The 144179-nt window shown below is 39.4% G+C and overlaps 1 protein-coding gene across 2 annotated transcripts; it reads right to left on the bottom strand.

The window, feature by feature from the left end:
• Positions 1–43613: 43613 nt before the first annotated feature.
• Positions 43614–118149, bottom strand: BCL6 (BCL6 transcription repressor). Of its 2 annotated transcripts, none has more exons than XM_063442796.1 (10): positions 118100–118149; positions 51803–51841; positions 51320–51493; positions 50633–50854; positions 49198–50163; positions 48669–48844; positions 47693–47860; positions 46716–46846; positions 46324–46461; positions 43614–45963 (listed from the first exon to the last, which is right to left on the bottom strand). In XM_063442796.1, exons 3-10 carry the CDS (start codon positions 51478–51480, stop codon positions 45820–45822), a joined length of 2106 nt encoding a protein of 701 aa, XP_063298866.1. In that variant the 5' UTR covers positions 51481–51493; positions 51803–51841; positions 118100–118149; the 3' UTR covers positions 43614–45819. The 2 variants fall into 2 exon arrangements, with proteins under 2 accessions (XP_063298866.1, XP_063298865.1); XM_063442795.1 differs by lacking the exon at positions 118100–118149 and adding an exon at positions 61835–61908.
• Positions 118150–144179: the final 26030 nt, after the last annotated feature.

The raw sequence follows: 144179 nt of genomic DNA, 5'->3' as shown, positions 1-144179 counted from the left end.
TTAAACTGTCAGCAGGTTTCTCATCCCCCACCCCATGATTCCTTTCCTGCAACTGTCAAAAGTGACCTACCAAGCACTCAATAAACCCTTCTCTAACAAACTATTTAATTCCCCTACTTTAACCCTTTGTGTCACTATACCCCACTCCCTCTAGCATGTAAGCTCATCGAGCAGGGCCCTCAACCCCCTCTGTTGCTGTACGTCCAATGGTCTGATCTCAATTATGTGTCTGTTAGTCCACCCATTGTACAGCGCTACAGAATTTGTTGGCGCTATATAAATAATAAAATAATAATAATAATAATAATTGGGAAGAAGTGATTTCAAATCAATTCCTCCAAGAACTGGGCAGGAGCTGGTTGTCAGCTGCAGATGCTCCCACTGCACCCTAAGGGAGGAAACCTCCTGTAGCAAAAAGGTAGCTAACATGGCTAAGAATATGGATTTGTGTGTCTGTTGTTTGTGTGTTTGTGAGTGTGTGTGTCATGATCTGTGGCAAAATGTTTCTAAGTATGTGTGTATAGTTCTGTGTAGCAGTCTATATCAAGGAATGTGTGTGCCTAGCAGTATATATCTGTGGGTGAATCTGTGTGTTTGTCTTGAGATGTCTGTGTGTGTTTGTGAATCTGTGTCTTTGTGTTTTTTTCTGGGAATGCTTATGAGAAGCTGTGAATGTATGTCTGGGAGAGTGTATCCATGTTTGTATATGTCTGGGAATATGTGTGTGTCTGTAAGTATGTACGTGTGAGCATCTTTGGAGTGTGTGCCAGAGGGTGTGCCAAAGGGTCTACAGAATGTGGTCCAACAGTTTCTGAGGGCAGCCCTGGTATTACAACGTCATTTGAATGATGCAATATAATTTATAAGATTAAGATTTTATGATGGACATTTTGAAACTTGAAAGTGTGAAGATGCTGGACATGAAATGAAAAAGGGAATATAATATCTTAGCAATGAAAAAAGTTACAAAAGTTACATTTGTTTACATTACATGCAATGCACATGCATCCTGATCTTTAAAAGGACAGTACAAAGGACACAAAGAAACTTAACATTTTATTTTTATCAAAAGAACAATAATGATTTAGAAATCACTTCCTAGAGAGGTTGTATTATGGAATTCAGTAAGTGCTCTTAAAAATGTTTGATGCTATTTTTGAAATGCAGGAAGTAAAGTGTTATATTTGTTACTTAAAGGGACACTCGAGGCACCCAGACCACTTCTGCCCATTGGAGTGGTCTGGGTGCCAACTCCCACTACCCTTAACCCTGCAAATGTAATTATTGCAGTTTTTATAAACTGCAATAATTACCTTGCAGGGTTAACTCCTCCTTTAGTGGCTGTCTACTAGACATACATTTCCAAAAAAATAAGGTGCGCTATAGCTTTAAATAACTTAATAGTGTCCAATACAATTGTAATTCTTAATATTGTTTTTAAAGTGCATGTGCAATGTGCAACACGTGAAAAAAAAATGGGGAAACAAATCCACACTCACAATTTTAACGCCACTGGCGTGGATCACCCCTCAGTCTATGAAAATATGTAAAACAAACACAAGAAACAAAGATCATAGGGTAATATGCCTTAAAACTATAGATATATGTAAGGGGAAAAATTCACACTTACAAAAGTAGAGCAGTAAAAGTCTGCTCTAACTATGATGGCAGAAGTCCTCTTATCTCAGGACTCAGAGACCTTTAGTATTCAGGACAGCAGACAAATCCTTCTGAAGCACTTTATTTGAATGAAGAATTTAAAAGATAATTCACACAAAGTGATAAAATGTATAAAAATAGCTTCTAAGTCACCCGTCCAAACGATTCTCCTCGTCCAGCGGTTACGATATGTGCTGTTTGTATCCGCCGGTATAACCACCTCAAGTCAATACTTCCGGGTTTCAGAGCGATCACGTGGTGACGTCGTGCGTGATGACGCGTTTCGCCAGATTGGCTTCCTCAGATGTGATCTGAGGAAGCCAATCTGTCAAAACGCGTCATCACGCAGATGTGATCTGATGTGATCCGAGGAAGCCAATCTGGCAAAACGCGTCATCACGCACGACGTCACCACGTGATCGCTCCGAAACCCGGAAGTATTGACTTGAGGTGAAACCCGGAAGTATTGACTTGAGGTGGTTATACCGGCGGATACAAACAGCACATATCGTGACCGCTGGACGAGGAGAATCGTTTGGACGGGTGACTTAGAAGCTATTTTTATACATTTTATCACTTTGTGTGAATTATCTTTTAAATTCTTCATTCAAATAAAGTGCTTCAGAAGGATTTGTCTGCTGTCCTGAATACTAAAGGTCTCTGAGTCCTGAGATAAGAGGACTTCTGCCATCATAGTTAGAGCAGACTTTTACTGCTCTACTTTTGTAAGTGTGAATTTTTCCCCTTACATATATCTATAGTTTTAAGGCATATTACCCAATGATCTTTGTTTCTTGTGTTTGTTTTACATATTTCCATAGCCCTGAGGGGTGATCCATGCCAGTGGCGTTAAAATTGTGAGTGTGGATTTGTTTCCCCATTTTTTTCACGTGTTGCACATTGCACATGCACTTTAAAAACAATATTAAGAATTACAATTGTATTGGACACTATTAAGTTATTTAAAGCTATAGCGCACCTTATTTTTTTGGAAATGTATGTATAGTGGTGTTTTTTTGAGCTATTTTACACTTCAAGGTGCAGCCTTTAATATTGCTTCACTTGTAATAAGAAAATATTTGTGTTCACTATCACTAAATATATAGCGCCTACTGTTTGCCTGTAGATATTTCTGTCTACTAGACAGCCACTAGAGGGCACTTCCGGGTTTAAAGCACAGGTTTTCTGTGCTATAGCGTCGCTGGACGTCCTCTATGTGAGGACCTCCAGCCTTGCTAAAATCCCCATAGGAAAGCATTGAAAGCATTTTCAATGCTTTCCTAAGGGAAGGTCTAATGCGCGACATTGCCCTTCCCCCACAGGCGGGAGCGCATGTGCAATCGGTCGCCACCCGCTGTCTGACGTCGGCTGGGGAGGAGCGTGAGCGGATCCTAAACCACGGCCGAGGGACATAGGCGGTGGTCTCAGGTAAGTCACTGAAAGGGTTTTCACCCCTTCAAAGACATGGGATGGGGGGTGGGAGGGAGAAGGGACCTGCACTGCCAGGAAAACGATTTGTTTTCCTGGGACTGGAGTGTCCCTTTAAGAACATGTATATGTAATAGCGAATTAACATTTAGCAGTTGTGTTCCTTGGTTAAGGCTCAATGTCAAAAATGTCATTGTTAATGCTTTATCTACATATGCATAAAAAGCAGCAACACACTTACTTAGTAGACTTGACAATATTAGATATAATGTACTTTTTTAATACTATAATTGCTATGGTTCCTAACAATAATCACAAAATATATTTTTCACCGAGGCATGCATCTTATAACACTGTTAATAAAATACATGAGAAACATGTAAATGTGTTAATGTTCCTAAAATATAATACATATGGATTTGTTCTTGAATAATGTTACCATTTGATATGGTAATTGCACCATTCTTTTTCATCCTTTTTGTTAATATTTCTTATTTTGACAGCAGATAGCAGAGCAGATTCTAGATCCTCTCAAATGTGAATTTAAAGTTAATATAAGGTCAAAATAGCTTAAATGGGAAAAAAAATGATATACTATGATATGCTTTACCCTTAAATATGAAATTGACTTTGAATCCACTTTGATTTTTACTTTACTAAATAAACTTGTATTAAACTTGTCTGTCTCTCTGACACAATATATATGGATCCATAACTTGAAATACATGTTATATTTACTTGTGATACCTTTCTTTTATTTGTGTTACGATTTTTTATTTTAATTAGAATAATATATATATTATGAATGCGTCCATTGAGAAAAGTTGCAGTAGTGATGGGGAACACATTCAGTTCCTAGTTTAATGTAGCTGTTGCTGTTTTGTTTTTTTTGCCCCCCCCCCCCCCCCCCAACCCTATTCCTTTGTGATGCCCAGTGCATAAATATGTCTGCCACAATTCTAATCCCTGATGCTTATTATGGTGGGCTTACCTTACTTGCAATATTGTAATAACTCTGCAGTGTAAGGATACTGTTCTCCAGCTAACTTTTTTTTTTGTCATTAAGTTCTTTTGAGCGCAGTACCGCTATTTTGTGAGAATGTTTACACTTCAATAAACAAATGTATGCTTTAAAAAAAAAGTTGCCACCTGTTCCAAAATCCTTTATCACCTCACCAACCCAGGAAGGTGCACATTTAAATCTAGATGGGAAGAAGACCTAAAATGCACTATATCTTTCCAGGAGTGGTCGGCCTCCTCACAATGTTAAGCGTTCTAACACATAGCACATCCCATTTGGAGCTCATATATAAAGTTACATTAATATGGTAGTTCCAGCCAGGAAACTACATATGTTTGCGTCTTATATGAGACAATTTTGGAGGAGATGTAGGGATAGAGGTACTTGGATCCACATATGGGGGAAAAATGTTCACTAATACTTTCTTTATGGCAAAGGCATTTAATTTAGCATCCAAACTAGCTGAGCAACTACTTGTTCAGCATTTTTCCACAATCCTGTTTAAGCCTCTAAAAAATTTACTGTGTCACCGTTTCCTAATGGCCAAAAGGGATATTGTCTCTAGGTGGAACATGCCAAATATATCCACTATAACATAAATAGTGCGCTTATTAGATGAAACCAGAAGGTGGAAACACGTCTCATAGGCACAATAACTCTAGGAGGACTTGCAAGCAAAGAACACACAGACAGACTGCACCACACAAACTAGTGTGCCAGTTAGTTTACTCTTGTTTTAAAAGTTTTTTCAAAAAACTATCGTCATGGCATATCTACGAATATCTTCATGTCACTTTATGCAAATAAGTTTGTGGACATTCACCACTGTTCAATTTAACGCAATGTGTAATTTTCCTTTGTACTATAGCACAATATAAAATGCTAATAAAATCTTTAGGTGGGAAAAATAAGATATGTCAATTTCTTGCCCAGTTGATAGGACAATATGTAGACAGGTGAGCAAATTTATCTCACTCCAATCTAACGGTTCTGTGGAAGCATTGGAGATGGGGAAATAGCTAGAAAAGCTTGACTAGGAATAAATAGCTTTGAAAGCATTGAGAGAGGACTGATCCATAACGATCAAACCAGCTGACAAGTGTGGAGCTTTGTTTGTTTATGAACAGGCCCGGACTGGCCATTGGGCACAACATGCTAATTTTGTGATAGGGCGTGCTTGTCATTGGTGATGACAAAACACACCCTATCTGGCCCCGCCCCCTTTCTAGTGGGCCGCTGTTAATAAAAAATGCACGGGATGAATTTTCTTCCCAGTCCGGCCCTGGTGCTGTGTGTGTGTGTGTGTGAGGTGCTGTGAGTGTCAGGGGTGCAGTGTGTGTGTGTGTGTGAGTAAGGGTGCAGTGAGTGATTATATCCCCTCTACCTTCTTAACTTTAGCCTGGGAGGGGGGATCGTGCTGCTGCCATCCCTGGTGGTGCTAGTGGTGAATGAACTCTAGCCTGTGGGGCTAGAGTTCACTCTCGCAAAACCCGGAGCATTTCCATGACAATGCTCCGAATCTTGCGAGAGGAACCCGGCGGAGCTGTAAGATAGAGCTCCTCCAGGTTCCTCTCCTGTCTCCCTCCCTTTCTCTACCCCTGGCGGCCGCAATATACTACATGTGGGCCAGTGAGGGAGATCTTTGATCTCCCCTCCGGACCATCATGGAATGCAGCAGGGACGGTGCACGGATAGTGTCGGCCCTGCATAGGCTGGCAGGGGAGATACTCTGATCTTTCCTGCCGGCCGGCCCATGGCCACCGCACCCTCACTCACACACTGTACTCCTGAAACTCACAGCACCTTCTTATGGATCAGTCCACCCCTCACACACACAGTACCCTCACACACACTACACCACTCACACACACACACACACACACACTGCACCCCTCTTGCACACACATTGCACCCCTTACACACAAACACACACACATCACCCTCACACACACACACACACACACACACAGAACTCTCACACACACACTGCACAATACTCTTTCCTGGCATTTTTGTCTCTTGATATCCCATCTATGGAGACACCAGAGACAAATTTCAAGCAAACACAGTGCAAGCATATTAGTTTGCGCTGTGCAGAACAAATATAGGGTCTTTTTCTCATGCTAGAGCTCTTCAGCAGTGCTCTGCGCATGGTCTGCCCTGGAAGAGCATTGAACCAGCATGCTCACTTTGTGATGGGGCGTGCTTGTCATTGGTGATGACAAAACCCACCCTATCTGGCCCCGCCAGCATTTTTAGTGGGCCGCTGAAATAAAAAAAATGCCCAGGCTGAATTTTCTTGGTTATGAATACAGATAAATATGATGGAGAAACACAGAGACAGTTGAGTGATGGTAAAACCTATTTGATACTACAAGAGAACCAGTACGATTTCAAGATCAATGAGGTAATCACTAACGCTTTGGAGAAGGGAATCCTTGGTGTGAATCTATCCAGATTCCTGAAGAAAGACTTTCCTATAACCCTATTGTTTTATGTATTATTAATTATTCACAAGGTTATGGTTAATCCACAGGGACATCTGTGTAGCTAGCACGTTATTACTAAAAACTAAGTTGTACCTTAGAGACACTACTGACTTTTTACAAAAACAAAATGATTTTAACAGGACCTTTCTGTGTAATGGATGGATGTTAGCAACCTTTTCATCTCCAACCAACAGTAGGGTTTAACGAGATAAAGGATAGATTAGGATCTCTCTATATAACCAAAAAGTAGTAGGGCAGCAGTAAACCAGCAGGATTTCCCAATACCTGCTTGCAGTGTGATATGTAAAATAACAAGGGTGGTGAACCGCGCCAAAAAGTGCTTACAAGTGCAAAATAAATATGATATACATACATATAAATCTTGTTCAATGATCAAAATCCTCAGAGGAAACAAAAAACAGTGGGATAATAGTGCAGTATGCTCTAATTAATAGATACAAATTTCAAAAAAAGTTCTGGGTAAAAGGCAAACTCACACTTTACAGAGCTGCTTAGAGCTCTGCTGTATCAATCCTGGATGGTATAATCCCAGTTTTAGGATGTATAACTGTTGGTGGTGTGGAATATCCAGACTCAGCAACCATATGTAGGAGGAAAAACAAAATACAAAATCCAATGGTACAGTAAAAAAAGCCACAATTGGAATAATAAAATGAAGATTGTCCTACTTACAGTATCCAGAGCAGTGACTTGCTCTGGTATTAGCAGCTTGGGGTGGTATAATCCCCACCAAAGGATATATGGGTATAACAGGAATCCAGAAGCACTGCTATTTTATGGGACTGTTACTACAAATCCCAGAAGCAACTGTGGGTCGCGATACGTGACTTCCGGTAGATGTCCGCGACCCAAATGAAAGTAGGCAGTTATCATGAACTTGCATTGTGGACTACATATCCCATCACCTATGAATAGTCGCGGCGCGTCACTTCCGGTCGACGCCCGCAACCGAAACGGAAACAGGAAGAACAGCATCACACCGGATAGTGATTTAATGATTAAGACTACATATAAAAGGTTGACGGATTCCCAAGCCCATTTACACTTTTGATAAAGCCCAAATCTGGGCGAAACGCGTTAAGTGAAGGACTGGAAGCTTTATTCAATTTTATATTGTTTTTTAACAATAAAGTTTAGTTTTTTATCCAATATTCTTCTGGTTTCCATATCCTTGCTGGTGCTGCTGGATTCCTGTTATACCCATATATCATTTGGTGGGGATTATACCACCACAAGCTGCTAATACCAGAGCAAGTCATTGCTCTGGATACTGTAAGTAGGACAATCTTCATTTTATTATTCCAATTGTGGCTGTTTTACTGTACCATTGGATTTTGTATTTTGTTTTTCCTCCTATATATGGTTGCTGAGTTTGGATATTCCACACCACCAACAGTTATACATCCTAAGACGGGGATTATACCGTACAGGCGTGATACAGCAGAGCTCTTAGCAGCTCTGTAAAGTGTGAGTTTGCCTTTTACCCAGAACTTTTATATAAATTTGTATCTATTAATTAGAGCATACTGCACTATTATCCCACTGTTTTTTGTTTCCTCTGAGGATTTTTATCATTGAACAAGATTTATATGTATGTATATCATATTTATTTTGCACTTTTAAGCACTTTTTGGCGCGGTTCACCACCCTTGTTATTTAACAATAGGGTTTAGGCTGCCATCCAACATCTGATGCAGTCCTCTCTTTATTAGATTTGCCATTCATCTCATGCCACTGGTTCTTTATGAGAATTACTTTCAGCTTACTTTCTGTGGAAAGGTTCCTTGGACTCATTACTAACTTCAAACTAAATTTGAACCATTGTTTACCTACTATCAGCTTTACTCTGGAATATGTCCCTGTAATGGTAAATTTTCTGGATGTGATGTGCAGGTAATGAAAGAAAACGATAAGTTTAGATTTGATGTCTATTCCAAACCTACTGATAGGAATCTTTACTTAAATTTTTTATATTTTTATCTATCTAGGCTTAATTAAGGTTTGACCTATTCAAAATTAATAAGTATAAGGAGAATTGTTTCAAAGTATAATAATTTTTGAAATTAGTGTTGAGGAGATTTTATCAAGAAGGGTTTCACTCAGGATGAATTGATCAAGACAAAAGAAAAAAAATGTGTTTACCTCAATTGAGGACATCAGAACTAATAAACGTAGGGAGGGAACAACCTACTCACTAAAGGTAAGTTATCACTGGTACAACAACTCATTTGAAGGCACTGGCACATTTTAGGCTCTTACGTTGACCTAGGTTGGATCTTTCAAGATCCTAATTGTATTTAAGAGATCTAGGAACATTAGGGATAATTTGGTACATGCAGCAACACAGGCACCTTGTAATAATAATGGCAATTGACCTACACCATGTGTAAGACATGTATAATTGTGGTTGATGCATAAACTGTAATAATGCACAGCGGGGAGATTCTTTTACACATCCCAGTTTGAACCATTAATTTAAAGTGAATACATACATAAATTGTCAAAGGAAATTTGTTATATAACTTCTCATATGCTCATGTGGGAATGGATATGTGGGGCAAACAACTCATTCAGTAAGGCTTTTGACACTGTCGCACATAGAACACTTTCAATAAACTGCTATCTTTGAGTTTGGATCCCAATATTGTTGAATGGGTTAGGCACTGACTGAGGGACAGGCAACAGAAAGTTGTCGTCTGTGGAGTATATTCAAAGCAAGGTCTTGTTACCAATGGGGTACCTCAGGGATCTGTACTTGGACCCATTCTCTTTCAGATTTTTATTAGGGATCTTTCAGAAGGTCTTGATGGTATGGTATGACTTATTGCTGATTCTGGTAGAATGTTCATATTTAGCGCTGTAATATGTCCATTCTTATCTATTGCAGAATTGTATGTATTGAGTTAATATTTAATTGTGATACAATGATATATGGAATGGGGATTGCATAGTGACAGGGCCGGCGCTTCCTATAGGCGAACTAGGCAACTGCCTAGGGTGATACCTAAAGGTGGGTGCAAGCAGGAGCTTTACTGCTCTGCTCATTTGGCCACCCCTCTTTGTTGGAGAAGTTATACAAATCGTGCCGCCGGCCATGTTACCAGGCACTAGGGAGCTCTTACAAGACTGTGGACTTGCGCCCGGTGTAACACTGGTTCGGTGGCATCCACTTCAGCAGCTCAGCCAGGCCCCCCACAAAGACTCCCATTGCCGGAACAGTGCAAGAGCGCTTCAATTTCTTACTCCTGCCCCTGGCCCTGTATGTGGAGACAAGTGGACGGAAGCATAGCAGGGGCGGGGTTGAGACGGAGTGAAGGCAGCCAGGTGCAGGGAAACTGCTAGGAACACATAAAAAGCAGTCATATATGCAAGAAAGGAAAGAGGGTCAATGGGACATCACAATGTGTGTTTGTGTATTCAGTCTGTATGGGTCAGTGTGTGGCTGTATGGGTCAATGTATGTCTGTATGGGTCAGTGTATGTTTGTATGGGTCAGTGTTTGTCTGTATAGGCCAGTGTGTGTCTGTATGTGTGTGTCTGTATGGGTCAGTGTGTGTCTCTATGTGTGTGTTTGTATGGGTTAGTGTGTGTCTATATGGGTCAGTGTATGTCTGTATGGGTTAGTGTTTGTCTGTATGGGTCAGTGTGTGTGTGTGTGTGTGTGTCTGTATGGGTCAGTGTGTGTCTGTATGGGTCAGTGTGTGTGTGTGTCTGTATGGGTCAGTATGTATCTGTATGGGTGTGTCTGCATGGGTCAGTGTGTGTCTGTATGGGTCAGTGTATGTCTGCATGAGTTAGTGTATGTCTGTATAAGTGTATCTATATTAATCAGTGTGTGTCTGTATGAGTCAGTGTGTGTCTGTATGTGTGTATCTGTATGAGTCAGTGCATATCTGTATGTGTGTGTGTGTGTGTGTCTGTATAGGTCAGTGTGTGTTTGTATGGGTCAGTGTGTGTCTGTATGTGTGTGTCTGTATGGGTCAGTGTGTGAGGATGTCTGCATGAGTCAGTGTGTGTCTGTATGGGTCATTGTGTGTCTGTATGTGTGTGTGTGTGTCTTTATAGGTTAGTGTGTGTCTGTATGGGTCAGTGTGTGTCTGTATGGGTCAGCATGTGTCTGCATAGGTCAGCGTGTGTCTGCAGTATGGGTCAGCATGTGTCTGTATGGATCAGTGTATGTGTCTGTATGGATCAGTGTATGTGTCAGCATGGGCCAGTATGTGTGTCTGCATGGGTCAGTGTGTGTGCGCGCGTCAGTCAGCATTCATCAGTGTGTGTGTGTGTGCATCAATCTGCATTCATCAGAGTGTGTGCGTCAGTCTGCTTTAGGCATTGTATGTCAGTCTGCATGAGTGGGTGCGGCAAATTATTTTTTTGCCTAGGGCAGCAAAAATCCTGCACTGGCCCTGCATAGTGATGCATAACCACTATGTAAGTGCATATAGTCGCAAAGGTGTATGGCATCACGTTGAACTAAGGAATTTCTTGTCGCATTATGTGCAAATTCAACCACTCGTGTTTCCTGTACAGCAGGCTTGATTGGGAATGCCACCATGTAATTTTGCCACTGGGTGCCTTTTTAATATTTTGGCTAGCCAAAATCGATTGGCTTTTCCTGGTGAGCCAATTGTTTGGCTCATGTGTTTATGCTGATTGTGTTCATAGTAGCCTATTGTAGCCTTTGTGTTAATATGAGATGGATAATAATTAACTACCCAGAAGGTGTGCACACTGGCTAGGTGATTTTAAACTTCCTTCTTTATATTTTTTATTGCTGTTTTTTCACTTTATTTCATATATTTTTACATGTTTTCTGTATTTAAAGACTGCTCTGCAATACACATTTCGAGATCCCACTGAAAAAGGTCAAGTGTCGAAACATTGCTGTTTGTAATTTTTGTCCATTTGAACGTAACATTTGGAATCTATAAGTATATTTATTACTGTATGTACATTTCCAGACTGTGATTGTTATCTAGTATTACGCTAGTAAATACCATTTGTCCTTGGTAGAATGTATTGTATTGCATAAACCATTATTTTATTATTACAGTTTCTACTGATAAAAATATTTTTTGTTAAATATGGAGTGCTATGGTGTGTTACACTATTTCTTATTTTGCCAGTAGGTGGCAGGGTAGACTCTAGAATAAATACAGTTAGATCTTCTAGCTTTCAGTCACAATGTAGCCTGCAAAAAAGCACTGTAAAACTAGCAAGGTTGTTTTATTGGTATAAAAATAAAATATGCCTCTGTGTTATATTTTAATTTTTTTCCAGATTTAACTAAACTGATGTGTCTCCAAGCCAACTCCACTCAGTGTGTTAGACTGGTGACTATTTACTGTGTTACTCTCTTCTGTACCCCAACATTGGCCCCCCTGTACCCCAACAACTCCAAACTAACTCCACCCAGTGTGTTAGAATGCTGACTATTCACTGTGTCACTCCCCTTGTACCCCAACTTCCAGGGAGCTAAATGTGAGTGTGAGTTCTTTCAATTGGTTGGGGTTTTGCAACCCTGTGATCAAAAAGCCAAATGCATCTTTAAATAAATTATACATTGAAATGAAGCAACTCAAAATTAGACAAGCAGATTTCACAGGGCACCATTGCTGAAAAGAATACAGAACAACTATGTCTTGCAGTTAGTGATGTCGCGAACATGAAATTTTCCGTTCGCGAACGGCGAACGCGAATTTCCGCAAATGAATGCGAACGGGCGAACGGGCGAACCAGTCTGCATGAGTGGGTGCAGCAAATTATTTTTTTGCCTAGGGCGGCAAAAATCCTGCACCGGCCCTGCATAGTGATGCATAACCACTATGTAAGTGCATATAGTCGCAAAGGTGTATGGCATCACGTTGAACTAAGGAATTTCTCGTTGCATTATGTGCAAATTCAACCACTCGTGTTTCCTGTACAGCAGGCTTGATTGGGAATGCCACCATGCAATTTTGCCACTGGGTGCCTTTTTAATATTTTGGCTAGCCAAAATCGATTGGCTTTTCCTGGCGAGCCAATTGTTTGGCTCATGTGTTTATGCTGATTGTGTCCATAGTAGCCTATTGTAGCCTTTGTGTTAATATGAGATGGATAATAATTAACTACCCAGAAGGTGTGCACACTGGCTAGGTGATTTTAAACTTCCTTCTTTATATTTTTTATTGCTGTTTTTTCACTTTATTTCATATATTTTTTACATGTTTTCTGTATTTAAAAACTGCTCTGCAATACACATTTCGAGATCCCACTGAAAAAGGTCAAGTGTCGAAACATTGCTGTTTGTAATTTTTGTCCATTTGAACGTAACATTTGGAATCTATAAGTATATTTATTACTGTATGTACATTTCCAGACTGTGATTGTTATCTAGTATTACGCTAGTAAATACCATTTGTCCTTGGTAGAATGTATTGTATTGCATAAACCATTATTTTATTATTACAGTTTCTACTGATAAAAATATTTTTTGTTAAATATGGAGTGCTATGGTGTGTTACACTATTTCTTATTTTGCCAGTAGGTGGCAGGGTAGACTCTAGAATAAATACAGTTAGATCTTCTAGCTTTCAGTCACAATGTAGCCTGCAAAAATGCACTGTAAAACTAGCAAGGTTGTTTTATTGGTATAAAAATAAAATATGCCTCTGTGTTATATTTTTATTTTTTTCCAGATTTAACTAAACTGATGTGTCTCCAAGCCAACTCCACTCAGTGTGTTAGACTGGTGACTATTTACTGTGTTACTCTCTTCTGTACCCCAACATTGGCCCCCCTGTACCCCAACAACTCCAAACTAACTCCACCCAGTGTGTTAGAATGCTGACTATTCACTGTGTCACTCCCCTTGTACCCCAACTTCCAGGGAGCTAAATGTGAGTGTGAGTTCTTTCAATTGGTTGGGGTTTTGCAACCCTGTGATCAAAAAGCCAAATGCATCTTTAAATAAATTATACATTGAAATGAAGCAACTCAAAATTAGACAAGCAGATTTCACAGGGCACCATTGCTGAAAAGAATACAGAACAACTATGTCTTGCAGTTAGTGATGTCGCGAACATGAAATTTTCCGTTCGCGAACGGCGAACGCGAATTTCCGCAAATGATTGCAAACGGGCGAACCGGGCGAACCGCCATAGACTTCAATAGGCAGGCAAATTTTAAAACCCACAGGGACTCTTTCTGGCCACGATAGTGATGGAAAAGTTGTTTCAAGGGGGCTAACACCTGGACTGTGGCATGCCGGAGGGGAATCCATGGCAAAACTCCCATGGAAAATAACATAGTTGATGCAGAGTCTGGTTTTAATCCATAAAGGGCAGAAATCACCTAACATTCCTAAATTGTTGGTGGGGGCCATAAATCACAATGGTGTGGGACCTACTGTCCTCCCCCCCCGCCCCCACCCGTGAGTGTTGGGTGGGGGCCATAAAAATAATGAGGGGGGACCTACTGTCCTCTGCCCCGGCCCCCACCCCTGCGCGGTGGGTGGAGGCCATAAAAATAATGAGGGGGGACCTACAGTCCTCCCCCCCCCAGCCCCCACCCCTGCGCGGTGGGTGGGGGCCATAAAAATAATGAGGGGGGACCTACTGTCCTCCCCCCGGCCCCCACCCCTGCGCAGTGGGTGGGGCTCATAAATCACAATGGGGGGACCTACTGTCCTCCCCCCGCCCCCACCCGTGAGCGTTGGGTGGGGGCCATAAAATAATGAGGGGGGACCTACTGTCCTCCCCCGGCCCCCACCCCTGTGCGGTGGGCTGGGGCTATAAAAATAATGAGGTGGGGACCTACTGTCCTCCCCCCTGACCCCACCCCTGAGCGGTGGGTGGGGGCCCTAAAAAAAACAATAAGGGTGGGACCTACTGTCCCCCCCGGCCCCCACCCCTGCGCGGTGGGTGGGGGCCATTAATCACAATGGGGGGACCTACTGTCCTCCCCCCCCCGCCCCTACCCGTGAGCGTTGGGTGGGGGCCATAAAAATAATGAGGGAGGGGAACCTACTGTCCTCCCCCCGGCCCCCACCCCTGTGCGGTGGGTGGGGGCTATAAAAATAATGAGGAGGGGGACCTACTGTTCTCCCCCCCCCCTGGCCCCCACCCCTGAGCGGTGGGTGGGGGCCCTAAAAAAACAATAAGGGGGGGACCTACTGCCCCCCCCCGACCCCCACCCCTGAGTGGTGGGTGGGGGCCCTAAATAAAAATCCCCCCACCCCAAAATAAATTACCTTATACCTACCCCCCTCACCCTAAAAAATAGTGAGGGGGGAATAAAATAACTAACCTGTAAAGAAAAATTCAACTTACCCAGAGCCCAGTGACATTCCACTTGAAGCATTGCCCTAAGCTAGGACAGAAAGCTAGGCCCTAAGCTAGGACAGAAAATTATACTGAAGCCTTCGAATATCAGCAAATTTTGCAGTAATGCTGTGAAATATATGTTGCAAGATGTAAAATGTCATAATGAATAGTTCCTGGTGAACATAGCATGTTCGCGGGCGAACACATGCGATGTTCTGTCCGCCCCCTATTCTTTATCATTGAGTAAACTTTGACCCTTTACCTCACAGTCAGCAGACACATTCCAGCCAATCAGCAGCACACCCTCCCTAGCAGACCCTCCCACCTACTGGACAGCATCCATTTTAGATTCATTCGGAAGCTGCAACCATTTTATTTTACTTTTTTCAATTTATTATTATTATTTTTTTTTTCAGTGCATATAAATATTACAAGCAGATACTCCCCCCAGACACTCTGTATTACTGCAGATACTCCCCCTAGACACTCTGTGTTTCTGCACATACTCCCTCCAGACACCCTGTGTTACTGCAGATACTCCCTCCAGACACCCTGTGTTACTGCAGATTTTCCCTCCAGACACCCTGTTTTACTGTAGATACTCCCTCCAGACAATCTGTATTACTGCAGATACTCCCCCCAGACAGTGACACAGAGCAGAATAGGGACTGTTCCCCCTACATAGGGTCACTTGGCAGATATGGATTGACACCTATCCTAAGGATCCCTGATACACACTGGTACAGAGCAGAATAGGGACTGTTCCCCCTACATAGGGTCACTTGGCAGATATGGATTGACACCTATCCTAAGGATCCCTGATACACACTGACACAGAGCAGAATAGGGACTGTTCCCCCTACATAGGGTCACTTGGCAGATATGGATTGACACCTATCCTAAGGATCCCTGATACACACTGACACAGAGCAGAATAGGGACTGTTCCCCCTACATAGGGTCACTTGGCAGATATGGATTGACACCTATCCTAAGGATCCCTGATACACACTGACACAGAGCAGAATAGGGACTGTTCCTCCTACATAGGGTCACTTGGCAGATATGGATTGACACCCAGGGCTGGTGCAAGGATTTTTGCCGTCCTAGGCAAAAGTAAAGTTTGCCACCCCCCCCCCCCATGTGACATCACAATGCCCCACCCATCTGATCTGCCATGTTAACTAACGCCAGTGCTGCAGTGCCGCCGTGTTTACATTAAAAGGCCTGCAGGGACAGGCTATGGACACCAGAAACCACTACATTAAGCTGCAGTGGTTCTGGGGACTATAGTGTTTCTTTAATGTGAGGTAAATTAGAGATTAGTGCCACGAATAATATACTAGATTGCCTACTTACAACCAGATGAGGATGATGATGGGCTCTAGCTGCAGTCTGGCACCACTGGTCTGGTGTAGAACAGGATCTCTGGAGGCTGTTTGTAACTGTGGTCATAAAAATCAATGTTCTGGGAGAAAGGGAAGCAGCTCCCTTTTTGGGGGCCCTTTACACAGCTCAGGGTCCACCTTCATGTTCCACCAATGAGTTTGTTCACGGGGTGGAGTGTGTAGGGGATGTCCTGATATGTGTGTAAGGAATGCATTGTGTGAATCTGTGTTTGTATGTGTAAGGGCTGCAAGGTGTGTTTCTGTGTATGTACGAGATGCAGTGTGTGTGTCTGTAAGGGGTGCATTGAGTGTGTGTAAGGAATGCTTTGTGTGTTTCTGTGTGTGTAAGGGTTGCATGATTGTGTGTGTGTGTGTGTGATGGATGTCAATCTCTTTCTCCCCCTCCCTGCCTTGTCACTCTCTCCCACCCCTCGCTCCCTTGTCACTCTCTTCCCCCCTCAATCCCTTTTCACTCTCTTTCCCCCCCTCCCTCCCTTGTCACTCTCTTTCCCCCCTCCCTCCCTCCCTCCCTCCCTTGTCACTCTCTTTCCCCCTCCCTTGTCACTCTCTTTCCCCCCTCCCTCCCTTGTCATTCTCTTTCCCCCCTTCCTCCCTTGTCACTCTCTTTCTCCCCCCTCCCTCCCCACTCTCTTTCTCCCCCCTCCCTCCCTCCCCACTCTCTTTCTCCTTCCTCCCCTTCTCCCCCTCCCTCCCTCCCCACTCTATTTCTCCCCCCTCCCTCCCTTGTCACTCTCTTTCTCCCCCTCCCCCTCCCCACTCTCTTTCTCCCCCTCCCCACTCCCCACTCTCTTTCGCCCCCCCCCGCACTCTCTACTCTCTTTCTCCCCCTCCTCACTCTTTCTCCCCCCTCCCCACTCTCTTTCTCCCCCCTCCCCACTCTCTTTCTCCCCCCTCCCTCCCCACTCCCCACTCTCTTTCTCCCCCCTCCCTCCCTCCCAACTCCCCACTCTCTTTCTCCCCACTCTCTTTCTCCCCCCACCTCTATTGTAGCATAGGATCCTTAGGATAGGTGTCAATCCATATCTGCCAAGTGACCCTATGTAGGGTGAACAGTCCCTATTCTGCTTTGTGTCAGTGTGTATCAGGGATCCTTAGGATAGGTGTCAATCCATATCTGCCAAGTGACCCTATGTAGGAGGAACAGTCCCTATTCTGCTCTGTGTCAGTGTGTATCAGGGATCCTTAGGATAGGTGTCAATCCATATCTGCCAAGTGACCCTATGTAGGGGGAACAGTCCCTATTCTGCTCTGTGTCAGTGTGTATCAGGGATCCTTAGGATAGGTGTCAATCCATATCTGCCAAGTGACCATATGTAGGGGAGAATAGTCCCTATTCTGCTCTGTGTCAGTGTGTATCAGGGTCTCTGAGGACAGGTGTCAATCCATATGTCAAGGTGTCAATATGTCATATGTCAGGTGTCAATCCATATTCATTGTGATTTAGGAATGTTAGGTGATTTCTGCCCTTTATGGATTAAAACTAGACTCTGCATCAACGGTGTAATTTTCCATGGGAGTTTTGCCATGGATCCCCCTCCGGCATGCCACAGTCCAGGTGTTAGTCCCCTTGAAACAACTTTTCCATCACTTTTGTGGCCAGAAACAGTCCCTGTGGGTTTTAAAATTCGCCTGCCCATTGAAGTCAATGGCGGTTCGCCCGGTTCGCGAACGTTTGCGGAAGTTCCCGCTCGCCATTCGCGAACCGAAAATTTAGTGTTCGCGACATCACTATTTGCATGCTTTTTGGGACTTCAGATCTATATAATAAGTCTAGTGCATTGTGTATATCACATTTTAACATAGCACATTTTAACTACAACTACTATATTACCAGGAATATGCCAAAAAATCTCCTTGAACCTTAAATAAAAGCTCAATGAATCTGCATTCATTGGTATGACATTGGTACCTGGGAATTAAAAAAGGGGTTTATGTGTCTCAAACTTTTCTTGGTTACATTATTTGATCTAAAGCTTATATTAAATACTAATAATCATACCCAGGGATAGAGTGTTGATTAGATATGCTAGGAGATACCTAGTTTCTTGGGTTCATATATCTAAATAATGAGTATCTCTCCCCCATGATTAGGAGTACTTGAACCCCTAGTGTAATGTATATTACACTACTATCACTACCTACTCCTCTCTTATTAATACTAGTGAGGATGTTTCAATAAATCTAAAATAAATACAAAATAATATTTTTTATACTTACCATTTGAATTTTTCTAATTTCTGTTTTCTTTATTTGACATAAAAAAAATCCAAAACAAAATTAGTTTAAAAAAAAAAAAAATCAGAATTACAGTAAAAATACTCAATTTTTACTCTTTGGGGATTCCATGCTAACTGAGTATTCATTGATAAAGGCCTATTCATGTGTTAGAGTACTGTGACAGGTTGTCACAGGTTTTGGAGGTGAATGGATTAAAGGGACACTATAGTCACCAGAACAACTACAGCTTATTGAATTTGTTCTGGTGAATAGAATCATTACCTTCAGGCTTTTTGCTGTAAACACTGTCTTTTCAGAGAAAATGCAGTGTTTACATTACAGCCTATTGATAACTTCACTGGCCACTCCTCAGATAGCTGTTAGAGATCCTTCCTGGGTCATGGCTGCCTAAAATGCATCCAAACATTCGGTATCTCCTTCCTCTGCATGCAGACACTGAACTTTCCTCATAGAGATTCATTGAATTATTTCATCTCTATGAGGAGATGCTGATTGGCCAGGGCTGTGTTTGAATCATGCTGGCTCTGCTCCTGATCTTCTTCCTTGTTAGTCTCAGCCAATCCTATGGGGAAGCACTGTGATTGGATCAGGCCACCACTTCTGATGATGTCAGCAGACTGCTTGTTTTTTTCAGGCAAACAGCATGCAGAGTTACAGCTGCTGGCTTAAATACAGTAAGATTTTGCTATATTTATGGAGGCATGAGGGGCTCAGGGGGGCTAGATGGTGGTGTTAACACTATAGCGTCAGGAATACATGTTTGTGTTCCTGACCCTATAGTGATCCTTTAAATATGTAATATATTGCATGGTTTGGAAGTAGAACAAGTAAAATTTCAAAACAGAAGGAGGCAAGATCAGACAGTAGCTTAGGTCAGTCCATGCAGCAATGGCTCATGGTCAATAAATGTAGCTAGGGTGTGGTACACTAGGAAAAGCAATATACAGACTGGGAACTTTACTTTTATATTGGAGATAATCAAATGGGTCTCTCTTTTTACATGCTAGGTATGCTTTTCACAGGGGAGAGTACTCCCTCTGCTCTTTAATGCAGCAGGTAAAGGATTCATTTTACCAGCAGTGCTCACCTAGAGAGCATTGCTGCAATCAAACAATATCAAATGGCGTCATGGATTCTGTAGTTTCTGCATTGTGGAAACTGGTGTTGCAGTAGAGTTATATAAGTTAGTGAATAGCATGTTTGGCATAACTTTTCTGCAATGTCAATTCCAATTCCACATAGTTAATCACGGAGAATATTTTTAATAGGACTGAACAAAATTACAAATTTTATTCTGGCATGATTGGCTCCCCATGTCCTAATCTTCTTGTTCACGTATACTTGAATAATGTTGCTAAAACTGAAGATGGATTGCAACTGGTCGAAAGGGCTGGATGAAAAGTTTTATTCAGAATGACTTTTACAAGTTTAAACTACTGCAAAAACGTGCATTAATTTGTACATTTTTTTAAACAGTTAAACATTTGTCACAGACATATACAATCAACAAATTGTTATTCACCCAAGTAGGACCTGTAGAATCAATGACAAACAACAAAGCATTCAATACCAAATTTCAGCAACTGTCACAAAACAGCTACAGCAGTCATGTGTACATTCCATATATAAATACTTTGTCAAGACTAAGTCTAGTCCAAGATTTGACAAAATATTTCCGGATTCAAACATTATCCATACTAATTTCATAAAAGTTTAAGTGTTTTCCCGCATGGAGGGACTGATCATTCCACTCTGGTGTTCAGATGAACAGAGGAGTTGCTAGGTGGCAAAAAGAAGAAGGGCTGCATCCCAAATGGGAATGTTATTGACAATTATATTGCCTTAAAAGGACACTGTAGGCACTAAAACTATTTTATTTCATTGAACTGGTTATAGTATCTGGAGCTTCTGGCGCTGTCCCTCCTTTCAGTGATAAACTATTTTCTTATATTTATAATTATCTTGCAGTGTTATGGAGGAGCTATGAAAAGATGCCAAAATCATACCTGGTGATTTTCAGGGCCCCACTTGAGGTTGCCGCCCATATCATCTTCCTCCTAGCAATACCCCTGCATCTGAGTGAATACCAATTGCTCCTGCCACAGCCACAGTTGCAATGTTTTCACCAAAAACGTGGCATTGCATGGCATGGAAGAAATCGTATTTTGAAGCTGCTCAACTTCTGCAGACATACAGTTCTACAACACCTGGAAGTATGTATTCAAATATGCTTGTGTGAATTTATATATTTTGGAATATAAGGCCAGTGCCTAATTGCTTTATTTCAATGGATACATTAAGAGTATGATTGACCATAAGACAAACTTAGGCAGGTGCCTAGGTCCAGGGCTTAGGGGTTGAATTAGCTTTTCCTGATTCTACATCGCTATAAAAATAATGAAGGGGTTTCAAAGCTAGTAACCTGGCTTGGGCCCATGGGATCTTTATTCTTCCCAGGTTACAATTTAGGACATCGCTATGCTGCAATTTCTATATTGCAACCAGGGACAATGTCAGTGTTTCTTGCAAATTACCCACTCTTCACCTCTAAAGATTATGTGAAACAAATCCATATAGCTCTGTTTTGCTTTGCACAGAGATCCTCGTGACTTCAAACTACTCGAGAAGTTTCACTCTGAATATATTCTTGCATCCCCTAATCCTAGAAAGAGGAACGTACCAGAACCACCTGTTTCAATTCCCTGGTCTCATGAAGGTGTGAGAAGTGAAAGATGAAGTCCTAAATATAACAGTAAAAAGGTACATTGTAAATAACAGTTATTTTTTCTTTAACACTTCGACACACTCTGAGGCTCAAGCTTCAAGTTAAGGAAATTGGAAACTATGTGTTTGCTGTATTTTGTATTGATATTGAAGTGGATATCAATTCAATCAATTGATTATCTTGTGTATCTGCCCCCAGCAAAATTAAAGAGATAATGCGTGCACGCTCCTAAAGTAATCCACACCAGACACAGGTTTCAGGTTAATGAAAAACTTGAGGAATGTTTATTCAGGGGGGATGGCATGCCCCTTATAAAGCAAAATTACATCATATGCTTTGTCACAGATAACATGAAATAAAACATCAATAATTGGTTAGGTGTTAAGTGGTTCATTTATTGCTTTTCCTACCGGGTGTGATGTCACTGGTATCTTGGAGGTCTCCCCCAGATTCAGGCGCCATCTTGTTAGTGAGGGTGTTAGTCGATGTCAAAGGGAATCTCCCTGGCCCTAGCGGACATTTTAGGTAAATCACATATAAAGCTGAATAATACTGATTGGATTTATACTAAGTAAATAGACATTTTACTAACATGAATTGGGTTAATATTTTATGTCCACAACAGTCCCCCCTTAAAATGACTATTTACTAAAAAGACAACTACAAACTTTCCCTAAAGATGTCCCTTATTGGCTGCAGCTCATCTGTCTGAACAGGCCTCGAACACTTCAGTGCGTGGGTATCCCATAGTGGCTAACCCACTACATCTCCCACGGCAGACTCCTGCCCGTGGAGACAGACGCTGTCCCTAAACTATCCCTAATGATGTGCAGTTGGCTGTTTGAACTGGTGAGACTGAAGGGGTGTGTGTGGTGTATCACATTCTGTATCGTCGAGGTCTTGGTGTAAGAATGTAGGCGTGGTGTGGTCAATGGTCTGACCTACAGTCTTCTGTAAGTATTTCTGCACACAAGGCAATACGCAACAAGTCAGGAAGAGGAAGAGGATTGTCACAGTAAGAACTGCCATACCCACTTGGAAGAGAGTTCTCTGCCATCCATTCATCCATCCAAACCATCTATTCCATGTATTGGGAACCCCGGAATTCCTTTGTAACTCATCAGAGAGGCTTTCTAATTTCTCTATGGCCATGGTTACTTTACCATTGGGACCGGTGTTGTCTGGAATGAAAGTACAGCATGTCATAGTATCAGGGAGTATTTTACATACACCCCCCTTTTCTGCTAGGATCATGTCCAGAGCCATTCGGTTCTGAAATGTCATCTGGGAGGTGGCCTGCAGGGCATCTCTGGTGTAATTAACTAAACGTTGCTGATTATAGTAGATATAGTTAATCCAGTTAACATTCTTGCTTGCAGTGATGAGCGGAATCAAGGATTCTAATCCTGCTGCCATTTCATCTCTGGCCTTGAACTCATTTGGTACCCCCCTTGGTACACCAATGGCATCAATATATGCATGTGGGTCGAAACTACCTCGGATAGGGGTTTCTCTTTTTACTCTAAAGCATGTATGTGGGGAATCAAGTGGCCCTTGGTGGTTGTCAGAAATTATATGTATGGGCATTATAGCTTTAGTCAGGGTACATTCTCCCCACCATAGTCCAACCAGTTGGGATCTTAGTTGCATATCGCCACATAGCCAATAAATGTTTCCCACGGATTTGACTTGATTTAGTAGTAGGGTCATGGGAGGGTCATGATATGTAGCACAATAACCAGATGGGAATTTGCCCACAAACTTACCGGTATTTTTATGTACTGTATAGCAAGTGTAATTACCTGGATACATGGTGACTCCATCAGGTGGTCTGATATTCCCCTGGGTGATTGGATACACCTTTTTCCATGATTTACACACTGATGAGTTTGTTGTTGATTGTGCATAGAGGCTTAGGAAACACATCTCAACATCGGGAGGTAGATTAAAGGGTACCATACCCAGATGGGGTCTGGCCCCACCACAAACATAACAGTTAGTCTTATTGTGTGAGTTAGCATTATACCTCATCCATTCAAGCCATAGATTGGTGTCTGAGAACCTGTTTTCTACTGCCATAGTATCTTCAAACATGGGGTTAGCAATGGCCACCATGTTTTTTAGGGTTTTGATATGTGGTTTTAGGGGGTTAATAGTCATGTGTGTAGAGCCTACCCAGTCAGATGATGTAAGCATGTCTTGTAAATAGAAGGTCCCCAATTTATTATGTGAGCCACCCCCCTTCCAATACATGCCCATTACATACTCCTCAGTGTCCCCTGGGCTGGGATGTTCAATGTTTACAGTGAGTTTCATTGGAGTTGACCCTGTGGGTTTACATAGGGTCATTCTGTGTAACAAAGGTTTCTCATTTCTGTCAACCCTATCTAGGGCACTTTGTGGTCTGTAGCCCCATGGTCGGCCAGTGTTCCAACCCGCTGCCTTCCAAGAACTACGGAGATGTCCCCAGTGTCCCCCCGTCACACAGATGTAGGGGTCCTTTCTGTCAGGTATGTCCTTGTATATGGCTGAATGTTGTGAGTGTGGAGAAGTACAATATCACAGTAATCAAAGGTAAAAGTAGCCACATGTGTGTTTGAGGAATTATACCAAAATGTGTAAACATGATTATCTTTGGTAATAGCAACTTGTTGGGCCTTCATTAGGCCTAGCAGCAAAAATAGGCACAGGAATCTCATGATTTGACAGGATCTGCTTTCTCTGTATCAGGAACTTTCTTACAATGCGAGGCGTGTATCCAGGTACTTTTCCCGGCTAGCTTCACGGAGGTAGACGTAACAAACCCTCCTTGTCAACAAGTAATTTCCTCCAAAATTCTGGCTGTAATCTACCACTGGGTGACATCTGAAAACCACAAATCTTAGCTATCTTCTTTAATTTTAACATAGCCTCTTCTTCTGCCCTTTCCTTAACGATATCACAAGCTAAATAGCCTTTAGAAGGTCTGGCGTGTTCCTGTCCCATTTTTACCAAACAAAGTTTCCCACGTGATAGGGACAGAGAGAGAGAAAAAAAGAAGAAGGAATGTCTACAGTGCTCGACTGCCACAAGGAATTGATTCCCATGCGTCTTCCCTAAATGTGGACTAGTCACGGGATCCGCCCACCCGGGATGGTGGTCACGGACCTATGCGGGCGAGCGTGGGTGACTAACACAGCTCTGGGCAGCAAGTACAGGAGAGGTAGAGAACAAGGGAAAAGATAACTGTCGAGAGGCTAATCAAAAGATATTTGCAAGAATCACAGATGTAAAGATGTGCACAAATTCCGGAATCAAGGACGAGCCACACAACACACACACACACCTAGGGTACCCACACTATGGCTACAACTGCAAAGAAACCACAAAATGATGGAGAACAGTATAACAACGAGCATATTAAAACAAGGGGCATATTAAAACAATAAAACACAGCAAATAAACCCTGTTCCACTCTGAACAGTACAATAAATTCCCAGCCTTTCTCTAAGCGGTTCCCAACCCTTCACCGGGTGGACACTATTCCCAACCTTTATCTAGGCAGTTCCCAGCCCTTCACCGGACGGATGCGTTCCCTGCCCGCTAGGCAGTCAAGCGATATATTCCCAGCCTTTCTCTAGGCGGTTCCCAGCCCTTCACCGGGCGCATGCGTTCCCTGCCCGCTAGGCAGTCAAGCTATAATTTTAAAAGAGCTAAACTCACACACCGGCCGTCTCACACACATATACACACACAGTCACTCAGGACGCAAATAGACCGGATAAGAGATTACCTGTCTTGCAGCCTTCTGGAAGCTGGACACAGAGACAGACCGGTACAAAACAGGAGAATACAGAAAAACGGCTGTATTTAGGAGGTGATCAGACTCTGATTGTCCCACTTTCCGGGGGTCCTCTCCGGTCCTTTGGTTTCCAGCCTTCCGAACCGGCAAATCCGGGGCCCCACGTTGGGCGCCAAATGAAGTGGATATCAATTCAATCAATTGATTATGTTGTGTATCTACACCCGGCCAAATTAAAGAGATATTGTGTGCACGCTCCTGAAGTAATTCACACCAGACACAGGTTTCAGGTTAATGAAAAACTTGAGGAATGTTTATTCAGGGGGGATGGCGTGCCCCTTATAAAGCAAAATTACATCATATGCTTTGTCAGAGATAACATATGAAATAATACATCAATAATTGGTTAGGTGTTAAATGGTTCATTTATTGCTCTTCCTACCGGGTGTGATGTCACTGGTATCTTGGAGGTTTCCCCCAGATTCCAGTGCCATCTTGTTAGTGAGGATGTTAGTTGATTTCAAAGGGAAACTCCCTGGCCCTAGCGGACATTTTAGGTAAATCACATATAAAGCTGAATAATACTGATTGAATTTATACTAAGTAAATAGACATTTTACTAACATGAATTGGGTTAATATTTTATGTCCACAACAATATTATAGGGGAAGTTTAATACTAATCTGCACAATCCAAAAATGTAAAATGAGAATGCTGAGTTTAAGATAAGTGCATATTTTGTAATGCAGCACATAAAACACGGTTATTTTATAGCAAAGTAAAAGACAAAGGAGTGTGTAAGGCACTTCAAAACATAAATAAGTGTCAAACTAGCATACAAAGTGCTTTCCCCAAACACTTATTAAAACATATGTAAAGACAAAAAAGAAAAGTGGATATACTAGTAAGGAAAATAAACCTTATGACGCAAACAAAGTATAAATACAAACGTATTTATATGGAATAGGAGTATCACAGGATACCTAAAAACAGAAAACACACAGCATCATAGTGTGAACTGTTTAAAAACATATATAGAGGATGGGTGTGATACCACTCACATGGTTCAGAGTCATCCCAGGCTCTATATTATGTTTTCTTGGGTGGACTAAAGGGCTAAAACGATCCAGATCCCCACGGTTTCCAAAGAACTGTGTTCAATATTTCTCAAAATACGGTTTATTAAGTATTAAAAATGAAGCAACAAATATATTTTTTAAATGGGTACTAAAGTAGAGTGAAGAACACAATTGTTTTCTTTTACCACTTACTAGTAACCCAAACAACATAACTATAGAGTGCATATGTGAAAAGTAAACAGCAAACACGTTTCGGCGATATAGCCTTCTTCCAGTGCTGGTACTTCTGTCTTTCACCATCATTTTTATAAGAGTATTCATCCACAGTTCATTGATTACATCTGCTTCCTATTTCCTATAATCGCAATCTGTCTCAACGTCATTTCCGGCTCGTCCTGATGACGTTGCAGACACGTGAAACGCACATTGAAACGCAGCGTTTAGAGTCCATCTTTATGACATCACACAGATCAATCTCCCGATCTCAGTCATAATTTAGACATATTCACATTGATCCTCCATATTACTCATGGCAGTCTATTAATAATCATTGGATAGAAAAAAGACAATTGCCAAACATTACAACAAACATATTACAATATACCATATTAGGGAGAAAAGGGGGAGGAAAAAATATATAAATAAGATTAAAAAGGCATATTTCTTTATTTATAAAATATTTTACCAGGAAAGATACATTGAGATTTATCTCATTTTCAAGTATGTCCTGGGTCCACAAAACATTGCATTGATACAGTATGGTACAATAAAATACAAAAACAATATTAATATACAATATATACAAAATTTAACATAGAACAGGTAGGAAATATATAATCAACCATGACATGTGCATTCTGTTTTGAGGTATGTAGAGAGAGATCTCTTAAAGGACTTTAACCCCTTAAGGACCAAACTTCTGGAATAAAAGGGAATCATGACATGTCACACATGTCATGTGTCCTTAAGGGGTTAAACTTGGGGAAGATTTTAAAGTGTGTGGGAGGTCGTTCAACAATTGCGGCGCTCTGTAGGAGAAGGAAGATCAGGCTGCTTTCTTTTTGTATTGAGGTAGACTAAATAAAGTGCTGGTACTGGATCGGAGGTTATAGGAGGTGGGAACAGCCGAGGAGAGCATTTTGCTCAGGTAGGGTGGGAGTTTCCCAGAAAAGCTCTTAAACATAAATATAATACATACATAAAATCCACATGTACAATCTCTATATGGGAATTATGATATATGAACAGAATCAACAAGGCAAAGGCAGTGGAGAGGATCTATAAAATATAAAAAAGAGAATATATCTCAATAAATAATATATCAAAATAACAATAAAAAGTTAAAAAAGGTATATCTATAGGCAGCAGAGGAGGTATATGATATTAGAAGATTGGCGAGTAAGAACTTGTTTGATCTTAAAAATCTTATTTGTAGAGAAAGAGATAAAATCCTTGTATTTCTGTTTTCTAAAATATGTTTTTTTGCATGCTGAACATGATCTATACGGATACAAACCTATTTCTAGGCCAAAATGGTATTTTGGATATAGACAAAAAATGGGATACAGCTGAATAACTAGAAAAAAAAGAATATAAAACACATAGTGAAGTACATTAACAATAATTGGATTTAACCCACAAAGATTTTTTTATTATATATATTTTTTTATTATATTTTTTTTATTATTTTTCATTATTTATCATTGATTATTTATTATTTTTATTTTTTTGTTTCCATTTCTTTCATTTTTTTCATATTTATATTTATTTTTATATTTATTTTCATTTAATTGTTTATTTATTTTTATTTTATTTTATTTTTATTTTTATATTTATTTTTATTTTTATTTTTATTTTTATTTTTATTTAATTTTATTCATTTATTTTTGGTTCATTTCTAGTTCATTTTATTTATATTTATTTATTTTTTAGTGTACACATATATAATTTTTCTCATTATAATTTTTGGAGTCTATGTATATATTTATACTATAGCAATTGGCAGAAGATGAAAGTCCTACAGCTCTATTGAATGATGATGTATCTCTTTGTTATTTATAAGTTTTTATTTTGAATTTGAAAGTCTGATCACTGATTGCGATTACTTTGAGATTTTTTTCAGTTATTTAACTGTTCAAGTGGCTGTTCCATGCTTGGAACGCATATGCCGCATTTGGAACGCAACGCTGACGTCATGACGTACGTCGCCGTCCGCAACCGGAAGTATGCGCTTGGAACGCAACCGGAAACGGACATTTGGAACGCATATCTTGATAAGCTAGACGGATGAAAAACGGCTATGTCTTTTTGCCGCGGAATTACAAAACTAGAGCCATCTGGAGGCAATATACCCTAATGGGAGAAGTGGTTCCAGGAGAGAATTCTCCAATCAACACACGGACTGGTTGTATTTAAGGGACTCTGTTGGGGGTGGGATTATGCATGCTTTGTATTTTATGTGATTGTTAAAACTGCAGAATTTTCTCTGATGAAGTCCAAGTTGTTTGGACGAAACGCGTTAGATTGCAGTTATTTTAAATAATTTTACTGATTGAATCTTTCAAGGCTATTTTGCCTTTTGAATAAAGAAAAATATTTTTTACATTTCAACTGGCATTCTTCCATTTCCTGTGAAAGACAGAGCAACCGATCCGTGGAAGGCAAATACCATTTTAGCCCAGTGTGGGCTTAAAGGCGCATTACCCTACACTATCTCGTGAGTGCAATCTTTGTGGGTTAAATCCAATTATTGTTAATGTACTTCACTATGTGTTTTATATTCTTTTTTTTCTAGTTATTCAGCTGTATCCCATTTTTTGTCTATATCCATACTTATATTTGAGGTTCGTTTGGGGGAAACCTCTTGGGAAGCTGTATCCATCTTATACGCAGTTAAGTACCTCTGCATATTCCTACCATTAAGTTGGTTAGGTGTACTTGTGTATATATATTTTTTTTTGTGTGCATTTTTTTCATTTTCATACAAAATGGTATTTTGCTTTATCTTCTTTAATATAACTTAATGTTAAAAATAGTTTTAGGGGGCATCACTGAGACACCCGGACGGTTACTTGAAAACTAACCCAGTAGACATAGTTTCACTTTTTACTGACTTTTACAAGTCCTTATATAACCACTCCCCACGGATGCAACCCTACAGAGAGAAGAATCCAACCTAACTAAAACCTTCCTAGAGAACCTGAGATTGCACAGGCTGTCCCCAGAGGCAACAGAACTCCTAAACTCACACATAATAGTAGAGGAAGTGTACAGAGCAATTTCGAGCATTAAGGGGAATAAAGCCCCAGGTCCAGGCGGATTAGACAGCAGCTATTATAAAATCTTCCGTGAAGAACTCGCACCACGGTTAGTGACCCTTTTCAATGACTTTTGGACAGGAGGCTTCCCAGACAGGGTCATGTCATTGGCTAACATAGTGTTGCTGCCGAAGCCCGACAAGGACCCACTATGTCCTGGAAGTTTTAGACCCATAGCGCTCATTAACCATGACACTAAAATATTCGTGAAGATCCTAGCAGACAGGTTGAACCCCATATTAGATACATTAATAGATGCAGACCAAGTTGGTTTCGTACCGGGCAGACAACTTTTCGAAAATACATGCAGGAACTATGACATTATTTGGCGTCAGTATACCACTAACACCCCCACCCTGGTAGTATGCTGAAAAAGCATTCAACAGGGTCAAATCGCCCTATCATTTTACCCTCCTTACCTTTTTAGGCTTCCTGGACTCCTATGTCACCTCGATTAAAGCCATGTATCATAATGTTACAGCACAGGTACGCATCTCTGGAGCAGCCACCCTCCGACCCTTCCAGCTTACCAAAGGCACAAGGCAGGGGTGCCCACTGTCTCCATTTCTGTTCATTTTGGCCTTGGAGCCCCTTTGCAGACATCCGGGGTCAGAGGGCTGGAGGTAGGGGGTTGCGAATTCCTAGTCTCGGCATATGTAGATGATGTTCTGTTGACCCTAACAACACCCGTCTCCTCCAATAAGGCGGTAAAGGAGATCCTCAAGCAATTCGCCAGATCTCGGGCTAAAAAACAAATATGAACAAATCTAGCGCTCTCCCTATAGGACTGTCCGCGGAGGACACAGCACTTGTACACAGGGACTTTGGACTCTGGATAGTGGGACGCTTGATCACATATTTAGGAATACAATTAGGAATACAATTGACAGCAGATCCCTCTAAATTGTATGAATTACCCCTCTTTAACCAAAGCACTCATCAGGGACATGGAGCATTGGATGGATAAGCCTATCTCTTGGATGGGAAGAAACCATTCCATCAAAATGAACATTCTCCCGAGAATACTCTTCCTCTTCCAAGCACTACTACTATTAGTAACAAAAGCCAGCCTAGTACACCTTCAAAAGGCAATTGACATATTCATATGGCAAAATATTATACCGTACAAAACGACTAGGAGGCTTGGGCTTACCCAACGTTTACCACTATTATTTGGCAGAGCAACTGGCCCACTGGAAGTGAGAAAATGGTTTGACCTTGAGTTGCTCCTTATGGGCGCGGACCTCCCGCAATATGGGTTCCAAAGGAGTTCAGGCCCTTGACACGGATGGGATGCCCGGCCTCCACTCAGAAATATGGTCTGGGGTCTTCCCCATCGCTAATGCCCTAGGAACAGAGCTTTTACACCGGGACTGATTGCACAAGACTTCAAACATATAAAACAGGCAGGGTTACAGAGAAGCTGCCATCTGTTCATAGATGGGACTATCATCCCCTTTGATGCCCTTAAACAAAGAAGACACCTCGCCCCTGCTGACTTCTTTAGGTACCTACAGATCGCAGATTTAGCTAAACTGCCACACAGTAGGAAAGCAGCACATATGACCATGACCTTCTTTTAGAAAATGTGCCTTAAAGAACAGTCACCTAAGGGACTGATCACCTTATTATACGCCCAATTATGTTCAGAGACAAAAGACTGGGACAAACTGATATGCATATACCAATGGGAAAGAGACTGGGCGAAGTACTGGAAGGCATAGAGTGGCAGGAGATATGAGAGACCAGCGGATCCTCCTCCATATGTGTGCCCATGCAAGAACAGTCCTTCAAAACATTATTTAGGTGGTACACCACCCCAGTTAAGCTGCACTGCATGCACAAAATGCAGACTGACTTGTGCTGGAGTAACTGTGGCTTCAGAGGTATCTACCTCCATATGTGGTGGGACTACCTCAAACTTAGGGCTTTCTGGGAGGAGTTAAGGGCGTAGTGAGGCAGGTACTTCATAAGGCACCAGATCTTGACCCCTGGATATACTTACTGAATAGATCAATTAGGGATGGCCCAAAAACGAACAAAAGTCATTACATAAAATCGCAATGGTGGCCCGAGAGCGGTGGCACAAAACTAGCTAAAAATGGACACCCCACTCATGCCAGCGGTGATTGGGAAGATAAAAGACAATCAGTTAATGGATGATCTGATTGCCAAGGTATGGGGTTCCTCCAGTCTGTGGGGGGACTACCCACTCACGGATTGGGATAAGCGGGGGTCAGGGAGACGCTTGTGCCCCATACAATGAATCTGGAGCTCCTGCCGCTCGCACCCCTCCCCCCCCCCAGGTTCTCCCCATTTGCCTCCCCTTTGATCTCCTCCCTCCTCATTCCCTTCTGGAAGCGACCCTCTCTCTCTCTTTCTCTCTCTATTCTTTCTTCATCTACTCTTCCTGTCCTCATACATAGCTTACCTAAAAACAAAACACCAGCAACTTTCACATACATAGGCAGTAAATGGGCAAACACTAACCCAAGCAAGGAACAGGTACCTATTACTCAAGCGAAGCATTCACCAATAATGATCTACACGCTTACGGATGCAGCCCTGTACTAATGGTCACCACGGAATTTAGACCAACTGAGACTCCTCCGACTTTGGAAACCCTAGGGTCCCGACAAGCGGATATTTAACGAAAGCCAGATCATTGTTCGCTCATCACGAGAAGTCAGTTGTAAAGGTTATAATGGATAACACGACCACGATAATAGGTACCGAGTATATTGGACGTTTTGCTTCGCTAATTGTAATGCCATTGAAAAACCTTGACAGACTGAACAAGCCAGTCACTTATGTTTGATGCATTACATGTTGTCAAAGATTTTTGCCTTCCTTATGAATCGTTTATGCAACACTATATGTTTGACACAGCGACTTATCCACAAGTTTCATATTATTGATGTGCTGCAGTCTTCGTCAAGCAAAAATAAAGAATTTAAAAAAAAAATAGTTTTAAGCTCTTAGCCACTCTATAAATGATGTGCGGTATTTCTCCAATTTGATTTTTTTAGAAAAGGATCACTCTTTAAAATATACCAATGTTTATTTATAATATGTTTGATCTGTTTAAAATCTTCATTATAGTCTAAAATTAAAGGAATATTATTCTCTCCAGTTTCAAGGTGGATCTTCATCTGTTTAGATGGTTTCTTAAAAAATGCTTTCCTATCTTTTAGCTTGATGTCTTTTATACATTCATCAATTATCCCTGTATTATACTTTTTTTCTATTAATCTGTTTTTTAGAAAATAAGCTTGTTCATCGAAAACTTTTTTATCGCTACAATTCCTATAAAGGTGAGTTATTGTTCCTTTGGGAATATTCTGAAGCCAGGGACTATAGTGGCAACTTGTTGTATCTATATATCCATTATATCTACCTTTTTAAAGAAGGTTTTTGTTTTGATGTTATTCTGGTCTCTATATATTTCTAAATCTAGGAAATTTACATTATTTTGTCTAAATTCACTTGTCAAATTTATACCCACATCATTCTGATTTAAATAATTAAAAAACTCTTTTAGGGAATCTTCTTCTCCCTGCCAGATAAAAAAAGATATCATCAATGAATCTGCGATAGAGAACTAGATTTGACACTAAGCTATTTTGTTGGGACAGAATATGTTCATTTTCCCAATGTGCTATGAATAAATTTGCATAGCTGGGTGCGAATCTCATTTCCATCGCATTTCCTTTTAATTGTAAGAAATATTTGCCATCAAAACAAAAATTATTATTAAAAAGTATTAATTTTATGCTATCTCAGGTAAAAACAGTTTGTTCATCTTTAATATTAACATTTGTATTTAAAAAATATTTAACAGCCAAACATCCTAAGTCATGCGATATGTTCGTATTTAAGCTAGTCACATCGCATTTTACTAAGAAATAATTCTCTTTCCATTCAAACTCAAGCAGTAATTCTAAGAGTTGAGTCGAGTCTCTAAGATAAGAGGGTTGGGATATAACTGTCAGGGTACCTGAGGCCTCTACCTCTGAGAGAGGTAGAGACTTAGAAGTTTATCCGTCCGGACGGCATGTCTCCTCGGCCCCTCGCGGTTCACTCGGTCTTGCTAACGCCGGCCGCGAGGGAGTCACTTCCTTTTATAGCAGGAGGACCGGAGGTCGACGTCATGACGCCAACCCGGAACGTCCTGTCACTCAAATCTCGGGAGACGAATCAGGACTCGCCGGAGGCGTGTCTTCTCTCCCTAGCCAGGATACTTAACAGTGGCTCTCTCATTTACTCATTGCCCTGTCGTGGTTCTAGTCCGCCTAGTCACACAGTGCTTTGTTATTCTCTTGCCTTTTGGTTCTGATCCGGCTTTGGTATTTACTCTCCTGTCTTTCTGTTATCCTTGACCCGGCTTGTCTCTCGCTTACCTGTCTTCTCGTTCCCTCGACCTCGGCTTGTCTCTGACCATTCTATCGTAGTTATACGTTAAGTCCGGCCATTCTAAGGACCGGTATACGTATCTGCTACTCTTTGTACTCTGCGTGTTGGATCCCTGACCCGATCCTGACATTACGACAGGGCCATGGATCCTGCAGGTACAAATTGTCAGCTTGGTTCTCCTGATCCTAGGTTTGACGCCATGGATCATAGGATGGATCAGATGGCTCTAGCACTACAGGCGCTGCTGTCTCGTCCTATTAATCCACCTGAGGAGATGCGTAATATGTCTGCTTCTTCTGTGGGTCCAGGGCTAGAGGTAGCTACTGTAGGTGCTTCTTCCCGAGTTACCCCACCTGTACGTTATGCTGGTTCTCCTGAGAGGTGTCGTGGCTTTTTGAACCAGATCAGTATTCATTTCGAGCTACAGCCTCGTTCATACCCTACTGATAGGGCAAAAGTGGGATTTATTATTACCTTACTCATTGAGAAAGCTCTGAGATGGGCTAATCCGTTGTGGGAGAATGATAATCCATTAGTCTATAACTATAATGCCTTTGTAGCTGCTTTTAAAAGAACTTTTGATCCCCCTGGCAGGAGGGTCAATGCAGCCAGATTACTGTTGCGCCTTAGACAAGACAACCAAACACTTGTGGATTACGCACTAGAGTTCAGGTCTTTGGCGGCAGAGGTAAAATGGAATGAACAGGCCTATATAGACGTATTCTTAAATGGATTATCTGATGTAATACTTGATGAGGTAGCGACAAGAGAGCTTCCCGAGAACCTGGAGGACTTAATTTCCTTTATCTCTCGTATTGACGAACGTCTAAGGGAGAGACAGAATACTCGAGATAGAACCGGTAAATCTTCCTTTAGACTAGCACCATCATTTCAAATTTCTGAAACCAAAAATCCACAGGTTTCAGAACCTATGCAGTTAGGCCTTACTCGTCTCTCAGAGGAGGAGAGACAGTACAGGAGAAGGGAGGGACTGTGTATGTATTGTGGGGCCAGAGGTCATGTACGTTTGAGCTGTCCCAGTCGTCCGGGAAACGCTCGCACCTAAGTTTCTCTAGAGGACAGACCTTGGGTGTTTCGATTTTGTCCTCTACTCATAACTACAAAGAACATAGACTCCTATTACCGGTCTCTTTAACTTGGGAGAAGGGAACTTTAGAGACTATGGCATTGATAGACTCCGGCGCTGCTGAGAGTTTTATCGACCAAAAGTTTCTCACCAAACACACTATCCCATCCCAGTTAAGGAAGACACCCTTGGCTGTTGAAGCCATTGATGGTAGACCTTTAGTTGAGCCTGTGATTTTCCGGGAGACCACACCTCTTTACTTAACTACTGGTATTCTACACAAGGAGGAAATATCCCTACTACTCATTTCATCTCCTTCTGTTCCCATAGTCCTGGGATACTCCTGGCTTAAGAGACATAACCCCGTTATAGATTGGAGATCAGGGGAAATAGTTTCGTGGGGTCAGGATTGTCAAGAGAATTGTTTAAAGAAAGTGTCACCTCTTTGTAGTGTCAACTCACTTAATAACGCTACCGACTCTACCAAAGTACAGATACCGTCCTTGTATCAAGATTTAAAGGCAGTATTTGACAAAGGAAAGGCTGATACCTTACCACCACATAGGCCTTTTGATTGCAAAATTAATTTACTTTCTGGTACCATGCCCCCCAGGGGTCATGTATACCCTTTGTCTACGAATGAAAACTTAGTTCTAGAGGAGTATATTCGTGAAAACCTAGACAAGGGGTTCATTAGAAGATCCTCCTCTCCTGCTGGGGCTGGATTTTTTTTTGTTAAAAAGAAGGATGGCTCTTTGAGACCCTGCATTGACTACCGAGGTCTTAACAAGATAACCATCAGAAATGTATATCCGATTCCCTTGATCACCGAGCTTTTTGATCGATTAAAAAGTTCTAAGATTTTCACTAAGTTAGACCTTAGAGGTGCTTATAATTTGGTGAGAATTCACGACGGAGACGAGTGGAAAACTGCATTCAATACTCGATATGGGCACTATGAGTATACTGTAATGCCTTTTGGTCTCTGCAATGCCCCGGCGGTATTTCAGGACCTTATTAATGAGGTTCTTAGGGAGTTTCAAGATGACTGTGTGATTGTATACCTTGATGATATACTTATACATTCCAGGGATATTGAAACTCACCACGGACAAGTCAGAAGGGTTTTACACAAACTTCTTCAGCATGGCTTATACTGCAAACTAGAGAAATGCAGCTTTGACCAATCCCAAACTACCTTTCTTGGTTATGTGATTTCTGGGGAGGGGTTTGAAATGGATCCGGAGAAGCTCCAATCCATATTAGATTGGCCTTTACCTAAGGGTCTCAAGGCTATCCAGAGATTTATTGGTTTCTCCAATTACTACAGACGTTTCATTAAGGGATACTCCTCTATCATTGCTCCCATCACCAATATGACCAAACAAGGGGCTGATACTAAGAATTGGTCTACTGAAGCACTTCTGGCTTTTAAGACACTCAAGGAGCTGTTTGCTTCCGCACCAATTTTAGTTCACCCTGATACTACACTACCTTTCCTACTCGAAGTTGACGCTTCTGAGACAGGTATAGGTGCTGTTCTGTCCCAAAGGTTGGGTGTTGATAAACCATTACATCCTTGTGGATACTTTTCCAAAAAATTGTCAGGTACTGAAAGCAGATATGACATTGGTGACAGGGAACTACTAGCGGTTATAATGGCCTTGAAGGAGTGGAGACATTTGTTGGAGGGTACTTTGCATCCTGTTACGATTTTGACAGATCATAAAAACTTATCCTATATTGGAGAGGCTAAACGACTATCATCTAGACAGGCTCGTTGGTCCATATTTCTCACTCACTTCAACTACGTACTCACATATAGGCCAGGTTCTAAGAATTCTAAAGCCGATGCCTTATCTCGCCAATATGAACCTGCTGCCGTATCTGAGCCGGTTTTATCCTCTATAGTACCCAAGTGTAACATTATCGCTAACACTACTCTCAAAGTCCATTCTCCGCTACGTGATCAGATAAGGAGCTTGCAGCATCTGGCACCTAGACTGACTCCGGCTTCCAGACTTTTCGTTCCTCCTGAACTCCAATTGGAGCTCTTACAGTGTCTTCACGAGAGTAAGGTGGCTGGTCATCCGGGTGTTCGCAAGACGTATTCTTTGATCTCCAAGGATTTCTGGTGGCCTTCGTTACGGAAGGATATTAAGGATTTTATCGGAGTTTGTGAGGTCTGTACTAAGACTAAACTACCGCATTCGCTTCCTTGTGGCCTTCTACAACCTCTGGAAATTCCTGACAAACCTTGGTCCTGTGTGGCAATGGACTTTATTGTGGATTTGCCTATTTCTAAAAGGCACACTGTTATCCTCACCGTAGTCGATAGGTTTACCAAGATGGCACATTTCGTACCTTTGCCTAAACTCCCGACTTCTCCTGAATTGGCGGAGATCTTTGCTAAAGAGATTTTTCGCTTGCATGGGATTCCTTCGGAGATCACTTCTGATAGAGGCTACCAATTTGTTTCACGTTTTTGGAGAGCCTTCTGTTCTCAATTAGGCATCAAATTGAATTTTTCGTCCGCCTATCATCCTCAGTCTAACGGAGCTGCCGAACGAACCAACCAGAAGATTGAGCAATACTTACGTTGTTTTGTTTCCGAACACCAGGACGATTGGGTCGGTTTGATTCCTTGGGCGGAGTTTGCGCACAACAATCTCGTTTGTGACTCTACGCATTCAAGCCCCTTCTTCATGAACTATGGCTTTCATCCATCTATTCTTCCCTCGGTTTCTCCTTCCCAAGGAGTGCCGTCGGTTGATGTCCATGTGGCCAATTTGAGGAAGTTGTGGGACCAGACTCGACAGATTCTTCTACACAATTCTATACTGGTTAAGAAACATGCTGACAAACGTAGAAGGGCGGCTCCGAATTTTGTTCCAGGCGATAGAGTTTGGTTGAGTACAAGGAATATTCGCCTTAAAGTTCCTTCCATGAAATTCGCTCCTCGTTATATTGGTCCCTACAGGATCTTGACTCGAATTAACCCAGTGGCGTATCGTCTAGCTCTCCCAGCTACTTTACGCATCCCGAACTCCTTTCACGTGTCATTGCTGAAACCTCTAATCTGTAACAGATTCTCCTCCACAATCGCCCCTCCGCGCCCTGTTCAGGTGGAGGGTCAGGAGGAGTATGAGGTTAACTCCATTATTGATTCTCGTGTCTCCCGGGGGAGAGTACAATATTTGGTTGACTGGAAGGGTTATGGTCCTGAGGAGAGGAGTTGGGTACCACAAGAGGATGTTCATGCTCCTCGCCTTCGCAGGGCATTTCACTCCCGCTTTCCATCTCGCCCCGGCTCCTTCCGCCCGGTGGGCGTATCTGAGAGGGGGGGTACTGTCAGGGTACCTGAGGCCTCTACCTCTGAGAGAGGTAGAGACTTAGAAGTTTATCCGTCCGGACGGCATGTCTCCTCGGCCCCTCGCGGTTCACTCGGTCTTGCTAACGCCGGCCGCGAGGGAGTCACTTCCTTTTATAGCAGGAGGACCGGAGGTCGACGTCATGACGCCAACCCGGAACGTCCTGTCACTCAAATCTCGGGAGACGAATCAGGACTCACCGGAGGCGTGTCTTCTCTCCCTAGCCAGGATACTTAACAGTGGCCCTCTCATTTACTCATTGCCCTGTCGTGGTTCTAGTCCGCCTAGTCACACAGTGCTTTGTTATTCTCTTGCCTTTTGGTTCTGATCCGGCTTTGGTATTTACTCTCCTGTCTTTCTGTTATCCTTGACCCGGCTTGTCTCTCGCTTACCTGTCTTCTCGTTCCCTCGACCTCGGCTTGTCTCTGACCATTCTATCGTAGTTATACGTTAAGTCCGGCCATTCTAAGGACCGGTATACGTATCTGCTACTCTTTGTACTCTGCGTGTTGGATCCCTGACCCGATCCTGACAATAACATATGGTTGTAATTGTCTATCTACATACTCAGATAGATTACTGAGTAGGGAACCAATCCCCGAGACTATTGGTCTTTCACGATCTTTGTGTATCTTAGGAAGAGTGTAGAACACTGGGATCTTTGGGGTGGTAATATTTAGGTATTCATACTAATTTTTATTCAAGATACCCAGTGCTCTCCCCCTATCCAGTAATGTAGAGAAACCATTTTTTATCTGGCCTGTAGGTTCTTTAGTTAGCTCTTTGTATGTTATACTTTCATTCAATTGGCGATAAATTTCTTGGTAATACTTTACTTTACGTTGTATAACTATATCCCCGCCTTTATCGGCGGGTTTTATGACAATATTTTTGTCCGATTGAAGTTCTCTAATGGCCATCCTCTGCTTACGACTAAGATTATTTCTATTTTTCTTTTGATTCATTTCTCTTACAACGTTAATTACCAATTGTTTGAATACCTTCATCCCACCATTAATGAATTGCTTGGGAAGAAAATGTGATTTCCCTTTTAAATCTGTATGGATAAAACCATTCTGTATGAGTTCATCTTCTTTATCTTTTGCAGGAAATTGTTCAAAGAACTGTTTAAGACATAACTTACGTATGAATTTATGTACATCTATAAAAGTATTAAAAGGTTTATTAAGACATGAAGGAATAAACTTAAGACCTTTATCTAAAAGTTTATCAGTGAGATTAAAAATGCCTAATGATTTAATATCCTTCCCTTTTTTCTTTCTCTCTGGGATTTACCCTGATCTGACTCCTCTCCTACTCTTTGCCAACTCCTTTTTCTAAGAGGGTTGGCAAACTCCCTTTTGTGTAAAATTTTCCCTAAAAAAGGGGAAGATTGTCTATATCCATTGTTACCAGATGAACTTTGTTGTATAATAATTTTCATCATCCTTATTGAAAAGGATTCCAGAGCTGAATTCCAAATATCTAAAAATTCAGAATCGTCCCTGTCAAATGTGGGTGTCTTAAAGAATCTTAGAAATATCGGGGTAATGTTATTTTTTAAAATTTCAGAAAATTACAGTGAAGGGGACTATACCATGGAAACTCATAATAAGCATGCATAATGTACTGAGGGTTAGAAAAAGATGCAACCATATATGATATATATTAAGGCAGTTGACCTTAGTTTCATCCCCTCTTTCACATATCACTACCTTGGTGTGTCCACTTTATTTACAGCCCTACCCAAAGGTCGGTTTCAATACACCACAACCGACTTTCCTTTATAGCATAACTTTTTGTACCTGACCACAAAAATATAAAATGCTTAATAGTTGGCTTTATTAATGCTCCCACCTCAAAAGTAACCATTCTTGTCTTAATTATTACTCTACTAAAGTTGTTGCATTTTATTCAATATCTGACATTTAAGTGCCAGCAATTGAAACCTCCTCATTTTTGTCATAACTTGTTCATATGATTTCTCCATCAGTAGCTGTAATTCAGAAATTCAACAAAATTGTACTAAATTTCATGAGTAGCAGTATCAACTTGAATGACACTTGCTGAACATTATTATTATACGAGATACAGGAGTGGGGACCAGAACCGCACTTTGAAATGGACAATTGTAATAATTATAAAAGATGAAAAGGGATTCTCCAATACAGAAATAATGTTCTATAAATTATTAGATGTTGCATAGTCTTTCATAGCATTTCATGTGCCTCACTATATAGAATAATCAAAGGCTATCAAATCTGCTAATTGCGGTATTCCCACTCAAGGGCCGTTTGGCAATTTTTGGAGCAAGTACAAATGAATAGCACCTTTTGCCCACTGTCCTTTCTCACCCCTGCTCCAGTTCATAATTTTGGTATGGAAGAGGCCCTACACATTTCATGCCAGTAAATTCTCTCCTGCAGTTGTGTACCAAATAAACAGCCCACCACAGCTCTTGCTGCATGTGATCACCTGAATGATGGTGGTTGTCTGAAGTGCTTATATGGGACTGAACTGTTCCTTTATAATACAAATAGTAATTAAAATAGTTTTTCCTACCAAGAAAAGTTATTTTTCTCATACTCAACAGTATTTGATTGGTTCACCTCCAAAGGGGTCACTACGACAGCACCATTCCTACAAAATGCATGTTCCATGTGTGCCTCCAATTCCCCTTTGTCTTTAGTTTTTGATTTGTTGACTGAGAATAAAGAGTTTTGCTATAGAGGAAATAATGTAATTTTGTATAAAGAAATATCCAGAATTCGGCACCATTTAGATAGTTGTACCGATTACTGGGGGACTATTGTGTACTCTACACAAATAGGCTATGTTCTGTGTTAGAGGTGGTATGACATATAGTATATAGAAAGGGTTGTTTACCTTTGTATAACTGTAAAGTATAACTGGAAAAAAACAGTGTGTAGACTAAAGCCCCATATGTCCTCTAGTACTTTGTAAAGAGGATAGGAGAATGTTTGGAATCATGCTTAGAAATTATACAGAGTGCATACTGAGGCAAAAACCATAACTAGAAGGAGATGTCATTCATGTACTGCACATAATGTACAGTATTCTACTCTCAGGGAGAGGCACGAGTTTCCTGTAGTATTTATGGGAGTTAATTAATCACATGGAATTGTTATCTGATCAATGCCATTGGGAAACATTTTTTTACAAGAACTAAACAATAAATTAATATTGCCATATAGGTCTGAAGAAACCATACAGCCAAGAACAAAGATTACTAAATGGACTTTAAGTCATGGCTGTAGTGCTGGAAGTACAATTATAAACATTTATAATAGACAAACTAGACTATATAACATGAATGTGCAGATAGAATGTAAGCTTTGCAGACCACATCAACTAGGAAAGTAGCATCAAGATTAAGAAAACCAGACAGACAGAAATGCATGGAATATGATATAAATTATAAAGAAAAACTGCATGTGTGTTAATAACATGAACAATGTGCTTGAAATTGATTCACCATTTCACCATGGATAGATGTAATCAGTGTGCATACTGCTTTGACCTCTGTATATACTTAAGGTGTGTGCCCCATTGCTTTGTGCTCTAAGGCATGTGCTATGTACTGTCTGCATATCTAGAGAATGCTGCATGCTCTAATAACTTGTTCTCAATAGAGACTTAAAGCTTAACCTCAGCGACAAAAATTGGGCCAGCAATTTTATACATCCCGATAAAAACGTATTAAACCCTTCCATCACACATATTGCCAAAATATATGCGCGAAAATATTTGAATCTTGAATACATATGTTTGTAATATGAATGTGTGTTAATGCATGTGTATGTTACAAGATTTGTGAGACCACATTATATCATGACACAGATGCTATGTCATTGGCCTTTAAGGAGGTAATAAGTGTATAATTATGTATGTTCATTTATTTTTGTATGTTTTTGACGAAGATTCCACTTGCAATGCAAATGTAGCATTTCATTGCTGATCACTCTAAAATGATGAAAACATTTTCCATACATCGTGTGGATTATCTAAAAGGCTGGAAAAAGCATGTAAATGTTTTCTATGGTACAAAGTACTGGTTTACTATTGTAAAGTATTGGGTATGCTAGATGATTTATTCAAATGTTCAAATTATGTTATAAACTCACATAATACAAATTTGACATGTTTCCAACGCACGACTAAATGGGATACTCCAATGCCCAAATGTAAACAAAATCACATAGTAGATATGCCCCCCAGGTTTCCTTTCTGCGCCGTTGTGCCTTATAACATTTACTTCTGTGTTAAATCCATGGTCATCGGCCCGTTAAGCCAACTTGCTTCATCTTCACTGTCATCAACACCTCTGTAGCCTTTTGGAAAGAGTAAACAATTTAAAGAATATTTGGTACATAATAAAAATATTAACTCAGAAAAAAAGTGAAAATGAGGTTCTTCATGGAGGTCTTGTGTCCAATAATATTAAATGTACAGGAGACCAGTAGATTATTAAGAAAAAGTGATTCAATGTGATTTGCTTCCTGTATTAACTATGATTTTATTGCAAACATCTGTGAGACTGAGTATTCGGTGAAATGGAGATTTATTAGTCTACACAAGTAAATCCTTTCCCTTTGTTTTTTAGTCTGCTTTTTTTTTTATTTGGATAGTCACTACAACTAATTTGGTTGCAGCAAATGTTTAAATTTAAACTACCAGTCAATGGTTACTATGGCAGTATAATTTGAATACTTGCTACATACAATCCAGATTTTTGTTAATTTATGGAAATCAGCTACTCACAAATCATCTCAAATACAAATAGAGTAGTTTACATTCATGTATAAACAAAAACTTTATTTAAATTGACCACAAAACATATATGTTGTCAGGTAACTTTGTAAAACACAGAGTTTAGAATGTAAGCTTTTAAGTTAAAGAAAGCCGACTGAAAAGTATGTAAGGACAATCAATGCCATATGAGGACACTGGGTTGGACTTTGCCTTGTGTATCTGCAATTCAAAACAGTCGCCATTTTTGTTTAAACTAAACGAACATTGCCCTCAGTCTGTTGCAAGGCCCTGAAAGTGAACTATGTACTTGTTTATTATATGAATCTGATCCTCAAAGGATCCCATTGCCATACAGACATCTGATAAAGGCAGGGAGATAAAAAAGAGGACAGAAAATTTACCTGAAAAGGTTATATGTCTGGTACAGGAACAAATAAAAGGTTTATGATCTCCGCACTAAAACAGTAACTTTATAAGAAAACACACGCAAACTTCATGTCCTTTCTGCTTGTTGACGATTTTATTTTTTTCTACTTGTACAGCTATAGTTTACATTGCAATGATGCAGTTTTAGAAACAGCCCAAACCCTGTCTCCCGGCAGTACATTATTAAAACACAAGCAGGACAAAAAGCATCATAGAAATCAACAACAACAAAAAGAAAAAAAAAATTGACCTTTCCCAAAGATTAGTGACTAGCTGTAGGTTGTACCTTTAAAAAAGCAATAGGGTTCAAAACATTCATTAACCCCTTCGCTGCCAGTGAGAATGTCAAAACAAAGAAGCTGCCAGCCTCCCTGGCACCGATCGGGTTAAAAGGCACCAAAGACAAAATATACATATTTACAGACGTACAATTTAAAACAGGAGAAGTCACATATTCCTTCGACAGGGTGTCTGAGTGTTAAACAAACTGTAAACCTTCACTTCCAGGAAAGAAAAATAATATAATTAAAGAAAAAAAAAAAGAGAAAAAACAAAAAACAAATATTAAAGACTGTTGCGTTTAGACAAAATATCTTCTCACGTACACTGGTGCAATACTTTTAAAATATTTTTAAGTGCTCTATCACATGAACAAATCTCAGATTGGTTTCTGCCTGCAGATACAATCTAAACGTTTGCTGCATTTCAGTTTTTATAGCATTCATTTAATTTTTCTAATTCTGTTTTTACTCTTCATAATATAGGTATATTTATATAGATATTTACAACTCTGCCATAAATTCCTTTTCCTTTGGTTAAAACTATAACAAAAGTTAAAGCCCTCTCTTAAAAAGCATACATAAGAATTCTTTGTTCAGGTTTTCTTTAAATCGAGTGCACATTTTGCATACCATAAAATTAAATACTTTTAATATATATCTATATATATATATATTTATATATATATATATCTTTTCTGGGGGTGCAAGAAAGCCAGAGGCTAGAAAAATATTAGATTTCGGTGCCTCTTAGTGCTGGTACAATATTGCAACTGGGGCAGCAAGGCACCTCTGGAGTCAAACCAGCCTAGACTACATGGTAATGCTACCAATCACAACATGACCCCAGGACGCCTTATTGCTTTACAAACATGGGGAATTAGGCTGGGCATGTGCAGAGTTAAGCAGGGGCAGAATTGAGAAGTAGATCATACTCATTAATTAACTCCTTTTCTGCCTGGACAATCTTCGAGTATTTCAAGGTCTTCGGCATCTAAGAGGTCAACAGACTCAACCATACCCCTGCATTTTCCATCTCAGTACATTAAACATTCGAGCAAACCTTTTGACACTATCCCTGTAAAAAGAAATACACTTCCTGGCTGTGCCTTAGATATTCCTTTTGACGAAGACTAGTGCTTCTTTATTTCGAAAGAGAAAAAAAAAAGGTGCTAAATTATAATCACCACCTCATATGCCACACCAGGCAGCAGCAACACTGGCCTCTCTATTAGAGAGGCTGGCTCTGCAAATGGTTTAGCTATAATGAGTGTAAGTGATTAGTATAAGTGCTTCTTTTTTTTTAAAGAGTCCCTCCAGAGACTGCTGATATCCCAATCAAGGGTTGTAGCCTGGATACTTTTTTTTAGGGTCCATGAAGAACCAACCCCTCCCCATCTTATAATTTCCATTTACTATTTGGCTTTTTGTTTTTTCTCTCCCCAGTTATTATCAAATCATTACTGGATACAAAAACGCCAACCCCTTTACTGAGAGGTACAAATGTAAAATAATTTTACCCCCAATAAAGTAAGTCAAGCTTAAAGCAGAAAGCTGCACTCCGCAGGGCATCTTGGCAAATGTCAAAGTTGGAACGGATTTGCTGGTCAGCTCTTTGAGTCCTTGCCAGCCTTTCTAGTATTCTGTCTTTTGACCAATAGGGTGGCTGGTGTTCCCAGATGCTTTCGTTTTCCCGCTTTGCGCGGAATCATCAGTGCATTGCTTCCTCAATGGAGAAGCAGGGTGTAACACTCTTTGTCCTCCAACCATCCTTTCCACATCACAAATTCGCTCCTGGCTGGAAATTACAATGCTGAAGTAATCGAAAGCGCATGGTCACTCCAACACACGGACAAAAAAAAATAAAAAAATTTACAATGAAGGGTGCACATTTCACATGACCAGGACAAAAAAACAAAAAAGCTAAACCCGTTTCATTTCACCCATCTGCACTAACAGGTCAAAAAAGAGGCACTCCACATTTGGTGGGTTAGAACAGAGGTTCAGCAAGATTTGGGGAGCTCAGGGGGCAACTCTGCTGGGGACACACGATACTGGACTTTTGTATTGGTGATTGCTCCATGTTTTTGACGAAGGTGAAGTCTTAGTTGGCTTTTGTGGCGGAAATGAAGGTTGCATTTCTCGCACTAGAATGGAAGAAAAGAAGGAAATTGTTATGATTCTGGTTCATGAAGAAAATAGCATTTATATAAATAATAATTTAAAAGAAATCACTAGTCATTTATTTTCAGAACTTTAGACGGATATGCCATTTGTTTTTGCTTAATAAAATTCTTCTTCTTATTCTATCTATATAATATTCACTTTCCTAAGTCTTAACACAGATACCGATCTTGGAAGCAGATTTTGCTGTGAAATATATATGTTTTCACCATTGAAATCGCTATATGGGAGATAAGCATCTCCGCTGATATCAAAACTTCCAACTTTAAAGGGTTATGTTTCTGTGATGGATAGATGGCCCCAGATTTAGTTTTACGACTTACGTGATAGGGTTTCTCCCCAGTGTGGATACGGAGGTGACTTTTTAATGTTTGCAGGTGTCGGAATCTAGTTCCGCAGATTTCGCAAGGGTATGGTTTCTCTCCAGTGTGTATAAGTACATGTGCACGGAGATGGGCAACCTAAAATTATAAAATAAAAATAATTAATAAAAAAAGTCAATCAAATTAGAAAAAAAACATGAAAATGACGAAACATATTAATGTAAACATATAAACCTAAGAATCTCGATTGATAGGTAGAGAGATAGATAGATAGATAGCATTTTGTTATGATGCTGCTTGGTAGATAGATAGATAGATAGATAGATAGATAGATAGATATAGATTTTTGTTATGATGCTGCACTAGGAGCATGGCACATTAAAGGCACTCACCTGGACAAACCTCGCTCCACAGGTTTCACACTTGTACGGCTTTTCTCCAGAGTGAATTCTGGTATGGGTTTTCAGGTTAGCAGGCCTGTTGAACTGTGCACCACAGATACTGCAGCGATATGGTTTTTCACCTACAACATAAGCAGAAACAGTTATTGTAAAACCAGAGCAATACTAATTGAGGCACCTGTCTATATAGATCACAATTCTTCTTCTTGATCTACGTACTTTCTGTATAGAGACACACATGCATTGGGCCATAAAAGGCAAATACCAGATGCCTTGTGGATATTACAGATACTCCATGCATTAGCTGAGGAGCAGTGACTGACATTTTGTCCTTCCCATTCAGTGTTGCAGTTACTAAAAAACATAACAACATTGGTCTCTGGGACCAAGAAGAGGCCTTCAAATTACTTGATACACTCCAGCCCTTTGGGGAAATTAACTGTCCTGATCTTTTTATTTTGTTTTAACAAGAGAAATAATGATTGCTATAATTTGCATTGCAGTTTCTCTGCTAAAGTAAAAGCTATGCACAACATGTCCCGTAAGAAATGAATGGATAGTTTCTCAGACAGGAACTTTAGAGTTAACTCAACTACCAGAATGTAACAGGACCAGTTGTCTTATTGATAACCAAAGGGTGAAAAAAAGGTTAATTTACAAATGTTCAGATTGAAATCTGCACTTTATGTAAAATAAAAACAAAGATAACACACACTTCACACATAAAGCATAAAGGCAAGCTAAAGTGCGTTTAAGTGTGTGGATTATTCATTTAACATTCTATTGGTTTTCATGAAAAGGATTGTCTACTTAAATTTTGGGCTTAAATTTGGGATTGTCTACTTAAAATTTTATAGATGGGACATATTTTGAGAAAACTGCATTTGACATGTAAAAGTCTTACTTTTAGATATAAACTGTACAAAAAATTTAATAAATTTAGAATATGTCAGAAGGCAGACACGCACCTGTGTGAACAGTTTTATGGCTGGCAAGATTGCCCTTGTAGCGGAATGAAGCTTGGCAGCGGTCACATTTGTACGGCTTGTCACTGTGCATCTGGAGTGTGTGCCTCTTCAGGGAACCTTCCTCCGAGAAACGAGAGTCGCATTCATTGCAGAAGAAAGTACCGTTTTCTGTGGAATAGCAGAAGGGAAAGTAAGATAAAAACATCAGTGATATTTCAAAGACACTAAAGATCAGACAAAGTCACAAGTTATGTTGTGTAGGGAACTGAAAGGTTCCCTTGCACCTAAATAACAATGGTTTTGTAAGGAATTGAGAACCAAGTGTATTATTTTTATAATGCAAATGACTTTTGCACTATAATGTAATGTACATAACAAAAAAAAATCTACATTTTAAGTATAATAAAGAATAGTCCTATAAACAGCTTTTAATAGAAACTTATCGCTCTCTTTACACATGTTGAGTTTTGTTTTGCAGCATCTAAATATATAAAACATTAAAGGGACACTATAGGCATCCAGACCACTTTATCTTATTGAAGTGGTCTGGGTGCAGTGTTCCTCTCCCCTTAACTTTGCAATGTAAAACCTTGTAGTTTTAGAGAAACCCTGCAATGTAAAAACATTGCAGTGTTAAGACTGGATCTAGTGGGCGCTTCTTGCAGTTTCACATTGTTAAAACGATGCTGGACATCCTAATGCTGTGCTTGAGGACATCCAGTCAATGCTTTCCTATAGGGAAGGCTTAATGCGCACAGAGGAGGAGTGTGACCCAGGAATCAGGTGTGAAGGAAAGGGTTTTTAAACCCTCTCATGGATGGAGGGTGGACCTGGGGAAGGGCCCAGGGCAGAGGGACACTCTACTGTTAGTAAAATATCTTTGTATTCCTAACACTAAAGTGCTCCTGTCAAAGCAGATTAAGGGCTGAGATTCCATGGATTACCCTGTAACCTTTTTTGAGAATTTCTTACTCACCACAGCTGGAGTCTGAGTACTCAGATTGCGTTTCAGCCATCTCTTCACCAAAATTGGAGCCAGGGGTGTGAGGACACATTTCAGGTGGTGATTGTGAGGAGAACAATCCAAATTTGGGTGTGTGAATGTAGAGAGGTGAATGCCCTTCACTGCTCTGTGGGGAACTTTCCAAAGTCCTGGAATAAAAAAAGAGATGTAAACTTGTTACTATAGGGGTAAATAAGAAATTGCGCTGGATGAGGAACAAGATTTACAGTCTTTGGGTCTAGAAATGGTTTGAAGTAATCAGATCATATAAATTACAGCCATTAATGTCTATAAAGGCTGAAAGCCTCTTCTAACATGCAATATAAATAGATTCCTTCCAAAAAAAGGCCCACACTGTATAAATACAAAAATACTAATTGCATAAAACGGCAATTTCTGTCATTGATGTGGAACTATAAACTATGCATAAAAGCTGGTGGTGCAACAACAATATTCCTGAATAAAAGAAAAAAAAATACATCTCAATAATACAATGGCATACCTATTTACAATATTGTTCAGCTTGCTGGCTTGTGGTATTGATGATGCATCAGTGCCACCATTCATCTTAACTGTAGCCTGAATATCCATGTTTTCTGACTTGACCAGCTGTTGACATGAAGATTGAGATGTACAGGACTGTGGAGAGAGGTTACCCATTTCATTCTGGTCGGCACAACCTTCCTTCTCTCTCTGATTGAGAGAGTTGAGTAACTTATACTTTTTCCAGTTGCAAGCCTTTGGATCACCAGAGACTTTGGAGACAGGAGAACCAGATTCCTGTGAAATACGAGCATTTTTACTGCTGCTGGACTCAGTGGGAGAGTTGGGTTGACAGTCTGATTTCTGAGGACTTTGTGGGCTAACAAGACCCTTGCGATTGACTGGAGAGTTTGTTGGTTTAAAGTGCTGACTTATTTCATCCTCTGAGGATGTTGTCCTCTCTTCTTCCTTCCCTTTTTCACAGGTGTAAAAGGGACTATTTCTTACAGATGGACCAGCAGATCGGGACCCTGCCACATTGTAATAAGAGTCATGTCTGGGCTCTTCCAATGATGCCTCCTTTGGAGAGTAGATATTTGTCTGGCACATGTTGACCGACAAGTCTGTAGCTGCTGTTCTATAGTCCCCCAATACAGTTCTTGAATTTTCTCCAGGCAACAAACTTTCCTTAGAATATCGACTTGATCTTTGCATCTCTGCCATCTGCACATCTCTTACATCATCCTCTGGAAATAGGAAACCATGCACAGGGATGTGACTGTATATGGGATAAGATGATGTAGGACCATTGTACAGGCTTGGGATGTAGGGCCTCCCATCACAAATGGCTGCATTTCGAAGAGGTACAGTATTTTCAGACATCTCACAGTTTCTGTAGGTCATGACATCTTGTGGCAGCATTGTTCTGCCAGGAAGATAGTCTTCTCCTCTAGGTATTTTCACTGTGTTCACAATTTCTTCAGTGCTAGCAAACCACAAGAAAATTATATTAGATACAGAAACCAGCAAGATACCACAGACATCCACAAAAGGGTTCTACCAGTCATATAGATTACAAGAATTAGGAGAGAGAAATACATCCTGATATAAACACCAGAATCCTCAAACTATGTAAAGCTGTTCATTAACTTCAAAAAACTATTTAACGGAGTAACATACAATTTAACAAACAGATGTAAACTTCAACTAATATTAAAGATAAGTTATGGAATAAGACAACTTCCCCCCAAAAAGTGAAAAAAAAAAATGTCTCCCATTTCATTCATTAGACTTTCAGTTACTATAAGTGTAAATAAGACACCAGAAATTGCTCTGGATAATCAACAAGATTTACCGTCTATAGGTCTAGAAATGATTTGAAGTAATCAGATCATAGAGAATACAGCCATTAATGTCTACATTAATGCTATCACAATTTAGCAAATGAGCATTACCTTGACTTGAGGAACCTCTGACATGTGTCCACAACATGTTCCATTTGCAAGTAAAGGGCGGTGCCCATAACGGCCATAATGCTACTTTCCCTCAAGCTAAGCCGTGATGTATACATGAAATCAAGGAGTACTCGGAAGCCTTCTGCACTAACTTCTGGATCTAAATTAATGATGTTCATGTTGCACTTCATCTGGTCAGTGAAGATTGTGTAGAACAGGCCACTTTGAAGGAGAAAGACATATATTTTATAGAGATAATAAAGGCATCTGGTTCATGCATTTAAATAATTACATATCATAAGGTTACAAATAATAATCACTTAATTTCATGAAAACCTAAAATAATGTCAAAACGCTTACTAGTATATATAGTTAAAGCCTCCATTCCTCAATATTTTTAAAACCTTATCACAAATAAGCAACATTGCTGTGCATTATTTATAATTTCATCATTTCTAAATTGGCAAACACTTGGCACTGGCTATAAACCATATATTCCATAAATTTATGATTAAGAGTCTATTGCACTATAGATTCTATTTTTCCCAAATTTAACACAAGTTTATGATTCCAGCTGAAGAAGTCATTTTGCAAGCCATCTTCAGTAAAAAAAAAAAAAAAAAGTCTCCATGTTCCTTTGCAACCTTTACTATGAGTTTACATTATAGGGTGCGCACAACAACTCACCTGCAGGCCATGAGGACAGTTTTGTGAGCACGAAAATGTTCTCTGTTCACCACTATGATAACATCAGTCAGGATGTCCCTACTTCGAAGGCGGTTTAAGTTCAGAAGGACATCACTTGCATGTCGCGTGAACTGGATGCAACTGTCAGTTGGGGATGCCATAGTGTGCCCTTTTCTAGATTTAAAAAAAAAAAAGAAATAAATCATAACGCATTAGAAACACAGAATAATTGTAGAGCTCTTTGCTATTACTAGTGCATGCAAAACCTCTCTGTATATGTGCAAATGAAAGTTCTTTTTTTTTATGGGACAAATATGCAGTTTCAAATACTTTTCTAACTTCCACTTCTGGTGGTTTTGGTTATTTATGGTGTAGTGACTATGTGAACAATGAAAGTAGGGTAATGTGCAGGTGCAGATATCGCTGTTCATGAAAATACAAAATTAAAAAATTAAAAAACAGGCAGCATAAACAAACACTTACCCAAAATCTCAATTCACAATCCAAATTCCTATTTGAATGCTGAAAAACACAAAATAAATAGAATGTTTTAGATTGTTGCAATCTTTTCAAGACTGATCAAAGTCAACAGGCTCATCAATTCACAAGCAAGAACAATTTGTTTTATTCTTAAATAAAATAATAAACCAGACAGGTATCTCTGTCCCACAAGCTGAAAATGTTACTAATAATGAAAAGGAAAAAAATTACTGAATTGTTCTTGAGGCTAAACTACTAATTTGTTATATTTAATTGTCCTATTCTATATCCAGACCTATACGTATGTATGTATGTATGTATGTATGTATGTATGTATGTATGTATGTATGCATATATTTTTTTATTGAGAATCAAAATGAGATCCTATATCGGCCCTGAACCTAATTTTGTATTTTAATCTAAAAGCTAGATTTCACCTTGTTTTTCTAAGGAACTGTGAAAATGAATCACTTCCCTTGACTTGTGGCTTTGTCCAACCTACACTAAAAACACAAGCGTACAGTCACTGACTGTGTATCAGGTAAAAACTGCCAGTTACATTACCATGTAACCAGGTTTCTGCCTTGCCCCATTCCTCTTAATGCCAGACAAGGTTAAGGCAGGTTTTTGTTCCACTTTTCAATAACTTGTTCCTCTTTAAAACAAATCATTGGGTAGCTTGAAGAAATTAACTTTTTTTCTTCTGATGATTTTTTTTTTTTTATCCCCTCCAGCTTCACATTAGGGATTTGGTGCTCTAATTTCTAGCACTGTAAGCATGCTACAGAAATGCACCCATCTTTGGTAGCAAACAAAATGCATCTTTTGGAATTATATATATATGTTTTTATAATTGCAGTAAACAGTATATCAAGAGGTGTCCTTTATATCTGTTTGTGGTTTACAGACGTTCATGGCTTTTACACTGCCATTGACACTCCCACACTCTTCCCATGTGTCCACTTTAAGGGTAAATTTATAGTAAATGGATTTTACAGCGCTGCATTGCTTTTAAGCGCTCCGTTTAAAGTGACGTGTGTGGTTTTAGAGTGTTGTGGGACCAGGTAGTATATAAATAATTTTACAGACAGAGCTGCATACAAAGAATTGTATATAACATAATAAAATTTCACATAAACATAGATAGATATACAAAACACAACCAAAAAACAAAACAAAACAAAAAACACTTTAACATTAGAAATTGCCTAAGGGTAAGTTTGTAGCAAAAGGCAGGAATCTTTTCAGTCTGGATTGTATCCCTTTAAAATATCCTAAGCAGTGCTAATTACCGTAAATGAAATAATTTGTTTGAAAATAAATTGGAGAAACAAGTACAGAAGAATAGGAAGCAAGTTACCTTCTATATAGGAAGTTGGGTTCTGTCCATATTCCCTGACTGTAGAGCATTAACTGGTTTGCACTCTGTTACTGATGTTTGGTTTACACACAACCTGCCCACAGATGCTCTAAGTTAACATAATTTTCTAACAAAGAAAGGGGAGGATAGTGCTGGGAAATGTTTTACACTCTCTGCGATGACTTTACCCAATAACTTCCAAAACTATTTGTTTCCTGGAAAGCCAGCCTCGGACATAGAACCCTCTTCCCTTCTAGGATTGCCAAGCAGATCTCCAAACACAAAACTGAATCATTATTCCCGTAATAAAAGTGAATAAAAGTGAATACCGCTTTAAGGGATATTTTTTAATAAGAGAAGCTGCTGGTAGGATACGTATATCTATATCTAGTTCATACGTGAATGGACGGACTTGGGAAAAATTTACTTTATGTACTTTTTATTTATTTTTTTCTCAATTTTACTAGGTAACTATGTAATACATGCCTGGAATGTAACATTCTTTCACTTTGTTGATCTTCCATAGGTGAGCAGGCTAAAAATATATTTTCTCTGCTTACGTGATTATGAAAGCATAATATTTGCTCCTAGCACGGAAGCACTTGATTCAGCTTAACTAGAAGCACAGTGAATGTGGCCTTACAGCTGTTTTCATTCGAAATTCTCAAGAAACTCTGCTAATTATTTATTTTCCTGGTTTCAACCAAGGACTGCAGCCCCATCAGATCTGACCTAATCCCTGCCATTTCTCTGGCAACTGTACGACTACAAATATCTGTAGTCGTCCAGTCTACAATCCCTTAGGAACAATTATCCTACCCAGAAATTCCACCTTGCCAAAATATAACATAGCAGGTTGTCAGCATGTTTGACAAGGCCTCACCAGACAATTTTATAAAGTGGCCACTACATGGCAGCATGGTTCTGCAATGACAGACTCATTTAGCATGGTGCGTTTTCCATTGAGAAGAAACAGCGTAGTGTTTTCCAGTCAGAAAGAACATGCAAAACAAATAACTGCTTAAATTCTCAAATGGAATAAAACCATCTTACACCTAATTAAATAATTCGTGAATACACATACTTTTAATATACAGACACACGGATACGGGGCAAAGGGGGAGGAATTTCCTGGAGAGTTTGCACTGCTAAGAAGAACTGGCCTGGGGTCTAGATAGCAAAATATTTTTTAACTTTGATATTTGAGAAAAAAAAAATTACCGTATTTATCGGCGTATAACACGCACTTTTTCTCCCTGAAAATAGGGAGAAAATCATGGGTGCGTGTTATACGCCGATATCCCACATTTACTTACCTGTCTTGAAGCGTGGGCCGGCTTCACAGCGCGCACCGCGGAACTGGAACTTAAATTTCAGGTTCCGGTTTCCGGCGGGACTGAAAGGAAGTGTGCACACTATTGTGTGCACACTTCCTTTCAGTCCCGCCGGTACTGGAACTTAAATTTCAGGTTCCGGTTTCCGGCGGGACTGAAAGGAAGTGTGCACACTTCCTTTCAGTCCCGCCGGAAACCGGAACCTGAAATTTAAGTTCCAGTTCCGCGGTGCGCGCTGTGAAGCCGGCCCACGCTTCAAGACAGGTAAGTAAATATGGGACAGAGGGAAAGTGCACTAGGGGACACTATGGGAGGGGGGGGGGGGGGACACACACTATGGGGGGTGGAGAATAGTATGGGAGGGGGGGAAGAATACTATGGAAAGGGGGGGGACACTATGGGAGGGGGTGGAGAATACTATGGGAGGGGGGAGAGAATACTATGGGAGGGGGGGGGATTACTATGGAAAGGGGGGGGAACACTATGGGATGAGGGGGGGGAATACTATGGGAGGGGTGGAAATTTCCTGGAATTTCCTTCTGGAAATGAGGTGCGTGTTATACGCCGATAAATACGGTAAATCATAGAAAGGTAGAAATATTGCATTTACTGGGTTATTAAGTGAGATGTAAGTGAGACACGGGTTATGTGCAACATTCAAAAGAAAAACCCTGTCGATGCTATTCTTAAACATAGCATCACGATCAAGATCATTGAGGGTGATGGGAGTTGTAATTCCTTAACACACACTCTGTTAGTGTCGTGAAGTAAGAGGACTAGGTTTGACTATGGAGAAGAACTTTCAAGTTCATTGGAATAATTAGTGACAAACACAGAGAGCCTTCAGGGATTGCAAAGGGCAACAGGAGATCTCTGAAGTGATCCTCGTTCTTTGTTTAACCAACAACTTATACTAGTAGCACGTACAAGAGACACAAACAAACAGGGTTATTGTCTAAAGAGTGAAGTGTCCAGAATAAAGGGGAATTTCAAATTCTAGTCCTAAACAGAAGATCTGGAAACAAACGTTCTCCCAGTCAATTGTATTTAGTTTGGCTATTTTGGTCTAAAATGAATAGTTCACTTTGATTTTCTAACAATTCACACTTTAGTGAATAACTAATAGATGTATTTTACTAAATAGCACTTTGTGGTGATCTGAGAACTGAATTGCAAAAAAAAAAGCACATTAAAAAAGCACATTTGGAAAAGCATATTGAGATATTTTTTTTTTTTTTTTTTTTAAACTTCTCTGTATTATTCAAAGTTTTGCAACTCATTTGTCTGCTCACCACAATGCACTCTTGAGTCGGTGAATATATGAATCATATCACTAGGATAGCTATGAATTTGTTAATGCTACCATCAACGAAATTCACAAAATACATTTATCTAAACTGTACAAATGCAAGTAAATAAAACCACAAGTCGAAATTCATTTATGAGTCAGAAACTTCATAGTTTCTCTAACCTTTGAGGAAAACATGTGAGAAACTCTCATTTTGTACTCTTAATTTCCATTGTCACAAAAATGTTGCCAATAAAGCAAATTAGTCTTTTCAAGAATAAGGCTCTAGGTCACATGCCCTTAATGAGATAAAGGTTTAGCCTTGTTCAGAGCTACACTTTAACTTACAATTTGCTAATCATTGACACTATTGCCGTGAATGATATGTTTGATGAAACTGGAAAAAAAAAAAAGAAATATCCAGGCACACCTGAGGTTACCTCTAAAAGGCAGTATTTATTTTAAACAAGGAAGACAACGTTTCGGCTCCTCTCTGAGCCTTTATCAAAAATAAATAAAGAAATATTTTGATAAAGGCTCAGAGAGCAGCCGAAACCAATAAAGACCGCCTTTTGGAAGAAACCTCTGGTGGAGCTGGATATTTCTTTTTTTTCCCCAATCTGATGTCTTCAAGGATTGGTCCTCCCTTTCTGGAGCACCCTGCAGGAAGTATTCCCCCCTTTTTAAGTGTGTGCATTTTACTGGTTTTTTTTTTTGCAAACAACTATGTTGGATAGTTCACAAAGGATGGACGGACAAAAAGTTGTTTCTCTAAATATGTTTCTATTTCTAGAGACGAGCATATTTAGCACTGATTTACTTTCAGAAAGGAAATGGTAAAATTCTTACTTTAGGCACACTAAATTGGTAAAAATGTACTGATTGTACTCTGTTGCAAAGAAGTAGGTAGCCCAGAGTGTCTCATGATTTTCCAACCAAGATATTGAAATTAATATCAATTTAATACCAAAGCACCACTGCCTCATTGAGGACTATGCTTAGTCCAGCTCAGGTCAAATACAGTTCCTGAAATCAATTCAAGAACCATAGATAGGAGTCTTGTTTACAGAATTTTGACCCAAGTTAAATCTGTAATAAACTGAATAGATTATTCTAGTCTAAAGCAATGACAATAAATTGCTGCGAACAACAGCACACACATTCACAAGAAAAAGACGGCCTTCGGTAAATAGTAGCTGTATAAACAGCAGTATAAAAAAAACAGTTATAGATATCAAGTCCAAACAGACATTCCTGCAAAAAGTTTGGATGCATTCTTTTGCAGTGACTAAACTCCAGCTCCCACTAGCATCTGGTCATCGCAATGCATTTTTCAGCCACTAGATGGCAGTATTATATTCCTTTTCCAATACTCCTTCCCATTATGAGTGCACACAAAAATATTATGGATTAAACACATGCACTTTTTCTAATATTTAGCATTTTCTCACAAAAATAAGAAATATTTGATAATCTTTCAAAACTGACACAAACATACGATTTCTTCAACACGATCTTGTGGTCCCAAAAGAGTGGTCATGAAATAAAACTGTGCGAACAGACAACTTGTGTCGTTGGCAATGACTTTCAATGGAATTCCTTACTTAGTGGCAATTCTGTAGGACCTCTTTATAAAATAATCTGATTGCTATTACTATAATTGTAGTCCTACTCAGGACAGACAGGAACTAACAAAACTGAGAAACATAGCTTCCTCCTTTTTTTTGTATGCCATAAGAATATGAAACCCATATTTCTTATTTTTTGGTTTCTGCCACACTATCTTCAGAAACATCTTTCTAATTTGTGAGTTTTCAGTAAATAGCAGGGAATTCATTCCCAGCACGCCTTCATTTCTCAGTGGGGACACAAAACTGAATCTCCAATGTTTAGAACAAGCAAAACACATTCATTGGTTGCCCACAGCAGTTTGTTTATTTAAAAAAAAAAATCACAGCCTTTCCCCAATGCATTGAAGAGTCCTTTGACACTGAGAGCAATCTATTGAGAGTTTTTTTTCCACAATTTATATTAGTTTACTATTAGATTCCAAATGAAAATAGGTCAGTCGATTTGATAGTGTATTTGTGAATTAACAAGCTACTGTCATCTACATCCTATATGTCATTGTTAAAAAATGAATAGACAATACTCCATTCTAAACTCCAAGTATATCAGGGAGTTGGCTAATTCATATAGAGGCATTCACTAACATTCCCCATTGTATCTCTTTAGACAGGTGAAATAAAAATGTTAGTGCTACAATGCTGTAGAATTATTTAGGGCTTTATACAAATAACATATGGCCCCTCTGCTGCCAAATTTTTAAATTCTTGGAAAACAAATGGTTAATGAGTCAGCTAATGGAGGAGGCTACAGATATAAAGTATATCTAAAAATAAAGAGAACATTACCTGCACTCTGACCTAAATCCCTATCTACATTTAAACAATATGGAGGTATTTTGAGCTGTTGGATACTAAGCGACTGCTGCTGTAAGCGCGGTGCTTTAGCTTTGCGTTTATAAAGTATATCTGCTAGCATAAAGCTTTATGTTTTTGTTTTTGCTACTCATATGAAATAGGAGAAGAGTCAAGAAAAAAAAATTGTAAGGCTTACAGCTGGAGCACAGGAATGCGAAACCTCCACTTAACCTCTTTGCAGCCATGGTGGTGGGGGGGGAGAAGAATTTCTATCATTTAACCCTTTCATTAGGAGGCGTGTCCCTACTCAGCGAAGTTAATTTGTTTAAACATTCAAATGCATGATTTGGTTCTCTCCTTGCTTATACCACCATTTAACCAGCGTGAAACTAAATTTAGGGAACATACCATTCTAAAGAAATTGTATTAATGCCTGTCATTGTAATTCGGACCAGATGGGGTCAGCAGAGCACCACACGGCACTGAAATGTGAGCTGTTATTTACCATTATTTGGAAAATATTCTACTGTTGGGCTGGAGCTGCTTAAAGGCTGACATCTGCAAGCTAATGTTCTAGGCCATTGATAGGCAAGCTTCGGCACTCCAGATGCCGTGGACTACATCCCCCATAATGCTCTTACACTCATAATGCTGGCAAAGGATCATGGGAGGTGTAGTCCAAAACATCTGGAGTGCCGGATGTTGCCTATGCCTGTATCTAGGCCATATATACAGCTCTTACTGAATTCGACTTCACTAACAAAAATAATTTTAGCAATGTCTCTTTGGGCGAGTACAGAACATGACCCAATTCTACCAAACATACATATGATGCGCAGATTAGTAGCGCAAACTTTTCCACATTTCTCTCAAATATAAGTTTAATAGAATAGTCACTTAAATCAGGATTTATCCAAATGTCCCCAATAAAATAGATTAACTTTATGCACCCCCACACTCCCAAAGGCAACATGTTTAATACGTTTGTCATTCCCAATGAACACAAAACTAATTTATTAAATTTAGCAGGCGCCCAGATATTTCATGATCTTTCTAAAAGCCGCCATGGGTATAGAATATGTATGAAACAGATATATAGAAACAATGATAACATTGTAACTCTATATAGTCCTTATATTATCACGGTATGCATCAGTGAAAGCGGGGTATAGGCTCATGAGCTGCTGTTTGTCATGGTGTGTAGTACATGTGTGAACTCGCTACTTGAGCTTAGTACAAACTTCACAAGTAATTCTAAACGATCTATTCCTGCCTCTGAGAGTGACACATTAGGAATGCGAATGCCAGGATTCGGAATTAGATTGTCAGGATTCGGAATAAGAATGTCAAGTTTCTAACTATTAAACATCCTAAAACAATGCAAGAGAAAGTACTGTTTGGCTAAATGTTTAGATCGGAGTGCTAAACAGCATGTCTAACCTCGGACCTTTCTCAGAGGAACCTACCACGTAAACTGGCACCTACAGGGTTAACATTATTCTGACTATTCCCACATTATGCCACATAGTAATCTAGGTCCCAACGAAGAACAAATGTCCAAATGTAGGTTCTCTTTACAGGTTACCCACCAGGAGGTTACCCGATTTTATTATTAACTAGGGATTCTCATTCTGTCATGTTTGGAGCGCAGTATAGAAAGTTGGGAATAGTCACGTTTACACTTTGAGTGCTATAGGTGCACCCAAAACACGAGCCCTCTTCACACCTACGGCACCCAAAGGGTTAGGGGAAAACAACCCAACAAACATCTATGATGTCTGCTTAAGTTAAAAGTATGCCAAGTTTTGCAGTCTCAAGGAATGCCCCCTATTCTGGGCTTGAAGGGTTAATTGACTATTTGGGGGCACCCCCTCCCCCTGCCTGTTTGAGGAGGTCTCTGTCCTACAGACATGGATGGCACTGAGCTCAGATACCTCCAGGAATAGCGTGTGGAGCAGAGCCAGCACTCCTTCACTTTGGGAGGCTGATTTACGAGTCTCACTAGCTGTGCCAAGCTTCTTCATAGTAAACAGTGAGCACACAGGAGGGCGACATGGGCATCGCAGTCTGTCTTCCTCCCCTGCGATAATACCCTCATAAATAACCCATGTGCCCGCACATAGGAGCACGTCTACAGCCATGTACCAGCATATGCTCCATGCGATCAGCCTCTGCAATAATATTTTACAGGCCTTTTATATATAGACATGTAGAAAAATACACATAATAAATGAATGTATATATAAGCACATGTATCATTTTGTGATGTATAAAAATATGTGTACACTTGGTTAAGTGATATAAATGTATTATTATATAAAAGCATTTTTAAAAAAAAAAAAAAATCCCAAATATTCCAGCAGGTCTTCAAACATTAAAAACAGAGGCATTTCCAATAATGAGATCTTTTACTTTGGCATTTTAATCCGCATAACGGTCATTAAGACTGGACAGGGGATCCGGGAACATTAGGACAAAACGTTAAATCCGTATAATCCCCCACTTTCAGAGTTGTGTAGCGAGCGAGACACATGTAAACAGGGGGGAGAGGCAGGAGGACCCGCGCGGGTCTGTAGCAGCCACTAGCCCCCCTAGCCAGCCACTGGCACACCGAGCGGCCTCACTCACAGAAGTTCTAAGTACACAGGGCAGTCACAAACCTCCAACACACAACAAGACATCAATCAACAGATTGCCCATGGAGATCACAAGCACAATAAGGGGTATTGGTAGCCCTGCAGCCTCATAGCCAGCACCACCACCCCTCTTAGAAATGTGACTCCCTAAGCTCACTCCCAAATCAGCAGCTTTGGAAGAAGAAGAAGAAATAAGCAGGGTACAGGTGCAAAGCCCAAATACTAAAACCCCAGCTCCATCCCTTCCTGTATTCATATTCTGATCAGGAACAGGAGCCACAGAAATGCCTTGAAAGTCTCTCCCCTGTTTATCAGACGCAGCAGGATGAGCAAGTGAAGATCAGCCTCCCTGCACATTCTTCAACACACACATTCACACACATGATATATCTAGAATATAGCTATCAGACTGACTATATAACCTGCCCCTGTAGCTAGTCTGCTTGTTGCCCTGGAGCAAGTAGAGAGAAACCAGACAGAGAAAGAGAATGGCACTGGGAGCTGGCTGGCTGGCTGGCAGGCAGGCAGACACAGACAGGCATGGGATCTGGGACTCCCAATCATGCTGGATCACAGACCAAATCCACAATAATGGTTTATAAACTCCAGCAGCATGCGCTGCTAGCAATCCACTACTCCAATTAAAGAAAATGCATCATCAAAATATGCATCGGTCCAAGAAATCAATTTCCAATTATAAAAAACAAATAAATAAATAAATAATAGAAAATCATCACACATGACAAGGGATACAAAATAACACTAAAATTCTCATCTGTATCCATCAACAAGTAAATCCTATGCTGGACAAAAATAAAAATAAAAAATAAAAAATAATAACCATAATAATAATAATGTACATATACATAATTTCTAAAGTAAAAAAAAAAAAAGAGCATAAAAAAGACAGAAGAAAACAGTCAGGGAACTTCAACTCCAAGCAATTGGCAAGTAATAATAAAAAAAAAAAAAAATAAAGAGAAAAGCGAATCACCTGGTAGGGCTTTCCTAGAAAATCTTTGCATCACCACTTCTAAGAACCCCCAGTTCTAAGAATCAACAGGGCTCAATTCTCGGAATTTGAGCTTCTGATCTTACCATTATATGCAGGCAGGGGAGGACAGAGTGTCAGCCAGCCAGCCCCTTTCACTACCCTCCAGCCCACAGAGCTTGTTCTAAAGCACCCACAAGTCACCTACATATCTCTGAACCCCTAAATAAAATATGGGGATTCCAGGGATTCCCTTTAGGAAAGGATCTGGTGTAACCTGGGCATATTTGGGGCACACTCAGCCCCCTGGTAGACTTGGTATCTCCCGGCTGGATGGGTCACATGGTATGCTTAGGGCTCTGACGTAGGCTTTCAGCATGGAAGCCCGGCCCAGAAATTCTGAGAACTAATTTGCTATTCTGTGACATAAGACAAGGGGTCCGGGCTCTGTTCTGTAACTGTGTGAAGCACATAAGCCTCTTTCTACACCCAGCACACAGGGGGACACACTGCACAGGGCACACCAATAAAGACTCCTTCTATACAATAAAGCTCCAAAAGACACAGATTCCATAGCTCAGGGTGAGGGGTGGCATTCTGGTTGGTTCTTTTTTGTTTTGGAGGGGATCCCACTACCTCCACACGGCCCATACACTCCACAGGACTGGGAGATGAGCAGCTGGATCCCTATTGAGAGTCTGGATGTGAGATATATGCTGTATCATACTGATTCTGCACACTGAGATGATTTCTTTTTATCCAAAATTCAAATTATTTTTTTTATTTTTATTTTTTTGTTCCTGTTCCCTGGGAGGGGGACACCCAGCATTCAGTGAGAGCTGTCAGTGGATTTGCTTGGCATTCCTATTTTCCCATGGACTAAATGTGGTATGGTATTTGCTGTAATCAATAACCATAAATCAAGGGTCTTATCACTGTGATAGATCTGAGCTGATCATTTATTTTCCTTAGCTCTGAACATAGATGCATGTTTTGTCTTGAAATGTTTTAATGTCGGTATGCTTCTGTATTATAGCTGTATGTAATGAAACATGGCTGTATTTCTGTCTATTTATTCCATTAAATATGTTACATTACTGGGAGCACACTGCTTAAAAAGCCCAGAGAATCAGTGCTGTAGGCGGGAGTTTTTTTTTTGCTCTGGGAGGGAAAGTTTATAGAAACTACTCTATAAACCAGAATATATGTCTTCATTTGTCTGTTTGGGTGCATGGGTGGGGCTTGACTGTCTACAGGAACTAGACATATACAAATTCATGTTCAATGACATTTACAGACAGCAGTGTTCCTGCCTGGGCAGCCCTTAACCTTTTCATTACCACCCAGACCACTACAGCAGGAAGAGTTAAATTGATAGCACTGTACAGATACACTGAGAGTGTGCTGAGAGAGTGTGTGAGGCTGAAAAAGAAGCATAACTCTTACATCAGTAGCCGGAAACAGGATTACAGCCCAACTAATCAGATTGTCCATGGTTTTACATTGCAGCCTGTGCCTATAAATTGACAGCTTTAAAATGTGACACACACAGCTTAACCCATTCAGTGCCAGGAGGCTGCAGATCATTCTCGTGTTCCAAATTAGTATGACCTAACAGATGTTGTGTGTCATGGATTTGAGGATTGTACTCTATACTGCTTTTCAGGCAGAGATACAAAGTTTAGCTATAGTTCACATTATCGTGATAGTTTCATCACCTTCAAAGTTTGCAGTGATAGTCTAGCTAAACTGATAAGAATGTTGGAAGATGCACCTCTGACTTCAGCGGACTTCATTCTGCAGGCCTAGGTCACCGGCTGTTAATTAACTAAATAAAGTCGATGTGACGTCTTCTCATTTAACCCCTTAAGGACCAAACTTCTGGAATAAAAGGGAATCATGACATGTCACACATGTCATGTGTCCTTAAGGGGTTAAACAGGAAATGTGAAAAGATCTGCAAATTGTGGGCCAAATTTGAAACTAAGCCAGTTTGGTTATTTTAGTTTAAAATCTGCAGCCCCTTGGTGACTAATCCAAATTTCTGCTTTAGTGAATACGGTCATGTTCCACTAAATGAAAATTGTTGTTTGATTATGTCTGTACGTCATCTTGCGTGTATCAAAATGTGTTTCAATTTACAGAATAAATCTGAACAGTCTTTTATACTCTGTGCGTAGTGTTGATTCGTCATTCCTATCTACTTGTTATTTATAACATGGATTAGCTGTTGATATGTTATTAAGTTGACTAGGCTTCAGTTTATTGACATACTATTACACTGGGATTTCTCAATATAGTATTCTAAAAATGGTTTGGCCATACCCTTGTTTTTATAGGGGGTTATAACTAAACAATGAACTGCGTAGCACATAGAAAGAAATTGCAAAATGTAGGGCACATAGCCATGATGGGTAGAAAATTCTCAAACTCAACAATTCTTTCAGTATTTCACTTTGGCCTATATTCTGCACTTTACTTCCTACTGAAAACAGTGAAAAAAAACCAAAAACATTAGATTGGATGCTTCTGATACTATTTGTTAATGTACGGAGTGTTTTAGGCCTCTTTCATGTTTGGATATTTCTGTTTTTTGTTTTTTGTATTTGTTTTTTTAATTATCACGTAGAACAAAATATTGCGTCATTATTCTGCAGAGGGAACAAACTATTACGCCAAAGCTGAACATGGCAGAGAGAATATTTAACACTTTATAGTGATTTTGACTAATTTCGGAAGTATCATTTTTAAGCATATCATCAAAACTAAATGAAACGGTTTTTACATCACGTGCCAGGATTGTGTCAGTCTGTACATACCTGCGATTTTAATGTGATTTTTTTTTTTCTACCCTTTCTTCATGCATAATTAAAAATGTATGTTCTGGAAAATCGGGTAGAGCTATAATTTAAGCCAATACAGCATTCCTATGCACATCTGCCTGTTGCCATATATCTCTATAAAAACCTATGAAGGTTACCAACTTAATGCCATCTGAGTGTCTGCCTTTTTAAATGCCCTTCGTGCACTTGATCCTATTGAAGTAGGAATAAGCTGTTTCTGATCCTTCTCACAAGTAGAATATAATAGACAAGCACTGGTACTTTTCCATTGAGATCAAGTGTTGCTTGACTTGTTTGTACTATGCATGTTAACCCCCTAAAGCAGTGGTTCCCAACCCAGTCCTCAAGTATCACCTAACAGTCCAGGATTTAGGGATTGCCCTGTTGTGTCTAAAGTTTTTTTTTTTTTTTAACCCCTTAAGGACCAAACTTCTGGAATAAAAGGGAATCATGACATGTCACACATGTCATGTGTCCCTAAGGGGTTAAACACCTTAGACACAATAGGGTAATCCCTAAATTCTGAACTGTTATGGGGTACTTAAGGACTGGGTTGGGAACCACTGCCCTAAAGTATGCATAACAGAATAATTCTGTCATGGTTGTCCTACCCTTAAGGATCCAGCAGGACTATTTTTCCTGCTATTTACTGCAAACCCCCCAGAATCACAGGTAACCCTATATCAGCAACGTTCAAAGTGAACACTACACACAGCCATTTAAATCAACGTGACTGATCTTCTGGATTACCTCAACAGAGAGAGACATACAAATTCCTCTGCTACCTCTTGTCTCATCTCCCCATTTTAAACTTTAGATTGTAAGCTCATGGGCATGGCCCTCTACCTGTTGTATCGGTCTGTTCTTATTGTGTTGTCTTTTTCCCAGTTATACAGCGCTGTGGAATATGTTGGCGTTTTATAAATGCGAGTAATAATAATAATAATAATATGTGGGATCTGAATAGACCACAATGCGGTTCTCCCTTCAAGCCCCCTGAAGCACGATCACTGGCTGAAGAGGGTAATCAATGTCTGCACTATGCAAGTTGCCTAGCATTGATCACTGTTTGTGATTACATTAATAGAAGGGCATTAAATCACATCATGACAATTTGTCACTATATGATTTAACAGCAGAGAAGAAGGGTATTTAAATTATTTCTCTCATGCTGCTGTTGTCAGCAAGGAAATCTCTTTACTGACATGATTATAGGGAATCCTTCTAAAACTATTGCTAGGGTTAGGGTTTAGGTTTGAGTTAGGGTTTAGATTAGGGTTAGTTAGTGTTAGTAAGTGGGGTTAGTGTTAGTGGTTGGGGCTAGATAGTGTTTAGGGCTTTGGTGTTAGTGTTTGAGGTTAGTTAGTGTCAGTAATTAGGGTTAGTTAGTGTTAGTGGTTAGGCATAGTGTTAGTATGTAGGCTTAGTTAGTATTCATGTTTAGGGTTACAGTTATGGTTAGCATTTAGGGTTAGTGTTAGTGTTATGGTAGCATTAGGGTTAGAGTTGGTATTAGAATTAGGGGTGGCAGCATAGACCGATACCCACTGCTCATTAAAAAAAAAAAAAAACCTGCAATATGAAGGTAGCTAGTTTGGCCCTGTATCCATGCATAATCTTTGTATTCGGGTGATGTAGCTGAGAACAGTTTAGGGCTCTACTACATAGGCACACAAATGCTATTTTAAAAAAATGCAATGTATATGTAAAAAAAATGTAAAATAAAAAATACTGCAAAGTTTGAAAGAAAATAGTGAAACATGGCAGCTCAATACAACTTAAAATAAATTATGTTAGGTCCCATGGTGTCCACGATTGAAAATGATATGTATTTATGAAGTAATTTAAATGCGTGAGCTGCTAAAGTGCCCCAAAGTGTACCAAGGATCGATCTTCAATTTGACAATTTGACCTTTTTGTAATTTTTTTTTTTTTTAATTGCACGGCGCAGATTATAAACCCATCCCCGTATTTTCACAAAAACTTGACAAAGGTGTGCAGAGGTGGTCATTCTGTACTCAGGAAATATATATAGGAGCACAATTTAGTGATTTTTTTTTTTTACAGCAGCACACTTCAAGTTTACACTTAGCCAGTAAATTACAATGTGCATGTAAAATAAATTGAAAATAATATATTAAATCTCACTTTGAAATAAATTGGTGAAAGATGGCTGTTCAATAAGGCTCAAAATATACCACATGGCATAACCTGTTCGTGTCAACGTTTGCAAATTATATGTATATATCAGTAATTTAATCTGTCTCACAGATAAAAAGCTCCAAAATGAGGAATAGGCCCATCAAATACACCTATCAAAATTCAAACTGTAAAAATTTAAATAGTCAGGTCTCTCACATGGCATTGTGACTTCACAAGATTGTGGCAAATAGGGGGTAATTGTTTTACTCAGAACAGTTAGCTGAGCATAATTCGGAATGTATAATAATAGTGGTGCGTATCAGAATTACAAAATTCCTAGCAAATATTGAAAATGCATGTAAAAAAATAAAAATACTACAAGCTGACTAACTTATGAAAGCATGGTGGCACAATAAGGCACAATATATACCATACGAGGTCCCATGGAATGCCTGCTTTCATAAATTGTAGGCCTTTCTGGGGTAATTTGAACAGTCAAACTGCTGCCCCAAAATGATACATAGGCCCATCAAAACATATATCAAAATCTAACTGTAAAAACTGAAACAGTCAGGTCTTTTCTATAGCACTGCAGTTTCACAGAAATGTGAGAAAAGCATACATTTGGACTATCATTGTACTCAAAAGATGTAGCTAAACATATTGTGGTGCTTTGTACAGGAGTAGCACACATCCGGTTTACAAAATACACATAAAAAAAAAATTTACAAAAATTTATGTTTGTATGTAAAAAAAACACAAAAACAACAAAACTTTTGCAACTTTTTACAGAGATTGACAGTTAAAATGTCAAAATAGCTTTAGGTAAATACCCTGTGATGTCTGCTTTATATAAATATATCCTTTTGTGCGGCTATTTTGTTTACTGCGATAGATATTAAAGATTAAAGACAAACATATCAAATTCTAAAATTGCTCCACATTGAAATTGTATTTTACTCCTTGTATTTTGTGACCTTATATAACAAAAATAAAACTAAAATCCTAGACATATCTACAGGACCCAAAAAATAAATGTATTTTGAATTACTTCTCTTTAGCTGCACTAAATATACACATTTTTATTGATAAAACTGTGAACAAAAATGTTGTTTTGCATTTTTTTTTTAAGTTCTTTTCATGAATGAGATTTTATATATGTATATGTCACGTCAAATTCAATTCAATGTAGTTGAACACACACATAGCAAAAATGTCAAAATTACTTGTGTCCTATAGTACAAAATAAGCAAAGTGTCCTTAAGGGGTTAAAGGGCGTTTGCATTACACTCCAACCATTGGGAGCATTCCACCTGAGTCGGAGGCAATAACACAGTCTGTGCCCAGCAGTGTAACGCGGGATATGTGTTTACAGCATTCTATCCATTTCATTAACAAATGTGATACTGCAGCTATGGGCCCTGGATAATCAATAACAGCAACCTGTTAAACACAGGTCTTGTCAATTTTTAACTCGGCATACAAAGTGCAAAGTCTGAATATTGGGTTGGATGAAATTGCTTAACTAAAATTATAAATGCAGACCTGCAAACCTTTGTAAAAAAAAAATGCAAACAGCAAGAGGTTATTCAAGATTAATTATATCAGAGGCAGACTCGTGTTCATTTGTGTCAAATAATTAATTCCCTCAACTCTTTTTTTTTAAATACAGTTCATAAACAATATATAAGTGTGTGTGTGACATACAAGATCCAGCGCACTCGCTTATTTACTAAACTGCACTGCAGTTTCAAGTTTCACAGAATGTAATAGTTTTATTTAAAACCATCTCACCTAGGCAAAAAATAATGGGAGTTTAGTAACAGTATATGATCATACATTGCACACAACGTCATATGTGTGTGTATATATATATATATATATATATATATATATATATATATATATATATATATATATATATATTTATTTAAAACATGTTATCTTGCACTTGAGGACTGTTCCAACGAACCTCGAAAAAGATAGCACTCCTAAAACTTCTTAAAATATTTTTTTGTACTTCAGATAGTCCTAGGAGTGCTGTCCTTTTTTTGGTTTTCATGGATATATATATATATATATATATATATATATATATATATAAAAGCACTCGCAATCTATCTGATTAATACCCATTTTACAAGCAATAACATAACATTGAATTATAGAATTTATGGAATATATTAATATTATTTTTCTAAAAAACATGTGATTGTTCCACACATCTCATGATAGATAGACAGACAGACAGATTGGACACACAAGAAGCATTGTAGTTTTTATTTACTCTCAAATACAGGTCGCAGCAATTAACCCTGTTTTATGATGGGAAAGGATATGAATAAAAGCTTTCAAAGAAATTCTACGAACTGTTACTGATAACAGATTTACCACAGCAACTATAGTCATTCATTTCTTTCTTGCATCATATGTATCCAGTGTGATGTCACGACATTTTTGCCTAGTGCACACACACACTACCTCAGAGTTCCTGTTTACATACTCTGTTTTGTCACTTTTCTTATTGCTGAAGAAATAATCTTCATTTATTTGTCTGCTATTGCACTTTTTCTGTATTGTAAAAATACAGCAGAATTATATGTTCAGAAGTGAAGATATTTCAAGCACTATACATTCTATCTATCTATCTATCTATCTATCTATCTATCTATCTATATGTCTGTCTGTCTGTCTGTCTCTCTGACTGTCTCTCTGTCTGTCTGTCTATGAAACACTGCAGTTTTTCAATCATTTACAAAGATTAGTGTTGATAAACAGGTATGGAATTTATTTAGCCATTATAATCAGTGGTGTTATTTGCAGATATAGTAAAATAAGAAAAATAATGAACTATGTAAAACCTCATTACTCATTTTGCTTTAAACTCCAACAGTATAAAACACAGCTGTGTGAATGTGTAAAATTGTTTAATTGTACACACCTATACTCAGATATACATTTATATATATATTCATGTATTACAGTTCATTTCTCTACCTTAACCCCTTAAGGACACATGACGTGTGTGACATGTCATGATTCCCTTTTATTCCAGAAGTTTGGTCCTTAAGGGGTTAAATCCTATCCAAAAATGCTACGGAAAAGCACAGAAAAGCTTTCATGCCAGTGTCAATATTAATTGCAACATCAAAGTACCTTTTTAATATTCCAAAGATTGTAACAGGTTTAGCTGGTTAAATATGTATGTAGGACAGTTGAAAGTTTAATGGAAGGTGTGTTAGTTATTGTAGTTAATAGTTAGATCATTTAATGCAAATTTACTTCTCATAACTCTAAATAAACTTTGATTTCAATACTGCCATGGATTTTCTGTCTAATCAATGGAGATTCAGTAGGGGTGAACAAAAAGCAAGGCGATGGCCTGATTCAAGATCACATTAATTTGGAAAAAAGTTTTTATAGTTGACCAATTAGGAGTAAATCAGTAACAGTTTACGGACCTACTTGTTTACTAGCATGGATATAAAAACAAGAAAGTCTATTATTCAACCTGGTGGAATATTCGCTAAGCAGGAGTTTGTGATGAGTTGGCAAACGTGTTCCAACTTTTAGGGCAACACAATTTCCAACTCTGACGTCTATTCACAGAATTAGGACTCATTAACCAATTTTCAAAGTGTCTAGCATGCAGGAGAAACACCTTTACCTCCGGTTGGACGGTCATTTATAGGACAGAGGAAAAAAAGTTACTAAAATTTACCAGAATACTAAAGAGCATATATATGCTCAGGATAGGCTGCCATAGAATAGCCCTGCATCAAGGTTACTATTCTAATGAAAAATCTAGGCTGAGGGAGTCTGTAAACAGGAAAGTAGTGTGATTGTATAATGCTATACCATATATGCTCGTGTAATTAAATTATATATGTGTGTGCAATATGTGAAACGTGGATGGAAATTTAAAAAAATATATATTGTATATGCTATTGTGATATTAGCTTTGTTGGGAAATAATGATCACTCACATATCAGAGAGCAATATGTTTTGATTTGTTTAAAAAATGTTTCTTCAAAATGTGTTCTGGCATCCTTAAATAAGGTAAAAATAAAATAAACAATGGACCTATGGCAAGAGTGATAGTCTACAGGTTAAAATAAAATATTGTATAATAAAGCCTACATAGCATGAAACATAATGTCCTCACATTTACATTTATCTTTTATCTAGATAACACTACAGTCTGTCCCTGATTAATACAATGTCGCATTGTTGGCAATTTTGCTGTATGACAATCCAGTATGGCTCCTGGTTGCTTTCTTGTTCTTTATATTATATCTCCAACAATGTGAATTTTTGGCAGCTCTACTCGTTTCACGTAAAGCTGTACACAAGCTTTCTCCTTATATATACATAAAGCAAACATACTACAAACAAATGAATAAATCAAAACTCAATGAAACCATTATTGGGAAAGTCCACTGCAGTGGAATCTGAACATTTTGTTCAGTTGATCAAAGCACCAAATAGTAATCATTTCAAAGTTCACCTATTACAGTTTTGTGTGTATAACACGCATATGTCTATAACTATATAAATGCTGCAGATTTTATTGCTTACTTGATTCTGCTTGGAAAAATTGTTTGAATATGGTATGGCATTTAAGAGTTTTCTTTCACAACTAAGCACCTACTTTAATCACAATCATTTTTTTAATTTGCAATGTACGGAAGAAGGGTCAAAATGGAAGCAGAATACCAAACAAAAGCCAAGTTTCTAGATTACTGATACAATCAAGCAAGCAGTTGAGATTGTTCTGATGTTTTCTAGGGAGGTTGCGTAAGAGAAAGGTGCATGTATGTAATTGCACACGAAACGTGCTCTGAACTGGGACAAAATACAAACATGAACTTATTAATTCTGTAACCACAAGGAGTTGTGACGCACAGTGAAAAGCTAGGAGGTCAACATTTAGGTTAGAGGGCATGAAATAAAAGAATCAAAAAAAGCGAATCAATAACAATTACAAATAAAAGAAAACAAACACAGATACCTTAGAATCCTTAATAACTACGGTAGAACCATATTCTCTCACCCCATGGGCACGTAGGTTAGTATTAGTAGCGATTGGTGATTAAGAGTGATAGGCTGTATGCAGATGATCAATGGTGGTTTGCCTTTCAATAATTGTGGGGTCAGTTAGGCCCCTTAAGAACAGTAGGAGGCGCACTGCCTTCAAGTAGTGTGGATTTATGGGGAGGGGATTGAGCAGGTCTCCCCTTGTTTAATAAAGACCCCCCTATATTTTATTATCCTTAGATCCCACATACAGTTGAAATACAGTTGACACATGTACATTGTTTTTTGTCTCCAGTCTGACGTGAACACTGTTTGCAGTTGAATAACTACACCCTGGTTTTGTCCAGTTATTTATTATTTTTTATTCATATTTTATTTTATTATTATGCTTTACTCTTGTCTGACTGGGAAGACAGTCATGTAGCTTTTATGCTTGGCACCAATCTTGAATGGCTTTTCCTTCAAAGATGACCAAACGATATCAGTGGGATTTTCAGGTCTACTAGCATTAAGCGATTTACCAAGGTCAGTTTGGGTAATTTTCTCCCCATACTCCGCTAATAATTGGGCAGACTAGATGGGCCGAATGGTTCTTATCTGCTGTCACATTCTATGTTTCTATGTTTCTATTAGCAGACAACACAAGGATGGGTTGGCCTCAAACCACCATTTAATCCTGCCTAAAACTACTTTTTTCAACCTTCAATACATAAACAGTCGTTGAAGAGACAGGATTTACTACGCAGACTACACAGATAAATGGATGCAGCAACTCTCTCTTTGAAGGCATGGACCTCCGATTTCTCATACTTGCCTAACGTACATAGACAAACACACATTTTGCAGATTTACTTCTTTCAAAGCTGTGACTTTCATTCAGAAGGCCAAGCACTAATACTCAGACTTATCTAGAGCTTTAGTTCAATTTTAATCGGCAACCAAATATGCTAACAGTTTGTCATGTTCACAAAAGATGTCTATGTTATATTTATACAAGGGACTCTCAGGATGAGTATTTGTTATTCTGTGAGTACTTGTAGAAGTGTGCATACATTACAGTGAATATGTACCATTCTTCAATAGGTTTCATGATGATCCGTTAACTGATGAAACACTTTGCTGGGAGTCGTCCCTATGTACAATAATATATTCTTAGGTAATGTTTGATACTTCGGTTTCAAAATGGCTTGACTATGTTAGTAACTGACATACTAAATTTAACGTAGTCATGGCAAAAAAAATATGCATCACTGGTCACTGGTAATGTAAGGCATTAAGAAATACAGATATAAAAGGCTGTTAGTGTACAAGTACTTTTTATATTTATCTGCACATTGTAGGCACTATTAGTGAGTGGTACTGATCATAAATTATTTTTAGTGGACCAAGACTTTTTTTTGTCATGTTATACAGATATTTTACCAACCTAAGGAATGTATATATAATGAAACCCCATTAGGACTTATATACCATATTATTACTGAATTGCATTATTTAAGCCAATATATCTGTTAGGTTTTTGCAGTTTGTTTTTTAGTTCACAATACTTAACCTGTTCTGGAATCCTATGAGATTAAGTTAAATGTAAGTCATCCTGTCTTATCCACAACTTATTTATTTACACAATGCGGTTCGTCAAAGAGATTCCAGTTTCTCTTTAATAAACAGAAATCTTCATGCTTTACTATCGAGCACTTTGTCATTGAAAAAAAATCATAGCATATATGCAAAACTAGCATAGAAACATATAACAAAACAATTTTGTGCATAGAATTCTTTATAGACATACTGAAAAATTAAAATTATCTAAATAAACACAATTGCTATTTTTCAATAATTCATCCAGCCTTTGAAAAAAATATATGGGAAACGTAAGGTTTTCAACAGTATGGCATTTCTCCTAAGTCACCCTTCTTAGGACTGACAATGCCTATTTTTTGGCCAAATTTCTCTCCATCTTTTGTATTGTAATGTTCTAAGAGCTTCTTATTGTTTGTGTGTCTGAGTGTATAGAAGAGCTTCAAAGCAATAATATTACAATGATATGTCTTTAAACTATAATAACATTTTTTAATCAATCAGTGTGTATAAATAAGATACCTTGTTCTTGTTCTAAATTACATTTCCATGTGCATTTTTTTATTAGTAAGTAACCTAAAATTGCTCAATATAGCAACAGTATAGCCACACATCATTCTTTATCTATCTCTAATGTTGGGAGGTATGTTATAAAGTGTCCTTGATTTTGAAAAAATTCACACAGGGTTTACAATGTTAGTATAAAGGCAAAAATGCATTTTTTTTTATCACATACAGTAGCTCTGCAAAATAGATAAATAAAAATGGTCAAATTCCTTGCTTTTAGGTATTTTGTAAGTACCCCAATGGCTTTACTATCAGTACAACTTACTGAAAACGGCAACAGAATGTGATAAGAATGTCTGCACTTAATCTAATAAAGTTATATCATATATTGCTAAAACAAAAAGGTACTAAAAACTGCTATAGCAATCCTTATTAATCTCTGGACTGCTAATGAAATGCTAACAGAGAAATGGTAGCGTCCAAACCCTCCTTGACTGTAGAAATAATATGACCCATTGAAACTTCCTTAGCTGTTTGGAAGTAGGGGGTGACCTGACGTTTCATCACACTTGCAGGCATTAACTCAGTCACCAGTGGCTTCTGGCAAAGAAATGTTTTCCTCATGCAACATGCTGGTAATTACCCCTTTTGTATAACTGAGTAAGACTTCATGGACTAAATTCGATTCTGTAAAATACATGAAAGTAAAAACGTTTATATTCGCTTCTACCGAATTTGTTTCATACAGGGTTTGTTATTAATATGTCTCTACTTTGCTCACTTTAAAAAACTTCACTCAGACAAAGCATGTTCATTGTTTCTTGGACAATGAAGAGAATTCACAGGTCTTAGTCAGTGTTTACTTCTGGGCCTGTGTTTTGAGTTGTATTTCTCTTTTCCGTGATTGTTGTGGAGTTGAATTCCCTAAGTAACACAAGCAGGATTCTGGTATGCCCTATTTTTTGTCTTGTGGTTTAGCTGTGAGTCAGAGAAAAACAGAGGGTACTTCTTGGAGATTCACTGACACCCTTAAATATAATATATTTTATTATACTTTTTCCTCCATAATAATTTTGTTATTTCAGGGTACAAATGCTCTTCCTCCATTGGATTATTTTATCAGTTGCACTTTTTATAATGTATTTTAAAATAAACCTTTCAAGATTTTTAGATTTCTTTATCATTATCCAGCTTGAGTCCTTTTTCCCTAAATGCCTTAGAGGCAGTTCAACATACCAAGGCTTCATGATCTAAACAGAGATAGATGATATGATAGAAATGTTAAAGTACACTAAGGGAATTAATAACATTTAAGGATTTCTCCAACCCTTTTTTGAAAACATGTGAATAATGTACTATTGGCATTATTCTTCAGGGTCTCCTTAATAGAAAGTTTGAAAAGCATTTTATATGAAGGTTTTAGTTACCTTAATTCAGCGCAATACAAAGCCTCTGGCATTGGTTGGAGCACCTCCGTCTGACATCATAGAAAAGCCTTTGACTGGACCATTTAAACATCTCAGAGCGTGTGCGTGCGCTCTGAGCTGTCAAGAGGAGACAGAGGTAAAGCAGGAAGAGGGAAGGCAGGGGAAAAAATATCAGATGGGATAGGGAGGTGGGAGAGCTACAATTAAGAATGGTGAGATGGGTAAGGGAGAAAAATGTAACATCTGTCAGCAGCATGAAGTGCAGGCTAACCTCAGACATTTTTTATGCATATAATTGGCATTAAGCAACACAAAACAGAGTTCTAGGCTGCCAATGTCATATGTGCTGGGGGTGCAACCATAATAAACAAAAAGCAGAAGTGGTCATGACGGTTGTAGTAACACTTTAAGACTCAAAATGTTTTAACATAAAGAGCAACACCTAAACAAGATGTCATAATCTTAAACTGCAACAGCTAAGGTGCAATGTGAAGAAGCTTTACTTTACAGAAAAGGTGGTCGATCCATGGCATGGACTAAAGAGAAAGACTAACATGTTATTCACTAAATATTCATAGTGAATTTAAAAATTGAGGCCAATTAGAAAAAAAAATCAAATCCATTCAGTTTTTAATTTGACTATATTGTCCTTAAAAGTAAAATTTACTTTGACTTCACTCAAAGTGAGTACGTTTCTGACAATTTTCAATTAAGTACATAACCCTGTAATGAAATTAAAAAAAATGACTTGGATACACATATGGCTAAGTTTACTGTTCACATCTAATATGAGCAGACTTCTTGTGCCTTTAGGTTCTTATCAGTGTTCAATATCTGTTTGTACAGTAATATGTTAAAAACACAATAATTTTCAGATGCAGATTCAATCCTAAATAGTTTCTGAGTTTTCAATATTAATTTGTTTCCATGTTTGTTTGTTTTTTTTTTTTTATCATTACTGTACCTGCTAATGCTTTCATTCAGGTAGAAAGGACATCTAAAGTATATTTCACTATTTGGTAGCAATACCAATGACGGCATCTATTAGCTTAAAATTGAATAGGGCATGGATTCATCGGTTATACAGTATATCTATTAAACAGTGGTTTATATGTATACTTCTATGTAGAATTTAAATAGATTAATAATAATTCATTATATCCTAAATACAAACAGTCCATACTTCTCTATGTTTTGGGTGATAAAAAAAAACATCTTGGTGTAAACATTAAATACATGATCAAGTATTAAAAAATTTAACATTTGAACGCTTTGAATCTACTTTGGAAAGAGATTGTTATATTTTGTACGGATTGTATTTGGTTTCTAATAATAAATTGATTTATTCTGCAAACTTTGTAAAAGGCTCCATCTGCTGCGTAGAAATGCAACCCCCATCAATATTGGGTAGCCCAGGATTTGTGTCATGTTTTACATACACACACACTTATGCTGATGCCATTCTATAACAGTAATGTTTAGATTTATTAAAACACTAAATATTAAAATTAGATTAATTATTAATATTAAATGAAAATGTAATGTAAAATGTACTTTCTCATAGGTATTTTTCACTGCCTTGTTTTTGGCATGATATAAGACATTCAGCTAATTGGAAAAATACCTGGGGTTTGTCCAGTAATCTGGCAATTGTGCAGAATTGTAAAGGAAATCGCAAATTCTACTCCAACACAGCTATGGCGGAAAATAAGTGAGATTGAGCTTTTATTCTAACTTAGCCTAAAATTAAAATGTTCCTGGTATATTCTCATTTGTGCCTTATTCCACTTCCGTCATGCTAGCTCTCCTATTATGGGATTATAACAATTTTATTATTTTTCTAATATTGAGATTTCTACCAGTGTCGAGTACTGTTATTGACACATTCATTATATAAATTTGATTATATAATAAAATAATAAAATACATGACTGAACTTTTATGAAGAGGATGCAATTATTGCAAATGATTCTAAGATCTCAGAAATTCAATTGCACAATGACCCATAAGTAAGGCTCATGGCTGCAGGTTCAATTCCCAGCAGGGCCAATAAGCCTTTTGACTTTCTAAGGTCAAGAAAATTAGTAGATTTAAGTGAGTAATTGCAACATATATTAATCATTTGCTGATTTTGTTAAAATATGAACGTTGTTGCCAAATAACTTTATAAATCCTTAACATTAAAGCGTATTATTGTTGTTATTGTTATACGTGCATGTTTTATCTGACTCTTGTTTTTAAATCTGTTTTAAATGATTAATAGCAAAACAATTTTTAAAAAAAAAAATATTTATACCCATGATTAAAGGGACACTTTTGGCACCCAGACCACTTCAGCTAATTGAAGTGGTGTGAGTGCATTGCCCCATGTCACGTAACTCTACAGTGGTAATTACCTGAGAAACTGCAATAATTACCTCTCAGGGTTAACTCCTCCTCTAGTGGCTGTCTACCAGACAGCCACGAGAGGGACTTCCTGAATTGAAAAGGACCTTTAATCCGTTATCTGACACTGGAGTTCCTCATGCGCTGCATTATTATTGAATACCTATGGCATGTTTTACCCTTGTGGATTTGTCTTTGTTTCATGCACTTATGTAACTGAAAATTAATAATGAATAAATGCATCACCTAATTTTATGAAAACATCTTATAATCCCCGAAAAATCTAAATTATATGAAATAGTTACAAAGCACATTCCACGGGAAAGTAGAACTACAAAATAGTAACCATTTCCTATCTACTGTCAATTTATGATTTTTATATGGTTTATAAAAAAATGCACGAACCTATTCTCTAGCAATGCCTTTCAGATAATCATTCATAAATTATATAATAAAGTATTTAATAACAAAGTATTTAACCAGGAAAGGTACATTCAGATTACTCTGGTTTCCAAGTACGTCCTGGGGATGTTACTTTTGCCCAATTTAATGGTACTTATTTTATCTACCTTGGAATGATGAAGGGTTGCGTCAACTCTGCTGGGGTTTGAATCTGTGACCCGCAAGTATTGAACAGATTCAACTGATGATGCATTCAGGGCCGGCCTTATGCCTTTAGGCGCCCTGTGCCAAAAATCTTCACAGTGCCCCCCTCCCTCTCCCTGTCATCCATGTATAATGTGTGTGTATAGGAGTGTAATGATTGTAGGGGATTTATTAAATTAATAATGATTTAAAAAAAATATTCCTTCCTCCTTTCCAGTTGTTACCTACTTGGTAGAGGGGCATGCTGATCTGAATATGGTCTGCCCCTCCACTGGGTACAGACCATGCGTTACTGTCTCGCAAGCTCAGGGACTTGCAGTGTCCTGTGGTAATCTGTGGCAGCACTCTGATTATCCCGAGCTAGGAAGACAGCTACTTATGGTCTTCAGCCAACAGAAGGGCAGGCCAGAAGTGCCAGACTGCCTCCCCTACATTACAGAGGAGCATACTAAGTATTTCACATAATACTGTGAGTGGTTTTGCTTTGGAGCTCTGGATTATACTTATTTACCTTTGAACTATTTGGAATAAAGATTTGAAGTAATGCGCTACTTCTCCATTTATCACAGAGCTCCACAACAATAAAACTCCCATTAATGTGGAGTCTGTGACAAGATCATACACTACACAACAATACAACTCTAAGTAATGTGTCTATTAGTGTATCACCGAGCTCCCGAACTATAAAACACAGAATAATGTGCATTTTATATACCAGAGCTCCACTCTAATACATCTCACTATAATATGATGTAATGTTTGTGTTGTCAGTGTATGTGATAGGTATGATGACTGTGTGTGATATGTATGCTATGTTTTTGCTGTGTGTGATATTTGTAATAGCTGTATTAACTGCGTGTGATATGCGTGTATTGGTTGTATGTGATATTTGTGCTGGGGTTATTGGCTGCATGTGATGGGTATTTAATTCAGATAAAAATATGCATTTAAGCCTATGTGTGAATGCAGGTGTATTTCTTTGCAGACTTATGTGAACACCGTTCCACAGTCAGATACACACAGTTATACATATACACTGTCGAATCCACCACATGAACACAGTCGCAGGCAGATGGTCACATACACAGGAACAGGTAGAAACACACAGTTACAGGCAGATAAACACACACACACACACACACAATTACAGGCAGACAGCCACACACACACAATCTTACACACACATACTTACATGCAGACAGTCACACTCACTCTCACACACACACACACACACACACATGAAGACAGCCACACACACACACACACACACACATGAAGACAGCCACACACAAACACACACACAGGCAGACAGCCACACACACACACAGAGGCAGACAGCCATACACACACAGGAAGACATCCACACACACAGAGGCAGGACGTCACACACACAGAGGCAGACAGCCACACACACAGGCAGACAGCCACACAAGCACACACAGGCAGACAGTCACACACACACACACACACACATACACACAGGCAGTCATACACATAGATACACAGAGACACACACACACACACAGGCAGACAGTCACACAGACACACACAGGCAGACAGTCAAACACACACAGGTGGACAGTCTCTCACACACACACACACACACACACACACACACAGGCAGCCAGTCTTACACAGACACACACAGTCACACAGGCAGACAGTCACACACACACAGGCAGACAGTAGAACACACAGACAGCCACACACACACACAGGCAGACAGTCAAACACACACAGGTGGACAGTCACACACACACACAGGCAGCCAGTGTTACACAGACACACACAGTCACACATGCAGACAGTCACACACACACAGGCAGACAGTAGAACACACACACACACAGGCAGACAATCACACATATTTACCTCTGTTCATTATGGAGGAATGGAGGCAGTGCAGCTCTTGGAGTCCCTGCTTCACCTGTAGCAGTTACCTGGCACTTTTAGATCTGCAACCGCCGTGAAGCTCTGTCTCCGCCGCAATATTGTTTGTTTGTTTTATGTTTGTTTTTTTATAATATAATATAATATAATAATTTTTACTTTTCAGTAAAGGTATAAAGATGTGGGCTTTACTACCAAAAGGAGTTGTCAGGTTGCATGCAGTGCTTCTAAATATGATTAGATGCCTTTCTGTTGCACACAGTAAAATCATTAAAATAAATAAATTTGACAGAGAGAGAGAGATCATTAAACTAAGAGGGAGTGCAATACCATGTTCTAGTAAACTGAATAGGTGCAACACCATGTCTATTGCTACAGGTTTATTATTGTTACTTTCTGTAAGGTATGGGCAAGGGATCACCTTTTATCTGCCCATGTGATAGCAATATGCCACAAGTATGTCCAGTCTCCTTGACATATAGTGTTTCTCTTCTGACTTGCAAACAATTTGTCCAGTAATGTTCCATCCCTATGCCACAAATGATGCACAATTCTCTCAACACTGTCCAGTATCTAAAACATTCCAAAACAATGTGTCCTACTTCCATCATCAATTCCCATGAAAGATACATGGAAAATAAAGATGTAGAAATGAATGTAACTACGTGCAGTATTCCAGCTTCTCTCAAAAGAAGATGCACTAGACTTATTGAGGATCGTGTGGTCCCAGAAATGTTTTACCCCGTAATCGGGGTTTAAACAACTTCATAACATTTTCACATTTTTTTTTTTTTTAAATAAACATGTATATTGATTTTTTATATATATATATATATATATATACATATATAATTCCTTATTTTTGCAGTGCATAGATTAACATACAGGCTTGTGACATTACAGCAAAATCAAGGCATGGAAAGAAAGATTAACTTTTTTGTGTAATAGTAAAAATAAGCAATATGCACAACCTGTCAGTGGGTAGCAGGGTGAAATCGAAAATAATTTGCGACAACAGTTGCATGGTAGATGTAACGGACCGTTTCGCTCACAAGAGGATAAAAAACAGTTTAGGCAATATCCCCCTTTCCAGATACACAGGCAGCTACTGCAATCACCAATCTCCCGAACTGCAAACTGCACGTATTCACCAACTCCCGAACAAGAGACACACGAACCCTGGAAGCAGCCGAACAGGAAAAGCAATACGAACAGCTTGCACTCCTGGCAATCGGCATACAGTCAAATTCCCCCCAAGAATGAAACAACACTTCACTTTGAGGGTTAGGCAGGAACTCCCTGATTTATTCACACAACTGTGTTATAAAGGATTCTCCCATGCAAGGGAGGGATTTACAACAATTACACAATACACCAATCACACATGAGTTACCTCCCACAATGCCTCACAATCCCTCCCCTCTGGCCTGGAGATAATTGGGGAAGGAATCTAATTATCTCCAAGGACAGAGGCAAAACTCCATTACCCACATGGCAGACAAAAAGACAGTAAAAGACATAAAATTACATACTGATACATTTAACACATAAAACACACATTTCTACATATCCCCAGATAGCTTAGAACTGAGCGCACATTATTAGGTGAATGGCAGTTTAATTGCCATTGAGCCAAAGTCTTTAATTACACGAATAGGCTCCATGGCATAGCTATCTGGGTTAAAACATATCCACATATCCCAAAGTACCGACTGAACTGGTGTTCGACACCAAGGGCACGAATAGGAACCAGGGGGCGGACGGCTCAGCTGTGTTCGCGCAAGTAAGTGTCTGTTTTCAGTTCCACAGTGTTAGTGCTGAACACCGCTGGCTTTTCGGGACTTAAAATGGCCGATGCCACGTGTTCGGCAAACGAACAAAGGCCACCCAGCATTCATCAATTAAGCTGCGGTTAACCGCAGCTTCTGGGCGGTCAATTGGCGGCACACTCCAGCTCCCCAGTGGTCCCCCCGTTCGTTAGTTGGAATCTACCGAACACCCCGGCAGAAAGGCACGAATAAGCCTTTCTGCAGGGAAAATAAACGGTTTAATCTGCAGGGCCATAGTCCAAAGGGAGAAGGCGAGCAACCAGGCTTCTCCAGTTCACAGTGGCGAGGTTGGTTTCGCCACAGTAGACATCAAGTGTGTGTGAGAGAATGTTTGTGTCTGTGAGTGTATGTGTGTGTATATGTGTGTGTGTATGTTGTGTGTTGTATATTTGTGAGTGTCTGTGAAATCAGTGAGAGTCTGTTTGTCATTGAGTGTGTGTGTGTGTGTGACTCTCAGTGTGTGTCTGTCAATTAGTGTCTGTCACTGAATGTGTGTGTGTTTGTCAAGGAATAAGTGTGTGTCAGTGAATGTGTGTGTGTCAAATCAGTGAGTCTGTGAGTGACATCTGTGTGTTTGTCATTGAGTGTGTGTGTGTGACTGAAACTTTGTATCTGCCAGTGTGTGTCTGTCAGTGAATGTGTGTGTCTCTCATAGTGTGTGCTTAAAGGGACAATATAGGAGCCAATACCACTTTAGCTCACTGAAGTGTTCTGGTTGCAGTGTCCACACTGCCCCCATACACATACACACAGCCCCCCCACACACAGACTGCCCCCTATATACACACACTGCCCCCATACCCACACACACACTGCCCCCATATAAACACACACTGCCCCCCCATACACACACACACTGACCCCATACACACACACTGCCCCCCACACACACACACACTGCACCCCACACACACACCCTGCCACCCATACACACGCACACATACACACACACTGCACCCCTCACTTATACCATTGGGTTTAATTTCTGACTGACGACGGTCCGCAAAATATTACTCCTCTTTTCGCTGGTCCCCGGGTGCTAAAAGGTTGCAGAACACTGTTCTTTATCTTACATATGCCTTCATTATTATAAAAGTCTAATGTTTGTACAGGATTCATGAATGTTTGAAATGTCCTGTGATGCCATATTTGTCTAATTGTGTATGTATGTATGACTGTGGATGGAGAATTTGTTAGTTTGCCCCATTTTTCCATTTTGTTTTTTATACCCTTTCCCATTGTTGCCTTTCCCTATAATTTTTTTTGCAAAAGTTAATAAAAAGCATTTGAAAAAAATTGATGATATTCAACTTTCTTTGGAATTTTGAAAAAGGGTAAAGTTCATCATTTATTTGGTCCCCTCTCTAATTATGTAACATGTATTTAAATAGTGCTTTGTGACAGTGACCTAGGCACCAATGCATGTTGAAAACGACACTATGGAGGAATAAATCCCTTTTCCTGAATAAATCTAATGTTGTCTCTCCCTTATTTTATATACCTGAAAGATATGTGGGGCTGCAGTGGCCCTTTCCCTATACACTTTTATACCCTCCTTAAAGGAAAACTCCAGTGCCAGGAAAACAATCAGTTTTCCTGGCACTGGAGGTACCCACTCCCTCCCATCCCCCAACCCCCGATTACTGAAGGGGTGAAAACCCCTTCAGTCACTTACCTGAGGCAGCGACGATATCCCTCGATGCTGTCTCCTCCTCCGCACCGCTCCTCCTACTGACTCCGTCGGCCGGTGGGCGAGATTGATCCCTCCCACCGGCCGGGGAGACCTAATGCGCATGCGCACCAATGCCGTGCATGTGCATTAGCGCTCCCCATAGGAAAGCATTGAAAAAGATTTTCAATGCTTTCCTATGGGGATTTTAGCGACGCTGGAGGTCCTCACACAGCATGAGGACGTCCAGCGACGCTATAGCACAGGTAATCTGTGCTATGATCCCGGAAGTGCCCTCTAGTGCCTGTCTAGTAGACAGCCACTAGAGGAGGAGTTAACCCTGCAAGGTAATTATTGCAGTTTATTAAAAAACTGCAATAATTACACTTGCAGGGTTAAGAGTAGTGGGAGTTGGCACCCAGACCACTCCAATGAGCAGAAGTGGTCTGGGTGCCTGGAGTGTCGCTTTAATCATCACAGTAGGAATTAAACTGATTGACTAACTGGCTTCTCTTACCAGTCTCAAAGCTTCACTGGCTACATATCGTTAATAAATTAATTGCCAAACAACATACAAAATATAACATTTTGATTTTTCTTGTCAATTTTAACTTTGCTTGGAAATGTAAAACATTTGCAAAAAACAGTTTTCAATCAACCTGGCTTTAGTGTAAAGTACATTAATTAACTTACTCAACATTACTCAACTCTGTTTTGAATCTAGTGCAGCTTTCTTTTTTTGCAAATACAGGGAGTGCAGAATTATTAGGCAAGTTGTATTTTTGAGGATTAATTTTATTATTGAACAACAACCATGTTCTCAATGAACCCAAAAAACTCATTAATATCAAAGCTGAATATTTTTGGAAGTAGTTTTTAGTTTGTTTTTAGTTATAGCTATTTTAGGGGGATATCTGTGTGTGCAGGTGACTATTACTGTGCATAATTATTAGGCAACTTAACAAAAAACAAATATATACCCATTTCAATTATTTATTTTTACCAGTGAAACCAATATAACATCTCAACATTCACAAATATACATTTCTGACATTCAAAAACATAACAAAAACAAATCAGTGACCAATATAGCCACCTTTCTTTGCAAGGACACTCAAAAGCCTGCCATCCATGGATTCTGTCAGTGTTTTGATCTGTTCACCATCAACATTGCGTGCAGCAGCAACCACAGCCTCCCAGACACTGTTCAGAGAGGTGTACTGTTTTCCCTCCTTGTAAATCTCACATTTGATGATGGACCACAGGTTCTCAATGGGGTTCAGATCAGGTGAACAAGGAGGCCATGTCATTAGATTTTCTTCTTTTATACCCTTTCTTGCCAGCCACGCTGTGGAGTACTTGGACGCGTGTGATGGAGCATTGTCCTGCATGAAAATCATGTTTTTCTTGAAGGATGCAGACTTCGTCCTGTACCACTGCTTGAAGAAGGTGTCTTCCAGAAACTGGGAGTTGAGCTTGACTCCATCCTCAACCCGAAAAGGCCCCACAAGCTCATCTTTGATGATACCAGCCCAAACCAGTACTCCACCTCCACCTTGCTGGCGTCTGAGTCAGACTGGAGCTCTCTGCCCTTTACCAATCCATCCATCTGGCCCATCAAGACTCACTCTCATTTCATCAGTCCATAAAACCTTAGAAAAATCAGTCTTGAGATATTTCTTGGCCCAGTCTTGACGTTTCAGCTTGTGTGTCTTGTTCAGTGGTGGTCGTCTTTCAGCCTTTCTTACCTTGACCATGTCTCTGAGTATTGCACACCTTGTGCTTTCGGGCACTCTAGTGATGTTGCAGCTCTGAAATATGGCCAGACTGGTGGCAAGTGGCATCTTGGCAGCTGCACGCTTGACTTTTCTCAGTTCATGGGCAGTTATTTTGCGCCTTGGTTTCTCCACACGCTTCTTGCGACCCTGTTGACTATTTTGAATGAAACGCTTGATTGTTCGATGATCACGCTTCAGAAGCTTTGCAATTTTAAGAGTGCTGCATCCCTCTGCAAGATATCTCACTATTTTTGACTTTTCTGAGCCTGTCAAGTCCTTCTTTTGACCCATTTTGCCAAAGGAAAGGAAGTTGCCTAATAATTATGCACACCTGATATAGGGTGTTGATGTCATTAGACCACACCCCTTCTCATTACAGAGATGCACATCACCTAATATGCTTAATTGGTAGTAGGCTTTCGAGCCTATACAGCTTGGAGTAAGACAACATGCATAAAGAGGATGATGTGGTCAAAATACTCATTTGCCTAATAATTCTGCACGCAGTGTATGTCCCTGATATTGAGCGGGAGAAATATAAAATATATAAAATGTTTTCTTACTCTTTGGGACCTGAGTGGAAAGACTGACATAATGTAATTCCCCTCCCGCCCCCCCCCCCTCCCCCCAGCTTTACTTTTGACATTTGGATTACAAAAATAAGTGCATATAGCCCTTCATCTTAAATGGACAAATTCCTTTTTAATGTATTATATAGCGACAATGCATAAAGACACATACCAACATGATAAATGAACGACGTTTAGAATTTATAGTTATCTGTATTTAAAGTTATCTGTATATTCCAAAAACAAGTGCTTGGCAGTTGTGGTACTTCCTCATTTTTGGTGAAAACAACAGAGCCAGATCTGCCAGTTGGCAAAGTAAACGGCTGCCCACAGATTTAAAGGACCACTCTAGGCACCCAGACCACATCAGATTAATGAAGTGGTCTGGGTGCCAGGTCCAGCTAGGGTTAACCCATTTTTTTTATAAACATAGCAGTTTCAGAGAAACTGCTATGTTTGTAAATGGGTTAATCCAGCCCTCAAAGCCTCTAGTGGCTGTCTCATTGACAGCCGCTAGAGGCGCTTGCGTGATTCTCACTGTGAAAATCACAGTGAGAGCACGCAAGCGTCCATAGGAAAGCATTGATAATGCTTTCCTATGAGACCAGCTGAATGCGCGCGCAGCTCTTGCCGAATGGAGCGGAGGAGGATCGGAGGAGAAGAGCTCCCCGCCCAGCACTGGAGAAAGGTAAGTTTTAACCCCTTTCCTCTCTCCAGAGCCCGGCGGGAGTGGGTCCCTAATGGTGGGGGCACCCTCAGGGCACTATAGTGCCAGGAAAACGAGTATGTTTTCCTGGCACTATAGTGGTCCTTTAAAGGACCACTATAGGCACCCAGACCACTTCAGCTTAATAAAGTAGTCTGGGTGCCAGGTCCCTCTAGGATTAACCCTTTCTGCAGTTTCAGAGAAACTGCTATGTTTACATTAGGGTTAATCCAGCCTCTAGTGACTGTTGCTAGAGGTGCTTCCGCGCTTCTCACTGTGATTTTCACAGAGAGAAGACACTGCCCTCCATAGGAAAGCATTAAGAATGCTTTCCTATGAGACTGGCTGAATGCGCGCACGGCTCTTGCCGCGCATTCAGCCGATGACGGCAGAAGAAGGAGGAGATTCCCCAGCGCCGAGGGAGCCCGGCGCTGTAAAAGGGTAAGATTTTAACCCCTTCCTCACCCTAGAGCCCGGTGGGAGGGGGGCCCTGAGGGTGGGGGCACCCTCAGGGCACTATAGTGCCAGGAACATGAGTATGTTTTCCTGGCACTATAGTGGTCCTTTAAGCCTATTCAGGGTGCCCTCCAAGACTACATATAACTAGATATTGAAATATATTTCCATTGCCCAAATCATCAAGTAAGCAAAAGAGAACTGGATGTTTTGAAAGTAGGTAAATATAGTTCTGGAAAACAGCTAACCTATTACATGTTCTGGATTATTCATTAAAAGCTTAAATTTAGCCATGTGTACTAGCAAAACATTTTGCATCTGAAAGATTAAGAACTTTATATGAAAAAGAAATACATTAATTAAATGCAAAGGCTTGTGACTCAACACAAGCCATAATGTGACTTATTTACAAATGATTAATGTAACTCATTTTTTTTTATCCCTTTATGTTTTTTTCCCCCAAACCTTATTATAAATTAATTTTTTCCCATTTTTTTTTCATGTACTTTTGCAGTTTACATGGAGATATTTATACATTATACCCCATTAGCAGCATAAAACAACCACATTTTTCAAATCATGTTGCATGGATTCATTCACTTATACACCCTTTAGCTAAAGGTACAGAACTACATGGAAATTTCCACTGAAATCAATGACCAGCATCTCTGCTAATGAGAACATACCCTGGAGTGCAATCTAAAACTGCAATGCAAGAAAATACAAAGGAGAAACACTCACAGGACCTCTTAATGTTTTAGCAGCAATTTATTGCAGGTAAATCACAGTGAATATTGAAACCTACTCCGTATAGCAATGACACCGTTGATATGATGGTTTGAAACTTGCTGAGAATTGTGGGATACATTTATTTTTACGTTTATAAATACTGGGAATTTTAGTTTTACCCATCACTGATCTAGACTGCGCAACTAGTCTACTTGCCTATAATGGATATATAAACAGGAAGACAAGGTAAAGGGACACTGATGCTAGCTGCAAATCCCTGCAGGCGTTTTCTATAAAAGTACCGATTTTTACAGGAAATCGGTGCTTTTGCAATAACGCTTAGTACGGCCTCATGACTGTCAAGGCTTCCTGCCTCACTCGCTTTGAACTACAGTTCATTGTGGAAGTGAGTGCTTCTCAAGAAGTACTGATTTCAGTGTTTCTCTTCCAGAAGCATGCTTTGTGCATCCCAGTGATTCTCTATGAGAAGCATCTGACTGGACACAAGTCATCTGTAATAATGACTTCATAGCAGGATACTCAAGACAGGAGAATGATCAAGTTGCAATGAGGATATTCACCCATTACTCTAATAAAGGTGATTTATTTTTTCCAAAACTTATTTGATTGTTTTAAACAAAGCAGATCAATTTGATAGTTGTTGGGGTTACAAAACCAATCACCCCGGCTGATTGATTGATCGAGGGCTGCACCGTTCCTGTGGAACTCGCTTCCCTCCTCTGTTAGATGCTCACCCAGTCTCCATTCCTTCAAAAAATCGTTAAAAACCCACTTCTTCATAAAAGCGTATCAATTAAACTGTTAATAGCTCCCAACTTATTCCTCTTCTGCAATTGTCACTAGTCTAATACTATCCTTACCTTTTTGTGTCATTTTATCCCACTCCCTCTAGCATGTAAGCTCATTGAGCAGGGCCCTCAACCCCTCTGTTCCTGTGTGTCCAACTTGTCTGGTTACAACTACATGTCTGTTCATCCACCCATTGTAAAGCGCTGTGGAATTTGACGGCGCTCTATAAATATCATAATAATAATAATAATAATAATAATAATAATAAAAGCAAATCTAAAAACAAATAAAAACAAAAGGGAAACAAAAAGTAAAATGATGTAGTTCAGAAAAATGGTCAGTTCCAGGGTCAAATTCGAAAGTTTCATAAATTAGAGCCTTTTGTTGGGAGTCTTGAGACTGAACATAGGGCTCCCAATATTTATAAAATATGGAAACCCTATACTCCTTTTGTTGGGAGGTCTAAATCCAGTTCTAACTAACATCTAAGCTAGTTTGGCTTGGCATCATGAAAAGATGTGTTTATCTGGTGAAATCCAGACTTAATGTATTGTCTTTCTGGCAGAAGCCAGAACCATCAGAATAAATCTAGAATTCTCATGAAGAAACCATCCCTACCTTCATGGGAAACATTCCATAATTAATGCAGCGCACAGTGTTTTCAACTTCTAAATATTGGATTTAGTGATAAATCATTTCTATGATGATAGGCAGGTAGAGTCACAAAATATAAATGAAAACAAATAAATAAATACAAATAAATATATGTATATATATATATCACTTGCTATTTTCAGTACACCTTAGGTTTAAGTTCATTAATTGTGTTTACATATAAATTAATCCCTTACTGCTTTGTTTTTGTTGTTTTAAGCATTGCAACGACCGGCTCCCTCATTAGTCATTCTTTGCCCACTCTTAGCTGTCAGGTTGGAACAGTTTAATTTGCTTTTACTGGATTGAAGCCTAGAATTCAAAACACATTTGTGGTAGTTTCTCAACTTCAAAAAGTATATGTTAACTTGTAAAGGCTGTAAGTATTTCCCTTAATCATTTTTTTTAAAATAGTGGAGAACTTAATCTCTGTGATCATTGCTTTGGTGAAAATATTCTCTCAAATGTATGTACTTATGTACTCACTGCACTTTCAAAACTATAAATATCGTGGTGGTGTATTAAAGTTCTCTGTGTTCTTGTACGGGTCTGTACGGGTCTGTACGGGTCATTCTACTTTCTAAGTGATTTCCTTTATTGTAGTTTTTCTTCTTTTGAAGTTGCCCTCATTTCATTAAACACCTCTGCAGATCTCACACAACATTCACTGAACTCAACAAAGAAATTGCAGGTCTCAGCTCTAACACTTTCTGCTAGTCCGGTTAGAGCAGGGGTAGTCAACCTGGTTCCTACCGCCCACTAGTGGGCGTTTTGGGATTTTAGGTGGGTGCTAGTGGGCAGGGCCGGACTGGTCCACCAGGAAATTCTCCAATGGTCTGGTGCACCTCTTCTGACTTTTTTGTTTGGGGATGGAACCTGGGGCAGAAATGTTACTGGATGGCCCCAGTGAGGCTGCCAGAGGCTGATAACAGAAAATGTTGACAGCTGGTTTGCAGCAGAGAGGAGTGGGAGAGCACTGAAAGTCTCTCTCACTCTCTCACAAAAGCTCCTTTTTAGTTTTCAGCTCCGCATAGTAAGTCTGTCAAAGCCAACCCACACAATGGAGCTCCGACCCCCCAACCTCACCCTGGTAACCTCAGGAAGAGCTTCATGAAAAAGACTCATATTGCACTTAAAGTCCAGTGACAGTGAAGTTACAGGTAGTTATATATTCAACCAGCAGCCCATGATTGATAGTGATTGTGTGTATGTGTAGAGCTTGAAGTGATCTTGTGTATGTCAGTAAGCATGTCTGTACTGTGATTGAGTGTGTGTCAGTGAGCTTGTAGTAAGCGTCTGTGTGTGTGAGCCAGTGTGTGTGTCAGTGAACTTGTAGTGAGCATGACTGTAGTGTACTGTGCTTGAGTGTGTGCCAGTGACATTGTGTATGTCAGTGAGCTTGTAGTGAGCATGTCTGTACTGTGCTTGAGTGTGTGTCAGTCAGCTTATAGTGAGCCTGTGTGTGTCAGTAAGCTTGTAGTGAGCTTGTCTGTATTGTGTTTGGGTGTGTCAGAGAGCTTGTCTATAGTGAGTTTGTGTGTGTTTCAGTGAGCGTGTGTGTGCCAGTGAGCATGTAGTGAGTTTGTGTGGGTTAGAGAGCTTCTGTGTGTGCCAGTGAGCTTGTCTGCAGTGAGCCTGTGTGTGTCAGAGCTTCTGTGTGTGTCAGTGATCTTATCTTTAGTGAGCTTGTGTGTATCAGTGATCTTGATTTGAGTGAGCTTGTGTGTGTCAGTGAGCTTATCTGTAGTAAACTTGTGTGTGTGAGTGAGCTTGTCTATAGTGAGCTTGTGTGTGTCAGCCTGGAGGGTGGATATTACAGCAATGTAATAATCATGGATCATGTGGGTGGTAGGTGGGTGGTAGGTATTAAAAAAGTGGGTGGTAGGTATTAAAAAAATTGACTACCCCTGGGTTAGAGGATACAGAAAAAAAATCTGCCAGTGGTCCTATCAGTCATGCTACAAAGGGTAGGTGAGCAGGCACGCACTGGGGGTAAAAGAAAAAAAGGCACACAAAAGGACCTGGGGAAAGGGACACAAAGACACTCAGAGGGGCTGCTGAATGGAAAAGTAAAAGAGAGAGGCTTGGAAAGGGGGCAATTACACGCACACAGAGGGACTGTGGAAGGAGACAATGACACACATAGAGGGGCTGTGGAAGGGGAAAAGAGACATTCAAAGGAGCTGCAGGGGGATACACGCATAGGGGCTGGGGGGGAGAGACAAAAAAAGGGTCTGGTGGAAATACACTCCAAGGTTGTTGGGGTAGAAAAAGACACATAAAGGGGCTTAGGGAGAGAAAAGTACACACAAAGGGGCTGGTGATGAGACACAAATATGGGCTGGGGGAGAAAGATTCGAAAAGGTGCTGGGGTAGAAGAAAGACACAAAGGGGCTAGGGGAAGAAAGAGAAACAGAAAATGGCTGGAGGGGAGAAACAGACACAGAAAGTGGATGGGGAAGAAACACACAGAGGGGCAAGAAGGGAAAAAGAGAGTCACAAATGTGCTGGGGGTGGAAAAGAGACAGAGAGGGGATGGAGAAGGGACGCAGATTTACACAAAAGGGTTGGGGAGAAAAACATACAAATTGGTCGGGGGGAGAAAGAGGCACACAAAGTTGGCAATTTTTGTTTTGGGGGGAGGGGGGCCGAGTGCATGTAGCTGGTCTTGTCTAGGGAGCAAAATAGTCTATCACCGGCCCTCTCTGTTATCTTAAATCTGGATTACATTACTGGTACTGCTGTGGCAACACTAATCAAGGTAAATCCATACACCATATATAACAAGAACAGGTGATTCTTATTCAATACAAACAACTTTAGGTATCCTTCCTGATTGATATCCAGGACCACTAGTAATTCTGTTAAAAAATACAGATTGGTCATAACTATCCCAATGATGTGCACTCTAACTTCCCACCTGTTGTAATGTTTGCCTTTTATTTACTTTTCTACCCATTATGTTTATACACCAATTTTTTTTTTTTTTTTCATCTTTTACATAAAAGCAAAATATGACCTGTTTATGTAACACTGATATCTAAAGTTAGATGGTAGACATATACTGTTGTTCTAGTATTGAAAGATTGAGTATAGCTGCTAATCGGGATAGTTTTCAGTGTGCATCCGTCTAGCTCATCGTAGGATCATAGGATACTATAGCACCAGCTTAATATCAAGAATAACTGATTGATTTGAATGTTACTGCCCAGTGAAGCCACCATCATCAAGATGAACATTATCTATTGAAGCCCAGCAGGAATTGAACTCTTTTTTTTTTATAACTTTATAACTTAAGACTGGTGCATACCATAGATGTAGATGTAAAATACATATAGCTGGATAAAAAAACAACAACTACCCACTCTGTGTCCATCCATTAATCATTCAATTCCCATACAGATTGGGCACAGTGTTGATGTGTATCTTTACAATTAAACGAAAGGAAAACAATAGTACGACTAACTAGACTCTACAGTCATGGGAAACAAATTTTTCGTGAATATGTACAGTGTGTTTTATATAAATAATATATCCTAGCTAGGAAGAGGAACTGTTACTACCAATAAAGTATTGAAAAACACCTATAACTTGCGTTAACCTTTTTCTCCTTTTAAATGTATATTAAAGATTATCACATTACATCATAATCCAATTCATACAATGCAAAACCAGGGCAAACATTGTGAATGAAGAATAGAAATAGAAACAATGAGGGATATTTATCAAAGTATGGTAATAGGGATGGTAAATTCCATAAGTGTTCAGAGAAATTTCCATTTCTGAAGAACACCAAATTTAGAGAACTTAAGATGTGGGTGTACTTTATTAACTCTACACAGCAGCATCAATTAGTTTACACGTTAAAATTAAGAGTGACAACTCATATTAAAGGAACACTCCAGGCATCATAGCAACTTTATCAGAATGAAGTTATTATGGTGCCAGTAGGTACTTTGCGCCAGCTTACCTTTAGGCATTAAACTGGTCCTCCTGGCACAATAAGGAGTTTTTATCAATTAAGTTGTTATTGTGCCAAGAGTGTTGCTTTAATATAAAAATCTATACTTTATAAAATGAAGTAGTGGTGGGCTTAACACTATATGGCCATGTGGTGTAACCGACATCCCATATTTGTTTGCTAAGATGGGTTATTTTAAGTACCTTTGTAAAATTTAAAACCATATTTTTTGTGTGTGCTTTGTTCCTTAAGCTGTATTTTAATCTATACCTTTTCTTGTGCTGTGTTCTTTGTAGAATAGTGACACGTGTACTCTAAAATTTAATATATGTTCCGACAACAAGATTGATAGCAACCAACATATATATACATTTATAAAAACACTGAATATAAATTATAATTATATGTTGATCAATTGAAGTATAATGTACTATATGTTGATGTAGGACCTGCTATAGAGTATAACAATTTTTGTAGTTGTTCATAAGAGGAGCACTATAAGCTTGATCCAGGACATTCTGCTTAATTTATTACTACTGTATAAACTTAATAATGTTAGCATGATCTCATGTGAGCAGAGGAATAAAGGTCTATCCTATCACAAGTGCAAATCTATCAGCTCCCACAGAAGGAGTGTGTAATGGTTTACATTGGGTGCACACCTGCCTTGCCTATTGAAACGAGTTAAATAATACATTACATATTTGGTTTAACTGTTTATTACATTATACAATGTATGTATCTATTTATTGATAGGTATAATTTCCCTGATGAATATACATTTATAAAGAGCAATAAAGAAAACCTTTTGGAGATATTGTATACCTAAGTATTTGTAAACCAGTTAGTAATTTAAGAAAACATGAATGGAATATACATACAGTAAGAACTGCCAGTAATTCAAAGTGAATTTTAGATTTAAGGTCAAAGTAGCTGAAATGGAAGCATAGCATTTTAGTCAGACTTTTTTTTGGCTTTTAATTTGAAATTCACTTTGTATTTCCGACAATTCTCACTTTAGTGAAAAACCCGCATTGTGTGCTAAATGATATGGTTCTCTGGTATTCAGCTCATTACCTGACTGACCTTCAGTGCTTTTTGGGGGTTTGGAGCCTTTACCTCGAGTTCTAACAGAATGGAATCCAAAAACGACTATAACTTAGATAATTCTTTAATCTTTGCAGGTAATGGGGCCATAGTGTCTATGAAACATGTAGCGATTATACATGAAGAAAACGTATAGGTTAAAAGCTGATCAGTCAGCAGCCATTTTGGGGTTTTGGATTCTATTGATTATGATGCATCATTCATGTCAGAAATCAGCCTAGCGATGGGATGATATAAATACAACACATTTTGAGGTAGATTTGTACTGGGGCCGGGAAACTGATATCTCTGGAGAACTCTATTGCCTCGCCAACATAATTTCGACAGGGTTTTATTTATATCAGGGGTTCTTCCCTTGACAGGTGACCAAAGATGAACTGACTACATTTAGAAGAAACACCCTACATAAAACATTTTTACCACGCATACCCAGAGTTAGTGTCTTAATTAAATAAAACACGGCAGTACTATGGAAATTGCTTCAAGTAAACAAGCTTGTACAGGTGTGAAATACCAGAAAACATGCCAACAATCTCTTTCACAATGCAATTATAGGACGACTTTGTTTTTGAAATTAAACTTGTTGTGTGGTTAGCATTAATGCTGCCCAGCCTGTATTAAAATGCCTGCATTCAAGGCTACTGAAGACAACCACATTCTTATTTCTGAGGTGTCTTATAGTGCATGCTACATCAGTAAATGCTTTTTGGTTTAAATATATTTTTCCAGGTGAGAACAAATTAACTATATACTTGCCACATTGGCCTTATTATTGTCAGGATCGGGACAGGGATCCAACACGCAAAGTACAAACAGGACAGGGTACATATACCGGACCTTAGAATGGCCGGACTAACGTACGGAGAGTAAAGAGAATGGTCAGAAACAAGCCGAGGTCGAGGGAACAAGAGGACAGGTAAGCGAGGAACAAGCCGGATCAAGGATACCAGAGGGAAACAGAGTAAGTCAAACTAGCCGGGTCGGAACCAAAGGAATAACTGAAATTGCCAGAGCACTGTGTGACTAGACAGGCTAGAACCACGACAGGGCAATGAGTGAATGGGAGAAACAGGTTTAAATACCCTGGTTACAGTGAGTATACCCGCCTCCGACGAGTCCTGATTGGCTTCCAGTCACTTGAGTGGCAGGTCGGTCCGGACTGACGTCATGACGTCGGGCAGCGTGCGTGACGTCATAAAATGAGACGGACCCCTCGCGGCCGGCGTGAGAGTGTCTAGAGGAGCCGCGAGGGATGGAGGAAGCCGACCTGCTGGAGGAGTAAACTACTAAGTCTCTACCTCTTTCGGAGGTAGAGGCTTCAGGTACCCTGACAGTACCCCCCCTCTCAGATACGCCCACCAGGCGGAAGGAACCGGGACGAGACGGAAAGAGTGAGTGAAACGCACTGCGAAGGCGAGGAGCATGAACATCCTCTTGTGGTACCCAACTTCTCTCCTCAGGACCATATCCCTTCCAGTCGACCAAATATTGTACTCTCCCCCGAGAGATACGAGAATCAATGATGGAGTTAACCTCATACTCCTCCTGACCCTCCACCTGAACAGAGCGAGGAGGGGCGATCGTGGAGGAGAATCTGTTACAGACTAGGGGTTTCAACAATGAAACGTGAAAGGAGTTAGGGATGCGTAAGGCAGCTGGAAGAGCTAGACGATACGCCACTGGGTTAATTCGAGTCAAGATCCTGTAAGGACCAATATATCGAGGAGCGAATTTCATGGAAGGAACTTTATGCCGAATATTCCTAGTGCTTAACCATACTATATCGCCTGGAACGAAAATCGGAGCCGCCCTTCTACGTTTATCGGCGTGTTTCTTAACCAGCATAGAATTGTGTAGAAGAATTTGTCGAGTCTGATCCCACAACTTCCTCAAATTGGCAACATGTACATCAACCGACGGTACACCTTGGGAAGGAGAAACCGAGGGAAGAATAGACGGATGAAAGCCAACGTTCATGAAGAAGGGGCTTGAATGAGTAGAGTCACAAACGAGATTGTTGTGCGCAAACTCCGCCCAAGGAATCAAACCGACCCAATCGTCCTGGTGTTCGGAAACAAAACAACGTAGATATTGCTCAATCTTTTGTTTAGTACATTCAGCAGCTCCGTTAGACTGGGGATGATAGGCAGAAGAGAAATTTAATTTAATACCTAGTTGAGAACAAAAGGATCTCCAAAAGCGGGAAACAAATTGGGACCCTCTGTCAGATACGATTTGGGAAGGTATCCCATGTAAGCGAAAAATCTCCCTCGCGAATATCTCTGCCAACTCTGGGGAGGATGGAAGTTTAGGCAAGGGAATGAAGTGGGCCATCTTGGTGAATCTGTCAACCACGGTGAGGATAACAGTCTGTTTTTTAGAGATAGGTAGATCGACAATAAAGTCCATGGCTAAACAAGACCATGGTTTCTCTGGTACCTCTAAGGGATGCAGGAATCCACTTGGGAGCGTATGAGGTTGTTTGGTCTTGGTACACACTTCACACGCAGCGATGAAATCTTTAGTATCTTTACGTAAAGCAGGCCACCAGAAGTCTTTAGAAATCAAAGCAAACGTCTTGCGGATACCAGGATGTCCCGCCATCTTGCTGTTATGGAAACATTGCAACAGCTCCAGTTGAAGAGTAGGAGGAACGAAATGTCGACCCTCAGGAGTCTGTTTAGGTGCTAGATGTTGCAGCTTAATGATCTCGGCCAGTAACGGGGAATGAATCCTGAGATTCGTATAAGCAACAATCTTGCATTTAGGAACTATAGAAGAAAGAATCGGTTCAGATACAGTGAAAGGTTCATATTGTCGAGACAAAGCATCGGCCTTAGAGTTCTTGGAGCCAGGTCTGTAAGTCAGCACATAATTGAAATGAGTCAGGAATAAGGACCAACGAGCTTGCCTAGAGGACAAACGCTTAGCCTCCCCAATATAGGACAAGTTCTTGTGGTCCGTCAAAATAGTAACCGGATGTAAGGTACCCTCCAATAGATGTCTCCACTCTTTCAAGGCTTTAATGACTGCTAACAGTTCCCTGTCTCCGATGTCATACCTGCTTTCAGGACCAGAAAGTTTCTTGGAAAAAAAACCACAAGGATGTAAGGGTTTATCCACCCCCAACCTTTGTGATAGAACGGCACCTACTCCTGTCTCAGAGGCATCGACCTCAAGTAGGAACGGCAAGGACGTATCAGGATGGACTAATATTGGAGCAGAAGCAAAAAGTTCCTTGAGATTTTTGAAAGCAACGAGAGCTTCAGTAGACCAAGTCTTAGTATCAGCCCCTTGTTTGGTCATATTGGTAATAGGTGCAATAATAGAAGAGTAACCCTTAATGAAGCGCCTATAATAATTGGAGAACCCAATAAACCTCTGGATAGCCTTGAGTCCCTTAGGCAATGGCCAATCTAGAATAGACTGGAGTTTGTCAGGATCCATCTTAAAGCCTTCCCCAGAAATCACGTATCCAAGAAAATCTACCTGGGTCTGGTCAAAGCTGCATTTCTCCAATTTGCAGTATAAGCCGTGTTGTAGAAGTTTGTGTAATACCTTTCTGACTTGTCTATGGTGGGTCTCAATCTCTCTAGAGTGTATGAGAATGTCATCCAGGTATACAATGACACAATCCTGTTGAAATTCCCTAAGAACTTCGTTAATCAGATCCTGGAATACTGCCGGTGCGTTACAAAGGCCAAAAGGCATGACCGTGTACTCATAATGCCCGTAGCGGGTATTAAACGCAGTCTTCCACTCGTGACCTTGTTGAATTCTCACCAAGTTATATGCCCCTCTGAGATCCAACTTGGTGAAAATCTTAGAACCTTTTAGCCGATCAAAGAGCTCGGTAATCAAGGGGATCGGATAGGCATTCCTAATGGTTATTTTATTCAAACCTCGGTAATCAATACATGGTCTGAGTGAGCCATCCTTCTTTTTAACAAAAAAAAAATCCAGCCCCGGCGGGAGAAGAGGATCTCCTAATGAATCCCTTGTCTAAATTCTCCTGAATATACTCCTCTAAAACAGAATTCTCTTTAATGGATAGAGGATATACATTACCCCTGGGGGGCATGGTGCCGGGCAGAAGATTAATTTTACAGTCAAAGGTCCTGTGTGGGGGTAGTGTATCAGCGTTCTTCTTATCGAACACTGCCTTTAAGTCTATGTACAGAGGAGGTATCTGTTTCCCTGTAGACTGGGTAGAACTATCTGGTGTGTTAACCATAGCCAATGGAGACACCCTGCGTAAACACCTCTCCTGACAACCCTGGCCCCATGAGATTATCTCCCCTAATTCCCAATCGATAATAGGGTTATGTCTCTTTAACCATGGGTAGCCCAGGACTATGGGAACAGAAGGAGATGAAATGAGCATAAGAGATAAGTTCTCCTCGTGTAAGATACCAATAGTTAAGTTAATGGGTATAGTCTCACGAGAGATAACAGGCTCAAGCAAAGGTCTACCATCTATGGCCTCAACTGCCAAGGGTGTATCCCTTAACTGGGATGGGATAGTGTGTTTAGTAGCAAAGACTTGGTCGATAAAATTCTCAGCAGCTCCGGAATCTATCAAGGCCATGGTCTTTAGCATTCCCCTCTCCCACGTTAAAGAAATTGGTAGCAGAAGCCTGTGATCTTTATAATTATGCGTAGAGGACAAAATAGAAACACCCAAGGCCTGTCCTCTAGAGAAACTTAGGTGAGGGCGTTTCCCGAGCGAGTAGGACAATTCAAACGCAAATGACCTCTGGCTCCACAATACATACATAAACCCTCCCTTCTCCTGTACTGCCTCTCCTCCTCAGAGAGGCGAGTATTGCCTATCTGCATAGGTTCAGGATACAGTGAGGTATTGGAATCAGGACTTTGAAATGTAGGGGCTAATTTAAAGGCAGGTCTGAAGTTCCTCTCTCTAGTGTACTGTCTCTCTCTTAAACGCTCATCAATACGAGAAATGAATGAAATTAAGTCCTCTAAATTCTCAGGAAGCTCCCTAGTAGCAACCTCATCAAGGATAATATCTGATAGCCCGTTCAAAAATACATCTATATAAGCCTGCTCATTCCACTTGACTTCTGCCGCCAGAGACCTGAACTCTAGTGCATAATCCACAAGTGTTCGGTTCTCCTGTCTCAGGAGCAACAGTAATCTGGCTGCATTAACCTTCCTACCAGGAGGGTCAAAAGTTCGTCTAAATGCAGCTACAAAGGCATTATAATTAGATACCAATGGGTTATCATTCTCCCATAGTGGGTTTGCCCATCTCAGCGCCTTCTCAATGAGAAGGGTGATAATAAATCCAACTTTCGCCCTATCTGTGGGATAGGAGCGAGGTTGTAGTTCGAAGTGGATACTAATCTGGTTCAAAAAACCACGACACTTCTCCAGTGAACCACCATAATGTACTGGTGGGGTAATACGGGAAGAAGCACCTACAGTGGCTACCTCTAGGCCAGAACTTACAGGAGAGATGGAAGTAGTACGGATCTCCTCAGGTGGGTTATTGGCACGAGATAATAGCGCCTGTAGTGCTAGTGCCATCTGGTCCATTCTGTGTTCCATGGCGTCAAACCTGGAATCAGAGGGACCAACCTGACTGTTTGTACCTGCAGGATCCATTGGCCCTGTCGTAATGTCAGGATCGGGACAGGGATCCAACACGCAAAGTACAAACAGGACAGGGTACGTATACCGGACCTTAGAATGGCCGGACTAACGTACGGAGAGTAAAGAGAATGGTCAGAAACAAGCCGAGGTCGAGGGAACGAGAGGACAGGTAAGCGAGGAACAAGCCGGATCAAGGATACCAGAGGGAAACAGAGTAAGTCAAACTAGCCAGGTCGGAACCAAAGGAATAACTGAAATCGCCAGAGCACTATGTGACTAGACAGGCTAGAACCACGACATGGCAATGAGTGAATGGGAGAAACAGGTTTAAATACCCTGGTTACAGTGAGTATACCCGCCTCCGACGAGTCCTGATTGGCTTCCAGTCACTTGAGTGGCAGGTCGGTCCGGACTGACGTCATGACGTCGGGCAGCGTGCGTGACGTCATAAAATGAGACGGACCCCTCGCGGCCGGCGTGAGAGTGTCTAGAGGAGCCGCGAGGGATGGAGGAAGCCGACCTGCTGGAGGAGTAAACTATTAAGTCTCTACCTCTTTCGGAGGTAGAGGCTTCAGGTACCCTGACAATTATGGGGAGTGGAGGTGATAAGTGGGATTTATTATTAAATTGCAGGCAAAGTAAAATAATATGTTAAAATAGAAATGTTTGAGAATCTCTTGTTATTGACAAGATCCTAATTACAATTTTTTTTTTTTAGCACCTTACATAAGAGATGCAGATATGGCTACATTGCCTACTAGAACTGTGCACAGCTGAAAAATATACTTCAGCCAAAGCACTTCTGCCGAAAATGAAAATAAAATGGAGACAGCTGAATTTTGGCCATATGATGGTTTGGCTTGGCTGAATGTCATTAAAGAAGAAATATTCAGGGGAAAAATAATGTGAAAAAACAAAAAAATAAACATTATGTATGTATTTTACAGTACACTGATAGACACATGAGAAAAAGAGGAGGAGCACTAAAAATAAATAAATCTGTATTTATATATTATATATTTATTAAATATATAATGTATAATATAGATATTTTTTTTTTTTTTTTTACTGCTGTTCTTGTTTTCCCTCTATTGGTCACTTTTTACTTGATCTGTGAATACAATTAACATTTTGTGACTGTCCCCTAGCCATCATTTTAATACCAGAGGTGACATTTAGAATCACAAAAAAGTACGGCCACTGCACATTTGGCTTGGTTTCTAATTCACTAGATTTCGGCTCAGAGTTAGGGAATTTGACCGATCACCCGACTTGGCCAAATTTGTGAATTTGTAATGAAGAATGTGTAGTTTGCACTGTCTCACTGACTGATTTAAATAAGCTACCTTCTCGAATTCCCTATTCATTGCTTGTATATCCCTTCTATAGCGTTCCCTTGGACTAAAGGAACATTGCTTCAATGTGTTTTGTTGGTAACTGAGGGCTTTTTCATCCAATCAGGTAATACTAGCGCAAGCAAGCTTCATACAGCAGATAGACTGTTGGATGAAGGTGTCACCACATTACTGTTCTTGCTATACTAAAGGTTAAGTTCACTTTTATGTGATTAATATTCATATATATCAGGCTTGGTCTCCAGTATGACACACACACACACACACACACAGACACAGACATACACAGACACACAAAGACACACACACCAGGTTATCAGTTTGAGACCCCCTTTCTCTCTTCATATTTCTTTATATATTGATGGTGAATGTGTGGAAGCAAATCCATAGACTATAGAAAGGGACCACACACCTCCATGCCAAGCTGACATATGTGCTTTTACACAAACTAGAGATGTTATAATACAAAGATGTTCGGACATATAAAAGGTCACTTAGTAGCAGTTTTTATTAGATCAATGTGCACAGAAACACAATGTTACAGCCTTACAATGAGATCTTTGTCAAGCCTTGGCCCTAGCGGTCACCTTATGCATAATCCCGCACTGAATGGACAAACACAAACATTCTGACACTGAATATGTTAACTTCTAATAATTGGGTTTTGTGAATATTTTTATAAACCGACAAAAAGTAATATATGTCAAATCATTTGAGTAGAATTTATATTTTTATTTTTTCTGCTCTGCATTACACTTCTAGCCTAGAAATCATCTGGAGATTAAAAAAATCATTCAGTGTATCCATGTACTGCGTTTCGTGCAGGGGAAACTTTATTTCAATAGATGCATCTTGTAAATGTGATATTTGTGCTTGTTTATTATTTATCCCATAGATGTTCTATTTTGACACACGAGGAACATTACTAACCTGATTAAATTGCTGGCAGTCATGGCAGAGATACATAAATGCTACATTCAGGTCAGTTCTAAGCCATTGCTGTTTAGAAACAAATAAGACAGCCAAGTGTCTTCATCGAAATGGAAGACATCCATGCATACAAATAACAACCTTAAATACGAACGACAAACAAGCAGAGAATCTCTTGCAATGTGTGCAAGGTTTCTATCAGTAACCACAATGCTATCATAGTCAAACAATATTTATGGCACGGTCCTTGCCATTGATTATTTAGATTTTTTTTCTAATCATGTTTTATTATATTCTAAATGCCATAAAATAAAACCAGGAGTGAATGATGAATCCTAAGAAAAATACCAGAAGTCATGTGGTTTAATAGAAGACCAAGGAGAGATATATTATGTTAGGCCTTAAATGACCTAGGGCAGGGGTGGTCAAACAAAAGATCCCCAAATGTTGTGGAACCGCAACTTCCATGATGCTTTGCTATTTTAAAGGCTGGCAAAGCATCATGGCAGTTGTACAATTTACCCAGCCATGATTTAGACCAGGCATAGGCAACCTCTGGCACTCCAGGTGTTTTGGACTACACCTCCCATTATGCATTGCCAGCATTATGAGCGCAAGAGCATTATGGGGGTGTAGTCCACAACAACTGGAGTGCCGAAGGTTGCCTACTCCTGATCTAGGCTATACGATCTCATAAATTAGGAATATTGGTTTGAGCATAATAGGATTCTCCTAGGTAGCACACAGCTATAAATCATTGAGTTCAACATTGAGAATAAAGGTGGAGATTTATCAAACTGTCCTGCTCTAAAAAGGAGCGCAAAAATGTGAAGGGGAGGAGTGACGAATGTTACTGCTGGGTGATTGCCCCACTTTTAGTAATTTAGCCCACTTTTTAGAGCAGGACACTTTGATATATCTCCCCTACTGAGGCACAGTAGGTTATACATTACGAACAATTTTGATACAAAAGGAAGAGAATTATTAAACTATCACGTTCTGAAAAGTGATGATAAGATAAAAGTAAAAGGGGGTTAGTCACCAATGGAATGTGCCAGCTTGTTTGACTAGTTTCTGGGGTAATTGCCCCACTTTTACTATAATGCACACTTTTTGACATTGTGGTAAATCTACCGCAAAGTTTTAAACTTAACAGATCAATGCTATCCATAGAGACTGCTCAATTTTTAGAACTTTATTAATACTTGTGTTAACCTTCATGATTAGAGCAGGCTAACACTACGTACACCCATAGCAATCCTGTTTAGAATTCTTATGTATGATTGATAAAGTGCGAAAATATTTTGCAACACTCCCCAATCAGTGGACATGGCAGACAAGTAAATTCAACAAGACAAGCTTAATTTACAAAAACAAGAGGTAGTGAGAGCCCTGCTTTCACTTGTAATCTAAAAGCAGTGGGATTAAATTACAGAGAAGTTAGTGGTAAAGTACATACTATTCACAGTAAAAATGGATTGCTGTATTAACATAATTTATTAACAATATATGGGTTGAGTAGAGAAAAGGAGAGAAACTGGAATTAGTGAAGACATGTGGCAAAGAAGAACAAGAAATTAAAATAAACTTTTTATAATTTTTATCAATATTTAAAATAGTAGCTTGCATGTTTTATAGCCTCTGTGTATTGTTTTGGAAAGAATAGATGTGCACATATACCTTATTTTAGTGCATCTCTATAATAACCCTTGCTTTATGGGGTAGCCGTCTTTGAATAATGTAATGTCAGAGGTACTGTTTATCTAACTAAAGCCTATAAAGGTCACCAAGAACAAGTGTGCATTTACAAATCCATATATAATGCACAAGACAAAAATACACTCTAAGGATGGTTTAGACATTCATATTGTGCATAGTCCTCGAAGATAGGTAGTGCTCCAAACCAAAGATAATTTAACAATACCCACCCCTATACAACAATACAGAAGATGCACCTACAATTCAAGAATAACCCATTGTTTTCACATAATCAGGAAATGCAGAAAAGTGATTTTACCAGTTGCCAATCTTGTCGTACCTTTGGACAGACACACTATACAGATATTATACCGCTTGACTTCTATCCCCTGCAACACTTACCTAGGCTACCAGAAACAATTTAGCCATATATCAAGGTACCAAATACCACCTGTAGATAATGTTTGCGTGGTTTTTAAAGTCGTTAATCACAATGTGGCAATCTTCAAGGTCTCCAATGGCCTGTACAACTACAGAATGGACATAGATGTACAGTTCTTTTTCAAAATGAATCATAAAATCTAGTTTTGGTGACATATATATACAGACAGAATGGGTATTTCACTGAAGTCTAAATTTCAGCCAGACCAATGACTGAAATACCGAGCAAGATGGCTAAAATCTTTCCCGGGATGCTAAAAACTTTAGCTGTCCAGTCACTAGAAATGGTCCATTCAATGTAAATGGGGCCGGTAAAATATCAAAGAGGGCATGTCATTGATGTCCACCCCATATCACTTCTCATGTGAATGGAGTAGGAGATTAAAATTCAATAATGGAGTGGACTGGTTGTTGGATTAATAGATAGTCCCCACCCACCGTAGCATGTTAGCTATTCTTTTTTTTTTAGAGCTACCGTGACCTGTCCATTGACTATTATTGAATTTTAGTGATTGGGCAGCAATGTTTTATTACAGTGAGCCACTGGCTACTCACTATTAGGTAAGTTTAAAACCTTCTGTATACTAATATGGGGACAGTATTTTAATTTGGCAGCTGGCTAGCAAGCATTGGCCAGCTTTTTATTTTTATTATTATTATTAGTAGTAGTATTATTAATTAAACAGCGCCAAAAAAATCTGCAGCATTGTACATTTTTAACTATGTTCCTCCTGCTGCTAGTGCTGGCAGTACAACTCTACTTCATTTTCTTGTTCTTTTGCAAAACAACAAGTATACGATAATTTGCAAATGTAAATCCTGCTGGATGCATTCTGTCCCAATTTAGTTTACAATGTATTCTTTGTAAATATTCTGGATTATATACTTTATGTATGGTTCAAAATAGAATACGCCACTAAGAAAAAAATCCTTAAAAGAAAGATCCCCTCTCAATGAGAAAGCGTCAGTGTGGACAGTACAAGGCTATTCCGGGCACGAACCCAAATAATAGACAAAAACACAAAAATACTAGTTCATCTCCAGCAAAAGGGAGATTCTCTTAGCTGGTAGAGGAATAAACACAGAGAGTACCACTCCCAAGGGATGCCAAAAAGAAGTGTGTCTAGTAAAGCATAAGTGGAAATGATCAGAGATATTGTTACAATGTACAAAACAGGTTTTATTGGGCTGTGCCTAATGTACAGTGTAATAGAAAGTAGCACTTTTGTGCAGACTAAGATAAGGAAAGAAAGAAACTTGTACAATGTAACTAAAATGAAATTGGAACTGTAAGTGCAAAACTCTCCCAAATCCCACTGCCCTGGTTAAAGAATGAAAGAGGAAAAATGCAAGGAAGCGAACTCCCGCAAATCGAAATAGAATCACTGGTTTCCTATAGATATAGCAAAGAGAGTCACAGTAAAGAGAGTCAGGGGATATGGTACAATCATTTAATGGTTTCAAGGGAGTAGCAGTCTATAGACCACCTCTCAGAAAACAAGGAAGTAGTAGGAAAGAGGGAGAGATTATAGAGGTAATCAGGATAGGAACCAGAAAATATATCGGCTGCTGAACCAACAGCAACCTATTAGCGTCTATGCCTATGCTGTACTAGAAAAATCACACTAGCACTAAGATCTCTAAAGGTACCATAATTGAAGTGTGGGAGGCGTGCAAAGTGAAAGTAAAAAGTATGTGAGTCAGATATCCCTTCAGCAGCAAAAAATCACTGATTTTAAATAAGATACTGAATGCTTCCGGCCAATTCAGCGAGGTTCAATGAATTTTGACCAGAACTAGCTTTAGTAAATACAAGAATTGCCATTCTGGTTGGAACCAGTTATATATGCCTTTCCCCTTTCTTAATACAACCAAAAATGTTATTGAAGAAACATATACTGAGTGCAACCTGTGCATTAATTCCTCGCTATTGGAAGACTCCTGCCACACAGTGATCTATACAAGTAATACATATTAACAAAAACATATGAGCTAAAGGAACACTCTAACATTATAAATATAGTATATTAAACTATTTGTAATGGTAACGTGTTCCTGTGGATGTTAGATAAAAAAAAATGATCCAGTGCCACTCTGTTCTCTTCGCCCCGTTCTCTCTACCCACTGTGAGATCAGCAAAGTCAACGATCTTAGGACAATCTAGTGCTTCTCATAGACATCTCCATCAATAAGAGGCTTCTCATAAAGTAATAATGGATACCATGCTTCTCTATGACAGTGTTTTGTAACATCCAACGTGAAGTCTTGTGACCAATTGAAATTCTTCATAAGGAAGGGCCTCCAAGAGCTCTATGATTGATTGACAGACGGCTAATAGAGACATCGTGACTGACAAATGTATACATTGCTGTTTCTCGCAGATGGTAAGGCTTACGTTTGCCAGTGACAGGGTCTTTGCACCAAAACCACTGCATTAAGACGTAATCAGGTAAATTGGAAGGAAAAGAATTAAGAGGACGTGTGGTTAGGTTGTTAAGCAGGCGAACTGTAGTCTCTTTTACAGTACCAGGTGCTTGGAGTCGAAGGTTAGATACTGTGCAACATAGGCATTAGTTGCTAAGTTTTCTGTGCTTTTCAGTAAAGTCAGGAACTATAATGATGGAATGGGCAAAGTGGAACAGCAATGGGATGAAATGTAATTTTTATTTAAAGCATGGAAACGGTGCTTGGAGTCATGAGAAAGTGTTGATTACGGGATTATAGTAATCTTGTTTGGCAAGAGTGATGATATATGAGTGCAGCATGAACTTAAAACATAGGCAGTTAATACAAGACTACAGGAATGCAGTACAAAATGTCCTCTAGCTATGTGTGTTTTTCTGGGGCACCTTTGCAGATAGCAGATTAGCTTTCTGCTCCAGGGTTGGAGCCTCTGTCTTGTTACTTTTAAGGATGAGGGTGCTATTGTATACTACCAGGATGTTAATGAGACTGGGGCAACAGATGGCAAAGTAGGGGAAGAGCTGTTTTTTAGTTTTAAAGCAAGATTGGAAGTAAAAAAAAAAAAAAAAAGTCTAGTGAGTGAAAAAGAGTGAAGACAAATGGTAATTCATTATGGAGGGTATAATATAACGTGTGCAAATAGTAACTGAAATATTGTGTAAAACAGATCATAACAAAAAAACAGGTGTTATACCGGAGCTGGGATATACAGAAGCAAGATTGTTATTATATAGCTGTAACAAAAACACAACCACATAATATCTATATTTATAACGCTCCAATATAACACATGGCAGAGTTTATCAAACTTTGGAACTGTAACTTCCTGTTTTAATTCATTGTCAGAGAAGTAATCAACCATCCGGTTACATCCCTTAAAATACCAAAATTACAATGTTTGTATATAATGCCATCATTTGAAGGGCATCTCTAAAGATCTAAAATTCAGGTGGAAAAAGAATGTATGGTGGTTTCACTACTGTAGATTATCAAAACAGATGGCTGCTGTTAATACAGAAATTGGATGTTTCTACATTAAGTTGTGAGGTAAAAATAAAAGCAATTATATATTTTCCCCAACATTTGTGTTTTGGGTCTATTTTATGTAACTTATAAATTTATTCACTAAAGTGCGAATTCAAGATGAATTCCAATAATGATCAAATGACCAAAAGACTAAGGGCCACAGTTTTGTCCAACTGTGAATTAAACTTTTTTTTTTTAATTTACTCATATTGTTGTCTGATAAAGTGGGAGTAATGATTTTGTGTTTATTGGAGTAGTAAGTTATGGTATTCACACCTTCTGCTATATTGGTGGTGCCATGAATGCAGACAATGTCGTAATCTACACTAGTAAACCCAATCTACCATGGCATGAGGCTTTGCTCCAAGACCAGTTCACAGAGGTAGAAAAGTGGATCTCGGATAACAAACACTTCCTAAACACTGACCAAACTGACACATTGATCTTTGGAACAGTACCTAAATTACATAAATTACAAAATTCCCAACTATGTATCAGAACAAATTCAAATAACACACTGACCGAAGTCTGTTCTTTCTGTTATGTTGTTAGACCCCAATCTATCCTTTGGCCTTCACATTGAAAAACTATTTTCAAATCTTTATCCAAAACTAGGAGCCCTGTACAGAAACAAATCCTGTCTAAGCCCTACAGTAAACAGTAAGGAAACAGAACAACAATTGCTAATGCCAGTCATTGATTATGGGGTGTAGTGTATGCGTATGCGCCACAAAACCACCTGCATAAACGTAATATGTTGTATAATGCGTTCTGCCGCTTTGTGCTACAATGTAAATACATGACCCACCATTGTGACAAGTTAAAAGAACTAAACTGGCTATTGCTGGAATCTCGACACACCCTTCATCTTTCCAGCCTTGTGTTTAAGAGCTTTAAGAGCTTTTCCGGGGAGCTCCCATCCTCGTTGAGTAGAATGCACTCCCAGGCTTATCCCACCTACTATAACATCTCATAAATAACAGCACTTTATTTAGCATACTTCAATACAAAAATAAAGTGGCTCAATCCTCATATACCTACAGAGCACCGCAATTATGGAATAACCTCATGGACACAGTCACATCTTCATTCAATTTCAAATCTTTTAAGAGATCTATAGCAACATACCTCAATTCAGAATGCACCTGTAATCGTTGACAATATTTCTTTCCTGTTCTGTGTTAAATTTATAAATGTGTGTATGTCTAAATATATATATATATGTATATTGTATTTTTTTGTAATTATTTTAACACTGCAATGCAATGTTTGTGGGCCAAGGACATACTTGAAAACAAGAGAAATCGTTCTGGTAAAATATTTTATAAAAAAATAAAATAAAATATGGGTGGACCATATTGTCTTACGCACTACTTCAGCGTGTTCATGCCCTTAACACAAAAATGCAGGGAGCATTTGAGGTCAGGACAATGGTGTATTAATTGCACAACGTTGGGACTACACTGAAAGGGAGTGTTATGGATCAGCAAAGTATAATTTCTAAACCTTCATAATGCAAACATGTAGACAAAAGATATGAGATTTCATTTGTTTTTTATTCATTGAAATATTTCACACTATAAGGTAACAAACATTGGAATCCACCCTTCTTGTAGGCCATTGTAAGTAGAAATACATATTTACTAAATGAATAGAGGAGAGTTATATGTGGAACATATTGGTTAAGCCTAGGATAAGTTGTTTAGAACATGCAAGGAGAAACATCATATACATTGGCAACAATTGTGCAAAATACAATACAATTGTAGATGCAATAACATAAAAAACACAACTGGAAATAGAGCCAAATCACCTATATGGCAGTTCAGACAGCCGCCTAGGTCACAGGCCCAGAAAGGGGCCTGGTGGGCCTGGATCTGAAGCTCGTACTCTGACTGTGAGGGGGTCCGGAACCCTTTCACGTGCTTGAGGGAGTTGTATTTGGCATCTCTGTCAAGTGCAGATCACTTTAACCCCTTAAGGACACATGACATGTGTGGCATGTCATGATTCCCTTTTATTCCAGAAGTTTGGTCCTTAAGGGGTTAAGAACTCTTTTGACTCTTCTGAGAAAGGTATGTGAAGTGCCAAAGGACAATGAAGAAGCTCTTAAAGTGGTCTGGACCCAATATTGGTGCAGATCACAATGCTCCCCCACTTGACCACCTGGGATACTGCTCTCATTGTTGTTTATCATCAGACCAACAGGGAATGGTAAGCAGTAGGCGACAAAACACATACACTCAGATACTATACACACACTACACCTGTACTCCTCTACATACAAAATTCAGCCACCACACACAATACTCAACCAGTACACACAGGTACACTCATGACCCCCCACACATGCAGCTCTCAGCCTCCTCCATACACACAATACTCAATACACACAACCACTGCATACATTCTCCCACACAAGTTTACAACAGTCAACCACCAAATTCACAACACTCATAGAACAGATCCTAAGGCCCTAATAGGGAACCCCGATCCTACACAGCCTTTATCCATCTCCCTATGGAAAAATTCCAGTGATATATAGTGCCAGGCCTGGACTGGCCATTGGTCAAAGCGGGAAAATGTTGCTATGGACATGTGAGATCATAAGATCATTAGAGCTTCCTTGCAGGCCCATGCAGGGCCAGTGCTCTCCAAGTGCAGGCCCTGCTCTGTGCAACAATGGGCCGGTGGGAAGGTTGAAGTTCTCCTTCAATGGCCTAGAGGCAGTGATATGTAGCAGCCAGCAAATGTAGGGAGAGAGGAGACATGGCAACACTCCGATCCCATGAGAGTGAACTCTAGCCTGAGGAGCTACAGGCTAGAGTTCACTTACCACCTGACCATCAGGGCTTCTCCACTGGACCACCAGGGTTTGCGGGCAATAACCTCCTCCCTGGGAAAAGATATGAAGGGAGGAGGGGAATACAGTATATCTTTTTCAAATAATAAAAAAAAAACATATATTGCTTAATCTGTCCCTCCTCACACACACACAATGCACATCCCCACACACTGCACCCCCTCACACACATACTGCACCCCTCACACACACACTGCACCCTTCACAAGCACACACACACGCTCTCTCACTCTCTACATATTACTCCACAAACACAACACAACACAACTGAAACTGACATATTTACAAAAAACACCACAATCAGCTCACTCTACACACACGCAATCCCACAAGCAGGCTTCAAACACATGCACAATACACTTTACTGGCCCTTTGTCCTCTGGTGTCCCACTTATGAAGAGACAACTCACAAGCAAACACAGCACAAGCATGTTAATAAATTTGCTTGTGCTGCACAGAACAAATACAGGGCATCTGTGATGCAAAAATGCCTGAGCCAATTTTTTATCCCATCAGGCTCTATTTAGTGCTTTGTGAATATGAGAATATGAACAGTCTTTGCTCTAGATTCAAAAAAAGAGTTGAGATAACTGGGCTTCAGCTCTGGATGTTTGCTTATTAATCTGCTGAATATCTACCTGCCAATCAGGAACTATTTGATTATAGTGATTCCTTTGTCATCCAGGCAGACCCGAAGGCTAGTGTTATTAGTATCAAGTTATATTTTGAGTCATATTTTGCTTCAGCACAAATGAGTCATCAAATGGATCAGTACGTCCAAGGAAATTATTTGAGATCAAAAGCCTTAACCCTTTTGGAATCAGAGCGACAAGCAGTACAATAATTTGGATGTTGCAGTTCTCCCCATTTGCAATAAACCCTTACTAAAGTGGAAATTAGGGTTTTTACCCCCTAGAGCCAGAAAAACATCCCTTCGTTTTGCATTCCTTTAGTTATACTATTGATATTATTATTATTATTATATTATTAATAAATGTCTAGTGTAAATACAAGCTATTCAACTATAGCCATGACTATAACCACTTTATTTCAATAGCTGTTAAATACTAAGCCCTGGGTTTACAAAAGTAGATAGATTTGAGGACCCAAGTTAATGTGGCAAAGACTAGTGCAGAAACTCTAAAATAATTGTTCTATTAGCATTCCTTTTCCTTGCAGATGTTTCCAGACAAAGGATGAGTGTGCCCCATTGTGTGTATGATAGGCCCTTGTCCAAGATTGACATAGTACAAATAGATAAAAAGATGGATAGACAGACATAGCTTCCGACTGATTCCTCTTTTGCAACTGTCATTAGTCCAATACTATCCTTACCTTTTGTGTCACTTTACCCCACTTCCTCTAGCATGTAAGCTCATTGAGCAGGGCCCTCAACCCCTCTGTTCCTGTGTGTCCAACTTCTCTGGTTACAACTACATGTCTGTTCATCCACCGATTGTAAAGCGCTGCGGAATTTGACGGCGCTATATAAATAACATAATAATAATAATAGTAGATAGATAGATAGATGGGAAAGTATGTGATTACAAGCTTTCAAAGAAATTATTTGAACTGTTACTGATAACATTTAGATAGATAACGTGAAAGAGAGAGAGAGAAGAAGGCACAAACATACTAGAAAGAATAAACTATAGCTTAATGAAGAACTCTAACATAGAAAAGGTTTTAACTCACTTGTTACCGCCCAATACCCGCATGGCCCCACGGCAATATATCATGTATGGACATCCAAGCTTAAATTTAAACCAATCCTCTCACACCTCACCCCTTACTTTGGCAATCCTCTCACACCTCACCCCTGACTTTGGCAACCCGCACCCTTCAGGATCCAACTCAGACTTTTGAACCTAGCATACAATCCCTTAATAATGTCACCTTTAAATACAGTTCCTCTTAGATTTACAAGTATCAGAGCAACCTTCAACTGTCTTCTGTTAATAATCATATAACTAATTCTAACATACAGGATTGCTCAAGGACCACCCCATTCCATGGAACGATCAATCGCATCCTTTTAGACTTCCCCCAAGCCTTCAATCCTCTTGGAAGTCTCTTAACATGCACCTCCCTTCGAAGATTATCATCCTCCTGAGTAACATCTCTCATTACAAAAGTCCTCCTGTCCAACCTTTGCTTCCAGAGTCTACTTCACTCACTCTTGCCAATTTACAGTACCTCTAGACAACATTTTATAGGCTAACTGGACACTAACATCATGGTTATCAACGTTTCCCCTCCTCTGTTACATTGTCCTGTCTATTTCTTTACATCATTTCCTCCAATACCTCTGGTATCTGCCAACATTATTTTGTCAATAAATAACTTGCTTTCATTTCTATTCATGTTATAATTACAAAGTGTTGCCTTAGAGCTCTATACATGTTAACTACATGCCTTAGAGTTCTATACATGCTAACTACAGTACTAACAAGGCTTCTCCATCAAGGCTATATTGCTTTTGCAGAACAGTGTTGTGTATCGCACTCTATCCAAACAATTTGAGGTCACACTCTAACCTTTATAAATTTGGGATAACTTACTCCCTATTTTTTTCAGTTATTTCTGAAAGGATTCGAAACACATAGTTTGAAGTCAGTCCGCCTTCATTAACCACCCTAGGTCAAATTTATTATAGAACTTGTAACCGATCACCTGGCACCCCGACTGGGCACCTCCGTCAATGGATGCTTCCTAGCTGACGCCGAGGACTATAAGCACCCCACCAGACACCAGAAGCACTGCAGACTCCACAACCGCCGTAGCTTAACTGGAATCTCGCCATCTTCTTCCCACCCTGGAACTACATCTGACATCCAGGACCGTGTGGGAAAAACCTCTCCTCAAGGAGAGCGTAGCAGGAACAGCTTTTACAAGAGCTAGTGATTATCCAAGGGAGTATAATGAGTATAGCAATCCCTGGTAGCAGTTTCCCCCAATAAGTAACAGACCTCAGTATTGAGGGTGAAGTAAGACAGAAGTTTAATGGAAGTTTATGCAGGTTTTGCAACAAGGGTGACGCCCAGGTGGACCTTGTTGGGCACAGGGACACAAAGTGTACAAACCAATGAAAACTATATGGCAATGAATAACACTCCCACATACAGTACACAATCCCTCTCCTCTGCCCGTAAAATGATTAAGGCAGATAATGCATTAACTTAATTATCCCCAGGCAGAGAAAAACACACATTTCTACAAAGTCCATTAAGTACACCAAAATACAACATATCCCATAAGTCCCCTGATAGCCCTTATCTGGGTGAACAACATATCCAAAAATAACCCAGGGGTTCAGGAATTTCCTGGAAGTCATAGTTTTGACCCACCATGCACATGGCCCATGCCCAAAACAGTTCCAGAGAATAAGGGCTAACGGTCGGTCTCTCGAATAGCGAATCGAGAATAACTGTCTCCAAATGACCTGGAAGCTGGATCTTTGCTAGTGTTATTGCACAAGTTACCTGTACACAACACAGTGTTTGTTGGATGTCAGAAGGCATGTTTTGGGTAAGAAGGGAGCGGAGAATAGATTTCACCTGTGTCCGCAGTCCAGGTGCACTAATCCAAGTGTGATTAAGCTGATGTATAGCTGCAAAGCCAAATATGCTATTTCAAAAGATTTCTGGATTATACATGGTTTAAAAGCTGGAGACTCAACACACAACAATACATACCATACAACACTATTTCGGCAAAGGACTTATATAAAGTCCTCTGCTTACTATAATCTCTATAATCTCTTAAAATCTGCTAACCACTATGATCCCTTGGTTTTTTTTTTTCATTTAGTAATGTATCTTATCCTGACCTTCTAATATCCATCTGTCTTCTATGACATCTTGTGCTTCTCCCCTCTTTACTTAACAGGTCTAACCAAGGCATGCCATATATAAAAATACTTTGACCTCTTTTACACCCTTGCATCTAACCTTTCACCTCACTGTCTCGCATTTTTCAAACCTGTCTCTTTCATCTCTCTATGACACTCAGGCCCAGCTACTGTATATTTGGCAAATCTCCATGCTTTATATAAGTGAAATGATAGACTAGTATGTATGTACTGACATTAAATTACACACGTCCACAAGTCTAGAGGGTGGTTTTTATTGAAACCATATGTTTTTTTTAATACAGTTTAGATTATCTGTATTGAAATAAGATAAGATTATCATATTATAGACTACACCCATTATTATTGACATTATAATTAAAGAAACTGTTTATTTAAAGTAAACCATTCTATTTGTAAAATTTCCAGAACAGTGTTGTAGATTCAGGATAATGATCTGAACACATGGGACTCTGAGGCTTTGACCTGAGTAAGAGAATAATTTAGTGTAACCGAAGATTCTATAACCAAATTCTTAAGATGTATGGTTACTTCCATAGTCTTAACAAAATCATGTAATGTCAGGAATTCATCTTATTATTCATTATAAAATTTCACTTAAGTGTTTTAAAGTGGTCATGGTGCCAGGATTCTGTATGTCCAGCATTTCTATTTGAAACGCTGTACATACAGAGATTAACCCCTCTTCTTCTGCCAGCATCATGCCACTATCCAGCCCAGAAGAAGAGTTTTGGGCTGGCTTATGTAAATACCCTGCAACATTTAATGCACAGACCCTCACTGGTTGACTGAGATAGGTATGCAGATGCTCTTGGCCAATCAATGAGTTGCAGTTTCAGAATCCGGCTTCATCTGCTCTGCGGAAATGGATGTTGTAAATCTGCCTTCAAAGAAGAGCAGGCACCCAGTGGGACCTAGGTAAAATGGCAAACCATTTGCTCAAGGTTTGCTCCATTACTGTGAACCTAGCCAGGGTACAGCTGGCATCATGGCCACTACAGCAAGTTTATCCCTGCCATCGCTTGACACATTTGTTTTCTGTTAGTGGTAAGTTGTAGCAAGTTAATAACTAAATGCAGGTCATAAGACAGAAAAAATAATTTCGCAAAAAATACAATCTTGTCACATATAGATAATAAACATATTAAACATTTTATTAATCTTATTGAAGTCTAAAAATATATAGGATAACAATAATTTGAAATAACTGTTGCTGATTAGCTGCACCTTTTTGATAAAAGTTCAGATGAACGGAAACTGTGCATTTAGATATATAGATAAAACTAGTCTCCTATAAAATACACAATATTTATGTTCTAGCTGTGGGGGGATGTTCTGCTTTACAACATGACATTCTCCTCTTTTTGCTACATCACAGCATGGTTTCTACTATCACTTGTGGTCTGCTCAACGGAATATAAGTGTTTTTACAAAGCAAAGTCCGTACCAAAGGGTCCACCACAAAGCAGAGCAAAGTAAAAGCTAAATACTGTATTCCACTCTTAGAAAGCAGTTACAGTGGAGGTGTGAAAAAAGACAAAATGAACAAACAACTTATGTGTGCCTATGATTAAGGGTTAAGAACAAAACATGCAATGTGTTTTTTAATTATGTCCTTTTTTGACTAAACTGTATCTGTTTTTCAAGAAGGGAATGAAGAATCTAGTTTTTAAGCTGTTTTGTGGTGGACACTTTTAATCCAAATTTACTCCAAGTGTTCAAAGCAGTTCATATGTAGATTGCTATTACTTATCATAGTATCATACTCCTGCCTCGGTGTTCCAGGAAAAGCACCACAAAATCAAACTAATACTCAGAAATTCTGCTACTCAAACAAAGTGGAATTTCTCCTAAAAAGACCAGAGTGTTAAATAAAATAGATCAATATACCTAATGAAATATCTTGCTCATGTGTAGTAGATAATAATCAAATGTCATCGTAAGTAACCTTTTGACTTTCCAAAAATGCCATCAGGATGATAAAGTAATATCTGAATGTGGATGTAATGGCCCCATACAGTAAGTACAGTTACCTGGCTAGAATCAGCATAGTTCCAGTATTCTATGCCACCATATACATTATATCTAATTATGCCAAATACAGGGCAAAATACTGCACAATACATGATATTACAAGCTTTCTCAAAGGGGGAGTATAGTGTTTACAGTCCTTCTGCACTCAACTTCATCAAACTCCATTTTTCTACACACTTTTTTTAAAATAATTTTGGGTACACTTGAATGTACCATTATGAAAACATAAATTACACAGCTATGACAGTCCAATGTGTTCCAGTCCAGTGTGATAATGCATGACATTCCATAATTTTCAATAAAGCTATGCAAAAAGACAATGAAATAACAGGTGTCAGAATTGGTTCACTTATTTGTGTTTACTGTTAAGCTTTGTTTTTGTGTTCATGTTTACTGAATTGATAAAATGAATAGTAAAAAAAACAAACAGAATTAATAAGATAATAATATTTTACTAAAATAGCGTAAAGTGCACATTTTTTTTTTTACATTTTTGTGTGTAATAAAACATTGGCATAATTAAGTACCATGGATATGGTGGTAAAGTACACTGTAGCTGTAGTGAAATAACTTATAGAAATGATAAGTGACATATTTTTTTCATATATATTTTGCGATGAACCTCTAAACTTAATTGAGTTAATTTTTTTTGTTTGTTAATTTTGCATTTAATTAATTATGAATTGGCCATTAGTGGGTGTATTGTACAAAACGAAAAAAAAAAAAAACTAGTTATTACCCACATTTTTTTTTTTTTTTAAACAGCTTAACAAAAATATAAGTTTAAAAATCTGCTGTTTTCACATTTGTCTCTTGGAAGGTTAGAGAAAAGCAGTGTAACAGCCTTGATAATTTTATTACACAAATAGCGTAGTCTGTTCTTTGTTGCCTACTGGAACATAGATATGCATGTGTGCAAATAGTGAACAATGAATAATTTCATCAATACGGGATAGGATAAATATAAATATTTTTACATCATAAATATAATATTACCTTATCTGTTATTTAATCACTACCTGCAATATGAATGGTTTTTAACAGCAAAATTAAAAACTAAAATTTTTTAACTACAAAAGAGTTATACACTGTATAAAGTGAGCAGCAAGTTTGCAATTAATCCACTATAAAAAGTAAAATTTCTGCTTTTTTGCACAAATGTAGCCAACTTAAGGGCATATTTAACAAATAGAGATATGTTGTCTGTTGTCACAACATTCTACCAGCAAATTCAACCTTATTTGTTTGGGTTTTGGCAACAGATATGTAAAACATGTCAAAACTTACTTAAATAGCCCAGGTAGCGAATGTTCGTTGATCCTCCAATACATACTCTACATGTGCTCCCTCTAGTTTTGGTCTTGTGCCTCTTCAACACTCTGCCACTGGCTTCAAAATCTTAGTTTCACTTGTTAAAATGGGTTCTGAAGTCCTTGTTAACACTCGTTATTAACAGCAATCTGTGAGAAATAAAAATAAAAAAACACTCCTTACAAACTGATTTATGAAATGAAAAGATGTTTGTTTGTACAGAATGTATAATTCTCCCCGAACGATTATGCCAACTGTTATTATAGTCTTATCCCTTAAGTAAAAAAACAAAAGCATGTACATATTGTTCAAACCTGCATTGAACATTGATCTGTTGCAGTCATTGGAACAACTAAAACTGCAAGACATGCTTTGTATTCCCTGCTTCCATGTAGTGTAGTGCCACAGATCAGCATCGCCCATTGCTAAAGCCCTGAGAAGCTGGTGAGATGGGCGGTACCTTTTTTGTCTTTGCAAATATGGATTCTTTCCAAGGTCTACAATTGTTCTGTTGGCAAGGAATCTCATTTTCTACCCAGGAAGAAGAGATTTCTTTAAAAAGCACACTAAGGCTCACCTTGTACGGCTCAAGCAGAGAAATGATAAGATCATCTCGATCCACAACCACAGGATACTTTACCCTGGAACCAAGATATTGTTTTAAGGAATGTAAATTAATGGCTGGTTAATGAATTCACCGAGTTCTAGGAATATATTTAATAATAGTATCGGATCTGGCATGCAGATCAAATAGCCAAGAAATCTAACTTGAATCATTGGTAATATTTGTTGGATAATATTATATAGCTTAATGACCTAATTTTTATTGGTTTTACTTGTTTCAATTCACAATTTTGTTCTGCTTGTTTACACTATGTTTTAAAAAGATTAATCAGTGCTCAATTATTAATTTCTTTATTAGAGTTTACCAGTAGAAAGGTAAAGGAGGTGACTCTACGAAGTTTGATAAATAGAAAACTATGGTGAAAAATGAATGAGGTGCAAAATGGTAGTACAGGTATTGCGTAGTATCTTCAAAACAAATAAACACTGAACCAAACAGGGTATGTTTGTGTTGTAACACACTATTTTCAAAATAAGCCTAACCTAGATAATACATCCTACCTCTTTTCTAATGCTTGAGGAAAAGCAATACCTGTGCCTATAGTAAAAATAATAACTCATGTTTTTTCAGTACTTTGACAAGTTTCAAGATTGCATTTCAAAAAAACCCTATTGGATCATGCATGCTCCAGCATTGACTGTATGTAGTCTCAATGTATTGACATGCACGATCAGGCTCTTAATCTTCCTTTAAGTATGTTGTAATCTCGGATTTGATTGACAAGCAAATAAATAAATAAATAACAGCATGACCTGTTGTAAATAACAAAAACCTTTTCTAAAGGTAAATCCCAAATAGACAGGTAAAATGTATATTTATTTGTTAAAGTCATATCTTTACAGAATGTACATTTACCCTGATGTTACGTGGATGACAAACGGTGACTGTGAGAAATTAAATAGCAAAGAAGCTTAAAATAGACAATGTCAGCAAATGTAGTGATTATTATGAGCGAGGCTGATCAGAAGGATTCACTTGGCCTAGAAATATTGCAGGGCTCGAAATTTCCACTTACCTCTAGAAATGACATTTTAGCCATGGAGAGTAGAAATACTCTCTTTGTGAATGTGCCATTTACTCTCTAGAACAGGGGTGCCCAAAAAGTAGATCTCCGGATGTTTTAAAACTACAACTTCTATGATGCATTGTCTTTCTAAAAGCATTCTAAAGACGTGCAAAGCATCATGGGAGTTGTGGTTCTAAGACATCTGGGGGCGTACCTTTTGGGCACCCCTGCTCTAGACCTGCTCTGGTGAGTAATTATTAATGCCTTGCTAGCAGCAGGAGCATACGACTTAATAGTTTGTAGCCTTAGATAAGGCACTTGTAGTTCCCTGACTAAAAAGTACAGATAAGCTTATGTAAAAGGAAATAGCTAGAGCAGAAGTAAGCTGGGGAAGGTGGGGAGATACAAAATGGAAGGAAAATAGCTTGCTTAGAGTTATCCAAAACAGAAGCAAAAACAGTTTAAGGGCAAGAATAAAGTGTCTGCTTGTTTGTATGAACAACCAACAGACTAAACAAATAAAACCAAAACTTTGTTCCGTAAAGAGTAGTTGTAACGTTATGAGGTAGATAATGGTGACACGACAGATTTTTCTTTTTTTGCAGATAAATTCCATTTTACAATGACAGTCGCCAAACAGCTGAACAGTTTGGGGTTCTTGCAGAGAATATCAGTGTGGTTCTCGGTTAATCAATAGGGACAATTGTGATGTCAGCCCTTCAATGACTAACAGCCTGCTGCTACTAGCGCGGTTAGACTAGTTAATGTTTTTGCTGTTGGGTAAAGGTTAAAATGAAAAGAACCTGCATAATATTGTAAGGCGCTATATAAACGGCAATAATAATAATAATAATAATAATAATAATATTCCTTACTGAAGAATGGAAACTACCATACAGAGAATAAAAAGACAGACATCTTAAAATATACAATCCAACCTTTATACAAAAGTCCTTTTTTTATTATTTGTGTCTTTAAGAGAAGCATCAAGAATATATATTTTTTTTTACATTTTCTTTATAACTTTAGGAAGATCTGATGACTAAGCAGCAATTATTTGGCATAAACCAAAACAAGTGTGCTTAAATCAATTCTCTTTAGCTTACATAATGGGCACATAAGGCCTAAACCCATCAGGTGGTGCCATCTCTATGGCCAGTACAGCCTTTTACATGAGCCTAATGTTTAGGGAGTCCACAACCGACTGGGAATGTGCTAATACTAGTGATTCATTAATAAAAAGGTGTTGTCATGCAACTCCATTTTGTATCATAAAACAATTTTGAAAACTATTTGAAAAGCAATGAGCTTAGGTATACTCAGGGAATATTTGATTTGCCCGAATAAATGTGAATTTGTCAAGCTAACAGACTCACAACACATCTGATCTGACTAAGGCAACGCTAAAATTCAATGGTGCGTGAATAGCTTTCCATCCATTGCAAAGTAATTTATTTCAGAGATCATCTGAGAAAATGTATGTTTTCGCTCAGTGATATATTCAGAGTACTTAGAATTCCATGTGAAATGACTCATAAACAGTAAGGTATGCTTAGTGTAAATCATAGCAGCCCGTGCCCATATAAAACATACAAGCAATGCTTTGCACTACAAAATAGCGTTTTCACATAATAAATAAAACCAAATGCTGATGCTCTCAAGCTCATTTTATTACATTTTATGTACATTGCCTGTTTGCATTAATCTATTGTACGCATGCAAAGTCTGTTTATAATCCTATGGAAGTTTCGCTGACAATGATGGCGAAAGTAAATTTCAGTGCACAAGGAGTATCCTGAGAACTGTATTTTGCGAGGAATATATACATGGAAAAATCACAAACAAAACACAACTACAACAACACGAAAAGAAAAAAAATAAAGGACCACAGGTTAGGGACACTTATATGCTCCTGTGACTACTGGCGTGGACTCCCTGGCATTGTGATTGGTTGGCTGTGTCTATGAACAACCAATCAGTATGAGAATGCCAGTTGTCAGGACTGAGCTTCCAGTAAGTAAAGAGCCTTTATCTTTGGCGTGATACTAGGGACTTGAACAACTGACCTGAGGATGTTTCAGGAGTCAGGTATACTTTGAAAACATTGCTGATTTTAGTAAAGGTAATAATAAGAGAAGGATGAGACAATTTCTGAAGGGCATTTATGTCTTGGTTGTAACGAGGAGATGATAACTGTCTATTCATTGAATATAACATTGTTTTGATGCAGAGGGTTAGACAGTTCAAAGTTTGAAGCAGGAAAAGAAAATGCATGCCAGTTAACGATAGTTAAAATAATAATAATAAAAAAAAAAAACATATATACAAGCTTATTTACTAAAGTTAAAATTCAAAGTGAATTTAAAGGGATACTGTAGGCGGTGTATCTGATTCATTCATTAGTGTCTGGAGTCCCCTGGAGCCATTCTTCTATTCTTCTATTCAGTGTTAAACCATTTTTAATGTTTTAATGCAAAACAAGAGTCTCCATCCACCCATTTCCTCTGTACCGATTGAAGTAATGAGGAAGCATTAGCCTGAGCAGTAATGTTTGGCTTTGATTGGCTGAGAGTGTCAGCTGAACACTTTCAGTCTATCACAGCATTCATTGATGGTATGGTTTGGTATACCTATATGGAAAAGTGCAATCTTCCATTTGGGGTCAGGCTGTTGGTATCCAGGGCCATGTTGAACTTTTCAAAAATGATTTAAAGCTAAATGGAAGAGCAGTGGCAGAGGACAATAAGATGAAAAAAAGCACAGCTGGCTTTTTTTTTTTAATTTTTAAATGTTGGCTATTTCGATCTTAAATTTAAAATACACGTTAAATTCTCAGTAGTGGGTTTTTACCCTAGTAGGTTCAAAACACTTTTGTGCACACTAATATAATGGGTAAGTGACTTATTAATGCTACTACAGTTTAAAAGTCTATTAGACCAGACAGATAAATTGTAAATTTATAGACAATAACGTTTATAATGTTCTAGCACAAAACAAAAACCTGAAAACAATAATAATAAAGCAAAAAAAAATAAAAAAGGATACATATATTATGAGACATCTCCAGTCTATAATGAATTGTGGTGCGAGTCCTGTTTTTCATTTAATCTCTGTTTAGTATGGGAGGTATATGAATGCAGAGCATATAGCCCTATTTACAGGTGGCAACAGCTATTCTCTAGAAAATTGTAGGTTATATTTTTCTTGTATGCTTAAAAAGGTTTGCATTACAGTCTTAGTGCTGCTTCCTTTCAGAACATGTCTCTACACAATGATGTGCTTTTGTATTGTGATTTCGGAAGATCACATTCAACTAAATAGATTGGTCTTCCTGGACTTGAGCGATATTTAGGATCTGCATCAGTCTGTATGTTTTGAAATCTTCAGTAAGCATACCAAGAGTTCATGGTATTGTAAATGAATAGAGAGCCCTGTAAGTGAGCACATTTTGAACACACAACAAAGGATACTCTGAGTGCTAATTTTGTAAAACGTAAAGAAAATAAATAGTTTCATATGACTATTAATACTAACAATAAATATGATTGTCATATCATATAATGAAAATATTGTACTTGACCCAATAAATGTATGAACTTGGAGGCTCGAGACATTCATCCATTTTAATCTTCTTAAAGCCAGTTATGAGCAATGGTGTGGTTTGAGAGGTGTTTGCAGGGTCTGATGACTGTTCTCAAACCATCTTTTTTAGCAAACCAAAGCTATCGGAGCTTGCAGTATGCCACAGCTTTCGCACAGATGTCAAAACTCATATGACAGTGTACGTGATTTGCTACCTGCTGAAATCTTTGGAACTTTGGAAGCAAAGTATTGCTGGCATATGATATGACCCCTGTGCTCTGCTAGTGCCACTGTCAAAACTATAAATAGGTTTTTTTAAATGATCAGCCACAGATGCTAAAGGAATATTAATGCCAAAAAATAAAAACACTTTTTTTTAATGATGTTTTACATTGTAAACAAAACACTTTCCCACCATTGCTCATGCAGCATTTATAGATTTAAACTACAATAACCTGCTCCCCTATTTGTGATTAGATTATTGTGGATGGGGTAACATATAACCCAGCTATTTCTAGGGGTGGCTCCTCTTGGAAATTAACTTATCAATACAATATAAATTGATAGGCAAATAAGTTAGAACCATGCACTTTGTCAAAGTGATGGCTTAACCAATAGACGGAACAGCTATAGCAAAGGGAAACCTCATCTTTTCCTGTTTGTAACTGATTACATATAATTATTATTAGACAAAATTTCAGTATGATTCCAATAAAAATATAAAATTATCTGCATATATTAACTGTAAAAAGGGGACAGACTCCATAGTTTAGCATCCGTCCTGCACAGGTGACAGAGAAACACATCTAAAAATAGGAGGAGAATGAAAATAAACAGGAATGATTTTGTTCCAAAGTAACTACTAAAGCATTGTTGTATCACTGCTTTTCATTGGTATAAAATAGTTTACGATCTAGAATCATGAGGTACTTTGACATAGTGGTGAGCAAAGCATTAATTGAATATATATATATATATGACAGAATCCAAATATTTTGAATTGGAGAGAGATGCTTTTTTTATTTTAAATTTTTTTGTATTTTTGCAGTGCATAGGAGCATTACATACATGCTTGAGGTGCCCCAACAGCAATCCTCAGGCTTATCATCATACTTTACATTTGGGGTAATTGGAGAGACATGCACAATTTTATAATATAAACAATAACACGGTCGATAAATGCTAGAGAGGGTAAATATGCTTGAACATGCTGATATCAGTAGCCTAGTAAGGTCTACTAAACGGCACATTATGGACTGCAGGATGTTAGAGTAAGTGAATATGTCTACATAATTAGAAACTGTTTGGTCAAACACGTTGATTACGTATCGTGAACTCTGGATAGCAAAATAAACTGGGCTAGACAGACAGTGTATGTGAATGTTATGAGTCTGGCTCATCGGGTGTAGATCATGTAGGTAATTACATTCTATAAAACATAACTGACTATGCTAAAGATTGCAATTCACTGTGGTCCGGAGCTCTAGGGAGAAAACACTATAGACCCTAAGCGTTATGGTCATGTTTATATAAGGCATTATGGCTGAGTTACATGCACAGGAACACAGTGGAGAGATGGCTTGAGTCATTAGAAAGTCTGTTTGTGGTTATCTCTCTCATCTGATCCCATCTGAAGCCCGCTGGTGGACCGCGGAGGGCAGCTGCTCTACAGGTGCAAGTGAGGGTGTCCCTCCAGCCACAGGCTGGTGTGTAGGCCTGCATCTCTTGGCCACAAATTTGGTGGCTTCCGGAGCCCGAGTTTCCTCCTCATGCGGGAGTGGCGGAGGGCCTGGTGGTTGGCTGCCAATGTCAAAGCCCTCTTGGCCTTCAGCCCGGGTGGGCTAGGGAGAATGAGTGTTGGTGGATGTACGGGTGGCTCCCTCGCTCCCCGCTGCCTGCAACCCTGCTCACCCATCTCCAGAGAGTCCTGCTGCTTGAACTGGACTGCCTGCTTGCGTTTCCAAAGCCTCTCCCAAAAGCGGCTGAACAATTTTTCTGGGCGCTGCATGATATCAACGGTGGTATCTTGACTATGCATTTGGTTTATGTGCTGACTCGGCTTATGTGGAGAGTTTTCAGCTGCCATCTTTAGTGTGCCTCGTGAGGGAAGTGCCACTGATACTGTGTACAATGCTTAGGGTTTGATCCAGATGGGTTGCTCCAGACGTCCAGCGAAGACCGGGATATCTCCCGCCGGTCCAAAGGGGGGAGGGGGTAGGAGTGGAGAGCTGAGGGACTTTCGTGCCAGTTTGCAAATGAGGAGAGCGACCACCGCTCCCCTACTTGATCCCTGGTAGGCCTCAGCAGACGATTTCGGGTTCCTGGTTGGGTATAAGTATGAGTCTGGTGTCCAAGAGTTCACCCGGGTGTCCCCAGCACAACTGTTACCCTCCAAATGGCAGGCAGGCCAATTTTCTGGAGGTTTTTCCCCAAAGTAGTGAGTTTTGTCAAGAGCTTGGTCTTGGCACGTCTGCTCAGCCAGGAATCTCGGTTCTGCCCCCCGAGAGAGATGCTTTTATCCAGTGACTTAAAGTTGTTCACCTGTATAAATGTTACACATTTTAAGTTTTTCAAAATTTGTAAAGAGACTGACTTTCCATTGTTTTCTAGTCCTACATAGCAAAACCTGTGAGCTATGTAAATTATGACAAAATTAAAGGTATCAGGAAAGGAACACTGCAGGCACTATAACAACTTTATCTTATTAAAGTTGTTATAGTGCCTTCAGTTCTATCTCTTGCCCCCCAAAATGTCATATTTTATTAATTAGAACTGTCATTTTCTGGCTCTCTTATCCTACCATACTGGGATTTCACACAGCAGTGCTGTCATGGTCTGCACTAGAGAACCATTGTATTCAATGATTCTCAATGGCTCAATCATAAGCACATCACTGCACCACGCTCCACATTGCTCTCCCGATTGCTCTCAAATGAGGAGCATTGGATTGGACCATCATCCTGGAGACATCACCCAAGGAGGAGGCCACAGCAGCACCAAAGGAGACTCAGTCCTGGAGAAAAAGTAAGTAACTCATGATTTATCTTTTTTGTTGTTGTTTTTTTTCTTTTTTTATTAAGGAGGGATTTCAAAACAAATACTTATTTTCCTCATGTATGTTAGAATTATCTAACTATTTTCCAACCCTACATGTTTCAATCAGACTGTAATAACTACCAATCTAGATACAATTTATTATTGATTTACTGTTTATATGCTACTCACAATAATTTAACATACTTTGTATGCTGTTTTCTTGCATGTAACAATTTAATAATGAGATCATTGATATAAAATGACCACATGTATAATAGGAGCTATTGCACATATCATTAGCATTTATAAATTAATACAATATTTTCTTTGTAGTTTTTTTATGGGTGTATTCCTTAAATCCAATCTTCAAGGAACATGACAGTGCAGGTTTCATATCGGCACCAGTACAGATGGATTAAGTAAAATGACTAAGTTACTGATTATGCAAAGATAACATAAGGGGTAAATCAATAAACATTTGAAATGTAGTGAATTGGCATGACACTTAAAAAATGATTGGCCAAAAGAGCCAACTTGTAAAACAATCTCAGCTATTTGGCCTGAATTATTCTATCCCCTTTTTGCCCACTGGAGACACAGTGCCAATTATCGCTTTTCACCAAGCAAATGCTTCTCATAACGTAGCATCCAATCCCATGCTCCGTCGTCATGCTGGGCATCATGATACCAATTGTGAAGACCTTCGATTTTCAAAAGACTTCATGAGAAAGCACCTTTAGTGGTCGTGAGCCTGACAGGTACTCGAGGAATAGCTTTGGACAAATCAAAACATTGCCATTTATCTAAAACAACAATATTTGACATTGCTTAAAAAAAAAAAAAGGCATGGTGTCCCTTCATATAAGGAGTATCCTGATTGGAATTTGGGGATCACTGCTGGAGGTAATAATCATGGTGCATGTAGGAACAGGCATTATGGTAACTTTTACCTCCTATTCTAAATGTTAACATTCATAAATCCTGAGTTTAACCTGATTCTAACCATGCTATGATTCCTACACACAATGTGGCAATTATGTTATTTAATTGTACTATGTTCACATTTGTTATGAACCTGAACTCACTAATAGGAAACAAAAATAATTTACAAATGTTATTAAATGTATGTTAAATGATAAACTATATGTTATTAAAATAAAAAGAAATGCCAATCTTTTGCAATCTGATATCCTTTATACTGAATAATTTTGGTGGTTAGTCTAACAATATAAAGCATGTGGCTGCCCATGTAAAGGAAATGTAGGGGAAAACAAAATACGAGCTTTAAAAGTACTAGTTCTAAAAAAAAACCCAGAAGTTAAACAGATAAGAAAATAATAGAATACTAACAATACAAACATACACACACAAACATGCATAATACAAAAAATGGTGACACTGGAACTTGAGCTGGAAAAATCAATGGATGTCAGCAGGGTACTTTAGCAAGATGCTGTGATAAGATACCATATAGTGGACATCAGTAGGCCTTCTCCTTAACAGCCTCTTGTCCGTCAGTGAGTTCTGAAGCCATGACAATCTCTGCTCCCAACATGCCCACAATTAGATCACAAGGAAATCAAGATTAGGGACCAAGGGAGGATTAGGCCAAGTTTAGGGGCATTGAAATAAAAGGACCAAAGAAGAATGAAACTAGTAAGAAAACCACAATGATAAAAGTATTAAATGTGGTGGTAAACAAGCAATTGCTTGGTTTCACTGATCAGTTGACCAAATAATTGCAGACTACTAAGTGAAGACAGTAAGATACCTTTTTATATTTGCTGGTGGGAAACAGTATTCTATATGCAAGGATAAACGGCAGGAAAAAAACATGAATGAAAGGGAATAGTGCATGAATGGCACAGCACAGAGTATGAATGGCAAGTAACAGCAAATGAATGTCAGAGCAAAGAGCATGAATGTCAGGGAACAGCGCATGAATGTCAGAGCATAGAGCATGAATGTCAGGGAACAGCGCACAAATGGCTGAGCATAGAGAATTAATGTCAAGGAACAGCACATGAATGGCAGAGCATTGATGTCAAGGAACAGCACATGAATAGCAGAGCATTAATGCCAAGGAACAGCACATGAATGGCAGAGCATTGATGTCAAGGAACAGCACATGAATGGCAGAGCATTAATGCCAAGGAACAGCACATGAATGGCAGAGCATTGATGTCAAGGAACAGCACATGAATGGCAGAGCATTAATGTCAAGGAACAGCACATGAATAGCAGAGCATTAATGCCAAGGAACAGCACATGAATGGCAGAGCATGAATGGCAGGGAACAGCACATGGATAGCAGAGCAGATAGAATGAATGGCATAGAACAGCACATAAATGATAGAGCACAGCATGAATGAGAGGGAACAGAGCATACATTGGAGGGAACAACATGGCAAGTGGTTCTACAAGGTAATGCTCCAGGAAAGAAATTCGACAGAGCTTGCATACTTCATACTGGTTGGGTAAACAAATATGTTATATTTTTTTATATTTACTTATATTCAGTAATTTGTATTATTTCAAAATGATGGTATTTATTAATAAATAAAAAGAATCTCCCTTGCTTGGAACGATAACCCCCCCCCCCCCGCCCCCCCCCGCTCCGCCCCCCCCACACACACACACACACTATTTTACAATCCAATAAAACAAAAAAAGAATTATCTTACAAGATAGAACACACTGCATTCTCCATTCTGTATGTGAACAGGTGATCTCTATATAAACAAAAAAGAGGGTATATCTAAAAATAGCAGTATAGTAAAAATACTAAAAACATCACTAAAAAGTCCAGAGCTTTCACAATAGTCCAAAACAGAAAGTGTGTCATGTTTCTCTGTAATAGCGAGTAACCAAATGTAGCAAAAATGTAACCAACACTGTCTCACTACAGAAAATGAAACATAAAAGATTTGCAACAAAGCCGCAAATCTATAAGTAAAATATTATAAACAATATGGTAAATTGTGAATGTAATAAGCATTATTCCAAATAATATTAAGTTAACCCTGAGGAGAGTCCTCCACAAATTAAATATCTAACACCAAAATGGCTAAATTTTAGTGCACCGCCACCAGATATGGAAGTATGACATTCTATAATTATTATATCCTTTACTAATGTTCTTTATATGTTTAGGTCCTTTACTAATGTTCTTTATATGTTTAGGTAAATAGATGTTTAATGTTCTGGTAGTCTGGTAGCATTTCCAATGTTTTGTGAAACTGACAAAAGCAAACAAATAAAAGTGCTAAATCCATGTTCTACACCAAGTCCAATGCTACGGATCACGTCTCACATTGTATTTTTATTATAGAGGGGGTATTCTCTCAATTTGGAAGCAATAATGTCTTGCTGTTCTGTATCTTGATGATTGGAAATTATATATATATATATATATATATATATATATATTTTAATATCTTCCATTACCACAATGAATGTCGTTTAAAACTATTTGCACAAACACTGAGCTTTTTATTCTGTTCTGGTATGCTTAAGAAAGAACCTGGGGGTACGCAGTTTCAAGTGTTTTGCATACCTCAAATATTTTAACGACCACATTCCTAAATTATTTGCAGTTATGTACTAACTGTTGTGTTATTCCTGTCTACCTTTATGTGCTGCTTCTCACACTGCACTGCGGAGATATGAATGTGATCACATATCACTAGTGTTTGTATATGCTGCATAAAGAATGCCCACCAACTCAGATAGATCATAGCAGACAAGAAGTAAGTAATGCGTGGAATTTCAAGGAAAGAAAATTTAAGTTAAATTTTTCCATCAGTATATCAGCGAACATCTTCATCAGCTAAGACGTTCTGTCTGCCATGTTGTCTTTAATTCTGTTCCCATGTTTAGAGTTTGTGGTTTACTCCCAAAGTTGGCATAGGAGAAAAAAGGGAAGTTGTAATTTCTCAGCAATTCGCAATATTGAAAAAAACATTAAAAATCACCTATGACTTGTGTTGAACTTTTTTTCATGCAATGCTTTGTTTTCTATTAAAATTGTATTTACAAAATGACGTCTCAATCCAGTTCAGACAAGGCAAATCCTTAATCCAGTTCAGACTAGGCAATTATTGCAAATGAAGAGGAGAAATAAAAACATTGTTTAATAATTTCTCTTCTCTATATGCTTTCTCTATGCTGGCTGCCAGGTATAGGAAGGAAGTTGTTAAAAAGTCTTGACAAGAAGTTTAGGTGGAGACACCTGTTGTAGGATAAATAGGTGTGGATTTCTACATCACTAGTGATGTCGCGAACATAAAATTTTCCGTTCGCGAGTGGCGAACGCGAATTTCCGCAAATGTTCGCGAACAGGCGAACCCGGCGAACTGCCATAGACTTCAATAGGCAGGCGAATTTTAAAACCCAGAGGGACTCTTTCTGGCCACAATAGTGATGGAAAAGTTGTTTCAAGGAGACTAACACCTGGACTGTGGCATGCCGGAGGGGGATCCATGGCAAAACTCCCATGGAAAATTACATAGTTGATGCAGAGTCTGGTTTTAATCCATAAAGGGCATAAATCACCTAACATTTCTTAATTGTTTGGAACAATGTGCTTTAAAACATCAGGTATGATGTTGTATCGATCAGGTTGTGTAAGGGTTATGCCCGCTTCACAGTGACAGACCAAACTCCCCGTTTAACGCACTGCAAACAACCGCAAACAGTCCATTTGCACAACAGCAAACTCCCCATTTGCACAAGGTTGGATACCAAGCTAGCCATGTCCCGTTCCTTGTCCTCACTGTTGTCATTGAAGGTCTCTTCCTCCACCCAGCCACGTACAACACCAAGGGTCCCCGAAAGGTGACAACAAGCCCCCTGTATTTTTTTTTTAAATGTACACTACTGTTACACCAGATATGAGTTGCACTGGTGTGACACTGTGCCCTGGCAGGCCCTGAACACACGTGTGAAGGAAACTGACTGCTATTATTTCACAGTCAAATTTCTAGTTTTTTTTTAATGTACACTACTGTTACACCAGATATGAGTTGCACTGGTGTGACACTGTGCCCTGGCAGGCCCTGAAATGCACACGTGTGAAGGAAACTGACTGCTATTATATTACAGTCAAAAAAGTTTTAGTTTTTTTTTTAAATGCAAGCTATTGTGACACCAGATATGAGTGGTGGCACTGCGACCACCTTAAAAATATTGGATATCGCTAAAAATCATGATCACTATATACTTTCTCTACAAACCTCTAAAACGAACCAAACTACTCATCCATCCGCTATACAACTTTATCCCACCTAGAATTAGTGCCCAGTTAAAATACTTGACTCTTACTTACCCACACTCAGTCATGCCACACACATTTCACCACTACTCTCACTGAATCCCTCTGACTACGGCTAAATTCATCTTCTACATCAGAACACTACTCCTAAGATTGGGTTGTATCCATGTCTCGGGTCTTTCATTTAGAATAGGGGCGGCTTCGGTCGCCTTCAACACTGACACTCCAGTGCATATTATTAAAAGATTGGGCAGATGGAAATCCTCAGTCTACAACCGATATATTCCTCATCCCGAGAAAGAAATGAGGAAAGCTTTTCAAAGTTTGGCTTTGTAAATTTGATGCAATAAGTGTGTTTTTCTTTAATACCTTTTCACACTCTTTGCATGAACCCGATTTACATATATTACTAATATGTTTCTGAACATATATATTATGTTATTCACTCACTCACTCTCTGGGCCGGCCTAAGACATCATGCTGCCTAGGTCCAACCAGGGCCGGTGCTTGGATTTTTAGGTACATAGGCGAAGATGCATTTTTCCGCCCCCCCCTAAAAAAAATCTTCACCTATGTGCCTCTTAACCAGCCCCTCTCCCCTCCCCGACCATTAGTGGTCCCTTCCCTGTCCCTTAGTGTTCTTCTCCCCTCCCCCCTCTTTTCCCTGTCTCTTGGTGTTTCTCTCCCATTCCCTCCCTGTCCCTTGGTGCACCCCACACCCCTTTAGTGGTCACACTCCCCTTCCTGGTGTGCCTCCTACCTCTATTGTTGCATTGCCGAGCGGAGCAGATCCCCTAAAGGAGCTTCAGTTTTCTGTACCCAGCCGGACTGACAGGGAGTGCTCTCTCTGTGATCACCTCATGTCAGTCTGGCCAGGTACAGGAAACAGAAGCTCCTGTACCGTGCTCCGCTCCGCTACACTCTGTACACACTGACAGTCACACACTCAATGACAAACACACAGACGTCACTGACAGACACAAACTCATTGATCTGACACACACTCATTCATTGACACTGACAGACCCACACTGATTGACACTCATTGACAGACACACTGATAGTCACACACAGACTCAATGACAAACATACTCTCACTGATTTGACAGACACACACTCATCATACACTGACAGACACATTCATACACTCACATGCACACACACTCATACAATCACTCATAGACACACACAGACGCACTCACTCACACACACACACTCAGTCACTCACAGACAGACGCTGTCACTCACAGACAGACGCTGTCACTCACAGACACACACTCTGTCACTCACCGACAGGCTCTGTCACTCACAGACACACACACTGTCAATCACAGACACACACTCTGTCACTCACAGACACACACACTGTCACTCACAGACAGACACTCACACACAGACACACACTGTCACTCACAGACACACACGCTGTCACTCACAGACACACGCTGTCACTCACAGACACACACGCTGTCACTCACAGACAGACACTTACACACAGACACACACTGTCACTCACAGACACACACGCTGTCACTCACAGACATACACGCTGTCACTCACAGACAAACGCTGTCACTCACAGACACACACACTGTCACTCACAGACACACACACTGTCACTCACAGACAGACACTCACACACAGACACATGCTGTCACTCACAGACACACACGTTGTCACTCACAGACACACGCTGTCACTCACAGACACACACGCTGTCACTCACAGACAGACACTCACACACAGACACACGCTGTCACTCACAGACACACACGCTGTCACTCACAGACATACACGCTGTCACTCACAGACAAATGCTGTCACTCACAGACACACACTGTCACTCACAGACACACACACTGTCACTCACAGACACAGACACTCACACACAGACACATGACATACATTCACTAATTATTTTAATAAATACAAATTTTCTACCCAGCCTCCCTACCTGGAAGGCTGGTGTGGATGATGGATCATTCCCTGTGGTCCAGTGGGGCTGCTGGGTGGCGTGCAGCAGTGCTGTGATCAGGCGCGGCGAGGGAGCTCTAATCTCACCGCTCTGCTCCCTCGCGGGCTGTCTGCTGATACCGCGGGAGCCGGAATATGACGTCATATTACGGCTCCCGCGGCAGCAGCAGACAGCGCGCGAGGGAGCAGAGCAGTGAGATTAGAGCTCCCTCGCCGTGCCTTATGACATCACAGCACTGCCGCGCCGGGGTCCAGATGGTGGCCGGCAGGAGGGAGAGCTTCCCTCCTGCCGGTCACTGAAATATTGCGCCCCCAGAGTCTGTGCGCCCTAAGGCGCCTTATGGACGCGCCGGCCCTGGGTCCAACGATAAATGACTATGGGGGATAATGTATAATAAACACAGGTTACTGGCTATGGGGGGTATAATGTATAATAAACACAGGTTACTGGCTATGGGAGGGATAATGTATAATAAACACAGGTTACTGGCTATGGGAGGATAATGTATAATAAACACAGGTTACTGGCTATGGGAGGATAATGTATAATAAACACAGGTTACTGGCTATGGGGAGGATAATGTATAATAAACACAGGTTACTGGCTATGGGGGAGATAATGTATAATAAGCACAGGTTACTGGCTATGGGGGGATAATGTATAATAAACACAGGTTACTGGCTATGGGGGGATAATGTATAATAAACACAGGTTACTGGCTATGGGAGGATAATGTATAATAAACACAGGTTACTGGCTATGGGGAGATAATGTATAATAAACCCAGGTTACTTGCTATGGGGGATAATGTATAATAAACACAGCTTACTGGCTATGGGGAGATAATGTATAATAAACACAGGTTACTGACTATGGAGATGTAATGTATAATAAACACAGGTTACTGGCTATGGAGGATAATGTATAATAAACACAAACACAAAAAAATAATACAAAAATAATAAAAAAATGAATGCAGCTTCAGAATTAATCTAAATTGTATGCTGTCTAGGAGGTGGGAGGGTCTGGGAGGGAGGGTCTGCTGCTGATTGGCTGGAATGTGTCTGCTGACTGTGAGGTGCAGGGTCAAAGTTTACTCAATGAAGACGAATAGGGGGCGGACCGGACATCGCATATGTTCACCATCCGTGGCGAACGCGAACACACTATGTTCGTCAGGAACTATTCGCCAGCGAACCGTTTGGGACATCACTATACATCACATTTTATCACAAACACACACTTGTGTCTAAAGTGTTTTCTGTTTTTTCCCCCAAAACACCTTAGACACAATTGAGTAATCCTTAAATCCTGGTCTGTTAGGGGGTACTTGAGGACTGGTTTGGTAACCACTGCTCTAGGCTACAGCGCCTGCTGACCTCTATTTATCTCAGCATTCACAAGCTGCCTTAGCTCTCTAGGTAGAGAGCAGGGCTCCCTCAAGCAAACATGATTTTTAGCAGCTTGTTAATCATAAAGCTTTTTTTAAAAAGCCAGTACACAGCACACGGGCAATCTCTAAACTGAGCTAACTATGTAATTAAGTTACATGCTTATAGATATATATTGTACACATTTACATACAACTTCCAACCTCATCTCAAAGGTGCTTTTTTGGCTTAAAATCACCCCTACTCCAATACTACCTCTTTTTTTTGTTCTAATTCATTAGTCACCTTGTCAATCTCTATTTTTGTTTCCCCTTCCTTCAAACATGTTGCTGAACTACAACTCCCTTGATTCTCAGCCTATCTATTTCATTCATAGAATCATGGGAGTTGTAGTTCAGCAACATCTGGAGGGCCGGAGTTTGGGGAAGCCTGTTATAATGAACATCATATATTGTAGCCATATTTTGCATTTTTCATCTGCATTCGTATCAAAACTGTATCATCAAACCGGCCACTAATTATGCAAATGCTATTTGTCCAGTATTGCCGATACAACCATTCTAACCTCAACTTGAAGTGCAGTTCAGCCATCCCAAGGTTTAAGACACTCACATATGTCTACAGGGTGCTATTATAAAAACGACCTGAGTAGCTCAATCATATGACAGGTCTGGCTATTTTATTTTGACCTTTCTCATTTACAAGGACAGTTGCCAGTCATGCGTGGGCATATGTATTGCACAATGCTTTATAAACTCTAATAAACCCTAAGGACTGAAGTGTGTGAAAATCCCAATAGATCATCTTATTGAGATATGCTGGTGCATCTGTCTGACACCAACGTGCAAAACTGCAAATCTGTCACTAGCACCCAGAGGTGAAGCTGGGGTATATATGGGGTTTATTAGATCATCATGTAGAATATATACAACCATGTAAAAGAAACAAAACGCAATTTAAATCTCTTACTGATTCAATTTAATTTAGATATTCATGGATTTATTTGTATATTGACAGTTTTTTATTCAACAAGTGCTACATGCCCGCTCCTCCCCTTTCCCCCGCCAAAAAATAACCCTGATGCCATATCCACACAAGGCAACGCCCTCACTCATTACATCAAAGAAAGAAAACTTTTGTCTGCCCCACTGATATTTCAGTTCCTCTACTGCTTCCTCAGTCCACAAAATTCCTTTGGTAATATGCCATGCCACAAACCTTCACCTATATATAAAATAAAGGCCTTAGTACATCCTCAGTATATTTCACACAATTCACCATCCCATTGTCAAAATCTCGCGAGTCGCAATGGATCCTCCATTTCTAACCAGTTGACGTACTTTAGCCATATTACCTACAATTCACCTCCATATCTATTTATCCCCAGTGTCCATTCCCATTCATATTCCCTTTTCATACCCAAGCCATATTCCTTTTTATGCCATCTCCCAGTCATATTCTGCCATCCATATTCCTTTGAATAATCCCCAAGCCATATTCTCTCAATCAACCTGGCTGTAACATATTCACGGCTTATATACTAGACCTAAAAGGTCTAAAAAGTGAACTACTGCACCAAATGGAATCATTACTGGTGGGGAAAATGCCTCAGTGTGGGTGACAACATGTTATCCTCCCCCCTCCCCTTTCAAGTGCCTTATGGGTCTAGATAAAATTCACTAAAAAAATTAAATTACATTATTGGGTTCACAGGGACCACATACAAATTTAAAAAAAAAAGCCAAAATGAGTATTCTCTACTGCTTGGGAGTAAATAATATCTACAAAACTCACTATACCAATACAAAAGAAAGCAACAGCAGTTTCCCGATAACAGGAACAAAATACAGTGGTACGCGGTTTACAAATGCCTCAGTTAACATAATTGTCGGTTTACAAACGAAAATCCATTGAAAATAATGCCTCGGTTTACAAAAATTTTTCGCAATACAAAGCAAGTTTCTCCAGGACGGATTCCACCTGGGAGGTTTATTGCGCCACCACCGTGCATGCTGGAGTCTGTGGGTAGCACATAGCATCGAGTGTGGAGGTGTTGGAGCAGCTTTTGCATTAAGTTTTGGAGCCATTCTGGAAATTTTTTGCAGTGGTTTTGGGACTATTTGGAACTTTTTTGGTGCATTTCTCAGCTGCTGGAAAGGTGGGGAGCTCAGCTTTGTCGTTTGCATGCCTATTATTGTGTGTTCTGCATTGTGGGTTGGTTTCCATGCCAGCTCATTTTGACTTTTTTTCTGACCTCCAGAACGGATTAATTGGTTTTCAATGCATTCCTATGGGAAACCAAGTTTCGGTTTACAAATTTTTCGTAATAAGAAACGTCCCAGAGAACACATTAAATTTGTAAACCAAGGTACCACTGTATCTAAAACGTGTGGGGAAGCTTGACAACTTGTATTTTAACAACAAGGTGTGTATGTTAAGCAGGTCCATCCAACCCACCCCATCAGTGGACCCACTTTAAAACACCCCAGGCCTGTCCTGATGCTAACAGTTCTTCTTATTAGTGAAATCTTGATGTTTTAAACATATGAGTGAGCAGTTATCCATAAATTTCATGGTGCATGTAACCAGGGCCCGTGAAAGGACTTTTGCCACCCCATTTGCTTTTTTAAAATTATATTTCACTTTTTAAACCATTTTTATGGGGGTTAAGGGTGAGGGTGGGGGTGGTGGTGCACATTGGGTTTGAATCTATGTAGGGACAGAAGCATTACAGTTTTTTGGAATACAGGTTCATATTCCTAACACTATGGTGTTCCTTTAAAAGTATTGTTTTTGTTTTGTTTTGTTATTTAAATTAAAACTGTCCTTTGTGCACAAATGCAATCACTGACACATACATAGATACATGCACACTCACAATCAGTGACACACTGTCGCGGTTGCCGGCCCGCCGCGTGGCACGGCCGTGCCCGACCGGCACAGCCTCGCCGACAGCACGAGCTTACCTGCTCGTCGGCGAGCCGACAACTGCTTCGCCACATCTTCCGGCCGTCGCGCCCAAATCCAAAATGGTGCTGACCACGTGGTCGTGTCTAATCCTAGCTCGGCCCCCTAAGTTTATACTGACATGCGCTTGACGTGACGTCAACGCGCACGCACGTTTTGGGGTCAGAGGTCGCCCTCTGACCAATCAGAGCTTAGAGAGGGATATTTAAATCCCTGACTCACCCCAGTACCTTGCCCTGTCGTGGTTTCCTGTTCCTGGTTTCCTGAGAGTGCTTTATCTTTGTGATTCTGATTTCCTGGTATCCTGATCTTGGCTTTTCCCTGGTTATTTCAAATTCTGGTTTCCCTGGCTTGGCTTGTGTAAATGGTATTGTTTATTTTCTGGCTTCCTTGACCTCGGCTTTCCGTTTAACCATTCTATGTCTCTAGCGTATTAGTCCGGCAATTCTAAGGTCCGGTTTACGCTCTGTTTTTTTATTTTCCTTTTCTTGCCTATGTATATGTTTACATAGTTTCTGCGTGCTGGACCACACTAGTAGTCGTGACACACATACACAGATAAATTCACTGACCCATGCTAACTGACACACACACTGACCCATGAGGACTGACACCCAAACTGCATCCATGCAGACACACACACACTGACAAAAACACACTTTGACCCATGCAGGCACACAGACACACACACACTGACACAAACACACATACTGACTCATGCAGACAGACACAAACATGCACATTGACACATGCAGACACACACACTGATCCATGCAGACACACATACACTGATATTTGCAGACTGACACAAATATACACACTGACCCATGCAGACATACACACACACTGACCCAAACACACACATTGACCCATGCAGACAGACACAAACACGCCCATTGGCACATGCAGACACACACACACACTGAACTTTGCAGACTGACATACACTGACCCATGCAGACATACACACACTGACCCATGCAGACACACACACTGACACATGCAGTCACACACACAAAGACACACTGACACAAACACACACACACTGACCTCTGCAGACACACACACTGACACAAACACACACACACACACACACACACTGACCTATGCAGACACACATTTTCTAAAACACACACCTTCATTACACTCCAAGCATGTTGTTCGTGCAATTCAGACATCACTCCCTGCATTAGCCCCACTTCCTTTCGTTACCAAGTACAGGGCAGGGAGCGAGTGAGAAGTACACCCAGTAAAGAACCTACTGGGATACTGTCTGCCGCCCTGCCAGGGCCGGACTGGCCCACCGGGATACAGGGAAATCTTTCAGTGGGCCGCGGCACCTGAGGGCTGGGACAGATCAGACAACCCTAAATTATGCTTTCATTTAAAAGCTGTGTCAGTCCGAGGGGAATAAAGAAAGGGGAGCAGGGGGCTGGTGCGGTCGCGATCAGTGGGCTGGCGGTCAGAGGGAGACCTGTCAGTCTCCCTTCAAAATTTACAGCAATTACACAGGCCCCGCCCCCACACTCAAGCCCAGCCCCCATACGGAAGCTGCTGTCCTCGCTGGAATGAAGAGGCCAGACAATGACACCTTCACCTACCAGTGCCAGGCAAGCTTTGTGTGTGTGCCTGCTAGTGAGTTATCTTGTGTGTGTGTGTATGCTAGTGAGGGAGCTTGTGTGTGTGTGTGTGCACATCTGCTAGTGAAGGAGTTTGTGTGTGTGCCTGCTAGTGAGGGAGTTTGTGTGTGTGTGTGTGCCTGCAAGTGAGTGAGCTTGTTTATTTGAGTGTGTGTGTGTGTGACTGCTAGTGAGTGAGCTTGTGTGGATGTGTTCTAGTGAGGGAGCTTCTTTGTGTGTGCATCGGCTAGTGAGTGAGCTTCTGTGTGTGTGTGTGTGTGTCTTCTAGTGAGTGAGCTTCTGTGTGTGTGCATCTGCTAGTGAGTGAGTTTCTGTGTGTGTGTGTGTGTGCCTGCTATTGAGTGAGCTTGTGTGCGTCTGCCTAGACTGAGCTTCTGTGTGTGTGCGTCTGGTAGTGGGGGAGCTTCTGTGTGTGTGTGCATCTGCTAGTGACTGAGCTTCTGTGTGTGTGTGCCTGCTATTGAGTGAGTTTGTGTGTGTGCCTGTTAGTGAGTGAGCTTTTGTGTGTGTGTGTGCCTGCTAGTGTGTGAGCTTTTATGTGTGTCAGTGAGTTTGGCTGTAGGGAGCATGTGTGTGTCAGTAAGATTGTCTGTGGTGAGCATTTGTGTGCAGTAAGCTTATCTGTAGTAAGGATGTATATGACCGTGAGCTTGTCTGTAGTGAGCATGTGTGTGTCAGTGAGCTTGTCTGTAGTGAACCTGTGTGTTAGTGAGCTCTTCTGTAGGGAGCATGTGTGTGTCAATTGGCTTGTCTGTAGGGAGCGTGTATGCGTCAGTGAGCTGTAGTCTGTATACAGTGGCTTGTCTGTAGTGAGCTTGTGAGTTTGTCTGTACTAAATTAGTGTGTGTGTACCAGTAAGCTTGTCAGTGTGTGTCATTGAAATTGTCTGTCAGTGAGCCTATTTGTATGCATCAGTAAGCTTGTGTTTCTATGTCAATGAGCTTAGGTATATCAATTAGATTGTCTGTGAGCCTGTGTATCAATGAGCTTGTGTCAGTGAGATTAATGTGTCTGCGTGTCTGCATGTGAGTATGCTTTACTGTATAATTTAATTACCCAGAAATGATAATATTTTAAATTAGAAAAATAAATATATACCAATAATCATATATAAAAGCACACACACACTACATAGCACAATGACATATTTTTTTTCCAAGGCTGCTTTGTATCACCAGTCCAGCCCAGCGCCCTGCCCCACTTCCTGAATCCCTCCCCCCATGTCCCCACGCACAATTAAAGGGGTGGGAGCGCACGGATGCTGTGCTCGTGCGCTACCTTGGGATGGGGATCAAGTGCAGCCAGGCGCCAGGAGGTAATTCAGCACCCTGTAGTAACAGCTGGGCCGCGGCAGCTGATGCCTGGCTCTAGTCCTGAATTTGACTGTTTCTGGCCATTTGGCCAGTTTTGCAACCTATTACTGGGTCTGTCTGGGCGCTCCAGTCGCCAGGACAGACCCAGACACCATTAGCTGGAGGTTTGCTCAAAACGCGCCCCCAGGGAACTGGCGCCCTAGGCCACTGCCTGAGTGGCCAAATGGAAGTGCTGGCCCTGCATGTAACTCTTAATATGGGGGGGTTAGATTAGTTACTACTTGACCATAAGCAGCTCCGTTACATAACAGATTTATATCATGACATTCAAGTAACAAAAAAAATTATGTGGTTTCTTATTGAAAAAATAAATATTCGAAAAATGGCTTATAGGTTTATTCTGTAACCAGTGAATAGTATGCCAATAGCATGCAAAATTAAGGCCGGATTAGGATAGCTAGAAACATACTCCAACTCATTTCTATTCTCAAGTTTGCATTTTTTACATTTAAAAATAATACAAACTAAAAAATAAAGCAAATTCTTGGCAAAACAAGAAGTGACGGTCTACTAATAGTAAATACAGGAAGTGCATATTTGGTACTTGTTACTTATGACAAGCAAAAATGGGAACAGACATAGGGGAACAGACATATTCGGCAGCCTAAATTGATTTGCAATTTTGTGAGTATAATCCAGTAATGTACTGCGGACTAGGAAGTTGCTGTGTAGACATATGTAAATATATAATGGGGAATTTAACTTCCAGAACAGTTATTTATTTATATTGTTCTCAAACACTAACAAGTTTACTTACTTGAGCTAAATACCATTTTATTTTACAATACTGGACACGGATCCAAAGAGGTTCAAATGTTATCAAGTCACCTTTAGCGGGGGCTGAGAAATAAAATCCTTAATAATGAGGAATTGTGAATAAACAGAGTACTGAAAGCTGCATAGCCACTACTGTAAAAGTTATGATACCTGTCTTCACGTATAACACCAAACCTTACATTAGTAAACTTTGTAAATTTACCTATTTTACATCAATATGCAACACATAATTAAAGAGTTATTGTAAGCGTTTTGAGAGGGGTCACCTTTTCGATGTAAAATGCCCTTTATAGCATTGTAGAGAAGGGGCCCCTTTTAAAACCTGACAATAAAATGGTTTACTGATCTGAAATTCAGTGCCGCACAAAGCTTCCGTTGTCGCTTTTCTCTGCCGATTCCTGATATCATTGTGGCCGACTGTGTTCTAATCACAGTTTCTCATAGAGAACACTGTAATTGCACCAATTTACTAGCTCAGAGTGCATGCGCCTGTTCCAGGTCAGCAAGGGGAGGGAGGGAGTCTGAAGGGAGAGTAGAGGAAGTGCTCACAGAGAGTGAGGGTGAGAGAAGAAAAGAAGGAAAAAAACATGCAGTGCATGCCTACAACAGATGTAATTTAAGCATAGAATGTCACAAGTGCTGGGGGTTCAACTTTCCTAATTCTTCACATTTACTAATATCTCTATATGTATAGTGTTCCATGCAGAAACACTGCAAACACTGACTCATACCACCCTGACCACTTCAAATCACTAAAGTGGTAATGCTGGTTAGAATAACCCTTCAACATTTAATCACAAAGAACACACTGCTGTTGTAAATTATCTACACCTTTCTTGTGACGTGTAATGCATGTTCAGGTTTTATATAGGTTAAAGAATGATCCAAACACATACAGTTTCAAACCTTTTAAAGCCACTTAAAATGATCTAAAGTGAAACCAATGGTAATTTGATCCTTATGGATGTACTCTAATAAGCCCACCATTGCATTAAAGTACTTAAAATGAGTGGATCATAATCTATTTTAATACTTGTTTGGTTCATAATGTACTGCTTGAACTGACCAAAAAGGCTCTACTCCATCTGAAGAAGAAAGTGACAGGGTTATTCATCACTGTGAGACTTGCTGCAAATTCAAAGTGAATTCAAAACAAGTCTGATGGAAACATTTAAAATATGGCTACGTCTTGCTACCCCAGATTTTGTAATTCTAATTCATAAACATAGATTATATATAATCTATGGAAAAAAATGTATGCCAGCCCTATAAGTCATTGTGCCACGGTAGTGTTTGTGTGTGTGTGTATATATATATATATAAATGTCCTGACTCTGCACTCAACCCCCAAAAAAGTAAAATAGTCAATTTACCCGGGTGCTTCGCAGCAAATAGTATAAACAAAGACAAAACAGGAGCACTCTCTTGGTTTTACAAATATATTTCAAAAAGTATTCACCACCTCTACATCAATGTTTCGACCCTTCAGGGTCTTTATCAAGATAATTACAGTGTTAAACAGTGCAAATATATATAAAATATCAAAACGTTGATTTAGAGGTGGTGAATACTTTTTGAAATATATTTGGAAAACCAAGAGAGTGTTCCTGTTTTGCCTTTGTTTATATATATATATATATATATATATATATGCATACACACACACAAACACTACCATGGAAAAATGCCTATGGGTCTGGCATACATTTTTTTCCAGGGCTGCTTTGCATTCCCAATTCGACCCTGCCGGGATGACATCATATCCCAGCTGTCGGCTCACTGCAGGGCGTGTGAGGGAGCTGTGCAGAAAGAGCACAATAAGTAATTGGCATCCTGCATTACAAGCGGTTTAGAGCCACATGCAGCTCGTGGGCCGCGTGTTGGACAGGCCTATTCTAGACTGTGCTTCCTAAATGCGTTTAAAATCTTAGAACTGTTTTAGAGGATCGCATATCTTGTTTTCCTATCATAATAGCGATGTATGGAAAATATGGATTATAAACTTTCAATTAACTGGACATCCCAGAGAGAATTTACTACTTTTTAAATACAGTATATTGACAAAGCAATAAAATAATAATAATTAAAAAAAACTGGCCATTTATAGTTAAAATTACATACCATACATTATCCCATTTTTCTGCTCTATAATAAATTGGATATAAGACTTGTGTTACAACAAAAGGAATGGTTTCTATGATATGAGGAGCTGACACAATACCATTAGGAATACAGTTTTGTATTTCTAACGCAATAACGTTCCTTTAAGTGGTAATGGGTCTGTGTTATCATACAATATTATAGCTAACTGTTGAAAAGTATCACTCTTCCAAGAAAATAATAGAAAGTGTATGTCGCTATTGAGTTGTACTTCTTTTGTGGTACCACCAAAAAGGAAAAAAAAAAATGTTCT

This window comes from Pelobates fuscus, chromosome 2 (genome assembly GCF_036172605.1).
Source record: "Pelobates fuscus isolate aPelFus1 chromosome 2, aPelFus1.pri, whole genome shotgun sequence".
Lineage (NCBI taxonomy): Eukaryota > Metazoa > Chordata > Amphibia > Anura > Pelobatidae > Pelobates > Pelobates fuscus.
The sequence above is the reverse complement of the archived record's forward strand: the minus strand, read 5'-3'. Positions and strand labels throughout refer to the sequence as shown.

Excerpts from the sequence above, each read along its gene's own strand:
- BCL6 (XM_063442796.1), bottom strand. The coding sequence starts at position 51,480 with ATGGCATCCCCAACTGACAGTTGCATCCAGTTCACGCGACATGCAAGT. Across the intron at positions 47,861-48,668 it reads GTACTCAGACTCCAGCTGTG|AAAACGGTACTTTCTTCTGC; the intron begins GTGAGTAAGAAA and ends GCTATTCCACAG. Across the intron at positions 46,462-46,715 it reads GTGGAGCGAGGTTTGTCCAG|GTTGCCCATCTCCGTGCACA; the intron begins GTGAGTGCCTTT and ends TTATAATTTTAG.